Source organism: Lepisosteus platostomus, chromosome 8, assembly GCF_059453375.1.
Source record: "Lepisosteus platostomus isolate fLepPlt1 chromosome 8, fLepPlt1.hap1, whole genome shotgun sequence".
NCBI lineage: Eukaryota > Metazoa > Chordata > Actinopteri > Semionotiformes > Lepisosteidae > Lepisosteus > Lepisosteus platostomus.
The window spans coordinates 58,667,719-58,811,897 of record NC_142618.1 but is presented as its reverse complement, the minus strand read 5'-3'; the positions used below and the strand labels follow the sequence as shown (position 1 = coordinate 58,811,897).

Sequence of the window (144,179 nt, the reverse complement as noted above, 5' to 3'; positions counted from 1 at the left end):
AAAAACACATGTAAGTATATTCTGTTTTTTAAAAAAACTACTGCAGACTGCACATTTTCTTTCAGAATAAATATGCTTGGCTGTCTAAGAAAGCAGAATTCTTTTCAGTTCTTGGAAGAAAAAGACTCGTCATTTTTTTTGGTATTAAAAAAACCTAAATCAACATTCTTATTTTCTATAATGTAAAATGTGCTTTAAATTTTTTACATCATAATTGTTCTTTTAATAATGGTGTTATGAGAACAGTACTGATGTTCTGAAACTCTGAATACCATTTTAAATAAAAATACACTGTGATTCACTGAAGTTAATTTTTGTTCAGTATATTGATAGAAATTGTATATGTTTATGTATGGAGATGTACTGTATGCACATGGAAATACAGTATATACATACTGATATATGTATAGTGTATATCTGTGTTTCTAATTGCATATGAAATAGAAAGTAATTTGACATGTACAACAATTTTCCATATTTGTCCGAGTCTCATACTAACTTAGCTGTTATTAATAGAGAACTTATTTAGAGTATACTCAAATTTCTTTTCACTGGAATGTGGGACTAGTATAATCAGTGAGTGCTTGACCAAGCTGGTTTTCAACAAGATCTTTGAAAAGGAGAAACATTTAGAGCTCTGAAGTGTCTCAACCAGTAAAGACGCTCGCTCAGAGGCATTGACTCAGCCAGATGTCACTGCCTTGAAAGTACAACAAGACGTGGAACTAGAAGACTATAGCTGCAATCGTTAGTTCCAGGGGTGAAAGAGAATTAGTTAGTCAGGCATCCTTGGTTTTCTGCAAGTGAACCCTGCTTTGACTTGTGCGGTTGACATTAACTTTCTGGTAGGGATCTGTGGAACGGTGGGGCAAAGCTATCAGCATGTCATACAAACAGCTACAAAAGTGAGTAAGTCATTCAAGCCAGTCTACTTGGCATTTAGCAGTTCATTGATTCAAAGGTCTCAACCAGCAGGTTCTTGAAAGAAGCCAGGTCTGCGGCTTTAACCCTTTCCCGGACAGCTTGTCCAAATCGCCTGTCGCACCCTTTACGTGAAGACATGTCTCCTGTTCTTTTGAACAGTCGTCTCACAATCGTCTCAGTTCACAACTGAAAAGGTGCAGTTCCTTCAGCCTGTTAGTGTAGAACATTCCATTAAGACCCAGACGTCAACTGATGAATTGAATCAGACATCTGGGTGACCAAGATAAATATTTGCTGGTCCCCATTCTCCCCATACAGTGCAAGAGACGTACTTATTTTGCTCCTTAAACAATTCACAATTTCAGATGGGTTGGATGTACAGTATAATAAAAAGACAGTCATGTCGGCTTGAGAGCAGGACCAACATTCAGGGCAGGACCAACCACAGATCATACCAGGAACGTAAAGCTAAATGAGATGTTTCACCTTACTATTCCAACCACCTTTGCCTGTTTCTCCTAACTGCGTCTCATGCTAAAGGGTATCCTGTTTTTGAGCAGTAACATTCTTTATAAAACTTTATTGACTAGGGGTTTGAATTATAAACAGTTATATATTTATAGGAAGCAAAATACTGAAGAATGAATGCTTCAAAAATCAAATATTGCCGCATCAGCCCACATAACATTTGCCTTGTAATCAGTAGTAAATGTTATGCATCTGGATGGCGTTGCTTATTAGTGGTTTTAAGGAACATATACAAACTTGTTCAGTGGTCGAACTTGTTCTTTGGGGTGGGAGTGTGTGTGTGGGGGGGTTTCACAAAAGATAGCACTTCACCCAGCAATGTGCTGGAACAGGTGCAGAAATCGGCAGTTAACCACTGCAGTGCTGTTATATCATCAGAAGGCTGAACCTGCAGCCTGCTAAAAGTGAAACTAGTCATTAAAGTTTTTCTTCTCAGCTCTGGGGAATGATCTAATTGCTGCTTCTGCTCCAAGCTTTTATTTCAAAGAATGGGCTTCACACGGGCACGGATAATTGGTCAGGTTAAATGTAGAGGACAAATTCAAAGCTATCAATGAGTCTACGCAGGTACTGTAGTTTTTTTCTTCCATTATGAATTTCAAGTATACAGGCAAAGCTTCACAAAGAAGAGGTTTAAGCCAGAGTGAGTAAAACTTTATTTTAAGGACTAGAGATTATGGTAAATAAGAAAATGTTAATATAATAACATTTAGCACTTGGCTGCCTACTGAAGAGGATATTACCTTTTTAATACTCAAGCACAAGAGGTGTTCGTCCTCCATGATGTGTTTCTGCTGGATTTTTCTGACCAGAATTTCAAGTTGTAAGAATATAAAGGAACAGAAAAATGTATTTTCCATTATTGGTAATACTGATAATATAATGCTAAGATGCAAAGATTACCTGCTTGATGTGCCACATGTATTCAAAAAATGAAGCCCTGGTGCCATGATGAGATACAATGCTAGGTTCCAAATTAGAAAACAGGCCTTTAACAACAACTGAAATGAGACTATGCTGAAGACTTTGTGAAATAACCAAAAAACTCACCCCCCCCCCCCAATACCAAGAAAAAAGGTTTCAAATGTAGCTGAAAATATACAGAATTAAAAAAGATAAATGGACAGAATTTGGACAGGCAGCTCCTACAGTATGTCCACCCACGCACACTTATCTGGTGAGTGGCACCAGCCAGTCGAATAGGGACCAAACATCTTTCTGCTCCACAACAGATTACAGCACCACTTAGAGGCCTCCCAGGCATTCCCAAGCCTGACACGTGACATAGTTCCTCCAGAGTGTCCTGAGTCGACCTCATATTAGTAGGCATGTGATAGAGCACCACAGGACGTGTTCTTCCTTAGCAGGTACCGGAATCACTTCCGTTTTTGGTTGGAGTTTCTAAAGAGGAGCATTTTCTGACCAGTCAGTGCTTACCACTGGTCACTCTAGCTGGTCAAAGGTGGTACAGAGCGACAAAGGGTGACTCACGCTGTCAGATTCAGGCAAGTGTCATGAGTAAGTCAGAGCATTTTAATAAGGGGAAATACCAGTGTTTCTTTACCAGCTCCTGCATGAAGGGATTACACGCACACATGCAATTACTCATAAAACAAAACCTCTCCAGGAGCTGTGACATTTTTCTGGGCTCTGGCCAATTCAAATGTCTAGAGGATCAGTCTTTCTGCCATATACTGTAACAAGGACTCCAGATTCCAGATCGTGCAAAAGGAAGATTGTGTGATGTGAATATAAGGGCTGTTTAGTATTTCAAATTACTCTCCTGTACTGGAAGGAACAGCATGTGAAAGGATACATTACTATTATTTAGGGTAATGCAGTTTCTTGGAACTATGAGGGGACACACTTCAGTAAACAGCAGGCTATTATTAAATGGCAGACTGTGTCTTTTACAGCGAGCAGGTACTGTTCAGACTAGATGTTTGCCTAAAGGAAAATAATTAAAACATTTTCGCATACAGTATGACGTAATTGACATTGTTAAATAATCAAAACACTAATTTCCTTGTCAGAAAAATCCAGATGGTATTTAATAAGGAACAATCAATTCTTGGAAGATGGAGAAAAAAAATAATGCAAATGATTTATCGAGGTTAGTATACTTTAATTATTAGATGATAAGATTTAAGGCTTTAGTGAGGCAGCATGGTGTCTCAGTGGCTAGCATTGCTGCCTTGCAACACTGGGGTCCTGGGTTAGGTTCCTGGGGTGCTGTCTGCGTGGAGTTTGCTCTGGTTTCCTCCCATAGTCCAGAGGCATGCTGGTAGGTTAAATTGGCTTCTGCAAAGTTGGCCCTGGTGTGAGTGTGTGTGTCTCCGTGTAACCTTTGCCTTGAGCGTGCTGATTTCCAGGTTAGGGTCCGGCTTCCCCTACAACAATGTAATGGATTAGAAAATGGATGGATCATGACAGTAAATCTACTCACACTTCTGAAGTTTCCTGATTCTTGAGAATCAGTAGGATTTTAGCTGTCTTAATGTACCCTTCAAAAGTATTAAGACATTGAAGCCTAAACTGGGATTTGCACTATAATAATCATCATAAATAATATTCCTGAATATTTTATTTTGAACAAAAATCAGTCAATTCAGTTCTTCCCTCTTGAGTCAATTAAACAAAATGTTAGTGTTACACCTTTTTATTTTGAAAGGGCAAAGGTACGCTCATGCTGGGTAGGTTTATTAAGGAGCTGCAAACATCCTGTCAATCTTGTTTTGCTTTTGTTTGGACGCCGAAAACTTTCCGATAACGAAACAGAGACCATTTAGAAGATAAAAGAAAAGAAGGGAAAATAACATTGATTCTCTCAGCCAGACAATGATGCATATACCCCTGACTGAAACAATCTCTCCCCTGGACAGAAGGACACGACATACAAAAATGCTATTTCAATGAAACGCGAATGATACTTCTCCTATTATTATGCATCACAACTGAAATACAAAACATTGGGCTACATCTGTCATGTACTGTAAGATACATGGTTTCTTTAGCTAGAAAGCATATGTGTGTTTAAACAAGGCAAGAAGGAAATACCAAAGATTGCTGCAGTTGAAGCTGCTTACAACAGCCAAGTCACAACACTGTGGATTACCTTCCTCTGGCCTTCTTATTTTAACTTTTTAATCCTTGAAAATTGACCACAATGGATTTTGGAAACAAAAAAACAAGGAACGTGCTGTTTTCAGGTATTTCACCCAAGGGAACACCGTACCAAGAGGTTCAGTAATGTATGCACACATTCAAAGAATGTCTCACATCAAGAGCTCAATGAAAGCACAGTGCAGCAGAGAATTTATTTCTTCAATTTTCATTTGCTTTTCTGGGGCTTATTAGGAAGTGATGGTCTGATTGCACAGATTGTGCTGTGTACAGTCCGAATGAAAAATGACTTCCTTGGATTCCTTCATTTACTGTATATCTTTAAAACCATGTATAGCAGTAGCACAGCACCTTCCTTAAAAACACATGGTGATCATGCAGAATTTCATTAAGCTCTGGTTACTCAATTATTCCGCTGAACATGAAGTAATTAGCCAAAAATTATTTCACTTAAAAATATTTTCTGTAATGTTCAGGAATCTAAACACCAATTAAGATATATAAAGTGCATTTATTATACATTTTATACCGAATAGAATTATACGATTTTGAATAAAAGGTAAATTGTTGGCTTGGAAGCTGAACCAAGTTGTTGGCCCGATGCCTGTATTCATTATCATCATTTGCACCCATTGAATTGCAACTTGAAATAATTCATCAGCAAACAAATATTTTTCAAGGCTTTCAGCTTTTCACCAGAAAAGGTATATGAACATTTTTATGTTTACACCCACAAAAGGTCCACTGTTCCTGCTCAAAACGTGTTTGGTTTATAAAATACAGACATTATAGATATACGTCTAGTACCAACAGGAAGGCTGGGTGTGATTTTTATTTCTTTGCTGTAGTTGCACACTAGCTCTGCCTTTTTAAGACAGGCTTGGTCAATTCATTCTAAACCTGGTAACTATCCTTGCAATGCAATTCTAATCAATTCTAGCCATAGACACCAGTGCTGTGTGCTCACAAACACCTGCACTAGTCTTGATCCCAATGAAGGCATGAGGACACATAAGGGCTGGCAGAGATAGCCAAACAGGAGCAGTGCAGCAAAAGCAGGAGGATATGTCGAGGAGGATATGCACTAAGCAGTGGGCTTTCAGACACTGAAGGCTAGGCACAGCTGACAGGGAAGAGCAGGACAGGGAAGCAGCGTGGCTGGAAGATAGGGATCTGGCACAATCCCGCTGGTCCGGTGCAAAGCTGAGTGGATATGGAGATGGATGACAGACTGCGAGAAACCATGGTTCAGGAACCAGACGGATACATAGGCAGGTTATCCTTCTCCAAACAGGGTTGTTGTGCTGTGAGAACTTCCCCGACAGAAGGAATCTGAATGACAGAGCACTGGACCGTAGGCAGATCATGGTTTAAATATCCTGGAGTGTGTTCATTCATACGACAATAACCGATAAAGCAGAGGCAGGTGACCGGGACAGTCTGCCTGAACAGGTTGTCACGAACACGGGAGACATTTGACTCCTAGTGAGAACATGGCTGGTATCCATGGAATCCCGGGGCTGAGCGCTCTGGCTTGCCCGGGATTAACAACCTCCCTGTGTTTGACCTGGCTAACTTGACTATGCTTTTAGAGTACAGGACATGGCTTGTTTCTCAGGTGACTCTTTTGGATCCCCCTCTGTAAAGATACCTTGTGATGGCTGTGACCTTTACCTGTTTTGCCTTTTTACTTTCATTCTCATCTGCCTGATCACTGCCGGCCTTTGCGCCCCACCTGCTTTTGGATCCAGCCTCCCATCTCCAGACCGTTGCACTTCTTACGATAAGCGCAACAGAATTACACTATTCAGCTGATTTACCATTCAACGATTTAAAAGATTTTGGTTGATATCACAGTAGTGACCTCACAAACGATGAGCTGAGATGGTTGCCTGGCCGTCTGTCACGGTAGACATCCCACCTCCAGGGGGTGCTCTGACTCTATCTCAGTTTCCTCATTTAAGGCATCAATCAGGCTGACACAGTTCATCTGGGTGTGCCTGATTGCCACTCCGTTACCTGTCTGTGTAAACCTTGGGCTTTCGATGCTCTGGGCTCTGCAACACAAGATGTATGCCTGGAGATAAGGCCTGCCCCAGCCGTCCTGAGCCCCGAGCCTAATGATTACCCTGTGGCTACCTTTGTGAATTTTAGCAGTACTCTTTGATACTTCTGTCTTTCTATGATTCCTTGTTCTAGATTATATGGATATTTTCCTCGTTCCCGAGAATACTCGAGTTGAGTTCCTGTTTCCTTGAATAATGGATCCTTTGGTTTCCTGGACTGTGGACTGTTTTTTGGTTAATGTTGTGGATCAGGTTCTGGTCTTGGATGCCTGTTTGGATTAACCCTTTCTGTCACATTGCCACGCCTGCACGGGAAATCACTTGTCACCTGGTTCGTGTGAATAAACCCTTGTGTGTCTTTCCTGACATCTGTCTCCGGCGTCTGTAATCGTTTCCTGCCGTCACGCATTGGGTCCGACAATGGTCAAAGACCACCACTCGTAACACCATCATTCTAAAACATCAAACAAGTACTTGTATTCTTATTTTACCAGAAAAACCAGCACAAATAAAATAAGCTGAAATTAAGAAAATGGTGTGAATACTTCAATACTTTTCTAGAACATACTTGTACATAGTTTTGCTAAATGTGCTTTCGGATTCACAAAAGCCTATTTTTTTTTTAATTCTGATTATCATCATTTATCATTTATCTTTTAGATTTTGTGAAATGACTATGACTGTCAAATGGATATGGAATAAAAATATACAGCTTGTAGACTGAAGCCATTTGCCATTAATATCAGGCCTTGGCTGTACATTTTGTACCATAGATAATTCTGTTTACTCTTCTACATTATTTTCATATTTGTGGGAGATTAAACTTTTTCTCTTCAAAATTAAAAAAGCCAACAACCTACATATGCACCTTCATTCAAAGAGTCATAAACCAATTTTATTTTTATCCTCTTCAGTTTTTTGTATAATAAAACTGTGTAGACAACTGTTTCTCCTTCAAGTGATGGTATGACAGGCCTCACGTTGGTACACAGTACTATATGTTTGAAGTCTCAGTAATCCTGTTGCTAGGTTGCTGTATTTGAACATTATATGAAACTGACACATTTGTATCACAATGAAATAAGTCCAGAGCATTTGTTTCAAAAAGCAATTTATAGCATTGGTAATTAGAGATTTGTCAGGTAGTACAAAAATCTGTAAGTAAATATTTTTGTTGACTTTTTTGTATCTGAATATCAGATACAACATAATTTCAAATTTTAATGTCTTAATTTCATTAAATACAGTAAATTGATATAATGCGTACTGAGGCACTGAGATTCGGTGTCTGAATGGAATTTGTTATATCTTGCATGCACGTGAATTCACATTTTCTGTACTTGCATTTGAGTTCTCCATTTCACTTGCATGGCAAACCAGATCTCTGTACGTTTATCCTTAACATAAGTTATAAACACGCCTTAAATATATCTCTATACCTCTTACAAAGCACAACTAAAGAATAGAATGTAAAAATACTCAACACAAGAAATATATTAAAAAGACCAAAAAAGGCTATTTGAGGGTTAAGGTATATGTACAGTATGTGGACCCAAAAGCTTCTTGCTGCTTAAAAACATTTATCGACCTACTGAATTTCCCTCATTATGCTGAATGGGATAGCCGGATTTTCACATTTGAGTTATATACAGTACAGTTTTTTACACTGGACATTGGTCCTTTACACAACTTTGAATAATCAAACTGATTTTGCAGCCTAGAGGTACAGTATTGTGAGACAGTAGCCTGTTACAGAGGTGTGCTGCTGTTTGGACTATAACTAGATGGTACCTCACAAATAATAACAATAATAATAATAATTGCTTACACTTATATAGCCCTTTTCTGGACACTCCACTCAAAGCGCTTTACAGGTAATGGGGATCCCCTCCACCACCACCAATGTGCAGCCCCACCTGGATGATACGACGGCAGCCATAGTGCGCCAGATGTCACCACACCAGATGTCACCACACATCAGATATCAGTGGGGAGGAGAGCAGAGTAATGTAGCCAATTCATAGATGGGGATTATTAGGAGGCCATGATTGGTAAGGGCCAATGGGAAATTTGCCCAGGACGCCAGGGTTACACCCCTACTCTTTTCGAGAAACGCCCTAAGATTTTTAATGAGCACAGAGAGTCAGGATCTCGGTTTTACGTCTCACCCGAAGGACGGCGCTTGTTTATGGTATAGTGTCCCCGTCACTATACTGGGGCATTAGGACCCACATGAACCGCAGGGTGAGCACCGCCTGCTGGCCCCACTAACACCTCCCCACACATCAGCTCTCAGTGGGGAGGAGAGCAGAGTGATGAAGCCAGTTCAGAGATGGGGTTTATTAGGAGGCCATGACTGGGAAGGGCTATGGAGGCAGTGTAACAGGGCTCAAACACAGTCATGAGTCAGTTACAGAAGTGACGTCGCCCCCCCTCTGAAATCTAGACAGTGTAAAACTCTGCTGCGCAGAGCACCTGGTCTTGTGGCTTTCTCAGTGGGCTAGAGAGTGGCGCTGTGTGGCTCTGGGCCCACTAGCAACCATGAGCAAACCCTGCTGGGGCACAGTAGCGCCGCACTCCTCAATGGCGGTGTGTAGACTTCTCCCATGCTTGCGGGATCTGGTCCTTTTTTCCGGTCCACTGTCAAGGGCGTGGTGCTGCATGTGCTTAGAGCCATCCAGCGACCGGGATCGAGTTGCTGGTGACACGGACGTCCCAAGGGACTAACCGTGGGGAGCAGGAGAGCGGAAAAGACCCATATGCGTAGCGGCGAGACGGGAAAAAGGCCCGGGCTCATTAGTGCAAAGAGTTCAGGAATGCCGTATAGAAACCTATGTCCTCAGGGAGCGGACGTGGGGCGCCCTGGTGCTAGGCGGGTCTCAGGACATCCGAACGTCAATGCTGAGCCAGGACAGAGTGCAAGACCCGGAAATATACTGTATAGCCCAAGGGAAAGAGAGGGACCGGAAGGACAGGAGACCGGAAACTAGGGACAGGACAGAGAAGGAGCGCCCTCTGGCTGCAGAGGGCGTGACAGCTGGAACAGGGAGAGCTGGACTCTTCACATCGGCACTGAGCGACAAGGCAGCTAATGGCCACTAACGACTCATTAACGTGACACAGAAGAATTCTAAAGCCGAAAATCTAATGAGAATAAGTTAACCAGTTAAGTCTAAGGACACCTCAGTGCCAGTAAAGGTGGTGATGGTTGCCGTTTCGGCACATGGATTGAGTTTTATGGCCCAGATGTGACTAGTTCAATATTGGGTCATGTTCCCTGCTGACTGTGGCTAGAATTCCCCAAGCGGTAGCGCTGGGTCTCTAAACTGGGATTCCCCATTCTGACCCACAGGGTGCTAAATCAGCAGCTCTGTTTTGTCTCCTTACGTTAGATACAGTTTGTTTTTTTTTCACTTGGGAGAAATGTTAAATCAATCTACCGTAGTTAGTCCTCTGTATAGCCCTTTTTAAGCTGGCAACTGATTTTGACGAGACACAGAAAACAGACTCTGTGGACCAGAGCTGGGGCTTTCTGGTGAAGCGCAGTGACTCCCGTGACTTTCAGTGACGTCACTGAGAGACATTCCACTCCCCCTTGCCTGACATTCACCTTCCTGCCAGGCGCTGGGGAGTTAACATGTCAAATGACAAATGGCTCTGCAGGCAAACATGCTGGAGGAGCATGTCTCCATGTCTCTTTCTCTGCCAAGAGTGTACGGGAGTCTTTGCCAGGAAGCTGAGTCCTGAAACAGCCGGTGCTCCCAGTTTGGGTGGGTGTATGATAAAATATAATTGGAATGTGCAAATTTTTAAAAAAATCAGTTACAGGTGAGGATTAACTATATTCACTGTATTGGTCAAAAGTGACTGAAAGAAAAATACATATTTACTGTATGACATTGCAACAGTACCGTACATATGATTAAGTACAGATGTGACCAAAGTATCTCAAAGCCAACACAGAGATAACATTTAAACGTTATTTTTGTGAATACTTGTACGTAGATACTCATTATACTGTATGAAAATAATCTCCTATTTTTATGTCGCACATGCATTTTTTTCTCAGTATAAAATACTGAGAAACAAGTGGTTTCTGAAATTGTTAGTACATTAAAAAACATACAATGCAGACATTTCGAGCTCCTTCCTTCTGTAATCCACCACTGGCCTGGTTCTTCCTGCCCGCTGTATTTTCTGCATGATGACTTCCCTCCTCTGTCATTATTTTCTGATTTCCTTGAGGCGTGAGTCAAAGGTGGCACAGTTCCAGGTTTTGATACCCTTCTAAATTTGCCCTCTGTCTTTCCTATTATTATTAAAGTTTTGTGAGGATGTTTTTTTCCTATAATAGGAGCAAGGCTACGGTATTTTTGGTTTTACGGTTGTCTTTTACTGCTACTCCTAGATCAACCCTACAGGATGTGTGCCACACACTCGCATTAAGCAAATTGTTCGGAATGTCATGAAAAGGAATGTTTTCTTATCCTTTTTGGTCTGGATAGCAAATAGCCACAGATCTCAAAACAGAACCCACATAAATAGCCTGGGAGCAGTATACTAGGCTTGTGGTAGACAGCACATTTTGAAGTCATGGTAACATGGTTTAGAAGAATTCAGGACAACACGAAGTTGGTACTCAATGTATTAAAATAATTATTTGCAGTATTAAATGTAATTACTGTAGATATGCATTTAACATCTGGATAATAATGGTCAATCTCTAAACATATACCACACAACCAGCTGAATATAACACACATGCAGTAAATGTGCAACACATGCACTGGGTTTTACTTCATAATGCCCTAGAGTTGCAAAGGATTATTATTATTATAATTTTTTTTTCTTTTATCCTTTATGGTCTTATCCACAAGAGGGAGCTGTAATATTTAGGGACTTGTACTTTAATCCTTATAACAGATATTCAAAGGGCCCAATGCTTCTGATCACAGATTGTGGCTTAGCTTGAATCAGACATCTATTAGTAAGTAATATAACGTACTGTTCCTTGTTTGCAATGAAATTCATATCTCAGAAGGCATGAGAACTCTTCTTTGTACCAAACAAAGAAGTCTGCCTTCTTGTCTGTGATTTTAAACAGGAGAGTCGACTGTTAATGCGCTGTAGTGGATTTATTTCATTCAACTATTTTTTTTCTTCCAATTGCATTAATCTTTGAAATGTATATTTCTGAGATATACATAAAAACAGTTGGAGCACTTAGTGTTTCTATTTTTTCAATTTCTATGGAAAATGGTTAGTGGTAAAAGTATCTTCTTTACAAAGAATTTGTTTGTATCACTTAACGTTTACAGCCGCTGTATAAAGAAATCCTTCCATTCATTTTCTAACCCTCTTATCGGATACAGAGCTGTGGGGGAGCTGGAGCCCAGCCCAGCTTATACTGGGCAGAAGGCAGGAAATGTCCAGTCCGTCACAGAGCATGCACAAGCTTAAACATGCACACTCTCACACCAGCGGCAGTTTTCCCAAAAGCCAGTCAACTCGTCTTTGGGCCGAGAATGGAAACTGAAGCCCCTGTAGGAAATGACCAAGGACGCAAGGACAACATACCAACTCCACGCAGGTACAGCAGCAGCCCTGGAACTGAACCAGGGGCCCCAGCACTGCTCCGCCATACTGTCCCTTTTAAACAAGTGGATGAAACAAATTAAACAATAGAAAGGGATAGATATACAGAGCCCTCTGTTTGTTAAGATGAGTTAGACTTGACTAAGCAATAAGGAGGAGTAGTTTCGGCTCTGGACTAAGAATCGGAATGATGTAGATTTTAATTCTGGGTGGAGCATTGTTATCGTAACTTTGAGCAAGATAATTCAGTTGGAGTTAGCTGCCTATGATTATTGTATTTCAACCCAACAACAACAAGATTAATAAAGAGAAGAAGAAGAATAGGAGATTAATTAAGGTCCTGTTTCTGGGCAAGAACTGTAGACTCTTCCTGCATTCTTTAAACTATGTTTATTCATAATACAACATGATGAATTTCGATTCTGAATGACATTTTACAGAAATGAAAAGCAAAAATATGAAAAGAAACAGCATATGAACTTCTCTTATACATCTTCTTTTTATGTGCTTTTCTAAACACTGTAAAATGTTTCTAAAGGAGATACTTGAAAGCTCTACCATGTTTGAGAATGGTAGAAGGTGTCTTGTCAGTCTTTGAACCTTTGGCCAGAATGTCAGCTAGTGCATTAGGAATATGGCACTGACATCAGCCCAAACAAAGTAGATTGAGACAACATTATTCTTTTGCGCAATCCACCAAAGTTTTTTGCAATCTTTCTAGGTCCCGCCCTTTCATGTACAGCAATCATGCAAGTATTTTGTTTTAAAGGATTCGAGGTATGAGTTGTAATAGTGTCACAACCTTAAGTGAACCCTTTTAGGAGCAATTGGTTTGTTTTTTGTTTTTTTCCTCTGTTGCTAAATCTCACTAGCTGTTTTATGATGTAATGCTGAAGAGTAATATGAGAATGAAAATAGAGAACAAAGAGCCTCTATCGAGTTTCCACCACTGATTGTTTTTTTTTCTGTACCCTTGGGTATGAACCAGAAATACTGTAGCCCAAATAATGTTTAAAGTGTTATCACACAGCGCGTGGCTCTGGTTTCTGGTTCATGGGCGCAGTCAGTAATGGTATATAGAAAGCAGGCAGTGTTGTACCATGATGAAACATCATAAAGAGTTTGATAGTCAAGCCCTCACCCACTGTTCAACAGCCTAATAGATCATGTGGACAATTTCTCGTGCAGGAGTGTAATCTATCAGTTGTGAAGGGTCAAATTCAAAAGTAGCCCCTGAAACAGTATGCAGTATATATGCATACACCAGCTTTCAAGAATTTAATATATATGTTATTACAGCAGATGGAATGAAACAGCAGAGAAGTGTCAGTACAGATGGAGTCATCCTGAAATAGATGGGGGGCTAATTAAATGCCTGATCTTAGTATAAACCATTGTTTGTATTATTTAGTTAGACAGATAGGAAGGGTGTAACAGGCGGAACATTAAATGCATCTAATTACAACAGTTTCTTCATTGTGCTGCATCCCAAAGCCTATTTCCTAGTATCAGATATGTAGAGTAAATGAAAAACAGTGTGAATTGTAAATGCATGAAACAGGGCCATCCAGAGTGATTTTGGGGAGAACAGAAGGCAGCTGTCCATGGTGAGGACATTCTCATGAGTGAGGGCTTTACAAATCGTTATGATGTTAAAGGCGGAAGAATAAAAAAAAAATCAATTAAACCCAAGTAAGCGCCGGAGAGAAACGACTGGCTGAGGCCATTCATTTAATCTTTCTTATTTATGGAATGGTATAATTAGGCATCTTTAACGGTCGCCTTTATCAGAATGTGCGAAGGGTCGAAATGTCTTCAAGTGGCGTGAAGGGAAACATGGAAAGCATTTCAAAAAGCCGAAGAATTCGAAATGACCGCCAAGCCTCACAGGAAGGGAAACACAGTTTAATCAGCTGGAAGCTAGCTGACACTGTCTGCCAGCAAGTTAACCCTGGAATATTTTCTAGGAAGGAGGCTGGAAATCACATGATGACAACACTGTAAAAGTCAGTGCCATTTTAAGAATGGCTTCATGCTTGTCTCATAAACGTTGGAGAATTCTGGGAAACTTATTACAGGGGGGCATATCTTCAGTACACTCCTTATCCCTTCTCGACTTGCTTAAAAACTGCTGGGATTGATCCACAACACGGCACGTTACCTCTCCAGAAAAGGCAAGCAAACAGTCTTTTCAGAGAACTGATTCTCGTCCCCACAAAGTAACTTTCACTTTGCCAAGAGCCAAAGTGCTGCGGCCCTCGTCAGAGCTTGTAATCCAACCCCTGGGAAAGTCAAGGGTTTAATTAGAACAGTTGTAGAACAAATCAGGGAAAGAGACACCAGTGAGCAGCAATCAACACCAGAATGACTGATTACAGATGCTCAGAAGGGTTAGATGTGGCAGAGCTAAGTTGGGACAAAGACTCTCTTCAAAACTCCTCTAGACAATAAGCAGACAAAAGTAAAACGATAGCTGACTGGAAGTGTTGAAACAGAACCAAAGGACAAATGCATAGTAGAGAGGTTTTTTTTTTAAGTAGGCAGCGGTCTATGTATAGAAGATACAGTATATCACCTAGGTGGATAAAAGAGATATCTCACTGCTGTGAAGGAATGCAGGGCTCCTCGGTTATGCTGTCAAAAGAGAGTTATAAGAGGCTTTGGCAGGCCGGACACATCAGCTGATTCGCACTGCTAAGGATTTGATGTTCTGCGCAGGCTATTTTAAATGTGTGGCGGCTCTCAATTGGATTCCGTTTTTATGTCCTCTGTTCGGCTGTTCCGTTGGGTTAAAAGTCTACTTAATATTATGATTTTGAAAACAAAACAATGAAATTGCGAACACCCCTCCCCGAACATCTCTTCCTGTCTGAGACCGCACCATGTCTAGACCTTTCACCTTTTCGTTCTATCGCAGAAATGTGAGCATTAAAAGAAATGAATAAATAATGCATTGGTATGGTTTCCTGCCCGCAGAACTTAAATAATTTGCTTTAAAGGAAGCTTTGCTGCAAAAAGAAAGTATTTTCCCTGAAGACAGCTACATGAATGCGTGGTAGTGGTGAGTGATAGGTTTCATGTCATGCTCTACAAATCTAGTGTCCTGATAAGAGTGCAATCACGCAAGAGAGAACTTCGCAGGTCCCAAGAGCTCTCCCCATTCTTAGTTGTGAAAGCACTGGCCTCCTGTTTAACCACTCAGGCCTTATTCTTAAAAAAATGTCTGAAATACAGATTTCACTAATGTTTAGATCAATGATTGTTACAATTTGAAATAGGAACTTGACAGCACCAAAACATCAGCATGCTGCCCTCAGTGAGAAAAGGCAATGTTTGTCACACTGCAGTCTTCCCTATATAAGATCTGAGCTGCTCAGCCTATAATTCTTTACGATGTAAGAACAGCTTTTTGATAAACACTCAATGAGAAAAGTATAACTCTGGATCAGCTGCTTATATTCACCCTCAAATACAGCATGAAGTTTAGTATTGCTCACATTAGTGTCTGGAAAACAAAATGGTTGATTCCTTTTTGAACACATACTATAGCTACTGTATGCTCAGTGCGCAGGAGGCACAAAAGCATTGTACTTACATAATACTTCTCATTGTTTACTTTTTAGGTCACTTGTTTTTCTTAATACTTCTGTATTTAGAGCATATGACTTCAGTGTGTACATATAAATTCAGAACAAGCAGTTACATGTCCTTTGTCATAGAACGCTATTTGGAACAATCATTTATATGAAAGCCAATCAACAATTACAATCAATGGGACATCTTTCATCATCAAGCCATCTGCTTCTTTGCACAATGTGAACCCAGAGTAAACCAGATGCACTTTGTGTTGGGCAAAGAACCAGCACAAACATTGCAGATCATCTCCAGACTCGAGGCGAGAGGAGTTGCTGATGTGCAGTGAGTCATGCTCCCTTTACCCAGAGATATTTAACCCTAGACCTGGAGGACCTTTCTGTTATTCTACTCCTCACTCTTTCAGCTGATCTTTCAATAATTTAATTTACACCTTGCTGGTATTCATACTGTAATTACAGGTCTTTCAGGACCTGAATTGAATTTCTCTGCCTTATTTCAAGGAGCAGTCACCCCTTTGTGCATAATTCCCTGAGAACTTTTCATTACAGTTGGTTAGTGGCACAGTCTGGATTTGAGCTGGTAAGCCACAGGGTGTTCTCAGTGGAGTTCTTTGTTTTGTGTTTTATTCTCCTGATTTCTGTGATTGACGCTTTATTCAGTTTGAAATAATTGCCTGATTGTATTTGAAACAAATGCATTTTAAGGGCTTGTTATTTGACAAATGGTGTCTCATCATGCGACTATTCAATTGAAACGATACAGGTCATCACGCTTTTACGACACTTTACAGTTTCCAGATCCTGGGAAGAAAAACACGAGCTATCCGAGAGGGAGGTAATCATCTCATCGTGCAATTAAAACACATGAAAGAAACGATGTCAGAAGCAACGCGCAGCAGAACATTAGCTCAAATTGCAGTGCTCCCTGTGGCTTGCAGTGGCGGTGTCGGCAGCAGGAAAACAGGACATCGGTTTGTCAATCCGTTCGTGAACTCCAAACTTTCCTGCTTGTCTATGAGTCCTCGCACATGCCCAGACACACAGTATCCAGGCTCCCCCACCTGACCACCAACAGGGGAACCAGATCAGGCCAGTCTTGCACCTTAATGTTCACCCAGCACAGGGAAAGCCCACGCGGACCACACACAACACACACACATCCCTGCTCCCTGCTACAGTACCTCCAATTGAAAAACAACCACAGAACAATGGCTCCTTATTTACACTCCACCCACCCCCCGACATGCTAGGAAACCACACGGGGAAAGAAAAACAGAATCTGACCAAATCTCAGGTTTAGGCAATGAATTATTAATCACGATTATTGACCTTTTCTGATTAAAAAAAAGATTTATTAAGTCGAATACAGAATGCATTCTTTAAATCTATATTTATAGGATGGGAAAAAGACAGGTATAGTATAATCAATGTAATGTAATGAGGCCTGTGTGCACAGCCTTCACCCTTCAAGTTATCACCTTCTGGAAATTTTTACTCCAACTGCAAGCCACATAATAGCACATTCACTGTTCCTTTTTCAGTCAGACAAGTCTCAAATTTAATACAGTACAGTACATCATGTTTCGTTTTTTGTTTTGTTTTGCTTTGTTTTTTTTGTTTTTTTTTGTTTTTTGTTTTTTGTTTTTTGGGGGGGGGGGGGGGGGTTCAGACCATTTAATTCATTCCACATTAGAAGATTGACAAGTTCTGCAAGCAGCTCAGGCATTAAGCTGAGGTAGCATGCCCTGTGAATGAGCTAATTGTTAGGAGAGTTCCCATCCCGAAACTTAATATTGTCATCTCAGTGCCAGCTGAACCTTTCTACAATAGTCTGAATCCTGTGAAATCTGCAGAGTTCAACAAGCGCTTATGTTGGCCTTCCCCTCACACTAGGGCACACACCATTTGTCACCGATGCAGTGAAAGATAATGTCAATGAGAATTGAAACGAAGACTTTAATGGCTTAATCTTATACTTGTGATAAGTCATAGAGGGGTTTTCTGGGGCGACAAGAAGATGGGAAAATGCGATAAGAAATTTATGAATAAATGGAGTCCATTCAGGCTTCATCATCACTGCCTTTACTGTAAAATTAGGTCACTTCTTTTTTTAACATAATCAAAAGTCACAAAACAGCACAAAGCTCTGTCTCATCTTGGGCTTTGACTGAACAAGTCAAAGGTAGTTAGGTAGTTTTTAACTTGAGTTTAACTTGAATTAAATGAAAGGGATTAAAAAGCTTTCTTTGGAATAAATGTTTTTAAATGCCATTCTCTATTGTTTCTTAAGAAGGCCCATTTTCTTCACAAAAGTCAGGTCAAGTTTATATACTAGATGGCAGATCCTTTCTTGATAGGGTCTAGGATGTCATCCTTCATTTTGTCACTGGGTGACACGAGTTCTGGGTCATTCTACATTATATAATAAAAATAATGATCAACATTTAACCCAGCTACTCCAAAGCAGTCAGAATTTATCAACGAAAAGTTTAAGGATTCAAAAAGCTATCGAAGACCGCCAGTATAAGATATACAAGGCTCCTATAGATACCAGATAATCTGTGAGGTGAGAAAAGAGAGAGTTATCTACACAAGTAAAGACAAAATTGAGTTTTCAAATTGTTAGTGTTCACACACAGAGGTCAGAGAGGCCTTCTAAACCAACCACAGAGACAAATATTCTGGTTGTCTTTTCTAAGCATCCTTAAAAGAAAAAAAGAAAAAAAAAGAAAACTTTGAAGCATTTTGAACTGTTTTTTAAATACCACCAGAAGAAATCCAAAATAGAGTCTGTTACTAATCATTACTGAAATAACTAAAAGATCCGAAATCTGTTAGGAGATAAAACAGAAACAAACATCTTTAAAATTCAAAAAGAGGTTCCATAATATGTAAAATAGACTTAGGCCAAGAGTTTCTCTCTGTAAATTGATGGGATGTAATCCAGAAAAGGATAGTTAACCTCCCATAAAACCTTTCTCTTATTGTATTTTGTATGCGTTCCAGCTTCAGCTGCAAACACTGATAAAGAACGGCTTCACAGCTGACAGAAGCTGTTTTGAAAAACTGGCATACACTGTGTTTCAATCCCAAATTAAAGTCTCTATTTTTATATCCTCCTTTGTTCTCTAATTAAAAATGATCTAGTCTCTATAATTAATTGGTTCAGGCATTTTTCTTCAATGACTGTACTTCCTTCATTTTGGTTTTCTGGCAACGCTTAAACTCTTTAACTGTCACTCACTGAAACAGAACTTAGGAAAAAATAACTGCAGGTGCCTTCAGCTGGCATTTCGCTGAACAAAAGTGGAGAAATGAAGAAATTCACATCTTCCCATACACCATAATGGCACCCTATAGAGAACACATCTCGAGATTCAGTCCAACAGACAGACAAGGGATTAATAGTATTTTGTAAACCAGGTCACAATATGTATTAAAAACATTCTTCTAGCAAAATGTCATTTGGTGTTTACCAATTTATGTTTGTATTCCTCAGTTTGTACTCACTATATGAATCTACATTTAATAAAATGCCTTCACTACCCTGAAAACAGTTAATACAGTTCTAAGTATTAACTGAGAGGCTCAGTTAATACTCCAGGATGATGACTCACTGAGAAAGCCTTTCTCAAGTCTGACTGCTTAACAGGAAAAATGCAAAACACTATAGGAGCCTTGTAATCTTTTCAGTGCAGTTCTATCGTGTTAATGCTTTAAATCTCAGGGTCTCACTTTATAAGTTAATGTGTCTTTTGGGTTTTTATTAACAATTGATGCATAAACACAACTGATATTTAAGATTAACACAGCATACATGGAAAAAGGCGATTTTTATACTTTTTTTTTCATGATCTAAAGTACAGCCGCAGTTGCACTGAGGCATAGACGATTTGTGGCTGAAAAGCTTTGAGAGGCAGACAAAATAGAATTCTGTGAAATAATATCAATTGTTCACCCTTGTTAATAACTTTAAATGACCTTAAATTATTTTCCAATTAAGTCATATAACTTGACAATTTAAGGTAAAGATGTAGACACAGTAGGTGCCTGCCTGCCTGCCTGCCTACTGTGAGGATATGATTTGTAAGCAATATTTAAAACTAAATATTGTGTTTTATTCTACTTGAAATTCAGCGACAAGCTTTTGTGGTGCTTATTTTAAACGTTTTCAGAAAGACTAAAATACAGTGAACAATGGCTGTACACATCCTAGTAAGATGACTGGACAAAAGTGGTACGACGTTAGGCAATTAGTTCCATTCTTATACATGGAACACATTCTGGACCCGTTTAACCACTGCACTCCAAATCCGACCTTCTGAATAGCACGCCTCTTACAGTCAGCAATGTACTGTACTAAGCACCAGGAAATGATTAAATGACGACGTGTAAGATCATTCAGTTGGGTAACAATTCTCCGATTCTCTTAGATCTCCAGAAAGTTTGCCTTGAAGGCCCGTCGTGACACACTGCGCTAAGACGCTCTCGGGATTTCCAGCCAGGACCCAGGGTGAATCAGCAGATGTTGCAAGCCATTTAATTACTGATGTAATTGTCCTCTTTTGCACTACTCTCATTAACATCTCCGAAGTGCTGATGTAATGAAACCTAATCTGTTAATCTGACTGCTGCGTGCCCCTCTCCTTGCCATCCCTTTTCATTGTGCTGCAATAAGTCTGCAGCTCCTTGTGACACTTATTACGTTGGGCCAGCCTACTGGTGAACTCCACAAAAACTTTACTGACAGGTCCATTAAATCTGTTCGTGATATCCAGGCAGCCCAGCTATTGTGTGCAATTTCTTGGTTTACTCAGTGCACCATTTAGGCTCCTGTAACAGAAGAGGACCAATAGAAACAATGCACACAGGGAAAAGACTGGGGAGGGTGTGTGTTTTTTCAGGATATGTGCTTCAGTGCACGTACGCTGATTGCAGGGTCACTACTTGGCTTTATTCAATGTGCTTAAGCAGTATCACTGTCTCCTGTAGCTTTAAGGACAGGGCTGTTGGTTGCAGCAAGAAAAACCTCGCATCTTCGAGATTCTGGATTTAATAGTAAGATTTTTAAAAAATAAATAAGAGTAACTGTTCTGTTCGTATACACCTTCACATTTAACATCGGTAAAAAAAATACTAATAAATATTGAACTCTACAATTCTACAAGGTTCCTTGCTGTACATTTGACTTACAGTAAGTAGGAAGCAAGAGTTCATATTTTGTACTTCCTTGAAAGTAATTAGGAAGTTCTAATCACAATCCAAACACCAAATAAAATCCATATGTACCAAAAATACACAGGGAGATCTGGTTACTAATGAGAGTTTTTCTGTTCTAAAAGGTTTTTAGGTGACATTAGCTACACAGCTCTGTTCTCAATCCGTGCTGCACAGGTGGCTCATCACTCCTGCAAAAGAATCTTGTCTTTCACAATGTTAGTAAAACTAATTTAAAATGCCTTACGCAGCACCACAGAATGCTTAAGAATACTTATCTGTTTCATGTTTTTGTCAATGTGTTTCCAATGGTCCATTTTAGCCTTCTGCTTCCTCTTTAACATGAATAATTCTGAAGTGGAGATGGCATTAACATCTTTAACTCTTTTGGAAGTTAAAGCCTTTTTGTGTGAAGAGGGGACAAGCCGTGTTATTGAAGCTGATACCCTGGTTTCCATCAAGAAACAGCTGTATAATATCCTCAGACCAGTGAGCTCCAAACTACCAAGTGGGCTGACCGCTCTGCACAGCCTCCTCCTTTCATTGACAACTTTCTTAGGTTCGTATTTTTTTTGTTCAATGTTATGTCAAACGCCCTTGAAAATATCAATAGTACCAAAGCTTGAAGATTAACATGTTAGGAAGTCAATGTGAAACAACCGTTTTGTTTGATGTTCGAGCATTTACCAGTGGAATTTAACAAATGGGTGCACTGGGAATGGGATTGTTGAGGGGTTATGGTTCTCTTCCAGTGCCAAGTCCCAAAGAGCAGAAGCAGGAGCCTCGTTCTTCCTGCACCACCTCAGGGACCAGGCGTTCTTACCACCCGGTCAAACGCGACAGCCTAGTCACCATGATTCAACATTTTGACCACAGAGAGCAGCAGGAGACAGCTGCACAGTATCATGGGAGACCCTTGGAAAGGCGGTATCCGCCGCAGCCCTCTGTCATTGACGTCAGTCAGCGGGTGTAATGCCTTGGTCCAATTACAGGCTGAAAGAGCACGTTTTAAGCGTGATCCCCAAGACACGACTGTGCCGGCGGGCTCTCTGCTGCAGCACGTCCTGGCCCTCTGAAAGTGCCTGTTGCACCCTGCCGAGACGTCTCTCCAGGCCATGCGGTTTTGCTCCTTTGGGATTCCTCATTCTGGGGCCTTCGCCTTAGGGAACCTGGAGCTGCCACTCCCCGGAGAGAGTTCCCCCCTCTGTAAGATCCAAGCCTTTTCTTCCCAAAGCTTGAAACTAACTTTTGCATGTTGATATTTAAACTGGCTGATCCCCTGTGTTGCTTTACCAGAAATAAAAAAAAGCCTTTTCAGCGGACACAGGGCTGTATGAACACAGAGGCCCTAATGACATGCCAGGATTTACTTGTTGCTGACTGAAGCACTAGAATAGTTAAGTTGGGATTTATCCAAACCCTGTACTTTCTCAACAGGAGAGAAGTTTTGATGTAATTGAAACCTTAAGCTATTTGCACCTCTAAGCATACAAATGAATGGGAGGACAAAATGAGTGGAACACAAAAGACTGCCTGATTAGATACATGTACATTTACCTTAGAAGTACCAGTTCAACAGTGCGAATTATACCATGAGTTAGGAGTCCAGAGGCAAGATCCAGAATGCTTTCATTTATTCCCCAGATCATGAAGGATACCTCACACAGAGTGAATAACAATAATTTTCCTTGCAGCCCAAAGGATGTCATATATGCTTCATATATGCTGTAAGATGGGACAGGCAGCACTGAAGTGCAGCTCCCATCTGCCAACATTATGGGCCATAGCCCCTGGACTCAAATGCAGCTCACGAGATGGACAAGTGAGACACTGCCATGACTGAGCAAAAGAAACTAGGCTCCCAAATTTGGTTCCGTTGCTGCAATTTACACAGCAAGCTGGGTTAGAGGGTAATTATTAGCATTCAGTCTTGGGAGTGTTGTGTCCTGTTATCGATGAGCCTCTTTACTGCAAACCTGTGTGTGATGTTTCTAGAAACATTGTTATTTATTTTCTACAAGCGCAGTAGATGAGGTTCAGTCCTCTCCCTTCCCCCAGGAAAAGGATTGTTTTCTGCATCGATATTTCCTTTTTTTTTAAAAAAAAAGCACTCTGCTGATATTTTACACATGATCTCCTGAGTGTCCAGCTTTCAGCTGTGCTAATTAGTTGACTTCTGACTGTGCTGCATAGATGCATGTCTTTGGAGTTACTTTTAAGCAGACAACAGGGCTCTTTTGAAGAGCTTTGGAATCTACATACTGTATAAGTGACTTTAATACAGGCTTTGGAAACCTGTAAATTCCAAGCGTAGTTCAGACAGTAAATTTGTTTTATAAACAAATTTAACTCCTACATGTAAACCATCTGCATTCCACATAGCAGCCACTTAGAAAATTCTTCTGGTTTTTCACAATTAACAGCCTCCTTATCACGCAATCGTAATGAACAATGCTTTTTTCATACCAGCGATACCAGCAATAAGAACACTCCTGGACTTGAATACTCCTGGAGTGATTTGGCACTGTATTGCTCTGCAGTAATTGTCAGACATGACTGGTGCTCTGGTGACTCCTCTGGTCGTGTCTGACAATTACTGCAGAGCAATACATTGTAATAAATCACACAGAAAACACGGAAACTACAGCTTGCCAGTGCATAGAATAAGAGAAAAACAAAAAACAAACCAGAAAGAAATGCTGATAACATATAGACCTTCCCTGTGCAAGGAGCCTATGAATTCTTAATAGTAGCTCTGGTATAGAAAATTCCCATCCTCGTTTATCATAAACTTGTTTGGTTTCTGACTGCAACTGAAGTTACTCTTTTAATGGTGTTTTGACAATGATTTGCGACCAGAAAACATAGAAGCCTGGGCTCAAACTCACAAAATGCACAATCTGTATACTATATTCCTTAACTTCCATTACACTTAATTGAAAAGGAACCTGGCTTTCTGACAGTATTATTCATATACTGTACACGGAGAATGAGGACTTGCAGACAGGCTCCTCCAGTAGGCCCACTTGTCAGTGCCATTTACCTTTTTCCAAGCTGTGAGCTCCACAGAGTTTACAGCGGAGTTAGTGCTGCTTGGGGCGGCAGCACATCTGTCACTGGCATCAAGCCTGCGGGTGTCCTGTGGGTCGCAGGAGTCACTGTTCTGCTGAAAGTCAGGTGGATCCCTGATGAGTAGTGTCCGTCCTCTCCCAGCGGAGCTCTGTCAATAGTGTGCCATCATTTGGAGAATCCTAGTCCCTGCAGGCATGTAATTCTGGAATACTGTAATTGTGGCTTCTGTACATATGCTGGTATAGAAGATAATGGACGGGTTATCAGAAAGCAGAGCCATAAAATAAAACTCACAGTAACGCAATAGCAGTTGCTTCAGTAGCTGCAAAAATGTTTAACTGAAATGTCCTGGTTATCAGATCCATCAACGTGTTGATATCGAGTCGATGAGATCATCGTTTAACAGAATCACCAGTGAAAGTTTTCTAGATTTGATACGAGTCGGCAGAGTGTAACTATTTAAAATAAAACAGTCTGGTTAATGAAATTAACACTGCCTGACTGATGGTTATAGATGGTGTGTGAGACACATTGACATAATAAATGTGCTTTCTTTTGTTTTAAAACGGGTAGATGTTTCTTCCAACAGTCCACATGTCACGATCCTCACCCCTCCTCTTAAGGGGGATCCGACCCTTTCGTATTTTAGTTCATGACGTGCACCTGCCCCCTGTTTATCCGTGATTATTTAAGGTGGGCTCTCTCGCTATGCCTGGCTCAGCACTGGAAGCCCGGAAGCCCAGGAGCGACTTTATCACGGCGTCCTGACTATCTGAGTCCGGGGCGCTTTACCCTGGTTTTATTCCCTGTCCCCGTTCCGGATTTTAACTGTGTTTGTCTCGTCTGTGATGGATCACCCGGTTTTGGACTTTGCACTGTCTGGATCTGTCTGCCCTTGCCACGCCCCTCGAGCGCCGATCACCGCCGTGACGCCCCCCTGTCTGTCAACACGTCCTTCCCCGCTGACTTCCGGATTATACCATCTGCATAGGGTCCTGAACTACGCTCCCGTTACACCGCGGCTATGGACCGCCCCATCGAGGATGAGCTGTAGCTCTTTTCATGTATCCACTGATGAGCGCGCACTTTGATTCATAAACCACGACATGCAGTACGGTGAATGTAAAAGAAACATTTTACTGAGAGATTTTGTTAATCAACAAAAGTAGCTTGGTTTCAGAGTATTACTGGACTGAGTAATAGAGACACATTCTCATTAAAACTCCGTACAAATCACCGTTGTACTGCATACTCAATATAACAGCACTGTTGTGCTTGGAAAAGGAATTACAAGTGAAGGATTGAAATGGTAAAAGTTTCAAATTCTGTAAAAGAACAAGAAAAGTGATCACCGAGGCATGGAACTCTTCTTCTGTACCAGCATGTTTAAAGAATTTCATGATACATTACTGCTTTATTACAAATATCATCACACAGTCAACTGAGCTATTCATTAATACACAGCTGTGTTCAACTAACAGCAATGGAGCTTTATTTAGACAATTCATTGAATCTATTCGCTTGCCCCCAGCCTCGTCCTGCTCTTCGGCACAGTCTGATAGTCTGTACATAGACAGCAATAACCCTGGAGTTCACAGCCGGCCTGTGAAGTTATCTTTGTGTTATCCTGAGGTTTAGGGTGCCTCCACAAGAGAGGCAAAATAGGGAAAAAATGCTGCTTTCAGAACTGGAAAAGATAATACACCCAAATGTAACAATGTTATACAGTTCCAAGTGATTATTTGTGAGCTGTAAGCATCCTGAGACGCACCAGTCCCATACCCCTTCACGGATAATGGCTAGGCTCCACAGCATAAAATCAGTGAGCCATGAAAGAGGCATTTCTAAATCCTCTCCTGGGTTAACAGAGCTTCAGGCGAAAAGAAAAAACAGTGACCTGTAGGTGAAACGTATTCACATGCTGTAAAGAAAACACATGCTTGTTTTTGTCAGTGGCAATGTGTGCAATGCCTGTCTAAAGTACTGTATATAGGTGGATGTAAAATCATGGAACTATGGAGTCACAAGGGCACTGAAATGCTTTTAAGAGTTTGTTTCTAGATAGCCAGTATTCACAGTCCAGAAATGCCACCGGCTTTCTTGTACTGGCCGTGTGTGATACAGTTTTCTGTCTGCCATCAGTATTGCCTGGTGCTTGCCACCTACAATACAGCAAGGGGGCCATCTTTCAGCAAGCATCCTGGGACATGTCCTGTGCACATCCAAGAGCATGCGGTACTGTATCTGTGACAGGAGGATGCTACAGGCCTGCTGAAACTGACTTTATTGGGCTGCCCACTGTCCCAGAACCCACCTGTCATATCCTCTGATGAGTCAAGGTTCGATCTACACTCCTGTGATCGCATTGTCAGACTTTCCTGCCTGTTCTCGTCTGTCCGAGGTAGAACAGCACCTCTTTGTCAGTGTGACGTAGCCTTTCTCCACACACGCCTGGTAATTCTGTGGCTACAGCAACCAGGAGAATCACCTTGTACCTTTCACTCTTTTGTCATGGTGACAGATGCGCTGTCTAAGATAAGATCATGCTCAGACTTACGATGCACATGTCACTATTGACCACTAGAGGGGGAAATACTCACATCCTAGCTTATCCAGCGATATTCCCGGACTTGCTGCCCGCAGAACTTGCTTATAGCACATTCCTGGCTGATAATGTTGAATTCTCCCCACACATCAGCAAAATTGCAAGAGAAATAACAACAGACCAACCCATTACTGCCGGTAAGAAATATATATTTCCTGCATCATATGACGCTGTGTATATAAACACACTTATATACACAGCATTACAATGCATAATAATTTAATTACTAAAAAAGTAATGAGGGATGCAATCATCCTACTATGTTTTTGAACACAAGTTTCTTTTGACTTTAATACATGTGTGTACAGAACCAGTTGGGTGTATTTAGATGACAGCCCATCAGAAGTGGCAAATGGATACTGGAATAATGGCAGCAAAAATCTAGAATGCCAAATGATGGAAGAATTATGATTTTTCATTATTTGCTTGTAAGAATTTATAACTCACCATAGCTTCTTTGCTAAAAATAACGTGAAGGCTGAACTTTTTTTTTCTAGGAGGGCTTTTACATAATTATTAAAGCAGTCTGCAATTTGACATTTTCTTACTGCCATCTGCTGGCCAAATTTCTAAATAAATAAATAATAATAATAATAATAATAATAATAATAATAATAATAATAATAATAATAAAGAAGGTTTTAGTCTAATTTAACAAAGTCTTGTTAATTCAGGTCATGAAAAGTTTTATAGGAAATATTTGAGGGAATTGTGAGAATATTCATTTTTTCATTCTTCTTCAAATATTTAATATTTATCTAAAATTTCAATTAATCACAACTGTATAACATCACTGACAAAAAACATCAATTAAAAACCTCTAGAATAATGTTTGAACTCTCTGGCATCATCACACTTTCTTAACAATATTATTAACATCCAAAAGTGATTAATACTCAAAATACTACAGGAGCCAGGGAAAAAGTACTGTATTATGAAAACAATTATTAGATATGAGTTGTAAAAATTGATTAAGCATGATAGAATACACACCAGTTCAATAATTCTGTATTTGGCTGGAGCAGGAACTTCAGCTGTTCCGATTGGCATCATGATTTGTCCAGGAAAACCATTATTGGAAACATCTTAAAGGCTTAAACCCCAACATTGTTACTGTAAAGGAACAATAGGTTTATTCCGTGCTGAAAAGAGAAGAAAGAAAACAACGTTTCGGCTGTCAGGCTCACACCCAAGAAGGCTCAACAGCTGAAACGTTGTTTCTTTCTTCTCTTTTCAGCATGGAATAAACTTATTACTTGTTCCTTTGCAGCCTACGCATGCTGACGCAGCTACCCACCTGAACTATTTTTACTGTACTGTGTTTAACGTCTATATACCCATTACTAAGATCATGTATTACTACTTGTTTCATGAGGACTTTTATATCTTTATTGGGTTTAGATGTGGGGCTATGCAAATCTTCAAGTATCTAGAAATGTGATTTTTATCTTGGCCTCCACTCGATAAAATCCACAAACCATTTCAGAATTATAGGATGGGGCTCTTATAAGAAGGATCAAAATGACAAGTTCCAATGAATGATTCTGGATGCAGTTTCTACTTGTATGTGTGTTAAAGTCTAAACGCAAATGTATTCAAACCTTTTTGGAAATATACTTTTAATGAACGTGGATATAGTCATAAATACTTTAAGTTTTTATGCCATATCTTTTTTCAGGCTAGACATGTAATCAGTCAGGAACACCAGATAATCTGATATGGTGTGACTTTTGCATACCGCACTTTACGATGGCTTGACAAATGAACGTTGTATAAAGAGTTTCACGTGGCAGGTATATCAGATTTCATTATGCCATACACAGCTTTCACTGGTCAGCTTCTTGCAGGACTGCCAGACTATCTGGAACAACCACGTTTTATCCCTGGAATTCTCTTTGCGTTCTATGATTACGGTGTAAAAAAAAAAGACATTACTTGTTATTATTTTTCATTGCACCGTGCAGTAGCTGGACAGCACTTTTCAAGCCTGATCGAATATTCACCCCGACCACGGTGCTCCCACGTTTTGTTTCCAGCCTTTGATTAACCACAGGCGTATTTAATAACCCAGCAACTGTAACCTCACTTGGTCAGACTGCGATAACATTTCACGGGCATCGCTGTACCTCTCGTGCATTGATTTCATATGGACCGCAAAGAGGAAGGTGAGAGAAAAGGCATCTTATGAAGAATTATCGGCCAAAATTAAGTAATACACATTACATTAACTTTATTATCATTTGAAATGAGCTGGTATGTAGGGAGTACAGAAATAACTATACACAAAAATATATGACATTAATTTACATGAATACAAAGTTTTTTTTTTTACAGAAGGCTCGAAGGAAAAATGCGACATCACGCAGAAAATATAAAGGGAAACATAAAAAGTCATAGTTTCCAATGTTAACAAAAATATATCTTTAGTCCACCTCCTTGATGCACATCCATTCTGACGTCATTTGCTATCAAAAGGTCAAACAAAAACATTTTTTAAAATATCTTCTCAGCTCTGATATTGTAGAAAATAGAAAAACATTGTTCCAAGGAAATGATGTATATTTCATCTCCCTGGCTTGTGTGTGGGGGTTACCTGTCAATAATATGAAATACTATATTACCATCAATATAACTATTTATCTCTCAGATATGCAATTTATATATAACAAGCATGGTCTATTTAAAAATACTTCGGTTATGTCTGTGTAAGTTTATACCTATGTTAAAAACAATGAATAGTCCATAACAATAGCGAAGATACTTATACAGTATAGAGCAAAACTATGGAGATTTGTGCTAAACCAAGCAAGTCTTTTCTTTTCCTTTTAAAGAGCACATTTAAGATAAGAAAGCCTTTAGCAAGAAGCAATTTAACACTGTAATACAAAAACATACATAATAATATCAATATGATTACTTGCATATGTTTTATAAAATGGTCCAAAAGAGAACATTATACATTGAAGCAGAAGTAAATGCCTGTGGTGTTGTTTTACATTTGACACAGAAAGCATATTGTATTACTTTATTTAGAAATCTATTATAAAAACGAGTTTTTAATTTAATTTAGTAAAGTACATGGGGAATTTACATAATCCCCTGATAATATATTCATGAAAGACATACAGGAGAAATATCCTATGGGTTTTTCTTTGTATATATATATATTCTTTCTAAAATATCTGCAAAGGACTGAATGGCACCCCATAATGTAAAACATGGTAACACAGATAATGTACCTTGGTTAAAGAAAACAAGATGAAAATGTAGAAGAGAACATTTTGCTTCGTGGGAAAAAAAACCCAGCGATGACAAGACGTTTCCTTTGCAGTCTTGCACATCGGTTAAGAATACCCACTTTAATTCCAGGACCACTTTGATGAAGTCGAGCAAAAATCAAACCACCATTTGAAGCAAATGGAAGTCACAGATGTGAAACTGGATAATTTAACTCAAAGACCTCATACTAAAAACAAATACATGCTAGGCATGGTTAGTGATTCCCAAGTAATTCAAAATGCAGGCAGTACAGGCAATATAAGTACAATGTATATCGCCCAGACCCCATGTCTTCTGTCTCAAAGGGTTCCAATGCATCCCACTTGAGATGACAGGCTATTGGAAAAAATCTGCCATCAAGTGAGATGCATGAGAGCTGCCCAGCAGACCTCTGCAGACTGCGAGCATCCGACAGACTGGTCTCATACCTGTACGTTCAGGCACTGTGTTCCACCTGTGCGAGTGACACCGCCCCCCAACCCAGCGTGAGTCACAATGGAATTCCAAGCCTGCGTTCCGGCTTCCAGGCACTTCCAAGCATGCTCTGCCGATGGCCTGTGTCTCCACTCACAGAGAATTCCGGAGGACCGGAAGGGTCACAGACAGCGTGATATGTATTATAGACACTACTCGATACTTACAGAAGCACTGGGAGAGGACACAAGGCGCTTTTGATGCAATTGCTTTGTCAGTCTCCAGGAATATGAAATAAGTGGTAATATATGCATGTTTTTAATAGGTATATTCATCTTAAATACATACCTGCCCTATAACATTTTCTAGTAAAAAAACAGAAGTTTAACTGAAAGCAATGCATTATAAGCAGTTAAGAGGAGTGGGAGGTGGCCAGCACTAATAGAAAAATAATTGAATACAACGAAAAGAGCAAATGAAATAATTTGTTTGAACGGGAGTGAACAAGTACTCCTGGTTTGGAATTTAAGGTTTGTGATGGTAAATGACTGCTCTAACCACAGGAAAACTGGTTACTGTAAACAGGGCTGTGCACAGTGTTTATATTCCAACCCATACTTAAGGTCAGATACTGTAAACATCTCAATTTTTCCCCAAGAGTAAAAGAAGATTTGATCATTTCTGTATGCTTCATCAAATTTTAGAAGAAAGCTTTGTTAACTGTTTATGATTATGTATAATCTGAAGCATTTGTTGCTGTAAAAAAAACAGAAAATTAACTTACATGATGCTTTGATGTTTAATTTACAAGAAATCCTAAGTTTTCATAAGTCTATTCATGGTTCCTAAACATCTTTTAGGCATTTTAATGTGTACCTGGATGAAATTGTTCCTATTACACAAATAGTACTAAATGTTGAGTGATGGTGATTTTTGCAGGCTGCTCTCTAACTACATCCATCACTGATCATCTTATAAATAAGTAGGAGTTTGGAAAATCACAGATAATTTACACATCCAAAACTATTATTAACTGTGGGAGGTAATTAGAGCATCCAACAGCTTTAAGTGACAAATAAATGCCTAATCAAGTCTATTAACAAAACCATGCCTCCATCTGCCCTATTGTAACTACAGCCTTCCAAAAGAAGAACATTTTGAATCAAGTCAGGGCCTCCAAGGTTTCTATAGTCTGAACATCCATGAAGTGTATTTGTACCACTTTTAACACTATGTTTTTGCACATTGTTACAATTCAAAGGACCAGAAATGCAATCAATATTAAAAATACAATTCTGGTTTCCATGTTATTTTTGTGGTATAAACAGCTAATTAGAAAATATTAAAATAAAATGAGCAATTGGCAAAGCAGATACGTAGTTTGCATAACGGCAGTAAAACATTACACATGTATTAACATTTGGTTAAAATATGGCCTTAAAAAGCAGGATTTTTTAAATGTCACATGGATGAGGAAAATGAAATCTGTAACAAAAACCTGTGACAGTGAAAAAAGTAGAGTTTAGGATATAATGGAAAATAAATACACAGTTGCATGTAAATCAATTCCTTCCCCATCCCCACCCCCCCACCCACGAATCCCTTTACGCTTAATTCACAATAAAATACATGACCAACAGTTCATCCTTCAGGTGTTCCAAATAAATCATTTTTCTAGCTTTTCACGATCAATTCAACTGGTGACCTCGGCCCAACAGAGTCATACTTTCCGAAAGCGCTCCTCTTCAATCCGGCCACTAGCTTCCTGACACACGACGCCAACCCGCCGTCTGTCCCTGCGCGGAGCCGAAGCGGGCGGCGGGGCCCCTACTTGCTCTTCTGGGAGCCGATCATGACTCTGGAGACGAAGTTGACGATGGCGCTGGCGGGCTGCTGGGGGTCGTGTTCCGCGAACAGGTGACAGACGTTGTCCGTGGCGCTCCCTTGCTTTCTCGCAACGAACCCGAAAATCCTGAGGTGGGAGGAAAAGAAAGATCCGCGGTTGTTGTTGTTGTTTTTTTTTCGGGAAACGAGTTTTAGCTTTTGATGCAGCGAAGGATGAAATGATGAAAAGACCGGGAGATCCGGCTTGCTGGTGTGTGGGCGTAGGCAGATTGAGCAGCAGGGGGCGTCCTTTGAGATGGAGATTTGGTTTTATACACTATTTTTCAGATTCAGTTTGTGTCTGTGTGTGTGTATGTCCTCAATATTTTCGCTCAAACTATGTTTCATCATACAATTATCCCACTAAAAACCAAGTTTTATTTTGCCATTGCGTTAAGGAAAAACAAAACTTACTTTGCAGAGGAACATCCATCCTTCGTCCATCTTGATAAAAATGAAAAAACAGTTAATTGATCGTCAGGATCCATTGGAGCACGTGCACAGTATAAAGCCAAAGAAATATGAAAGATTTACCTTCTGTCCTGCGGGTCTAAAGCACAAAATATTACAGTGTTGACTGCATAATGTCTCCTGAAGAAAAGTCTGAAAAAAACAAAATATATATTCATAGACAATCAGCCTTAAAGACAAAAGTAATATGACTCTGAAGAAAAGTAAAATATGAATGCTACAAAACATTTTCACACATAATAGAAATCATATAGTACTGTATATGTGTCGATAATCGTTTCATTCCTTTGCAGCTACAATTGACACTCTGAATGGGGAGGAAATGCTGTGTGAGAAGCTGTGGCACGAAGGACTTACTTCCTCTGATTGTCAGTGAGCGTGATGCCTTGAGCAGACACCTTGAAGTGCACCACTGTGGAGGTTGTTGGGGTGTCTGGGTTCAGAGTGACACTGGTGGCTTTGTGCACCGCTTGAGTTCCTGTCAGAGACTCCATTTCCACTGATCCCAGATACCACACGTTGCAGGCTAGTACAGCAATAAACCCGACACGTTAATAACACACTTCGAGACAACAGCCATATATTTTTATACACTGTACTTTAAAAACTGTGACAGGATATTCCTAATGTTCTGCAGCTCTTCAGAACGATATATTCTTAAGTTTAATCATCACCTTCTTGAAAAACAAATAGCTTAAGAAAACGATGAGTGCTTTGTTTAAAAAAAAAAATAAAGTGCAATTTTGTCGAGGAAAGAAAATGCAGCCACTTTGAACGTAGGTTTCCGAAGTAGAAATTCCCTCTTAAAATGTTCCAGGAGAATCTTTTCAATTTAAAGGAAAAAAATAGTCCATCTATCCAGCCTTAGTCCTCCCATTCCAGTGAGAGTCATGGTCAAAAGTATCTGGTTAATTCTTGATGAACTTTTTTTCCATCAATTCATTACAGAACAAAATACATAAAAGCAAATGCAGTGATATAAAATTCTGCACCATGCTCAACAAAAATATATTTCTTCATGGCCTAAACATCAAAATCAAAATGGCTTTTCTGTGATTTAATGTCTATCAGTAGGCCATGTGTTTTCCAAATAATTTAAAGCAGATCCAAACACGGAATACAAATCCTTAAAGCCAGGATATCACCCAATCAAATCTGGAAAGTCATTAAGTGACGGTCTACGACTAAGATTCCTGAAGTAATGTCACACAATTCATTCTTAGTGAGAGCTCTGTCACTCCAGTCTACAGACACTGCAAGACACACAGCATGAAAATGATCTGATGACTCTCACGCACATTTCAGAAGAAAGAATGTGTGCAAATTTCAGAAGAAAGAACATCTTTCCAACACTGGATGGATGGGGCAAATGGAAAAAAAAACAACAGCTGGGGTTTTGTTTTGAACAAATGAGTGTTCTGATACGTATTACACCCCACACTCCCTCTAATAAACTCATACCTGCTCCTTGCTTCAGCAGTTCGGCTGCAGAGTTTGTTGCCGTGTGAGCGTTCGACTCTCCGATATCTTCCAGAGGATCTAAAAAAGAGGAGGAAAATGTCTGGTCCCTCTGGATATTACAGCATTTGAATGCCCACTGTGCATTCGCACGTTATGCAAACTGAGATTTGTCTAATTCAGAAAAAAATCTAGTGACCGAAGAAGGGTGTGGTTAGAAGCCTTCACAGAAACGAAAAGGCTGCAATTCAAAACGCTGGTAGAGGGGTATTTATTCAGCACTAAAACCAACAGCACTTTAAAAATAAACAAGCTGTTAACAAAAATATAGTCTGGCACCACAAAATGTAAGGAAAACAAATGAAAGTAAATGACGTCTCTATTCAAAACTACTCCAGTAGACCACCTGTAAATAGAATGTCCTATATCTAGTCTGAATTTTTCGATTTTTTAAGATGAATAAGTTAGGCTGGCAGGCACCCAAGTCAGACAGTTCTTCATCAGAGCACAGCGCTAACTAGCATTTATTGCACCCATATACGAACAGGGCTCTGTCTTTCTTTAGGTCTACGCAAGTTATAAATTTATATCGCAAGTCATACCTTAGAGCAAGCCATTCACTCAGTTGCAACTGTACGAATGGCTGAACCGACCTCAGTAATGAGGTAGACTCACGTTTTAACTGAACATTTTTGAATGCAGATTTGTGTAAACGTGGTCAGTGATAAAAAAAATACATGAAAAATTAAACAATGCAGGAAATTTCACCATTTCGGATCTGGCACGGCACACCGGTGTTTTCCTTCAGAGTGCGGCATCACCCTCACGTACAGAGTACGAAGTGCAGAGGGGAAAGGCAAGTCAAGAAAAGATTTGTAGTGGAAAACTGAGATTTAGAACCAGTTAAGGGGTGGGATTGGTGGTGACCAGTTTAGCGTGTATGTCTGACAAGAACAAATCTTTAACTTGTGCAATCGGACACAGAGAGAAGGATATTTGTGAGAGCTATGCATCTGCTGTGTTGCTTGCATTTTTTTGTTACATTTCATTTAATCTATTTTGTATATTGCACAGTAATGTGTTCGCTGTATTACTGTTTTCATAATACTTTAAACTACATAAATACACATACAGTATTACTAATAATTGATTAATTCTGTACACTTATATAGTGCTTTTCTGGACACTCTACTCAGAGCTCTTTACAGGTAATGGGGATCCCCTCCACCACCACCAGTGTGCAGCCCCACCTGGATGATGCACCAGTTTGCTCCCCACTGAGCAGAGTGATGGAGCCAGTTCAGAGATGGGGGTTATTAGGAGGCCATGATTGATAAAGGCTAGGGGGAAATTTGGCCACGATGCCGTAATACACAATACAATCAGCTGTAATACACTTACAGGAACAGGAGGGTCTACAGAGGTGTTCTGATTATACTGTAATTTACGTACTATGTAATGGACCTGACTACCGCTTAAGACGCAATTCTGCTGTACTGTAATCTCTTAAGATTTTGTTATTTGTACAGACTGAAGAGTACTGTACATGCCAGAGGGTACAAGTGGAAGTGTGTTTAAATCGGGAAACAGGAGGTACTTCTCTGCCCGGAGAAGTGCCCGGAGGTACTGAACAGCTGAACAAGCTACCCACCCCATGTTGTTGAAGCCAACACCCGAGGTTATTGATACCCTGTTACCCCGGAAACAACTGGATGAGATCCTTGGATCAATAAGATACTAACTACCCAACGGATCTCTAGTATCTCTAGTAAGAAGGAAACCTTCTTCTGTTCTTGCATTCTCTCCGAGTGGTAGCTTTGGAGCAGCAGGCCGTATGCTCGTGGTGTGAATTCCTGCTGCAGTGCTCCACAGCTCAGCAACCCTCTTGATCTGATTATTGCCAAACCGGAGAAGGGGAAAGACGCCCCCTCCTCTCCTGCAGCTCAGCTGCCACAGGAGACAACAGTCTTCCTGGCTGCAGTCTGAGTTCAGAAGTGGAACAAAAGTCCATTGCTTTAAAGAAATTCCATGAATGCAGTTTATTCATCGCTCCATAGTGTACCATTTGAGAGATTTCCCTTAAACACTGAGGTATGCCACCACTCAGTTAATGTGTTTACACAAAGCGTAGTTACAGAACTTATGCTATTCTAAATGTATTAAATAAAATATAAGCAGAGTAATATTTTTCACAGTTATTTTTAATGCCCACACAGCATATATCTGGGAAAACATGTGATTATGTCATTCTAATTTGTTGCCATCTGACTTTGTATTATTATATGAGCAGATTTATTTGAGATTTCATGCTACTTGCTGTGCCGCAAACCAGGCTGTTTCCACTGATATTTTTATTGTGCAATAACAGTTTCCACCTTCCACCTTCTAGCCTCGTCTTGTCAAGACTCCAGGAGTTCAGCACGGCTGGGCCTGGTCTCTACAGGAACGAGAGACCTCTTAAGGAAAACCAGGTTGCTGCTGTAGGTGGTGCCGCTGGACTGGTAACTGGTGATCTTCCCTCGGTATCAGAATTTTGGAGTATTGTCCCAATATTGGGGGGGGGTTGACTGGATTGCGCCTTCTAAATGCAAAGCATAGGACCAGCTTGCAAGAAAATGAAAACTGCATCCCAGTTAGATCACCTGTCACGTAAGGGAAGCATTTTACTTACCTCTGTCAGGAATGATGAGTTTACAAGGCAAAGCCAATGGAGTGATGGAGTGTTGGCAGACCAGAGCTGTGAGACTGCCTGCGACACAAATAAACAGCACGAGAGTTTGTGGGACTATGTGTGAACCGTCCTGTGATGGCTGTATGTCCCCAGACAGAGGCATACTGATCACAGTGTAGCTCACCACTCCACTGCGGAGGCGCTCATGGAATAACCCTGGATTTAAAGCAATAACCAACAAGCATTTATACCAAATCAATTACACGGGTTCCATTAGTGCTAATCTTATTTACGACTTTGTTTCATTCCCATACCTTCAACCACTGCATCACAGAATTTACCAACGAATGAACTATAATTTGGCAAAGTGCCTAAATAAGCCCCATCTTTATTGTCAGACATTCATGGTAACTTATGTGCATTCATACAAGATTTAATGTAGGAAAAGTGACTATTTTCTTGGTTTGTTTTGAGTTTTGTTTTTCCCCCACATTTTTCCACTTTTCCTAACTCTTTAAGTCGAAAGCAGCAGGAGAGATCAGCGGCTTGCGGTCTTCAACACACACCAGGACACTTTTTACCAGAAAATGACCAATGATATCGTGGTGACTATCGCCATGACACCAGGCTGGTGGGCAGAGTGGCTAGGAAATAGCCTATAATTAGTGTAAGACAGTATACAAAACGCCTCAGCAGAGTACAATCAGGGTAGTTTTCTGCTACCACTCTGCATGGTCATTCATTAAACAACAACTTTCTTCACAACAAGTTAAAAATGAGAGGTAATTTTTCACCATGCCTGTATGTATAAATGTAGGGTAATTCAAACCAAATTAAGGCTGAGCAGGACTTTAAAGAAACATTTGTTATGCACTGTAGATACTAGCTATTAACTTACTTTTCCCAAAATACAATGTTTCACTGCTTCTGACTCATTGATGCAGACAATTGCTTCAAAAAGCTGTTGTAGGAACTTTTAGCCACTTGACTAATCCTCAGATTACACACTGAGATCCAACTACTGACTCATCTGAAACCTAGATGTCTTTACTATTAAAAAACAGTGTGACAAGGTGGCAAAGAACAGATGTCTGTTCAAGGATATTCTTTAAGAAAGGATGCCTCTATTCTTTTAATTTATTTTTCTACTTCGAATATTATTGAAAGTATTGAAACAGAACAGTTTCAAATGGAAAATAGGAGGCATGTCTTTACCTAGAGGGTTGTGGGAGTCTGGAATAAGCTGCCAGGGCACGAGGTTGAAGTCGATACCCTAGTTTCTTTCAAGGAACGGCAGGATGAGACCCTTGGATCAGTTCGCTTCTAACTACCAGATAGGTCAAAATTCAAAATTGCCAAAATTCCTGCTTCAATGCTTAAATGGCTAAGCAGTCCTCTCGAAGTGATTACCAGTGAGCTGGAGAAGGGAAAAGATGCTCCACTCCTCTCCTGCAGTTTTATTTCTAAACGAAAGTATTATTCGATTAAATATATTATACTGCCCAATGGATCCTATATGTAATCCCACCCACAGCCACAAGGAGGAGATACTGGGAATTTTCACAGCCACTCAGCATGAAAGAAGATGAGGCCTCCAGTCATCCTCAACGCTAAGGATGGGTCACAAGGCTTTACTGTGCACGAATGGGAAGATGATTTCCACCCATATCGGGTCCACTTTTTCCAACATTGAATTGAAACAGGGTCCTACCAGATCTCAAAACACAGCTTACCAAAGTAGGGCTCATTGGGACAGCCTTTGAGTCGCACTCCCTTCTGCGTGCACTCGATCAGAAAGTGCCTCACGAGCTCGTTGGACAGATCTCCAACTGTAACAGGAAAGGAGGAGAAAGAGCCGGTCAGGCGGCAGACACAAATGCAGTATAGAATAAGCGAGAGATGCCAGTACAGGTCCAAGCAACGCAGAATTGTGCCTCGGTATTTGCCTTTTGATCACAGTAGGTGTCTGTTCATTCTTGACTCGGCAGTCACACATACACATTCATGAACGTGTATTTTTTTTATTTTTATTCCGTGCTGAAAAGAGAAGAAAAGAAACAGACCCGATGAAGGCTCTACCGCCGAAACGTTGTGTTTCTTTTCTTCTCTTCAGCAGGGAATAAACCTTCACTTGTTTCTTTGCAGCCTACACGTGCTGACGCAGCCACCTACTGGAACAATTTGTGTAATCTGATCAAACTAGTAGAATAAAATATTCTTCCGATACAGAACTAAGCTTTGTGGATGCAAAATACAACTTTGTAAAGGAAGACAATGTATTTTCATTGTTATATATAGCATATTACATCACAGTATATCTAGCCTTTAAAAACTATCGCTGATTACAACAATGGTTTTCTATTCCTTTCTTACTTATAATGTGGTTTTTACCGCCTGTCTGCCCTAACAATGTGGTTATCCAAATTACAACAGTGCTACAGCACCACCTGCTGGATATGATTGGAAAGCTGCAAACAAGGAATTGCTTGAAATGTACAGTATGCACAATTACAACCTACTGAGAGCTAAAGCCTTTCTGCACTTCTCACAGAAGGTCCAGATCCTGCATGTCTCATAATACATGAAATATGGGGTTAAAGCACTTCCTTTTAGTTGCCCACAATGCATAAGAACAGTGTATTAAAAATAGCTGTTTTTGGTCAGTTTTTCCGCAGGACTTTTGTTATTTTTCCCACAAACAACTGGGAGTCCGTGGCTAGAATACATGTAGCAGTCTAGAAATTGTACACTTTGTACTCAAAAATAATTTCTGTCCCACATCAAGACACCTGTCAAAAATAAATATATTATTATTTGTTCAGACAAGCAGAGCAAAATAATCTTACTAACAGGCAATTCAATCACCATATTTTTACAAGGATTATCTGAAGGGGGTGCTTTCAAATTAATCAAAACACTGCACTAATTGACATTACAGCACACGCACTAGTCACATTCATATAAAATGAGACCCATTCCTAATTAAGACCATATTCAAATATTGGAATTCCATTGAAAACCACCACATGTGTATTCAGATGTCTAAAACCACTTCTAATCAACACAGTCAATAAAGTTTTAAATTCCCCACCACATTTCGGTGGCTTTTCACTTCAGAGGAGCCCTTTAGTATCAACGATGAAACACCAACCACAGGACACAATTGAAAACTGCTGGAAGGACATTAAAAACCAAACTGGAGACTCTTCTTTACACCAAAAACCCCGCTATTCAGAAATACTGGTGAAAACTTTATGAGGCACATTCGTTTTCCATCACTTCCATGATACGTTTTATCATTTCTGATTGGCTCCAGAACTCAAAGACATTCCCTCAAACACCCAAACTTCTACTTACAGTAAAAGTAAAATACAGTACAGAATCGTACCTACATTTGAAAACAATACCATTCCTATTTAATTATTAAAGTAACCAGCTTTAAGTCATTAATTGATACTTACACAACACGGAGGGATACCACTTTTCCTCATTTACAATATAGTACGGTTGTTAGCAAATGCATAAATATGAGGTACTATGCTGTACTATACTGCATGCACTTAACACACATAAGTTGTATATGAACTATTACATAGAATAAAAAATAAGTTCCTAATCCTAAGAACAGAAGAATCTCGACAATTCATAACGACAACCCAGCTAGTAAGAGACAAATCCTGCTACTTAAATTAAAAAACTAGTAGAAACTAGTAGTTTTATAAAACTCACTATACTATATGACCGTATCAAAATCAGTATTATTATACAACATAAAATATTTTATCATTTAAAAATGTAAATGATTTAATAAAACCATGAGTATATCATAGCATCTGATTTGAGGACTGAGGAGTGTCATTATGTACATTCCTACAAAGATTTGCATTTTAAATATTTTAAAATCTCTAAACATATTCCAATTCTGGTGGTCACATCATGTTGAGATGCTTTGTTCTATTTGTGTGACTAAATGAATATTGTTTTTTGGAATATAAATTGGGCAGCACAGTGTCACAGTGGTTCTAACCATCTTGCAATACTGCTGTTTTGGGGCCCTTGGTTCAGTGTAAGTCATTATGTTTTATGTTTTTTAAACTTATTAACCATTTCTTTGTCTGTTTTTGACTGATCTTAAAGCACCACAGAGATGGTAGGGAGTATATGTCCTATGTAGGAAGTCCAAGGGCAATCATCTTAGATACATCTTTATGTTATAAAACATAAAGTAATAATGTTTTTTGCATAAAATGCATGTGAAGCTGGTGGAGATAAAGCACTGAGAACAGTCTTTCCTTATATGTGGATGCGTATGATTTCACGCTACCTGACTGTATTTTGGTCGACTTCGGTCATGCATCCTGACACTCAATACAGAACGCAAATGTGAGTCCTGTAGTTTGTTTTTTTTTATTCGAGACAAAGGACTTCCTCATCTGGTAGCCAAGGGATGTTATGCTGTTTCTTATATAACCATATGCTAAAATAATGGCATTTCCTTTCTCTCAATTGTTCTGCTACTGTTCATTAAGCGATTCATCTCACACACACATACCACAACGTTAAAGCACTTTAACCCTAAATAGCTTGTGAAAACGTCCCCTGCAAAAACTGAGGGAGGAATCCTGGAAAACGTTCTGTCATACCATGACTTATTTAAAAAAAATATTAGTGTAATACCGTATTGCAGCATTGCAGGAAATTAGAAGCTAGTCAATACTCTTAACCTCAGTCCTAGACCTAACCCCACATATGGATTACGATGCTATACTGTCTGCAATCCAAACCATAATACAAACTCTAACCACAACCACAATCACACCCCTAATCATCCCTCCATCAGAAATCCACTGTACTGGCAAGGGTCACGGCAGACTGGAGCCTCTCCTGGAAGCACAGGAGATCCCCGTTTATCTAGCAGGAACGTCTCTGACCACTCCCGACCACTGACGGCACTAGGCCACCTTGGGGAAAGCCCAACCGGGCTGGGAGAGACATGCACTCAGGAGATGCCATGGCCCAGAATCGAACCCAGGACCCTAGAGAAGCGAAGCCGCCGTATTAACGGCCACACCAATGCGGTGCCCCTAATGATAGCAGTGAACGAATTTTTACTGGAACCCTGACTCCAGGACCAGTCCAAACCGCAACCATCACCCAAACCGCAACTCTGACCCTAAGTACAGTCACAAACTTTACCCTAATTCAAACCTAACCCCGGTCCTCAATTTAATACTAATCCTGGCCTCACTAACTCTAACCCTTAGCCCCACACTTAGCTCATTGCTTGCTCATACTATCTGAGTCCTAACTTCCATTTCTATACCAATTCAAATAATTAAATTCGCTTAGCTTATCACAAGGCTGATATTTTAACACTATCTTGTAGCAGTAATAGGAAAAAATCCAATTACTATAATGTTAAAATGAGGCAAGCACAAACTGCAAAACCAAGCGCAGGTGGAGGGGTGGCTCTGTGGCTCAGGATCTGCGCCTGTGGCTGGAAGGTTGCCGGTTCAAATCCCACAGCCGGCAGAGGAATCCTACTCCGTGGGGCCCCTGAGCAAGGCCCTTCACCCCAACTGCTCCAGGGGCGCTGTATAAATGGCTGACCCTGCGCTCTGACCCCAAGCTTCTCTCCCTGTCTGTGTGTCTCATGGAGAGCAAATTGGGGAATGTGAAAAGACAAATTCCTAATGCAAGAAATTGTGTCTGGCTAATAAAGTGATCTTATCCTATCTGGGCTGAGATAGTCTGAGACTGCTAGTTTAGATACAGTAGATGAACTGAGATGGCTGTTGCATACTAATAGTGAATGATTTTTGTTAAAAACTGTTACCAGAACTTGAAAACTGTGTTTAAATCTTAATCTAGCCTTAAAGATGCTGGCTTTCCTACCTTCAAAGCCTAACTGACAAAGGTGTGAGGCATAGTTTCGCTCTGATGTCATGCTGGGCAACACCCTGCGACAATTCTAAAGACAGTGTGAACACAAAGAGCTGCTGGGGTCTGTTGGGTTCCCCTTTGTATTATTAAATTAGGGTTGGCATCAATCTGTCGCCCTTTGCAGCTGAAGCCTGTCCTTCTCTTGTTAATATACTAAAATAACCGAAAGTTGTGTTGTGCAGTTGAAACTTCTGTCTCTCCTGCTGAAGGATCGATTTATTTAAATAGCACTGTAAATTAATTACTAAAGCATGTCAGGAAAATTCCAAACATGTCCTTCACTACTGTTCCACATTTAAATAGCTATACACATGCAAAACCTTTCTGTAACTCGGCGGTACTGACTCTGCTGTCATCGGGTTTAGCTCTGCTGGATGTGGTTTTGCTGTCTTTCCACTCCCCTCTCTTTCGCTGAGAAAACTGGTCAAAAGTGTCTGCTCTATTGCTTTTCCCTTCTTCTCATCATTCACTCATCTGACTAAATCTTCTTAACACCCCTCATCCTCCAGCGCTCAGAAAAAACTCTGCGTAGTTAAACTGCAAAGTTAAACACTGCCTCCAGCGTGCTCCATTCACAGACTTCAGTGTTATTTGTCTTGGTTTCAGTTTGCACACTTTAATGAGCAGGACCTCACTCTGCTATGTTCTTATGAGCCTTCCCAAGAAATTCATTAGCATCACTACGATACAAAACAAGAAAACACCACACATGTATCGATCTTTTCAGCTATATTTTTACAATACAGGATAAAGGAAAAAAAAATATTTCTTTAAATCAGGCATACACATGAAATACAATAATTTAAATAATTTAGGTTTAGAAAGGTCTTATATACTTATGCTTTTAATCAGACAAAAACCTTTATTCATTCAAGAGCTGATCGGAACAACAGCTGGAACGGCCTTTGTGTTTCACTTGGCTGTATCCTGATTCGCTTTTTAACTAGTTCTGAAACACAAGTCGGCTCTAATTCCCATTCGAAAAGAGTGGCGCGAGCTTTGTGCTGCAACAAAAGCACTGTAAATCTGCCCCACAGAAGTCAGCTCACACCAGAAGCAGAAAACAAAAGAAACCTATCGGATTCCATGGACGTAAAGTAAGTGGAATACTAGTTGGTAGCTCTCTGCAACGGTAGAGGGGTTTAAAAGGCAGACAGCAAACTCCCCTGAGTCTCACACATAAACCTTACTGCACATCCGTGGGCTGATAAAAGTCTGAATGCTTCATTCTGAATTTCTGGAAGTCAGATGTCAAAGTGCACCAGCACACAAAGATACCTTTCTTGCTCTGCTGCAGTACAGAAGGAGGGGGCGTGGCCACCTTCATGGCCAGTCCATATGCACCGCGGAATGAATGGCTGTCCCGGACAATGAAAGATCCTGGCTCTTTGTCCTTGAGGATTGCAATGGCTGTGGGTATTAGGAGGACAAAGGTTTAAAAGACAGAACACCGCAATTAACATCTAAGCTTCCCCTTGTGTCACGGCGGCTTCAAAGCGTTTGTGCTCACGGTCTCAGACCGTGGCATGGCCTATTAAGACTTCATTGTTGTTAAAGACATACACTGACTCCTTACAAAGAGACAGCACACTTCTGGAAAGCTTTATCAGGGTTTCATAGCTCCAGAAATGTTTAACACACACACAAAGTTGACATTCTTTTTAAATCAATTTGAAATAGGAGTCAGCTGACGGAATTTTATTTCTCAAATACTTCATCAGCATACTGCACAGAATTTAAATGTTACGGTGAATAGTGATTCCAATACTTTTAAACAAAAATGTTAGAACTGCAGGTAAGTTCAACATTGTCCTGTACATCACATCTTTCACTTCTTGATATATATCGGCTATTATTCTGCAACCTTACAGCTACTTGAACTCTAACATCATCATGTTGTATGTGACTTTGGAATAATATAATTTCAATACATTGCAAAACATAACAAATTGCTGCATAAAAATTAGGACACACTAATTAAAAACAGCAAATGAGTATTGTAACCCATATTATTTTTAATTTTAAATGCCTCTCAATAGATGTTTATATACAGTATACTGTATACAGAGGCTTTGATTCCAAACTTATTTTTTCCACGAAGACATTAACAGATTGACAGTAGCAGATAAAAAACATGTATGTGTTTTATAAAGGAAATGCTTAAGTATAGGAGATGAATATTCTTAGACATTACTTCACTAAAACTGAAACAAAGATATAGACCAAAATTAATTTCCTCAGTCTCATATTAAAAGACAAACCTTCCAAACAGTGATTTTTTAAAGACAAAACACATAAAAAAATTACCTTGGTCCCTTGAGATATCAGGCTTATACCAGAATTTTGAAGTGTCTTGAACAAATTTTACAGTCACCTGCTTATTAGGAATAGCATCTGGAACATAACAAAAAAAAACATGTAATATTAGATGTTAATCATCTTTTAATCACAGTCAGAACAAAGCCTGTAGAACAGAGAAAGGATAGCTCATCAGAGCACAGTGAGACTGGAAGGAGTATAAAACAGAGTTGGTACAGTCCTTCACAATGGTCGGCTATTTTAATATAAATACATTTAAACAGAACAGATTTTTTTCCTAGTTACACATTTCCATTGCTGGGCCAGGTATATTAATAGTTAATTGCATTTCTATTACGTACGGACCATGCTAAGTATTACTCGTATAATCCTGGCAATTACTCTTGCCATTAGTCAGGAGGGTGTGCAAACACAGAAACGAGGCAACCGAGATTCCCACACCTGGGTGAGCTGGGTTCTATACAGCAGTTGAGTCAGCCACCTGAGTGGTCATGGAATCCACTCAGCCAGGTAGTGTGATCCTTCTCACCTGAGCAATGGAAACTCTGAAAACACGTCTAACCACGTGAATACCCCAGGAACGACCTGCACAGACACAGATGTCTCCATATGCTGCCACGTAATAACTTCAGTGGCCTGGTGGCAGCTTCATCCAGTACATTCAATCGAAAAGCATGCTTGTGGTCTCTGCTTCCACCACGCCTCCATCCTTGTGTTCTGAGTGCACAGCCCAGGTCCTGATCTCACACACACAGGCACACCTGACGTGAATGCACCGTGTGACCCATACTGGAGTAACACAGGGACGTCACTGTCAAAGCACGGTCAAAACAAGCCTAAATTAATCCTTAATTAATGTCGGCCTTCAACTGGTGCTTGCGGCTCTCGTTATAAACAAATCACCAAACACATCGAAGAAGAATGCAAATTCATTCAATCGTTTGCGTTATGGTACTGCTGGCTGACCATGCTGGGTGACGAATCAATTGCAAAACAACAAAGACAGATAGAAGTCCAAAACAAAGCCATTTTATCTCAGCATTTAAGTTGTGAAATATTTGGCTTTCGGGTTGTGGCCGATACTGTTGGTGTTAAAGCTTTTTAAAGAATGAATCAAGTGTAAACAACGCAAGTTACAGGTAATTCGTTAGCTGTATTTATTTCCATTCTATCTTTTTACTCTTGCCATTAGCCCTTTGTATGCTACCTGCATGATTTTGAATGTTTACCCTTTTTGCAGTATTGTGCTCACTTCGTGGTGGTACTCACCTTCTTTGAACTAAACGGTATAAAAAAAAGCCTTTCTGAGTTCTGCACTTAATGGACAAATGTAATAGATAACCATGCACAGCTGGCAGGGTTATCTTAAAAAACACACTACCTAACACATGGCAAAATGGTTATTTGGTCTCTTCCCAGTCCTCTGACAGAGACATGAATAGGAAATCTCTCTCAAATGGACAGGCTGATGATGCTGGATAAGCTTTGCTTCATACTTCTCCACCATACTGTCAGGTTGAACTCTGCCTGAGATATTTATTTCACTGTCTTAAAGAGTATGACAATGCTATACAGCATGGGTGAATACCGATACTGTATGTGTGGAGCAGAAGAACATGTAGCAATACCACGTCATCACCAAAGCATTTTGTTGGTTTCAGAGCAATGTGTGATGGCATTTGATCATTAAAAAGCACGAAAACCTCAGGCTTAAGGTATGCACTGGCTTTCCTCATTTTTAACAGGCTGAGGAAAACAACACAAACTCAGAGGAGCTAAAAACTCCAGAATCTACTGTACTTGCCTGAACAGCTCCACCTGGCACTACCAATAATCCAACCTGCAAATATTAGACTACATAACTTTTCAAAGACGTTTAAAAGTAAACATGGAATGGAAAATGGAGTTCCTATAACACAAATTAGTCATATTGAATCACAGTTTTAACATTTTAAAATATTTACACATTTAGATCAGTTTCAAATGTTGTTGTTCAAATGCATTTAGGTCATTTTTGTATGTCAGTTTAGGATATAAAGAAATACTATCCTTTTTAATCACTATTTATTAATATTAATTAATATACAGTCTTTCATCTTGGCTAACAATTATAGCAAAAACCCACTTGTTGCTACTATTGTTCAAGGAACACCTTATTCATTTAAAAGTGCTTGAGAATGCCAAACCCTAGAATATCACCATCTTCTGGAACTACTCTCTTGTCACACATTGATGAAAACATTGCTACTGTAGTTCTCCATGTGAAAACTGTTTACAGAGCAAAGTGATTCTCTCGGATGTATAGAAGTATACTATGTCATACAGACTGGGTTCCCAACAAGCTAATTTTCATTATTCTAAATCTTCTGGCCGTTTCAAGATTACCCAGAGGGCATCCTGTCTGTACAGCAGTCTCACGTATTGTATCTCTTGCAAAAAGTACACTGCCATTTCCAGGGGCCAGACAGGAAGACGGACAAAGTAGTAGGGATTAAAGATCTCTCCCAGAGGACAACTCCCCATTTCACGTCTCTCAGCTGTGACCCTCCTGTCTGCGTTCTTTCACAGGGGTTCAAGGACCCTCACACCACAAAGACAGCACAAGTTTAACGTATCCCCAAACAATCACACCTCCCCTAGCTCCTGGTGTTCAACTAGTTTCTTTCACAAGTCTCTCCATTCACTTACGGATTCCGGCCTTTCACTCTGCCACTGAAATGTGTCTCCCTGAGTTCTGTCTCTTTCTCCTTTTCCCGTTCTAACATTTTTCTTTCATCCTGTCTCCCTCTCCCCCCACGCACTTGAGGAGGCACCACTGCTGAAATGCCTTTTGTTTTTTTTTGTTCGTTTCCACTTGCAAGTGTGGACTAAACTTCTACTGGTGCCTCAGAAGCCTGCACACTGACACAGCTCTTTGCTCAAATAAATCCAGTTATGTTTTTTTTCAACAAAACTGTAATGACATTTTCCCAACTAAACTGTCAGTTTCAACAGTGAATTCATCGTTTTATCCATATTCAGTGCCAATTTATATTAAAATTGTAATTTTTCCTTTGAAGTATTTATCACAATGACATAACTTATCCTGAGTAGAATGTTAAAACATCTGTGTTTTTAAGAGGTTCTTAGGCATTCGATAATTGCAATATGTCAGTGCTGGCCACGGGCTGTTGTTGAAGGCCCTTTGCTGTGTTTTGATCCTCACAACAGCTGTGATATGTTGTGGGAATACCACTTGGAGGTATGTGTCAAAGACAGAAGTCTCTAATCTGGGGCAAACAGAACATAATCGCACCAGTCTCAAACCACATTACCCACGATTCAAAATCAGACTCATAAAAAGAAAAAAAAAATCCATAGTGACTATGAAGACCGTGATCAATAGGGAGCTGATTTAATGTCTTTGACGATCACTGCATTGCTGGGGTGAAAACTGAATACATGAGAACACGGTTCCAATATAAAAAATGATGAGAAAAGACCGAAAGAATAAAGATGCCAACGAAGCAGGTGTACCTGGCATGGGGGAGGTGCTCAAGACCTGGGAGAAGTCTGGGAGGACACTAGGGAATGGGATGCTTATGGTGCTCCCACTGTGTGGGCTGGAGAATCCGCTCAACGAAGGAGACGTGGAACCTATGGAGTGCTCCCCCTCCGAAATCCTCTTTTTCTCCGGGAGGGGCGGCTGAACATTCACCCCGGCGTGCCTGAAGGCGGGGCTCGGCTGGCTCAGTCCTTCCACCGCCGTGAGGAAACTGTGCTCCAGGCTTCCGTTGTCCAAAAGAGAAGACAGATCCACGTTCCTGGAGCCGAGAGAGTCCGCGGCCCCCGGGAAGCTGGAGAACGAGGGGTCATCCTGGTCTTGAAACCTCTGAGCACCACCCACGCTGCCCCCGTAGCTGAAGGGCCCCTTGGCAGCTTGGCTGCTGGCTAGGCTGCCCGCCTGAAGTCCTCTGGGAGAGCTGTGGCAGCTGGTGGAGGCGTGAGAGCCGGGGTACTGAGACAGGAGGGACGGGCCCTGACTGGGACCGACGGAGAACTCCCTGGATCCCAGGCAGTGAGGGCTGGACCGGCTCGCTCCGGGCAGCGACGTCCGGACACTCAGGGGGACCTTGGGGTTGCCGTCTTGCCAGGATCGTCCGGGGGGAGAGGGGCTGCAGCACAAGGAGAGAAGGTCAGTCACAACCGGGAGCAACCCTGCCTCTCAGAAAGGTTCTTGCCATAGGCCTCTGACGTCCTGAGGAATAACACCCTTAATCTCTTTCATCTACATCCTAGATCTTCTTTCAGTCTTGCTTCTTGCTTAAACCTATGTGGAGTCAACAAATCAGACACGATTCCAAATAAGACTTTTTGTCCCATTTGTCACTGTACTGCTTTAAAACAGAATATTTAAAAACAATGTTGGAACTGAAGAAGACTTCAGAAGAAGAATCCAATCCTTACTCCCATTATTTGTAATCGGTAATGCATAAAAGGTATGCAAGAAATCTCCTAAGTGTGTTTGCTAATCAGAGACACGACATTTTGTGTGAGGATTCGTTACAGTGCAAGACCAAATCAAAATTAAATAAAAGCATCTTACATATAATCACAATACTTTACCTTTCAGTTTGTGGAAGTGGACTATTGGTGGAAACATAGGGCCTTTGGCAGGAAGAGGCTGTAACTGTCACATCTGATCTGAACAAGTCACCCTCCGAAGACATTGTGGTGTGGGTTATGTTGTCCATATAACCTCTGGGTTCTGTGTGCAAATACAGCAGACTTTTAAAGACTGAACTGCCCTGAAAAATAATGTCTGGTGCAAAAAACAGGGCCTATTGTTCCAGCACATACACCACGTAGTGTATCTGTTTTCCCACCTACAGTCAAGGACGAACGTTATCTGCCACCCTGCACAAACAGGGGAAAATGAGATGGAAACGGAGTACAAAAAGGTCCAAATCAAACTCTGCTTTAAGATAAACCAGGTATGGTTGGGAAAACAGGATAGCAATACAATATAATATAAATAGGCAACCACTGGCATAAAACTACTCCAAAAATAACTGGACAAAATTTGGAACATCCGTTCATGATAAATATATTATACCCCAGTTGTCACCATCGCCCCGGAAGATAGGCTTTACTACAGGCAGTGAGCATGATAGTTTCCTTAACTTCATCAAAATAATACTAACAATTATTTTATATAGTACCGTTCTTGAAAGGCTTCTTTCAAGCTCATGTTTTCCAGCTGATTAATACTTGAAAGATAATGGGTGTCTAATTAAATCACGTATTTTATTGCTGTAGAATGAGTATGAGAAATGAATGAGAGTTCATTTGAAATAATGGTCAGCAGAGATATGTGTATCCCAGGACCAGCTGTTGAAGAAACCTGCCATAAAGACATAATTTCACAGAACTGAGTCCAATCAACACCCAAATTAAATCCAAGGTCCAATGGCACCTGATCACATCTGGGGATATAAGTCATCGAATTTCTCTGTGTGAAAAAGTGGAAATGTATACTGTTGAAATTGCAACCATATGTTCTGCAACAGCTTTTGTACTGAACAGAATTTGGGAGGCACAAACAGCACTGTATGTGAAGAGTTTTACTTTACAGACAAAAAGGTCCTATTAAATTAAATAAAATGTATTACTATACAATTTAAATATTAACAGCAAGCCAGAGGTTATCATTTTACTCAATATACCACAGTGCGGAAAGGCAAGAGGTTAAAGCTAAGAACTATAAACATTTGCCTTATTGATGCATAACAAAAATGTCAACAAATGAATTGTTGAAATGAATGTCATGGTATTGAGATATTAGAAGTCACGTTGTACACTTCCCCCGAAACATTTTGCACAAAGCATAGCTCTTTCTCAAAGCCCTCACTCCTCGGATCTTCGACATGATGAAAATGTCTGTCCTGATTTTTATTTGATAAAAATCTAATAGACTTTCAGTGAGCGGGGCCCACACATCTGTTTTTGGGGAAACAGAGCTTCTTTATTTCTGCCCCATGACAGAACACTTACTGTAGTTCACATCACTACAAAATGTGGCTTTTCAGCTTGAATTTTCAGACGACTTGTGCAACCGGGCTGATGGCCTGGTTTCAAGTTAACTGGAGAGTCAACCCCTTCTCCCTCCTCAGTTAAACATGCTTCTTCTGAGGTGTAGGTAAAGATGTACCCTTCTTCCCATATCAATAATTACTATTTTTTCTCTTCGTCGTTTTTTCAACTTTTCTCAATCTGTGCCAACTAATAACATAAAGCAATGAGTAAAGTGCAATTTGGTTTTCGTTTTAGGACAGAATAACTGATCCTTGTCCCCCAATCTTCAGAGTTCAGGGTTCACTGCATGTTCAGTTTTTCCCTAACAAGAAGAAACCTGACATGCTTTAGCTTAGCTCGGGGCTATAGAAAAGAATTCATGCCCACATACTGTAAACAACATGAATCCATATCAGAAGTCTCCGTGCTCCCAGTCATGTCCACACAAGCTTTGAGGTAGATTTCAGATGAATCAATCTACTGATTAGTGCCACAACAGACAGTCTGCCTGCATTCCTGAAATAATACAAACAGCATCCAGGGGCTTAAAAGATTTAACTGGATTTTCTATTCTCTTCATTCACAAAACAGAAGCCAATTGCTTATATTGAAGCCAAAAGTCAGACAATACAATTTACAGAAGGATATCTACAATATATACTGAGCATAAAGATAAACTATTTATGCATGTGTTGTTTTACAAGACTAAAGCACAGAGATTTGGGATACAGAGTTGATTGATTGATTAAATGTTATTTGACAGAATTTTGAGTAGCTGAGCATTCATGACTCACTGTTTTACACCTGTGTGAGTCTGACTATTGCACAAGTACTGAATCTCCTCATTAGTTAGAAATGTGACTGGGCACAGATGAATAGGTGATTTAACCTGCGGAATTTTACACCTGGTCTAAACTGAGAAAGAAAATAAAAACTATATGCCTCACTTATAGAGCAGTCAATCAGTTTATTTGCCACTTATCAGGAGGGGCCATCATTATGCTGTAGGTTGGACTGAATCCAGGCACTGTCACTTGCCGTCTGTGGTGATCACAGCCAGAAACTTTTCACTTGAAGGAACTTTACAGCCAAACACTGTCTATCAATGACAGGCCATGATCTGGGATAACATGAGACACATCTCACCAGGAGACAGTATGCGGGGAGATCAAAGTCTTAGCGGTTTGGCTGGATTATCAAGTCACTACTAGTGGAGCTCTGTAATGATTCATGACCACATGCCTGTACAGAACTTCACTGATAACGTCCTGGAATCTCTGTTCTAGGCTGCTGCTCCTGAGGGTTCACTTGACAGCATTCCTACAGCACGACAACATCCATCCACACGCTGCCTTCACGCAAACTGGCCATGTGACAGCTATGTCATGGATTCCTCGTGACACCCAACTTGTGCCCCAGTGAACACGTGTGGGATGAGCTGGGGCAACGTGTGGCATCAAGGACTCAGAGACCAGCGAACAGGCACAGGATCTAGGAGAGGAATGGGGCACAATCCCACAAGACAGCATCTGAAACCTGGGGCGAAGTTTGCTGCACAGCTGGCATAGCCAAATTCTTTAATAAATTGTCAGTACAACTCCTAAGAAAGCTTTTGCAATTTCACCGATAAACAAAACAATAAAAATAATTTGCTGCAGTTATAATTAACACATTTGTTTTCATGATCAGTATACTGTATATATACACACCAAACATCGCAGGCACCTAAAGGAAGCTGGAATGACGTTTGTCTGATGTAAAAGCAATGTATAAGCAAAGGAAGGAATCAAAGGTTTACTGTAACTTTTAAACTCCATTTCAAAATGATCCAATTCAAGTACATGTCTGACACACAGTAGAAATGACGCACCTCGGGTTCCAAGACACTTTGTGGTGATTATGGTACAGCTAAAATCATCTGCACCCATTTAATTTCCATAGAACTTGTGTTAAGAAACTGGCTCTGAAATCTAATAGTGACACAATAGAGCAAGTCGAATGGGGGAGAAACCTGCTTTATGATGCGAGTCATACATTTAATTTTAAATGGTGAAAGTAGGGGGGAAAGAATAATATCCTCTCCACTCTCCTCTCCTCTGGCTGTCAGTGAATTCCAAACCTCTGACCAAAGTCTCCTTGTGTCAGACGAAGCTGGCGTGAGGGAGAATACTGAGAAAGCTTGGGCAAATGCAAACTAATTCTGGCTGAGAAAACAAAGACTGAGAAGGAAGCAAATCTAAGATCCATTATCAGAAAGATGCATATTTCTGGAAAGGGCCTCAGCAACTAAGATCCCATCGCTGGGAGGAAAGGGAAACTGCCTGTCCTCTGTGGGGCGCACACTCACACAGGAATCTAGAGATGCCAATCAACTCTGCCAACGTGTCACGGAAAGGACCCCCTGACAGAAACATGCACCCAAAAACTTTTTTTAATTAAAATTCCAAAAGACTGACATGGTCATCCCTGTTTTGCCAGAGGTCTTGATTTGGTTATTTCACCATTTGTCTACTGACAACATGGTTACAAATATGGACCATATGGTCTCCTCTAATTTGTAAGCTTCCTAACTTTCCGAGAATCTGTTCTTGAAAAACGATTCTGTAATTGCAAGTAAAATGACAGATTGCCTTTCCCATTGAGCATGGAATGAATGAAAAACAACCTATTCATCACAAGAGATTATTCTGTGTGGTGTAATACTGCAAAGGAATAAACCTATTTGTTTTCTTTTTCTGTAACAATGAATATACACATATATTTTAGTATACAAATGATGTTTTTTTTTCAGATTATTGTGATTAATGTGTCCTCTGATCTGGGATATAACACACTCGACTCACACCTCGAAAAGCTGAAACAAATTAGTAACCATAAATCATAAAACCACGGATATCAAGTCTGGTGTCCCTACAGAGATCAAGACTCATTCTAAGACTAGAAAATAATCATGAATAATAATATTTTACAAAATCATTAGGATCATTTTTGGATCACTCCTTATAATTGGGATGGTTACAACTATACTTGTATTAAATGCCGGATAATTTATGTATTTAAAAAAGCAAAACAATCAGGTTTTTTGTGCTCTAGCTGCAGCTGATGGTTTAATTACCATGGGAAACATCAAAGGAAGGTACCAACAGAGGGATTAACGAGCTTTCAGCCTGGAAGTCAGTAGCAAGCACTGATCCTTTTGGCAGCCTTTTCTCACGCTATTATGAATCACACTGAATTAAGAAATAACAAGATAAAGAAAGAATATTTCTAAGGAGACACCTGGATTTACAGTATATTGAAATAACTACAAACTAGAAATGTATAACTTCATGAATGCTGCACTCCTTCTGACAGGAACATACAGGGTAGTTAAAAGATTTCACAGTCCTTGACACCTCTGCAGATTCCTTACAGCCCTGTTTGGAAAATGGGGTGAAAAGCAGCATTCAGCCTACATTCTGAAGAACCTCTTTCTGCATAGAAGCAGAACTGAGAGCCGAGTTTTTCTTAATCGTCAAGTTTCCAAGAAAAGGGGGGCAAGCACAATACGCCTTTAGTCTTCAGTGCTCCGAAAATAAAGTTTTGCACAACTTGTTCCAGATGGCTCCAACCACCACATCTACTTGCCAGATCAGAACTAATGAGTTTCTGCAGAAGAAGGAAAATGGAAATTGCCTACAGATTACATGAACATGTGTCACTGATTGATCCCTGAATGGGGGATGCTATTATCTATCTTATTAGCTAACTTTGCTTTCTAAACTTTTAATTCAAGCTTGAACAAAATGATACATTCATATGCTTTTTTCAATCATTCCCAGGGCTGCCTCAGTTTCACTGCTAAAAAACAAACATGCACCTATAAAAATCATGAATAGTTCAGATGTATATGAAACAAACTATGTAAAAAACAACTAGACTAAATTTATTAAGGAATTAGAACCATTTGTTGAAAATACTTGTGCAATATGAGTCCAGATAGGCTTGTTTTTGTGTGCAAAACTGGAGTTTCTGCAGTACAGAAAGCATACATCTGTTTTAAGTGACAAAACAAAGTTCCTAATGCACTTCCAAGGAACAGTGAAAATGCCAAGGTCCTCCCCAAACTCAAAGGGCTGATTGATTGATTGAAACAGTAAAAAACAATCTGTGTTACACAACCTGATTGATCTTGTAGGTTCAGACAATCCTGTAATAACAGACCTACAATTTTATTTATGAGCCCCTTTCAAGAAACAAAGCATCACAAGTAGCACACACCTACTGCACATAACACAAGCAAAAGAAAAGCACTTAGTCAAACCAGGAGTAAATTACACATTTGTAAATCTACACAGCAGTAAATTACTCAGTGAAATGATGGGTCTTTAAATGACCTTTAAAAATGTCAGCAGCCGCAGAGTCTCTAATGGATTGGGCAGTCAATTCCACAGATGTGGAGGTGCACAGAAGACACCCCGTTACCCACAGGCAGTACCGCGCCCGTGTGATGAGTGCAGGGATTCAATGCCGATCTCCTGGGGGCTCCCAGATTTCACAGGAGGGCACATCAAATCTATAACTGGGTCTGTGAACTGAACTCTGTAACACCTGGTCTTTGGCAGAGTGAAAAGCCCTGAATATGCAGATTTCACATTAAGAGGTAGATTATGCTCATGCAATAATTCCTTAAATTCCAGACAGAGCAAGAGTCTTAATGGAGCAATATTTCATGCAGGTAAGATCACACCTGTGAAGTACTAACATGCACTTCAAACGACAACAGAAATAATAACATTCTAATGTCCACTGATAATTTGCTTTCAGCACCAAATATCTCACCAAGAAGCAACATGTCAATGAGCAAAGAGCCCAGCAAAGATCCCTGCGGAACACCCTCATAGTTAAAACACCCACAATATACAAGAAAAGTATATACTTGTATAAAAGTATACTATACACTATATACTCCTGATTGTCAAATAGGAGTCAAACCAGCAAAGGGAAGCAGCAGTGGTCCTAGCTAAATTCCCATATGATCCAGTAAAATGCCACTTTAATCCAGAACAAGGGGACTTCTAAGTGATCTGGAGTCAGAAACTATCAGCAAATCATTAACTACCTTAACAAGGGCAGCCTTCTCTGTAAGACCTCGTGAAAAGCAAGAGAGACACTTCCAGTATCCCTTCCGGAACTAAATTAGTGATACTGCTGAAAGGTGAAATAATCGCAAGAGTGCAGAAGAACTTTTGATAACCTACCTGGTCAATATCAGATGAACAGTACGTCGAGCAGAATACTGTTATTTAAATTCGAATAGGGAGCTGCGTCTGCATGCTTAAGCTGCAAAGGAACAGGTCGAGAGACTATTTTCTTTTCCTTTCAGCATGGAATAAACCGTTACCTGTTCCTTTGACTAGAATGATTTGCTTCATCTGAAGAAACACAGATTGTACTAGAGGTATTTAAGTGCTCATAATTAGCAAATTATTGCTTAAACAAGCCTCTCTGACAGGAAAGGGATTGCTGGGAGTTGCTCGGGTGACACCCAGGCAGCTGGGGAATCTGTCTCGCTGTTCCTCCAGCCTCCACTCATCTCCTATAGCCTCAGTGTTTCAACATGCACCGAGGAAACGTCTTCATCGTCTGCGCCTCTACCTTCTGTTCATAGCGAACAAAAATTATACCGTAACGTCCCAAAATAAAGTAAGCCACTGTGTGAAAAAACTGTGCAAACCGAGAACTACCTGTACTTAAGTTAAGGAAAGTATAAAGGAAAGTCAGGGCCATCTACATTTACCATCATTTAACGCCAAACATTCTTGAGGAAGGCCTCATATTCTTTTTGAATACTCGAGAAGTGTCTAAAGCTACATTAGGCTCATATCCCTTTGCAGGCAGAAGACAGAGATTCTAACAAACCTGAGCCGCATTTCAGCTGTTATGACATCTCTTCACACGTGCTGCCACATGTATGTCAAAAGTGACTTACACATCAACACTCAACAAGTGGTCACGCTACATAACGGAATTCTTTCAGACTCAGAATATATATATATATTTAACACTTTACTATTTGCAAATCACTGAAGGACAAAGTGTTGTACTTTTAAGAATATGTGAGCAGTTCAGAGCTGGCTCCATCGTTACACAGTGTGAACATCAGGATGTACACAAGAAGCGACAGACCTTTCGCTGTGTCTAGACCCAGCCTTCCTGGCTGCTAACTGATCTGGCTCAGTGAAAGAACGTGGCGCACCAGCCTTGACATCATGGCTGGGTACGTTGTTCTAGGCTCCCACATCCTTCTGTGTAAAAAAGCACTTCCTCTTCTCAAAAAAAATCTTTCCTTTAGTGTCCACCGGTGTCCTCTGGCTCATGTTTCACTGTATATTCTGGAGTCCACTGGGCTGATTTTATCAGTGCCTTTCATGGTTTTTTACACTTTCAACTATATAACTTAACATTTTGTTTGCCTTCTTTTATTTGCATAGTTGGCAGCAATCTGTGAGAGCCGAACACAGCTGACCAAATTTCCTTAATATGATTTCATTATCCATACTCGGAAAAGTATAATCCCATTTAATATTATCTTCTTTTTGCTTATATTTAAGAAATCTACTGATATTTTCTCCCTTTCTTAAGTATCAGAATGTACTTCTAAATTATTCCTCTAACCCAACAAAATACAACCACACTTCCCAATATTACCATAACAGGGTAATTTTCTGATTTGTAGAAATGGCAAGCAGATTACAGGAATTTAAAATGGATCACAATAATCCCCACACAAATATTTGCTTCGGTGTTAGTGTAGCTATAAAGGCAGTTGGACTTCATGGGAAATCCAACATATGGTGTTTTCATTTAAATGTGAGGAAAGTTTTCTCTTTTTGATGTGGTCAACACTGGATCTTGAGAAGCATCGATGTGAGTAATGCGCTGTCTCCAAAGTAACTAACCCCAAACTATTATTTGGTTAACGAAAATGATTTAAGGAAAGTTTAAAACAACACTGCACTTCTAAAAGTTTATTTTTTTGCCTCTTTCTAGCTAATGTGATTAAGAGCTGTTTGTGCAGATTAAAAACTGTCTATCTCTGTTTTATCATTCCTAAGAACACAAATGAACCTCTTCAGATTTTGAATAAAATCTCAAAATTAAATTATTTTTAAAAGCTATTTTATGTGACATAAAAACATGAACAAAACTTCACAGTATGTGCTCATAACAACCTCATTTCTTCTGTTTATATTTAAATTATAATGCTGATGTAATCAACAATATATTTATAGTTAATATTTATAAAAAATGGGTTTCATCTTATGACAGGCTACGCAACATTGCTACACTGCTCTCGTCTGTTCATTTTCCACTCATTTTCCAGAAATTATTTAATTTCAGGGACAAAATATTTAGCTGCTTGTCTATCTTGCTTTTGTGCCTTGGAAAGAAAACACCACATTTCCCCCCATATATTCTAATGCCAAACGCACTTTGGGAACAATAACGCCCGACATGTCTTCACTTCTAGAAACTAAATGAGTACAGCAGGAATGAATGAGAACTCCCAGTCTTATTTCACCAGTAATGAAACCTGCAGTGGCTAAAAAACGTACAGATTTAGATTTTAAAGTGCCTCCAGCTTTCCAAAAAAAAGTGCCAAACTGTATTCTCTTTTCCATGACGGATCAGGTTTCACTGCCTGCTGTGCAATTCCAGACAATACAGATCTTCAGGACTGCTTCAGACAGCTGGCTGATTTCATTGCACACGCACACATTCACACACAAGACCATCCATCACACGAAACAGGAGGGGGGGGGGGAAGAAAATGCACCCCCCCTCAAAGTTTACATACCTAGAGAAGCGGTCATGATGAAGAATGTTTCATAAGGGAAGTTACAGCCCAAAGCTGTGCAAACGTCCACAACTTCGTCAGTAAGTCTCTCCTTCTCCTGCCTTCCGGCACCAATTGAATCAGGCTGGCTCAGAGACTGAGGAAACACTCTGTGCAGGATAAGTATCTCTTCTCTTTCTCCCTCTCGCTCTCTCTCTCCCTGTGCAATAAACTGTTCCAAGAATTCACCAAACAGGACTAGAAATGGCTGAAGCAACTGAATGTAGTCATTTAGTCGGCAGCAGCAGCTCCTGTTCAGTACAGCCCAAACGGAAAATAATTCCCTGATTGTTCCTGGCTTGTTGTGACACTCACACTGCCTATTCAGAACATGCTAGGATGAATCTTCTGGTTCATTTACATCTGACGTTTTCTTCTCCCCCTTTAACTGGCACGGAGCATTGTCTCCTTGCCTCAATCTGTTTCCTCCAATCAAAAGACACTGTCAAGGGTTAAGGGTCACACTTGCCCTTTTTTTGGAACAACTGTGATTTTTTTTTTAACTGCCCCAGTGACACATGGTCTTAAGGCTTTTTTTTTGTCATCTCAGAAAACCTGGAGTCAATCCTATTTTTGATTAATTTCAGTTTCATTTGGTATAGGAAGCTCAGTCTCCTCCTGTTTGTGGGCAAATACTTGAGGAGATCTGGGAGAGTTAAACTACTTTGAAGCAAACTTTGTAGAGAGGCATCAGAAACTTAACAAGGTTTTGCTTTTTATATGAAATATTTAATGCCTTTTGCAACGTGTCTGGGCCATTATAAAATAAAATAAAATATGAAACAGTTGTACATTTCTAAATAAATACAGTTTAGAAACTAAATATTATTTCAAGCATTCTCTCAAGTGAATTGTTTTATGCATTTATTGAGGTTTTTTATATAACTACTTAAGTCTGATGTCTTTTGGGGTTTCATTTAACATTTTATTTTAAAAATATCTCTTTCAACCCTCCTTCACTTTATGCAAGGAATCCTTTCAACTTAAAAGACATTTTAAAACATATTTGAAGTACATTCCAATCACGAAAGTTTTGTGAGCACATTGAAAACACTGGAACTAAAGACAGTATTTCTTTTCATTCAAAATCTTCACATATTTATGTATTAGCTGCATAGCCACAGTTTAAAATGTGCTTTCAGCATCAATGTTTCTATTGTTATAGCAAAGAAAGAAAGTTTTCTTCTGAAAGCCAATAACATTTTAACAGGCTTTTAAATACATGTGGGGGTTCAGACACCAGGAAACAAATACAAACATATATTAAATCACTATCATTCCTTGAGTTTGACAACAAACATATATAGTACTTAATAAAATGTTGTTCTTTATTTTTACAAACATTTCTTGAGTTTCAACAGAATATACACAAGACAAATTATTGTCTTACCCGAGTGATAATTCATTACATTTTGAGAAAGTGTCAAATATATAATATACATGTATGGATTTTATAAGATAAAAGGGATGAAATCACAGCCTTGAGTGAACATTTAAACTTTTGCTTATTAATATTATTTTTAAAAATCAAAAGGAATTGAGTTGCAACCTTATTCAGACCCTATTTAAATTCTGTGAACTTCTTTGGTTTGCTGGATATTTGCTGTAGTCTCATTTAAATATTTAATTATTTTAATCTAAATGTACTCAAATAATTTCGCTGCTGAGTAGGCAGCCACATTCCCACACATTCTTCTTCAACACAATTGACCCTTAAAAGGACTGAACTCATCAGGAATATCTGCTTCCTTTTTGCATTGGCTTGTTACAATACCAATCTTTTAATCCTCTCAAAAGACACCTTTTAGGAAATAACGATGATGGTGAACTGTGTAAACGTTAACTCTGTGACCTAAGACGACTGCATTTGAATTCTGGAACATTTTCATATCAATGTACCAAGCAAGAACCAAGCAAGAATGCCACTACTTCATCCAATTAAAATTAGCATAAGGAACAGTATGTCCCACTCTTAAGCCAATGCTTTGGACTAAATAATATAGGAACATTTCAGTGCTTCTTCCCTTAATGTTTGTGCATCTGTCTCTCCTATATCCCACTGTCAAAATTAATTTTCATTCTCTTTAACCCTTTTAACCTGCAGCTTTTTTTTTCATTTCAAGTCCTTTCGGAATGTACTGTAGCACCTAATTGGCATGCTAATGCCCACAGAATGTCATTCAATTGGCTCATTCACAACTTGAAACTGTTAGTCATCCAAAGCCTTCAACTAGATTTTATGTGCTAATTTTGTATAAATAAAAGTACAGATTTGAAACTGAGGTTTGTTTTTAAGCACGTGAAACAGGACTAATATGTACTTTCAAATAGTAAATTGAGCAGTTCTCACAGTTTCCAAAGCACCTTTTCTGAAAGAATGAATGAGAAGTGACATTAAGCAGTTTAATCCCCACTCTCGCCTACTCAGACCTGTTTTATTGGGCTGTAAAATCTAGCCAATCAAAAGCTAACTGTAACAGAATTAAGGCTGGCTGTTTTCTGTCCTGCCCCAGGAGTCTGGCGAAAAAGTAGGAAGAAAGGCACCTGAAGGAGGCTCTACAGTCAAAACACTGTTTTTTTATCTTTCTACTTTTCAGTGTGGAATTATCTGCTGCCATGTTCCCACACACAATAAATCAAGCCACTTCGCAGTGGAGCAGTGTTTAGGGTTCTGCACTTATCATTGAAAGACTGTGGGTTCAAAGCCCAGGTGAGACACTGCTGTTGTACCCTTAAGGAAGGTATTTCACCTGAAAAATACCCAGCTGTATAAACAATTGCAAATTTAAGTCTCTTTGGACAAACTCTTATTGAAGGGTTAAGATGTCCTGCATTATGAGCCTCAATTAGTAAATTTGGGAAATTTACAGAATCCGATTCCGAGATGTTAAGAAAATACATTCTGTTAAGGAGTAATATTACCAAATTTCAAGTAAGTAATTGCAATTCTGCCCTACCAGCCCCTGATTCAATGCAATTGCTCCGACCAAATGCACACACACTAACAAGTTTGCATTTAAACAAAATTACTCATTAGCAAACAAAACAATAAAATGAAATGGAAATGTGGTCTAAGGAGTTATTTCTCAATTAAATCAGACTTGAACTAAATAACATGAAAATCTCTTTCATGAGGGGCTAAACTGTGCCAATTTTGCACAGTGCCATCAATGGAAAAAATGCTCTGCAAGCTCATATTTTTAGAAACACTGTAGGAAATGCACTATACAAATACACTACATAAAACACGATGCATTCCACACTCTTTTTTCCCTCCTAATTACATCTACAGTTGCAGTGAGTGAAATAAAATCTGGTGGAAACTCCTGCTGCTATGTGGCTCTTTGTGCCCAGTCCACACTATCATTAAATATCTTTCAGAATTTCCCTGTAGATTGGGATGGATTTTCATTACTTCTGTTAGATTTTAAAGTTTGTTTTTTTTTCCATACTAGAAATAAATGTCTTGCTCAAAATCTTTTCTGCTTTTTAAATCATCTTTTGGAATTCCTTTACTCTAACAGCATAGACTCTGAATAAGAGAGGTGTTAAACAGCATATTCTGGATGAGAGAGGTGTTAAACAGCATATTCTGGATGCCTAAGGGTTAGCAGGTAGAGATCTCATTATATGGGCAAAGGTTTTGGGATAGCAATTAATTTTGTGTGGGATAAATGTTAAATTCACATTCTGATACAAATGGGTAGGAATTATAATAAAGTACTTTTCAAATTCATTTTTCATGTCATCTTAAGATTCCATTAATCTCATTTAATAAATATCCAATGAAAGCAATGAGGTTCATTTACTCTTAATTTAACATGAACTGCAGAGTGATTAATTTATACCAATTTATATTAACTTATAAATTAAACACAACTGGTTTCTGAGTCCAGAAATATTAAAAGTCCAGAAATATTAAAACCCACACACATAAAATAATTTGAACAAGTCAGACATATGGGGATTCACCCAGATCTACACAATTCCTGGGATATCTGTCTATCTTCAGCAGAGAGCGTGTACACATATCACAAACCAACTACAAATTCAGCAAATCAGTTTACAGAGCTGCCCAGTGAGGAAACAAAGCACAAAGCTTATTTGCTAAAGTCAGGTTATTCCCCTTCTGGAAATGAATGGGGAAGCTGCAGGAAGCCAGTTAAACAGAAATCTAATAAGGTTTGAGTTTGCAGGAAATTTGTTTACTTCCGAACAATAAACCAACCTCCTTAGAGCTAGTCCTTGGATATTTTTAGCTTCACTGTTGACACTCAGGCAGTGGGAGCTTAGTGGGAAATTCTTTTCATCACATTTTGGGAACACAAAATTTGCACAAAAACGGCTTTTGTCTTGATAGAATCTGACCACACTGCAAAACAATCAATTTCTGTGCAGGATCAATTTCTGTGCTAAGACTTAACTAAGATTAATGACCACAGTTGATAGTATGCAGAAAAAAAACATACTTAATTATTTTATAACTTCAAATACATCATGTACTTATTCTAATTATTTTAATTGACTGATTATTAATATTTAATTTACCAATTATTATTTATTTATCAATTATTATTATCTTATATTGAACATACTCATACCTCCTTATACTCTGCATACCATACCAATTTTTACTCAAGTTAATAATTTAGGATAGAATTATAGACAATTGCAAATAAAATGCATAAGGCACATAGGATAAGGTACAATGTGCAACATATGAAAAGTGTCTTCCACACGTGAAAAGTACCAATCAATCTATGAAAAGAAATAAATGGGTATATAATCTGACTTTACAGTAGTTTCTAAAGAATCCACTTAGAAATCCCAAACATACTGTATCATGCAAACATACTGCACATCTCAGAACACCACATCTCGGATTGCCATTGTTTTTGATATTTATCCAAAACATTTTGATTTCTTGTGCATTTCCTCACAGAAATCTGGGGTTTGATGCTTTCCATATGGTGCTTCTTTGGCAGAATGCAAAAGCTTTAAGCCACGAGTGTTTAAAAAACTCATAGTTTACTGCAGGGACATGTGGATACCACCTTCTTCTCCTGATAATCTGCCACGTACACTGTATATCTGTCAAATATTACCCTGCCAACATCACTTTGAGGTGTTGGTGAATTGAACATTATTAATAAAATGGCTTAACCCAAATTACCCTGAGGTTAGGGATGTAATTAAAAGGTTCTAGTAGAAGCGATTGGTTTGCAGTACAATGCAAGGCATAGTCATTGAACTCTTTCACCTGCAACACATTCTGCAGTAAAATCACAATCATCCATGTCACAACGATATTTGGGAATTCTGCAGTTTTTAAAATTCTTCAGAATCTTAAAAATAGTCCCATGATTTAAAATGTCATTCAGACATTCATGGAAAGAAAAGTTCCAACATATTTTGATATGATCAGAAAACCATTTAAGGCTTTATCACCATTCGCTTAGCACAAATACTAATCAGTTTAACAAGCACACTACAGCAGATGTTAACTTAATGTAAAGTTTAAAGCTGTAAAGTTAAAAAATGAACACAATATTTCTTTTAAGTTTTCAGTGTAGAACTAACCTCTACCTCTTACTTTGCAGCTCACACCTAGACACAGCTCCCCATAGTAACTGTTCTTACTACCATCAATGAATTTCAATAATGCGCATAACCACCCTGGCATATCTCTTCAACATTTTCCTTTTAAGACAGGAAAGATACGAGGATGAAGTAGGTATTAGGAAGAGGTGGTGACAGTGTTTTAGTTCAACTTTAAACATCTGGAAAGTTTCCAAATAACTTGTATCTGGAATAAACTGCGCAGGAGGCATGCCAAGTCGAAATGCCAAAGTCACGGTATTTAAACAAGCTCCTAGTGTTGTTCTCCTGTGGGAGGAGTGGTGTTTCCTTCTGTATGCTGTATTAGGACACAATGTTACTGATTTGTTTAAACCCAGCAGCCATATCACCCTGCAACTCACAACTGGCAGCCCACTGGAGCTCAGCAGGTGTGAGCCTGGTCAGTACCTGGAGGGAGACCTCCTGGGAAAAACTAAGGTTGTTGCTGGAAGAGGTGTTAGTGGGGCCAGCAGGGGGCGCTCGGCCTGCGTTCTATGCGGGTCTCAATGCCCCGGTATAGTGACGGGGACACTATACTGAAAAAAGGCACTGTCCTACGGAAGAGACGTAAAACCGAGGTCCTGACTCTCTGCGGTCATTAAAAATCCCAGGGTGTTTCTTGAAGAGAGTAGGGGTGTAACCTGGCCAAATTTCCCATTAGCCCTTACCCATCATGGCCTACTTATAATCCCCATCTTTGAATTGGCTTCATCACTCTGTTCTCCTCCCCACCAATAGCTGGTGTGTGGTGAGCGTTCTTGTGCACTATGGCTGCCATCGCATCCTCCAGGTGAGGCTGCACATTGGTGGGGGTGGAGGGGATCCCCATTACCTGTAAAGCGCTTTGAGTGGAGTGTCCAGAAAAGCCCTATATAAGTGTAAGCAATTATTATTATAAAAAACGTGCTTTAATCTGGCATGATCAAATCTGGGTATTCTTTTGGTTTTTGATGAAAACATTATTTTACGTATGAAAAATATGATAAGGCTTTACACTTCCGTGATTCCCTTTGCTTAATGAACATTAGGCAAATTTCAGTAAGGTATTACTGTATGAACACACTGTTATCTCTAAGAGTAGTAACCAGCAGAACAAGCATCCACATTCCAGTTCCTGAAAACACGTGCCAGGGACAATAAGCACATACTTTTTAGTTCACGTTTTTGTTTTAATTCGGGGTTCTTACCCTGGCTGCTGAAAGCAGATTTTGAATACGTAAACGCCAATTTTCACATTCTAAGCCTTTTCCCACCTTATATGTACAGTAAATACGACAGATTCTCTTACCGTGGGAGGGTCTGTATGCTTCAAAGTCCCTGCTTGCTGGGTTATGCATCCTCATCTCAGTAAATTCTGGAGCATTTCTCACTGCAAGAGAGGAAGAGAAAGCTTGTATTGCATATCTCAATCTAAGTATAATTATGAGCACATATAATCTCAGCATAAGAGTTTTCTGAGACCGTAAGTGCAGCGCCTTGCTTTACTGAAAAAACAGGGATTTTCCAAATGTTTGGAATTTTTCTTAACTTTACTCCGCTCCCTATTTTTTATACTGTATATATGAAATATGGGAAGCATTTTCTAATGCTCTAGATGCATTGGTGTAGACAAACAGAGAAGGAGGAGTTGAGGGCTTAGCACCATTCACACCAGTCACATCCAAAAACACATGTAGTTCCAGACATACAGAAATACAATATTACAGGACACTCCCACTAACATACAGCATGAGGCCCATCCTGAGAGAATCTGTAACAGAGGGGATGAGGAGCAATCATTCTGGCTTTCAGCACGATCATTGTGCAAGTGTAAAACAGATTAGCTGGTGCTCCAATTGTTAGAGGAAGAGAAAGTACTGTCCCGGACCATAAGGAATCGTTATAAGAAATGCATTTATTTTTATAACGGGAGATCCTTCTTTGTAGCATTGCCTGTCAGGAAGACTATCTAGTCAAGTGTTTTTGGAATTTATTTGAGATCGAGCATATTCTGAAAATTGAGGAAGATCTTAATGTCCTCATAAGTAAAACCCAATTTAAGTAAAACCAGCAGACCAGGATTAAACAGGAATATTGAGATCTCCACTTAAAAAGCTTAAAAATAAATGGATGGGTAAGACTCTCAACCTTAGTTTAAATCTTTATTTTTTATTTCTTTTACTATCACAGCTTAACAAAACTAAATATTACACTATTATATGGCTATAGACGGATTCATAAGACCACCCTTACATAAAACATATTGTGCATTTGCACTTTTTTGAACACATTGTCCAGACAGCCTTTATTTAAGAAGGTATGTTATGCAAGTAATTGAGAACAAATTCTCATTTACTATGACGACCTGGGAGACCGATTTATACAGCGGGGCATTCACTGTGATCATAACAAAAAAAAACAAAGCCAGGGACACAATTAAGCTGAACATGATTGAGCTCTGCATTTCAAAGGCAGCAACAGACCTGGCCTTGGAAATGCTCTTAATATCAGTGGGAGGGAATCATCATCTTACCATAAGGTGTTGGAGGGGACACAGGGAAAGCGGGAGTGAGAGGGACTATTTCACTGCCGGTCTCCAGCGAAGACAACACACTGCTGTCAGCTTCACCGTTCACCTCTCTGCGCTGCAGGGCACTGCACTGTAATGGGCAACATCCACGGAAACAAGTGAGAAGAAACCACATCAGTCAAATCTGAGGGGACCCGTGACACAGCCCCATTCTGCAGATAAAGAGAGTCCCGGGGAGGCTGTGTTTGCACTTGTATATTAGAGTCTCTATATTAGAGAGCACTTATATTAGATAATTCTTATCAGCACACTCTTTAAACAGCAGCAAGGCTTTTCTGCAATGGCTGTGCCACAGACCTGCACACCTTGGCGAATGGTGAATGCGAGAACAATCTGTTAGTCAGAACAATCTGTTAGTCGGTTTAATGTTTCTTTATTTGCCCTATACAATTTCTTGCATTAGGAATGCGTCTTTTCGCATACCCCAGCTTTTCTCCATGGAGACACAGACACAGAGACATGGAGAGAAGCTTGGGGTCAGAGCACAGGGTCTGCCATTGTACGGCGCCCCTGGAGCAGTTAGGGTGAAGGGCCTCGCTCAGGGGCCCAACGGAGTAGGATTCCTCTGCCGGCCGCGGGATTTGAACCGGCAACCTTCCAGTCACAGGCGCAGATCCCTAGCCACAGAGCCACCGCTCCGCCATTTAATGGTAAAGATATCATTGGAGTTAATACGAGCAAATAAACTGAGGATACCATACTGGTTAATAATGCTGTGAATGATTACTAAGGGGTTAAATGGACACAGTAGTACAGTATAAATCAAGGACTCTGCCTTTACATGGTGACCAGATTTGAACAATTGAAAAAAATGCTCCATTGTATTTTGCCTGCTCCAACATTCTGCTGTACACAGGTTTTTTTTCCCCCTAATATAATTAGCATTGCCAAATTAAGTTAGTTTAGATACAATTTTAAATGAAGGTGAGTTATTTGAAACAAATTTTGAACGTACATGACATAAGCCAGTGCTTAATGTTTCGTTAGAGTTTTCTGAATTAAAGTCAGTTTAATTTTACTTTTCGTTGCATTTCTTCCTCACTTTAGTTTATCACATCTAACACGATTTCAACAAAAAAAGACATGCATATTAAAATATATAACATATATTTGCATATAAAGGGGTTTCAGCAGCCGTCGAGAAAAAGAGCTTGCACAAATAACAGTGCTACTGCTCTGTGCCAAGAGCCTCATACCTCAGAAGGCTGTGAGCTTGAAGCATAGGCCGGTGAATGTTGAATCTGTTCCATCAGGACCCATCCGGTCCTGCTGAACAGAGAGCTCTCTGTGATGTCACTGCTCTGCCGGGCTCCAAGCACACTCCTTGACCTTTCCAGGCTGGAATCACTGGCTTGCAGGGCTGCAAACGCAAAGGACTGCATTTATTAGTTTCAAAGGTATGTCAACACGTTGTTCAGGAAATAGAAAAGCAGTTCAAGAAAAGTCTCTGGACCACTTGTGTTCCCCTCTGTACATTTTGAAAGTATTAACTGGTTTTCTAGCATTCCTACACGTCTGGGGATGTCCATGAACCAAAGCTGTACATGGATGTGAGGGGAAATTAATTAAAAAATGAACTAAATAAGAGTAAAGAGTAACCTTCACGAGGCTGAAAAGTTTATTTCTAGTGTCTGAACATCAAAAGGGTCGGCTTACGCTTGCATTCCAGAATCTACCAGATAAGGTTCTGCCAAAATTCTGCTACAGGAGATTTTACTACAACAATATTGCCTCAGACTCGAAGAACAACATACAGTCACATTACAATTATAATTACTGAAGTGTTGTAAATGTTATCATCCATGAGTCATTAATTAAACTGGCTTAATATATTCCAAATTTACATTCTTCAGGTTTACATTTCATATAATTAAAGAACAAGTGCTGCATTCTTACTAGCTATTAGAATAAAGGTGAATGAATGATTTATATATAACAGCAAACCTATACATCAATCTTGCAAGAAGTCTGAACATGTATTATTCTTGGAGAAACAAAGTACAATATTTATAGCAATAATATATTGTTTTAGAAAGTGTGCAAATTCACATGCTTAAAGAAACAGTGGGGATGCATGGACTTCTTACTGAAATATAACTAAAACGTTTGATTGCTATGGAATTTATTAGACTTTTTCACAAGAAAATAAAAAAGTGGATTGTTTGTGCAAGTTCCTATACGGCCACATATACAGTACTGGTCCATTGTCTTATTCTCTCAGGGCACAATTATTGAGCTCATCTTCCTGTTCTCCCTCAGGTTTGTTCTTTAAGTTTTAGTGCAGTTAAGGTCCAGTGACTGGTGACACCAGCCCATCAGTTTCAGAAACCTGCAGTTGTTTGAAACAGCAAGAGGGACTGGCCACAGCAGTGTACTATACTGTATATCCCCATGCATAAGGAATAGCACTGAAGAACTCTCTGTCAATACAGTCTGTGCAGCTAGGAAGAAAACCAACCTCTTACATCACCACAGCTACAGTATTTTAGGAGGTAAAATTAATGTAAAACCGCACAGACCACAATCAGGAAATACAGAATAAACAGCAGCTCTGTAAACAAAAGTCAGAAGGCTGAAAGAGTGAATGTCTTTCTCTTGATTATGAAAATGAAAATCAAGCCCATCCCTTCCTAACTATTCAAAACCACTTCCTTTTTCAATTCATTAGTATCATTTAATCTGCATCTATTCATTTAAGTTGTTTAGGTTTTAAGAAAAGAAACAAGTGTAGGTTTTCGTAAATCTCTCCATGTCAGGAGAAACTCCGGAGATATCTTTGGGATGCTGAGATGGTCGATGGGTTAGGGTAGAGGTCTGCAGTGTGGGCAGGAGCTGAAACTCCAAAAATAGTTGTTCCCAGACAAACACTACCAACTCCTGCAACTGACACAAAACTGTGTAGCTAAATTCAAAGAGTAATGGAAAATAATGTGTGCCACATACAATAAAATGGCAAAGGATGTGATTTCATCGATTTGGGTTATTTTGCAAAAACTATAATAAAGGTCCAATATAAAACCATTCTCCAAAGCCAAAGTGCAGCTGTGACAGTTTACAAGGGGAGATATTTTAGAGGGTTAATGCATTTTAGCATAATCTAGTTTTATATGGATTCTTACCTATATTTTAATAATACTGTCCAGATGTCCTTATAATTCTAATTGCCTGTGTTACCATATTGCATATCTGAGTGCTTTGGGGTTTAGAAATTCCTTAGTTCCCTTTGTGCCTGTAAAACATCCCTCATTAACAGTGCTGTTGGTATAACGACCCTATCTGAACACAGAAAAATGCAATCTCATGCAGCTGTGGAATGCTAGAAACTGCTAATGAATACAACTGATTATGAAGATGCTATGTGGTTTGAGTTCATCTGTTCTACATTAGTCACACAGCTCTTGGTTAAAAGGCAAACCATTTTTGAAGTGTTGCTTCTTCAAATTGAGAAAATAGCTGAACTTAGGTACAAAGGACCTATACTGTATATCTGGAAACCAGGGAAATTTATGACACCAGGGAGTTTCTGCTATGAAATAAATCTAGTTTTCATTTAACTGATAAAAGAGGCATACAACTTTAATGGTAAATACAGAACAGTATATTATTATAATTGTAAGTATAACATGTTTACTTCTTCACTCAATATGATCACTTCACCTCCCTTGCTATTGGCATGCATTTCATTTCATCGTTAGTTTCAATTCTTCTTTTAGCAACAGAAGTAGTTCTTCTGTGTCTCGGAGACCTCTCCAGCTTAAAAAAAAAGTTTTCAGCCTCACTGGAAAAAAGCTTGGACTTTAACCAAAAAGCCCACAAGGATGACCTCTCGAAAAATGGAAAGAACCTGGAAGTCTGCGAGAAAGGAGTGATAGCCCAGTTTGTCAATACACGTCTGGAAACTGGCTCAATTCATTTGCTTCAAATTATATACTCCATCACACACAGATCAGAAATGATCTAGCTGCTCATTCAGACTTCATGGAGTGCTCCAGGCGTTTCTCAAAACAGAGACAAATTGAATCCAAAATTAAACAACTCATGAACAATATCCAGTCTCTGTATATGCCACACTAACCTGTATTTCTCTTTTAATATACTTAGAATTGAAAGGAACTGGGACAAGAACCTTTTATAATAATAAACATTGCACTGGCATTTTTTAACAATGTATTTTTTATATAGCATGGCAAACTTTAGGATAACTTTAAATAATAAAAAGATGTAAGCATGATGTAGAAATCCATGTTATACAAAACCTTACAATAAACATTCTCAGACTTCAGAAGTATTAAACACATGTTCTAGGAACAAGAGCAGTGCGTGGTCTGTCAGACAGACTCCTGCCATATGTGCAGCTGTGACAAAGCAGACAGCTGCCCCTTCCCAGAAACTGCAAGCCCAGGATTTACATTGGAAGTGCGGAATCTTTCATTTTAGAGAAGTACGGCATTCTAGGTTAGAAAAACAAGCTAAAAAAAACCAAATGTGCTCAGTGCAATAATACATTTACGCAACAATAACGTTATAATGTTTGTATGCTTTCATGACATATGCTAACCACACTGTTTCTGGGGTGATGTTCACCATTTCATTCCTGTCATTTCTTTCTAATGTTACACTTGCCCTGATAGCCACTTCAGGCAAATAAACACTGATAGATCCACGCAGAGGAAAAAGTTACTGTTACACATAATTTAACAAGATAATTCTTATATTGGCATGAGCATGGCTTTTTTTGGACAAGCAGCAAAGAAACTGCTTAAAATGGTATTTCTAGCCTGAGTAAAATATGTGTGTGTGAAAACTGTAAATATGTACACTATCTGTACACTGTGAATCTTGATTTAAACCCCTCAAGTTTTTTTTTTTTATTGGAAGATGTGATGCTTGCTGCAACAATGGCACTAACTACAAATTGTGTATTGTGTAACGGTTCTGGGGGTTCAGCCCTTGCCACTCCAGCCCTGCCAGTTCGTCCCTCACTGCCTGGGCTCGGACCCGGGTCTCCGGCGTCACGCAGCAGGGAACTTGTCGGCTGAGCTAAAGGAGACTTCCTTCATCCCGGGCGGCTGAGATCCCCGTTATACGCAGGGGCGTATTCGTTACAATTGGATTAGCAGGACAATACATTAAATCTATTTAAATACCAATTCCATTTGAGATAATGAGATAACTATCTAATAGGCTTTGTGGGTCACCCTTAAACCATCAAAAGCTAAACATCTGCAACAATATCATTTCAACCTCTGAAGGAAATCATTCACCCATTCAAGTAGTTTAGAGGCCGTTTGAAATTAAAACTGTAGCCAAGACTACAGCTGGCTACAGTGAGACACTATTAAAAAGCCTTACAGTTTCTGACAATTATACAGCTATATCCAATAGAAAACTGTACCCATCTTTAATGTAAAGAAATAGCTTAACAGCTCTAGGCAATACCACACTTTCAAAAATGTCTGATGGTGGTATTATTCACACTCAAAGAGTGTGAAGTTTTGAAAAAAAATGGACCATTATACTCTGTAGTAAATAAATATATTGTTTCTTTCTATAACTCAATAAAATTAAAATCCGAAGGATTTCCTACACGTCTGCTACAGTATATCCAGTATACTGTATATAGTATGTACGTACTTTATAATAACACATTTCATTTTGATTATGAAAGGTACTGTAGTAAGGCTGTCCTGTTTTAAATAAGTAGCTTGGGTGCAGCATTTTGTTTTGCTGTCAAGTTCACCTGGTCCTGGTACATTCGATTTCTGGAGTCCACGTGCCGTCAGAGGTATGCAAGTCATGCTCTGACAAGCTGTGTTTCAGTGCTCAACCAAAACAGAATCGACATCTGTCTGCAAGACAGAGCACAAACCACGAGCAGAGGCACATTTCAGGGAGCCTTGCCGAGCAACTCAAACTGTGGTCTTAAAATGATCTTCTCCATCTTCGGCAAACTGCGGTCAGACAAAAGGGTTAAGACTTTACAAAGGCGACGTCTACCCTTTATCGGGAGCACATTACGAAATGATGAGATGCTTGAAGATGATGAGCCTGTGTCCACAGAGAGCAGGGCGGTGTATTACCTTCACAAACCGTGAAGAAAAACAGATACAACGTTTTAGCAAGGCCTCTGTTTAAGAGAACGATGGAAAAAAAACAGTTCTGAAAAAAATGCGTGGATGTTAAGACAGAATATTATATTTAGAGATTAAGTATGAAGTTGTTTTTTATCCCTAGAGCTGATGTACAGTATGATCCAATATTAATAAACAAGTAGAAAGGGAAAATTAATGTAAGTCCATCCATCCATCTAACTTCTCTATCCCATACAGGGTCACGGGGGAGCTGGAGCCTATCCCAGCATGCAACAGGCGCAAAGTAGAATTGTTCAGGTGGGGAGCTGGGTCAGCATGCGTAGGCTGCAAAGGAACAAGTAAGAGGTTTATTTCATGCTGAAAAGAGAAGAAAGAAAACACAACGTTTCGGCCGTGGAGCCTTCTTCGGGTGTGGGGTACACCCTGGACAGCCAGTCCATCACAGGGCACACACACACTCACACCAGGGCCAATTTTCCCAAAAGCCTAGCACGGTATGTACTGTATAATAAATAATGATAGAAATGAAAAAGGAAATGCAATATGAAAATGGCACAGGAATCTCTTAATATTTCTGCAGAAAACCACAGTGACTTCAAAATGCTAAAGAAATTTCATCTTGTGGTTGAAGGTTCTCTCATGTGAAACACCACACATGTCAATTAGAATCTGTAATTGGACACATGAATCATCTCTATGGTTAGGTACCAGAGTGAAATCATTCCTATATTTAGCTTTAAGTTGCAAAATGTAAAGTCAGTGTACTATGATGAATTGTCCACATACTGCACCAACATGTACTGCATGGTTTATACAGTATTACGATAACAAATTCAACCATAGCTTTTAAAGTTCCTGTTGTGTAAAAAGTAGTGCAGTCCCACTTTTTCAAATGAAAACCAACAAAATGTATCATAACATGCAGCTCACACTTGATATTGAGTTGTCTATTATTGCTGTTCAATTTATAATTAAATGTCTCCCAGCAGCACAATAAACTGAAACAGTCAGTACAAGTGTATATTTCTGAACTGTGGAAAAACATTTGTCAATGACAACCATGGTACCTTCTTTTTCCTCTTTGTATCAGAATTTCTCACTACCCTTTTACAATTCAATATCTCTTTCTTTGTATTGAAGGAAAAATAACCTAATTTCAAACCTGAAAGAGGAAACAATTATGTTTTGCAAAGAACAAAGCCAAGGTGCTTAAGAAATGTATATCAACTGTTCCAATCTTCAGGGTTATAATTTATGTCAGACTTTGTCATGAGAACATAGTAAGAAAGGCTACCGATGGAAAAAAAACCATTTGATCCTTCCAGGTAATTCGGTACTTTCATTCATTGTTAATTGAACCATGGATCTAATCTAGCTATTTCTTGAGAGAAACCAGGGTATATACTTCAATCATGCAGCTGGCTAACTTTTGTGTATTAAATGCACTTCCACATAGTTTTCACTTGATAATATGTAACTGTACACGATACTGTTAATATAATATTTCTCCTGTCCTGTCTTATCTGCAACTAAAGACTTTTACAAAGATGCAGAAGTATCAACATCCCCTTTCTAAATCGATCTAATTCACTTGGAATCAGACGTGGGATTAAAGTGTGTATTGAATTGTGATACTGAAATATCATTCAAGTGATTGCACATTGAATGTGCTCTTATTTATCAAGACCTGCAGGACACATCTCTATCAATGGCCATCCATTTACACAGCCTTCTCAGCCTGTGAAAGGTGTGAGTTTTGAAGTGGTTGAGAGGAATGATCAGGTGACTTCTTTAAGTGAGCTGGATGGATGTCAGATGGCAGAGATGTGTTTGGCAGATCCCACTCGGCTCAGTCACATTTGTCAAAGTCAAAGCTCAACTCAGCCAAGAATCAGCTCCAATAGGTCGTCACAATGTGTGTGGGAGTGCACGCCTGCAGGACATTCTTGGATCGTTCTAAATGAAATCCCAGCATAATATTAGAACACAGAACTGAAAACCCTTCACTGCTGCGCCTCTAAAAGTAAAGCATGTTGCTTTCGCCACAATGTAGTTCAGAACAGTGAATTGAGCATTAGCCAGGTTGAAGAGCACAGTTGTGTTTTGCTCCACAAGGCAATTCTACACCGAAAACCTTGAGTACAAATTCTAGCTGTTGGCTGCAGGGTAAATGTGTTCCTGACGTGGAAATTCCAGAATCACAACAACAGGAGGTAATTTGTTTTTCCCTTGTAGAACTATGTACAGTTGGCAGCCAAGACGAGACTTGTCCTGTGACTAATTATGCTCTTTTATTGACAATTAATTATTCCGGGGTAAGAAGAAGAGGGACCATGCCTCGCAAAATTGTTAAAACGGGATTTTTTGCGACTACATAAATACGGCCGGGTAAACACAAATAATTGTATATAGTACATTCTCCATGTGACGCCTGTTAAACAAAAAATATATATATCTTGTTAGTTTTTCCAGTTAAAACAAATGTTTTGCACTACTCAGGTCATGGGTTCACAAATAATGGTATTCCAAATCTCTTATCACATCCAAACACACAAATCTTCCAGTGCTGTTAATGAAGACTTATTAGCACTTATACTCCATTCAGCCTTCAATAGCCTTTAACCCTATCAGCTAAGCAAGAGGTCAAAAGGCGGTGGTAACCAAGGAATCAGTGGAATGCACAGCAGCCCCCTCTTCATCTTTCTTTATGTTGGCATGACAGGAGACAACCTGAAGCTTCTATATAACTTGCACAAAACTTTTTGTTTTGCATCCAAGACTTGCATTTATTTAAACATGTCTACAGTCCACAGCACATTTTCCTGTAAGTCCTCCCCTGCCTATAAACACTCCTTTTGAAAATTACGGTATTTTAAATCTTTCCAAACACAGGCACAGGATTAAATACAAAATTTCTCGGGACAGCGGTAATTTCTGCTGTTTAATTCCAATTGAGCTCTCAAAAACAGAAATGAATCCCTTAAATGGATAATTATTAAGCAATCATCTCTTTAAATTCCATACTACTTCTAAAATATCTCCCAAGAATGAACAGCTTACATATGGTCATTCTACACTTAATGAGTTGGAAGATTAAATCCAAATTTTGACCCACCCACAGAGAATAATTGAAAATTACAAGCCAGTGACCGTCTGTCATTGAGTATAAACAAAACCCTTGAGATAGAAAAGCCCAACCTCAAGCACTCAGTTTTTAATTTGTACCTGGTATGTGAGCCAAAGTTTTCATTTAACCCAGGAGATTGTCTTTAATTAAAAAAATAAACAAAAGCAGACTCTACCTTTAAGCACTAAATACCAGGAAGTACAGATTTTAAAATAACAAACCAGGTGCAAATGTTACTACATCCATGATTTAGCGCACCGCAGGTTTTATACTGTACATATTTGGTAAAGAATATACCGTACTGTGACATAATAAGTTTATTTTTCCATTACTAATGTATTTGGGTGACAATTCTTACAAAAAGCAACTTACATTTGCACCCGTTAATTCAGCTGGGTATTTTACAAGAAGTAATGTGGTCAAAATAGGTTGTGCAAGAGTACAGCATTGTGTTTCTTGGGACTGAACCCACAATCTTGGAGGAAGTCCAGAATCAGAACTGCTGCACTAGACTGTTGACCATAAGCACATAGAACGTGAATCACTTCAGTTGCACAGAGTTCAGCTAGTTTCCTTCCAGCAATGAGCAATCACAAATAACTGAGTCTAAGTGTCTATTCTTCTGTGCTGCCTTTCTTTTATAATCCAGAAATACAGTAAACCTTTGCACTGGATTTTAAAAATTTAACACCATATTTAAGTTTATTTCAAATGGTAAAAATATTTGACACAAACAATTTGCCCAAATAATTTGCTCAAATTTGAAAAAAAAAACTGTTCTTTCTTACAAAACTATCTTGGTTCACTCTATAGCAATATAAGGTTGACAAAACTGAGACTGAGCAATTAACTATAAAACCTGAAAACTTATAACCATACTGGATATGGATATGGATATATGAAAATATTATCATAATTTGGGCTAAAAACAGCAGAATTAGATATATTAAAATAAGAAATATTAGATAAGCATAAAGCTGTAATCAAATGCAAAGCATTTTAGGGGTTTTCGTGCTCATAATCAGATGAAAATCTAGCAACCAAAGAGGCACATTTTTAATCAATCCACAGGGAACCCTTACAAAATTATGAGTTAGATATCAATTAGAATGAAGAGATTAATTGTGAATTAAATCAAGAGAGGAAATTAGACAAGAAACCCCTTTCTCTCATTGTCTTATGCATCATCTACGCAGGTGAAGATACCAGATGTCTACAGTTCATCTTTCTGTATTGTTGACTCCATAGTACAATCATGTACAATAAACCACTGATCCTGTTAATGTTCCTTCACAGCCGAATAAACAGCCCATTCACAACCCTCAGTTTATTCACACTGTAAGCAGTTCAGAAGCTGGCCTCCAGAGCAGGGATGAGTTTTGTACACTGACATTTTCAGTGAACAGAGGACTTCACCCAAAATAAGTCCAGAAAATTCAGCTGTACAAATTGGAACAAATCTATGTTATAGACTGAAGAAGTTCCAGTAGGGAGCTGCGTCAGTATGCTCAGAGTGCAAAGGAACGGGTAAAGGATTACTCCATGCTGAAAAGAAAAGAGACACAACGTATCGACTGTGGAGCCTTCTTCAGGTGACAGGCTGTGTCTCTTCTCTTCAGCATGGAATAAGCCTTTACCTGTTCCTATGTGATCGGTGATTAGAAGCTGCTTTGGGTGAAAGCATCAACTAAATAAAGTTTCATCCTGAGAAGACTGAGTTGTCTACAGTACCCACTGTAAGTGTTTGCTTTAATGAAGCCATTGACCTTTATCAAGGTCATAATAAGACATCTTGCAATTCCTTTAGTTTTTTAGCCAAAATCTCTGAAACAAATAACAGCCATGTTTTAACAAGTTATTAGACGCAAAGCACTCTGTGAGTCATTTTAGTGAAATTACAGGCATTTCATACTTCATACAGTCCAGGTTACAAAAAAACAACATGGATAACAGCAGTTGGCAATTTACTTGTCAAAAAGCCAGCTTTATTTACTCAAGATGATGGAGGAGTGTTGTAATTTGCTCCTGTCATTCAGGAGCTAGAAAAACATGCACTTTAATGTATTAGAAAGTATAACTTTTTTAATAAATGCAGTTTTGTCTAAGTGGTACACCAACACTGGAAAGAAGATATCATATCAAAGATTTGCATAACAGATTTGGGCACTGCATTTTTAAAATTTTATCTAAACAAAAGTCCTGGATAAAAATGTACCTTGTGACCCTGGCTTCAAAAGCATTCCCTGCCTGTTACGCAACAATGCCCCCTATCAATCCATTTTGGGAAAAGAAAATGATAACACCTTCAGGGGAAATATTATACCACAAAATAAGAAAATAGTTAATTGTTCTCCTGATACAGTCCCAGTCCCTGTACCTTTTCTTCAAACACAGATATTACAATGAAAGCGAGCAAAAGAACTGTTTCATACACGCAGAAAACTCACACACAAATAAAAAAAAGTTTCTAAACAGAATGGTTTAGTCAAAAAAAAGACAGAAATCAACAGACATGTTGCTAAATATTTTTTTTCTACCCCTTTCAAACATACTCAATCATGTTCACCATTATGACCTAGGGATATGCAAACATTCCTCCAAAATGTAATTTATCACAGCCAATAGCAATTTTCCACACTCATCACGAGTATCACCAACACTTCTAATCTTCTGTAGGCATCGTAAGAGAGACAGCGCCACAGTCTCCCATTTATTTCACAAGGCCAAGAACAGGAAGCACTTCCGTACACAGAGGATTATGGGTGTATGGAGCAAGCTACCCAGCCATGCTGTCAAAGCAGTACCCTGTCCTGTTTCAAGAAACAGCTAGGTGAGACTCTTGGATTGATTAACTACTAACAACCAAACAAGCTAGATTGGCTGAACAGTCTCTTAAAGTCTGTAACTTTAATTATGTTAAAAATCACAGGGGCTTCTCTTTCCGGGGTTTGCTGGGGTCACCCAGGCCAACTCAAGCCTACCCAGATCTAAGAAAGCTAGGCCAACAATGTGTTTCCACTTTGAGAATCCTTTATCCTACAGGTAAATAAAATCTCCACCTCCTCTCGGAACAGGTTCCTTCAGACAAGCCAAAAATCTGAGAATCTGAAAAAGAGTGAAATTGGTGGCTCTCTAAGACAGTCTCATTCGCTTTCCTTTTGAAGGCCACCGTTCTAACGCATTCTCTTAAAAAGTGTCTGTAGATGTGCACTTGGTTTTGAGTGTGAAGACTGAGGAGAAGAGAAAAGAAGGGTTTCCATGGAAGAATTGGGGAAAAAAAAAAACTGGTTTCCTGCAATCCATTACCTGCTAGCTAGGATGTGATGTACGACAATGGAGACACCACATGAAAGGCAAGGACTGTGGAGCAGTTCATGAATAGCAGGTTTCAAAACATTTACCTGTCCTGGCCACTGCCAGACCATCATGCTGCCCCAGAAAAAAAATTAACACTTGCAACAATGCGATGAAGGTGAAATACCTCCCAAGGCTGTCCTTACAAAGAAGGACTCAAACATGCTGAAAGCCTCACAAGAAGAGGGGAATGAACAGAATAAACTTTAACCTTTGAAAGCTTCAGTCATCCCAACAAGTGCCGTTTCCCCATCAAACGTCTAAGGCTGCTGCAGGAAGAGGTGTTAGTGGGGCCAGCAGGGGGCGCTCACCCTGTGGTCTACGCGGGTCCAAATGCCCCAGTATAGTGACGGGGATACTATACTGTAAAAAGGCGCCGTCCTTGGGATGAGACGTAAAACCGAGGTCCTCACTTTCTGTGGTCATTAAAAATCCCAGGGTGTTTCTCGAAGAGTAGGGGTGTAACCCCGGCATCCTGGCCAAATTTCCCATTGGCCCTTATCAATCATGGCCTCCTAATAATCCCCATCTTCAATACTCTGTTTTCCTCCCCACTAATAGCTGATGTGTGGTGAGCGTTCTGGCGCACTATGGCTGCCATCGCATCATCCAGGTGGGGCTGCACACTGGTGGTGGTGGAGGGGATCCCCATGACCTGTAAAGCACTTTGAGTGGAGTGTCCAGAAAACCGCTATAGAAGTGTAAGCATTTATTATTATTACTATTCATTACCAACAATTGACTGATTTCTTCAAACCATATCTGAATCATAAACTACATCATAAAAAGGGAAGGATTTTTTTGTAGATTTTCAAAAATCTGAATCACAACCACGTACACCATCAAGAATGTGTCAAATTCCTTACCACTTACTGTATGCATTAATTACTGTATAAAACGTGTCAAGTTTAAAACTAAGAAGCTTTGGACATTCTTAAACATTAGATAATGGCCCTTTTGCCTTGATCAATAGCTACAAAATTGCCAATCAGTTTTCTTTCTTAGCACTTCATAGAAAAAAAAAAAAAAATTTTTTGTGAAAAAGTAAAACACTTTTTTTTATTTTAAAACTTCAAGGGCTATTGGAGTAGTAGCCATTGAAAGCTTAAAGAGTGAAACATGCTTATTAATATTATTCTTGGGATGATTCCTGAGGTTAATGATGCACAGTCATTTTTGCTTTTAAATGACGTTTTGCAGTATTTATTTCTAAATGTATATGTACATTGGTCAAAGCCCTAAATAAACAATCTCAACTTCACTCCTAATTACAAACTAAATAGAAAGTGCAAATAGAACATCTTAACTCTTAACATCTTAACTGCTGTCCACCAGACATGCAAAAAAATAATCTTTTTTTAAAAAGAAAGCAGACTCTCAGTGACTGAACAGTTGGTTATGGTTCATCAAATGGAAATACAAAGTGGTAAGAGAATGGTCTACACTCAATTTCCATGAGGCAGGAAGTAAAACTTCACAGAAAATAAAGCAGGCTGTCAGTGGTCAAACACTGGTGGTAAAAAGTTCTTGAGTGCCAAACTTCTAAGGTAAATTAAAAGGTGGACAGTTTCAGTTGACAGTGTAAATAGGGAAATACAGCTCTGTGTGAGGGACACCTCAAACGGAAGTGTTGTTTATCCCCAGTTGTTTATCCCCACTCGAGGCAAATCTGACAAGAAAGTGGGTTCAGGCTATATTGGTACAGCTGCCTACCACTTCATGCTAGTCTAAAAAAAACTTGAGAAAAGACAGGTCAAATCGTGTGCACTGAGCTTCTTGCTAGCTGAACCACAGTCCAAAGGGTTCGCTTTCAGGCTGTTCTTGTTAATTTTCCTCAACACCGAAGAAAGAAGAGCAACACAAAAGAGCTACAAGGTTTAAAGGCGAGACTTTGAACAGGATTAAAAATCCCTAAACCTCCCACATAAATACAGCCCTAATACATCTCATTTTGACGTCTGCTGTTCCTTTCGGTTATTTTAGTTAAAATTATTATGAGCATTTTACCTGTAACTATTCAGGTTGTCCGAAATGAAATTCAACAAATTCACAAAAATGAAGAAAAAGAATAATGAAAAAATTCTGTAGTGTGTGCAATTTTTCACAATCATAATAAGGTGTTAAATAAATGTCCACAGTACCTTAATATACAAATTTACTGAGTTCTTTTTAAACAGCTGGTGAAAGGAACAAAATAAAATAGCGCCATTATCTGCAACGTGATCATTTTTTACCCCAGGCAGCAACAATCCCAGGTCCTACATAAAATTGTTGATTATATTTGCCTTTAAAAAAATTAGCAGGAGAGCCAGCCCTTATTATACGACTGAAGAGTGCAACATTTTACACGTTATTGGGGAACTATTTGGAATGTAAATAAATAAAGCTCATTGGGAACATGTAAGCGTGATTAAAAGGTTTAAAAAATATTAGCCTTAAGTTTAAAGTACATTTCAATATCAGGCAACTTGCAATAATATCATGTGTCAGTCCGCAGCACTCCCAAATGAACTATGGGGGAGTGAAAGAGTATTATGACAATTTTCCTTACGGTTCTGTGTCTTTTTGTGCCGGTATTAAAACAGAAAGACACCTTCACAGGAGGAGAGACCCCAGAAATAAAATCCTACTGGTTCTTAAAAAAATCCTTAAAGCTGAAGGATCTGAGCCCCTGACCACAATCCCACCTCTCCTGTTACAGAGAAACTTCAGTGACAACATTCTCAGTATTAATTGCAGGATCATCATGTCTGCTTTTCTTTCAAATTTGGTTGTTTGTTCATAATACATAGGGTTACACTAATATGTCTTTTACATTAATACATCCCCACCAGTACGTCAAACATCAAATTCAAACAACCCCAAACATCAAAGCAAGACACATACTTTATATATTTCTCAACAGTAGGGATCTGGACTTGCCTGATTGGTGTGTGTTCTGCATATCCTCGTTGTTACCATCCTGAATCCTGCGATTCACCCCATAGGTGAACCTGGCTCCATCATCTTTCTTGGCCACAGATCCATTGACCTGCCCCGTGCCCTCCCTCTTAACTGAATTCGATCGAGTGGGTATCGGCACAAAGGTGGGGTCGAGGTCCATTATCAGCTGGTTCAGCTGCTCAATGGATTGATCAATATCCATAGCGAGCGAGGCAGGTGAATCGTCTTCTTTGCTTGCGATATGCAAGCCATTGGATTCCTTCAGCGCAATAGTCGCCCTCTGTACAGCATCTCTGCTGCTGCTCCCTCTAGTGGGAGTGTCTGGGATTGCAGTTTGGCTGGGGTGGCTACTCATCTGTCTCTTCTCTGGAGGGAACCTCGCGTCACTCTCTGCTGGCTGGTAAGTGTAGTGCTGTGCGGCCACCATCTGCTGCTGCTGAACCCAGGTCTGTGTGGAGTAGCCACTCTGCCCAAAGGTCTGGGTCTTTGAGGGTGCCACATGAGAGCCAGAGGGGTTCCTCTGGGGGAGGTGACCCGGCTTCACCTCGTTGAAAACCCTCTCGTAGTCCTCTATGCTGATTCCCAGGTCAGGAACACCGGCCAGACGCTGCTCTTCGCCTGTGTGACTGCTGAACCCATCCGACAGCAAGGAATTCTGGCTGCTCTTGTGGTACCCAAAGTGGCCCAGCTGATTGGAGTGCTGGCCCTCGGAGGACGACAGGGTGCCAATGCTGTCTACGCTGTGAAGGTCGTGGGTGGGAATCTCGTCGTCTAGGATATCCGTCTCCCTGTCCTTAATCCTCAACTCCCCATTGACGTGGACCTGGGCCGGAATCGTGTGCTGGACGCCGACCAGCTGCTTCCTCTCCGTCATCTCCCTGCAGGGCTCTGCACTGTCCAGCCCAAACCCGCTCAGAAGACGTTTCAGCTCTGCCCTCTCCTTCTTGCTCGGCCCTCGTTTGGTCCCCGAGGTGCAGCTGGTCCACACCGAGGCCGTGGAGTGCCCGGAGTCGCTGCTGATGGACAAGGCGTGGTCGCTGTGGTCCGGGCTGCTGGTCACAGACCCATCCTGAGGCCCCCCTGCCAGTCCGCTGTCTGTAGTGCTCTTCTTCCTCACTTTGGCATACAGATTCCCGTCAACAGGCCCCTGCGAGTGTGGCACTGAAAGGACAAGAGGGCAGCGTTTCAAACACTCATCCTGTGCTGATGATCGTGGAGCACATCCGCCCTAGCAACCTCCTCCGTCACGCGCTGCAGGAGGACACCCAACGTACCGGCAACCACATACACGGCACTGCGTCTGTGCTTTCCAGACATTCATCAAGATTCATATGGTTTACTTTATGCCTTGCCTGTCAAAGCACGGTATCCTCTGAAAGATCACACCTCCATGCGATAATAAGCCTCGACTTTTTTGTTTTGTTTTGGTTGAAAAGGTCGGAAGTTTGGTCTACCTTTGAGGCGAAAGGCACTCTATAAACAAGTTTTTAACTTAATACAAATTATTAATTTAATTCATTTGGACACAAATTATTCGAACATATAAATACGTATATAGGCGCTGACTGTAGTGAAAAAACGAACACTTAAGCACTATCCTGTAGCTGTTAAAATCCAATGCATTCAATCAATGAGTTCCTAACAAATGCAACACAATGTCCGTTTACTCTGCCAAGATTGAGCCACTGATAAAATTCTGTATGATGTCTTTTGCTTGGATTTGTACCCTAAGGCTATGGCAAAATAACGAAGGTAAACATACCTATTTTTCCTGATGCCAATTAAAATGTTCATGGTTGTGAAAGAAGAACTGAGAGATTTCCATTGTGATCTTCTTTATTTAAAAATTCTTTGCCTCTGAGAATTCTTTTTGAAAATCAGACAAGGCATATTAAATGTTCATTGGATCGAAACTCTGAATTTAATTTAGTGTTTCCACCACATAAATCTGAACTATTCAAATGGCAGAAGAAACAAAGGTTCACCTTTCATTTTTGTACCAGATCTGAAAGTAAATATTGAGGATTACTGTGGGATTTGACCTTTAAAAGGGTGCTGTTTACATTACATCACAAAGTCCTTGAAGCCAGCAACCCACAGAACATAGCTGTATTTATACTCTCAATTCTTAAAAATAAAAAAAGAACAGGAATTTCCACACGCACACACACACACAAGAGAATCCTGTAAATTACTGTTATACAAATATTAAAAAACTACCAACAAATTTAGAACGGTTTCCGATTTGTCAAAATGAGGATCCAGGAGTGACAAAACATACATAAAGCAACTTTTTAATGCTTTAAATTGAGAAAAGCTATCCATAATGTCACTGTTCAAAGTCCACATTCCAAATATACATAAGCAAACAACAGCATAGCTAACATACCTAAGTCAGTCTCCCATTAAATGCCTGTCTTTTAGGGAAGCAAAGCATTGAAATCCAAATACCAGGCATGCATGATAAAAGCAGCGCAGCCTGGCAGCCCCCTCTACTTTACTGCCCCCTATTCATTCACTACTTGTTGAAACACAGTTGGTTCAGAGCAGCTAGATAAACACATCCATGGAGCTGTCTGAGAGGAGGCTCCTCCATTCACTCGGACATCTCGAAACAGGAGAACAAGGTGACCCTTGCTGCGGCGCACGTCAGGAGCCCTGGATTGTTCCCTTTGCTCAGGCAGTTCTGGGCAGGCAGGGAACTTGCATTCCTCCCCACAAGGTGACAATATTTCTCCAGGGTTCTCTCTCCTGCTCTCCTTCACCACCAAACCTCCCCCGCCCCCCCTTCTCCACCATTCCCTCCACCCCTAGCGGGCTCCCCTTCCCTTCAGAACACTCCTTACCTCTTAATTAACTGCAGGTAACCACGATCTGCCCCCCCCCCCCCCAAATGTCCACATAGCCAAGCGCTTGGAAAATCAGCCGAAGAAGAAAAGAGTGTGGCTCGCAGACGCCAAGCCAAGCCAGCACACAACATCACGGAAGGCTCCCCCGTTTTAGCCGCTCTGCACTGGGGAGGTAAGTGTTTGTGCAGCGTACACAGGAGACCTTCAATTGGCCAGATATGAGAAGGAGAATGTAAACACGAAGGCGGGCCCGTAGAAAGAGTAGGCAGTAGGGTTTAGCTGTAATCCGAACTCCCGGAGCCAAGGGAGACGTATAGGAAGAGAGAGAGAGGGAACTTAAAACAAAACCATCTGAGAGCTGAACACAACATTCCTGTACCCTGAAAAACCGTGCTTTAATTAGAACGGTCTTCCTTCTTGGCTATTTTTTTCCACTCTTTGTGAATCGGGGCCAGATAATTTCTCAACAGTAGGTAATCACAAAATTATATGGCAACGCTAAAATATTTCGCACTGGCATAAAACCAGATGTGCGCAGAAAACCTCAATTGCTGGGCTCACAGATTGTTTCAGCATTGGCATGAATCAAGTTTGGAAAGAGTGAACCTGCACAGACCACTGTGCTTCAACAGCAATCTTTTTTTTCCAGTTTTTACTGCTTCTGAAGATAATAGGCACATACTTATCAATGACTAACAAGACAATAAAACCTGTGAAAAAATGTTGATAGTCGGTTTTCCAACATATTTACCTATGTTAGGAATTTAACAACTTAAAATTCTCCAGCATGTACATTGTAATTACACCTTTATTTTTTAAAAATCCATGAGTCATTACTTTCAAGAATTGTTTTTAATTTTGAACTAGACAGTTCTTTAACATCATCGTATCTTTTTAATGTTATGCGGTATATATTTTAGACCTAAAGCTAGGAACTTGTAATTGAAATGCTGGAGTTTTAATTTAGCCTAACTAATTACAGTTTTCACTATAATCAGCAACTACTGTAACACTAAAACTCTTAGTTCTATATCCCCAGTGGTAACAGGCACACATTACAAAAGAACTTTGATTTCCTGGGCTCGCTCTGAAAGTCGTCCTTGAGAAACAACAATGAATAGGGCAAGGTGGTGCTGTTGTGCATTTTACTGTACTCTTAGTCATTCTGTCTTATCTCAGCAATATCTGTAAAGATAATCACACCCTTTATTTATTTTAAATTGGAGGGCAGCATAGCGTAGGGGGTATACCTTTTTATAAAATTTTGATTTATCTGAAAACTGAATGACTTTCTAAAAAAAAATGCATGTTTAGCTTCTATTTTACTGATGAAAATACCCAGGTGCGAAAGCACAGTTTCATGTGAACTACACATTGCTTTTATTTTATTGCTTGTAACAATCTCCAAGAATGTTTTCATGTTGCTTGTGATCTTTTATTATTTTGATGAAAAGAAACAGCAACTTCTTTCAACAATTAAACAGAGCTGGACCCAGGGAATATCAAGTCATGTCTTTTTTTCTAAAAATAAAAATGAATTTGAGAGGGTGACATAATGAAGTGGTTCAGCCTTCGGACTCATAACAGGTGGACTGCAGGTTCTAGCCCCTGCTGCTGTTCAACCTTGTGAGGTGTTTCATCACAGTACACTCGTACTGCATGTAGCTTTGTACTGTATATTCAGGAATATAAAACCCTGTCATTCAAGACACAGCCTTACTGCACTGACGAATTCCAGTCAGGGTGAGCATCGTCTGTAGTTTTTCATTGTCTTAACTGACAATCCATGAGGTTATTAAAATTTTGAAAAAAATAACTTCTGTACATTTTAAGTGGGTAGCTGCGTCAGCATTTGTAGGCAACAAAGGAACAAGTAAAGGTTTATTCCATGCTGAAAAGAGAAGAAAGAAAGGTTTGTGGTTAGCTTACACCCGAAGAAAGCTCCACAGCTGAAACCTTGTGTTATGTACATTTTGATATGTATTTTGTCATGCAAGTTGTGGGTGTGGGCATGTATTACTATCAGTGTGGACTGATATGATAAAGAACAGTAAATAAAAACAAAACTAAAGTCAATTGGTAGTCCACTGATGTATAGAAATACAAATTTCCGTGTAAAAAAATTGGTACTATGACTTTAAGGTTCCTGGGTGGACATAGTTGACCCTTAATCTCATACAGCCCAGTAAAAGACAGTACTCTGCAATATCGCAGAGAACTGGAGTTTGATGACTGGCACAGTAATATTATATAGTCTGTTGCTGTAGATGAGTTGTTACACAGTATTCACAACCAACCTGCAATATGCGGAATGGATTTTCATTGACCTACTTCTGAAGTGGAAAAGGTAGCCTCTAGTATTTGATAACTGATATTTCTGTGTATTCCCAGCATTCACTTTACATATATGCATGTGTAAACTTTAGCACAGCCCTAATATGAGTAAATTATGTGCAAGCGTTTGTTCCACAACAGTGCTTTGAGCCTCTTCTTGTGGTACAGTGATTTACTGCACTTGTACAACACGTCTCTCTTTAAAGAAGCGATGATGGGTGATGAGGCTGCAGCCTAGGAAGCAGTGTGGATCGCTCTGGACTCAGAGGACATACCTTGGACCAGAGGACTGTGGTTCTAAATCCTAGCTGGAATGCTACTGTTGCAGACTGGAGAAAAAGTAACACTTTTTTATAGTGCATATCAGCCAGCAAATCTGACTTCACTCAGACTGTCCTGCTGTATCAACACGTCTCCGCTGTTTTAAAAATTCGATTTGTTTTTTAAATGAACCAGAAGTGGACACAAGCAAAATGACCCTAAATCCAGACTGTGGAATTTATATCTATTTTATTTTAACTAATGTATCCATCATGAAATCGCTCTCTAAAAACTGATTTTGTGGATAACAATCCATTGGATTATACCATATGAATGAAAATGGTGAGGGTGCAAGTCTACAAAATGGGATAATCGCTCATTTAAACAGAAGTGGAAAATCTGTAACTAAACCTTTTCTGTGTTTACACTGTCTTTTGAGATTTTTGCCATTATGTTTCACTGGATTATATTTGCTCCTTTACCACATGATCAGTATATCAAGGACAATAAGTAGAATACTTAAAATCACAATAGGCAGAATTCTTTTATTTGACTTGGCAACATCCACTCACACAGAATTGAATGATATGCACTAAAAAACAAGTTCTTGGCTGATTACCAAGTGCTGAATTCCACTGTCATTTAATTAAACCTTCACTCTCAGGTGTAATGTTTGCTGAGAAAATTTGCTTTGGAATTATACTACTGGAGTGTTTGAGGTTTGTGGAAGGAATGTCCCCTAAGTAAAGAACAGTGTTTTTCATTGTGTTTTTTTCATGCTTTTTTAAAGCAGCTGGAGAGATTACATTTCCAAAACAACACACAACACTACAACTCCTCTATCAGTTAAAGTAATAGAATTCTTTTTTTTTTGCAGTATCTCTTATGTTCTTTTTCATTCTGTATCTTGTTGAGTATAAATAAACAATCTCACGGGAAAAAAGACAGCTGGCAGAAAAGCATAAGAATAACCCACAGTTGGGTTAGACTCATTGTTCAGAGGCCTCAATTCCAAATGCGACGAGCACCCACAAACTAGCACAAACAAGTTAAAAGAGGAACACCCACTGTTAAAAAATCAACAGCGCTCAGAAAGAATATTTGCATCTGTGGCAGATCTTGTTTTTTAACATAACAGGTGCTGGGAAATGCTATTTTTAAGGTCTATTTTTAAGTTTCCTGAATTTTTATGGATCAGCAATTTGAGATTATTTTTTTATGAAAGAGCTTTTAGAAAATAAACATTTTTTGCCTGACATAATCCATGTTCTTGTATACTAATACAGCAGCTATAAATGATAAAGAAATGTGTTATAAAAAATAGTAAATAAATAATTCACATTGATCCCATATATACTTAAGAGAGATGTGAACATATTTACTGAACACAACCAAATGGCTTTAACTCTATCATACCTCAATTTTAATGATTTACACCCTACTGAAAGCCAGGAGAATATGCTGAATGTCTTGTCTGGAACATTATTCAAATACAATTATTATTATAAATAACACAATCACTACTGAAGTATTGTAAAACTTCTTTTATGCCGTTTACTGGTTTGGAATCTCCTTTTCCTTCCTCTCACTTACGATCGGGCTCTGAGAAAGACCATCACATGCATGTTGTGAGTAATAATAATTTAATAATTGCTTACACTTATATAGCGCTTTTCTGGACACTCCACTCAAAGCACTTTACAGGTAATGGGGTCTCCCCTCCACCACCACCAATGTGCAGCCCCACCTTCTTCGTACTTCTTCGTCAAACTCACACAAGGTGACTCAAGGCCCAGCTAACCACCAAAGCAGGCAATCTTAGCCAGGCAATCTTAAACTCAGAACTGTTTTCCATGTAACACATTTGACAAATACTACTTCTATTGTGAACATGCCACAAGTCAAAGTCAACTGGGCAGACTGGTGGCACTGTGGCTAAGAATCTGTGCCTCTGGCTGGTTCAAATCCCACAGCCGGCAGGGGAATCCTACTCCGTTGGGCCCCTCAGCAAGGCCCTTAACCCCTAGCTGCTCCAGGGGTGCCGTATAAATGGCTGACCCTGCGCTCTGACCCCCAGCTTCTCTCCCTGTCTGTGTGTCTCATGGGTTGATGCGAAAAAGACAAATTCCTAGTGCAAGAAAACGGCACATTCTTCCTTCTTCCGCATGCTGAGAAAGAAGCCAGAAAAAGCAACTGTACCTTCACTCTCCGGGCTCATGTGTTCAAGCGAGTCCCAGCGGAACAGCGGGTCTGCGGTGTTGTAGTCCACAGTCACGCCGGGGCCGTTCTGCCATAGCTCAGAGCCTGGAACAGGCAGGCACACTCACTGACTCCACACGTGATGTCACCCCACAAGGACACTGGGCTGAAGCCAGGACAACTCTATGCATCCTCAATTAAGAACTCCGTGGCACCTCTAAAGATATAGTTCTACAGACATCTTCACATTTCCTGAGTCTCCTTTTGTTGTTTGCTTCATGGGTAAACTGTCACGATTTTATGAATTTCTCATTCATATTTTTAATGTTAATCCAATGAAACAACTGAACATTTTAAGGTAGCTGTATGACATATAAAGATTCTTAAGATACTTCCCTTCTACTATATCATTTTTTTTATTTTACATTACTTTTATTTATTTTTTATTCTTAAGATACTTCCCCTCTACCATATAATTTTTTATTTTTATTTTACTTAAGGCCCCTTTGCCATGTAACATGAGTTCAGCTGCTTTGTGGATAATTAGAAATGTTCATCTTGTCACAATAATTCTGGTCGCCATATCTTGGCGTCTCTTTCTTAAATACTTACTGTTGCCACATTCCCTTCAGCTCCACTTAGAAAAATGACAGAAAGCTAGCTATCCTTTAACTTTTTTTCTGCAACTCCAGCTTCTTTTTTATTATCATGCCCCATTCCCATTTTCTTTTGTATTATCCATTTTCCTTGTTCTTTAGTGCTGATTTTTTCAAAATGATTTATTATAAAATACAATGTATAGGAACATGATGCCTAAAACCTCAGTTCAACTCTGAGGCTAACACAATTAAAAAACTTTTAATTATTCTATTCCTGTTTCCAAACGCACCCCTTGAGCTGTATTTACCCTCTAACAGTGTGGTGGAAAGATTCACGGCGATACTTTAAAGCAGTGCATCACAACCCTGGACCTGCTAACACCTATCTCTCCTACCAAGTACAAAATCACAGGCTAACTTACTTCCATTTTATATTCTACAGATCTTTTTTTTTTAATGTTCTTTTCACTTTTAAAAAGCTGAATGAGGTTTGTAATTGCTATGAGCCCAGTGCTGTAAAAAGCGAGTTCCAGGACCGCACTAAACTGGACTAAAGCAGAAGGAAAAACACACTGACTCACTGTGGGAGTGTCAGATACAGTACAATTCCAACCTCTGTCTGTTCATCAGCAATTGATCACCTATTAAAAGCGGTTTAATCAGAAATAAGTGAGTACACTTAGGACTTAGGCATATGGAGAGGAATCTGCATGAAGTTATTACCTCTCTCCTGAAACTGCCTGCACTGTTGATTGATACCATGAGGGTGCCTGTGTTAGGACAGGCGCTCAAATCTGACATCTTCATTCCAAAGTGGTGAGACTGTGATGTGTCTACATTTCCTTCTCTTCCTCAGAATTTTTTTTTCAGACCATAGCTTTCCCTCTCAGTTGCTGCTGGAAGATACAGCTTCAGGGCTCTGTCAGCATTCTCCGCTTGATTTATCTTTTTAAGGCAATGCATCACCACTGCAAAACTGGCACAAAAACTATTGTAGTTTGACTCAAACAAATGTTCGACATCCCTTGCTCTGGTATGAAAACACCTTTTGAAGTCATTCATTATTCTATTCACCTACAACTTGCCCAGTGACTAACAGACTGAGCAACTGGTGGAATTTTGCATGACTGAAATAACACAATAGGGGTAAACACAAGAGCTGCCCAAAGGATCTTCCACGACAAAATAAACTAAGTGAGTAGTACCTTGAACCTTCTCCGGACTTCCCGAAAACATCAGTTCAATCTTCCCATAATCTGGGAATCTGTCATCTAGAAAGTCAAAAGAGGTTATTTGATGGTGGTACCGGTAAAACATACGATGAACAGGCTGCCGGGGGGTAAGTGTTAAAAAATGAGTCCTGTAAGAGTTCAACTGTGTTTAAACAGACAAGGCAAAGTACAGACTATTTAATATACATACTGATTAACAAAAATCTTCTGTCGCTTATGTCACTGTCAGGTTTATCGGACCACATGACCCTCATACACATGGTTAGAAGCTCTCTATTTAAAAAAAAAAAGTCTGTAAGCTTTAAAAGAAAAATCCAAATTTAGAAAACTATCCATCTTTACCAGCATTTTAATGCATGAAACTAGTTTGTTGCTTAGGTTTTCTTCACAGAACAGGACAGCGCTTTCCGGCCCCTTGACTCTCTCTGTCTTTGTCGCCTACCTTCACAGGCGACTTCCAGGTCCTCCTTGTCAAACACTAGTCTGTGCCCATGAACAGCGCCCGTGTGAAACTGAAGGCGAAAAACAACCTCTCTTGCCGCGCAGTGCAACCTCTTGTGATAACATTTAATCTGTAACACAGCGGGAGAAATTACTTGGTAAAGTCATATAAGTTCGTGAGCAATATTTTATGACCTCGTCCTACACCTCCTGAAACTTATGAAGATGATTTGATCTGGACACATGTACGATATCAACCAAAGGGCAATCGCCAAAGCTGAATATGTACTATTATGTAAGCAATCAGTAAATCAATGCTTTGTAGGGCAAAAGCATCTTAGATACAGGTTAGTTAGCTCCACAGTTAGTTATTTTAAGAAACATATTAGCATTCTTCCAGTGATTTAGGAACTTACCATTACATCACCTTTCAGTAGCTGAGCAGGTTCCAGGGCAATACAGATCCTGCTTCTATAACCTGCTCCCACACGACTGGACAGAAATAACATGAAACAGTATTTAGATTTAAAAAAACAGAGACATTAAAAATAAAGATAAATCAATCATATTTATAATAAAATAAAAGGCTTACTAAATTCCTGAGGTGTACACTGATTCCATTCCCTGGTAGACTTTCAAAAACGGGTGACAGACTGTAAAATAAGGACAGTATCCTTTTAACTAGAAAAATGTGCTTCGGATTAAATTTTTTTTTACAAAAGTAATGTTTATATAGATACCAGCAAGCAAAAAAATCATCTTTGTATCAGCAGTGTAAATTGTATAATTCTGAATGGGGAAAAAAATAATTCACACACTTTGAGTGCTCTTAATTAGGCTACCAAACACTGGAAGCCTGCAGTAATTACAAGGATTTCTCTTTCCTCACACTTTTCAAGCTTTTCATATTCAGAGACCAGGCAGCATGGCACTTTTATTCTCATGAGGTGTACTGAGACAGACCAGCAATTCAGTCTTAATAAAAATGATTAAATCTTTCCAAGCCATTTTATGAATAGCGGCTCCCCTTCTGAATTCAAACGAGGTAGATTTTACTTTCATGTGTTTGTGAATTGTGTTATTTAATAATTAAATGTCAAAATGATTCTTGTATTATACAATGCTACTCACTCTATGCGTTGAACTGTTCTGACTCTTTCATTAACGTATCCACAGTCCCTTCTGAACATGTAGCACGAATGTGAATTTCTTAGTAAATTTTGCCAGGCAAGTGGTTAATAATCAAGAAAGAAAATACTCCTGAACAAATAAGGATCCGGGATAAATCAAAACGTAGTTACAAATGCAAACTCCAAAATCAATGCCCAATGGCATACTAGTATTGGGTTAAAACAAGCAGCAGACCGTTACATCAAGCAGCATGTTTGAAAATTGCAGGTCCAGGACTTGGATGAGGCCAGTCAAGAGGAAATGTCCTATCCCAGTAAATAATATCCACTCCATCCAACAGGAGCAAATAAAGCACTGGCTTCCATTTGATCCCAGGAGCAGCAACTTTGTGACCATATGACTCATCTCTAATCAGTAAATCGCTCTCTCACCCACTGCCTGATGGTCTTCCCACCAATACCTGTACGGTTTTGAGTTGGATCATGCTTATAAGAAGCCTTTACCTCCACCAGTGTCAAAACTGGGTACTCCATGAAGAATGACAAAATGCAGAAAGAGGGGTGAAGTGTTCATTTTGATGGACCCAGTCAGAAGACTGTTCAGGAACCACACATACCTGCAATGAAAGTGAAGGTAAAGTGGACTTCCTGGCACCCAAAGAGTAAACTCCTTCCTTTTTCATTGCATACAAGTAGATTGCAGCCTATAGAAATCGAAGAAGTAAAAGTCCTTGTGCACTTTGTCCATATATAAGTTAAGCTGTGTTTTTCTTTCCTGTCACTACTGGAAACCGAGGGGCACACTACTTTTTGCTCTTGTTTTCTTGAGGAGAAAAGAAACTGGCAGCAGATTAAATCACGGGTTCCTTCTAAACCCTTTACAATTTTGAGGTCACGACTCCTAATTTATTAGAAAGGAAGTAATTGAACGGGATACAGAGAAACCTATTAAAATAAAAGATCAAAGCTACAAAAAGATAACTGTTCCATCTCTAAATTATAGAGCTCTAAATATATGAACTAGGGAAAGACAGCAGATGTGGCAGCATCATTTAAATCAGGAAAAACAAGCTTTTCTTTAAAGCAGAACTTAGCCAGACAGACGAAAGTGCTTTAAAATGCAGATGTTCAACTCGGAGGTCCTCCTTTAGCTCAACAGAAGTGCCTGACAAGTTTGTTACTGTACCTGGACGGTGTTGTCTTTTTGAAAACGGTAGTCTAATAGAAGGGGATTAGAATGAGTCGCTGCGTAACTGTCCAGGCTATGAAGGATCAAGCAGTAGTTAATCTGATGCTGAAGGCTTCAAAGCTGGAAGGCTCGGTTTTCTAGTCTCTTTCCTTTTACTTCTCATAATTAACACTTACGTGTTCCTTTGTCTAACATAAAGGCAGAAACCCTAATGCTCTGAACTGTTTGGGACTGAGCATCTGGGTCAAGTGGGATAAACATCTCTCTGCACCCATTGGACGTTAAAGAATACACAGGGGGGACACCAGTGATACGCATTGAGGCGTATCTCAGATCAGGAAAGATCTTAGATGAGAAGATGTCATAACTAGTACAATTTCTGTCCCCCTGACATTGTTTCGTGTGGTGAATTTGTTTGAGGCTAAAGAAGGCAATCTACCGCATTTTAAATTCAGCACTCTTTTCATTTTTCATGAAATTTATATGCGGACATTTGCCTTCTTGATGTTCTGATGTTCTGAATTTGATCGGTTGCCACATTTTCTCCTTCAGGAAAAACAAATGTTCTTTTCAGATTGACTGCGAGAAACGGCATGGATTTACCCATACACTTCAGGGGAAGGGACATTTAAGTAAGGTAGCTTTCATAATCATTTAAAAAATTATCTCATTTCCGGACGTGTGTAATCTAAATCTGCATCATGGAGTGTTATAAAACTAATATTCCCTCTCTCAGCAAAGCGTGAAAAACGTGACTTACCGTTTCTGAGACGGCGTCATTATGGCGGACACCTTATCATCATAAAACTTCTTCATTGCAAAGCGATCCAACGCTTGGTCAGCACTGGAAAAGAAATCGGTATGTATGTATCGGTGACATTTCAAACCCATGGCAGCAGGCTTAGGGTGACATGCCCGAAAATGCACAAACAAGAACAATTTTCTTTTTTCAGTTTTGCAAGGGCCATGAAAACTGGGACTGCAGTAGCCCCTATCTACAGATGCAGCATTACTTTGACCTGGTTAGATTTCAGGTAGGTTTCATAATGGCAACTTAGTATGATTTAGAAAGCAAAAGTGCTAAAGTGCTTTATGTGCAGTCACAGCATGTTTTTTTTTCTCTACAGGTTTGCCCTAGCAACCCAAAGTGGTGTCTTTTCAGTTCAAAGTCTACTTCTCCACGTCTGTGGTATTGAAGACCATCTGTCAATAATAAACTTGATTACTCTTGCTTTCTCTTTAATGTATAGCTTGCTTATTTTTATCTTCTTAAGTAGTGTTAAAGTAGCTACAAACGGAAATTCATTTATTGAATGAAAAAAGTAGAGATACTGTATAAGTAAGTTACCAGTAAACTTTAACAGGATTGTTTTTCCACTTTATAAAACTTATCGGTTAAAGACATCTGTCCAGTAATGTACAGATGTGCTTACAGTAAATGTTTAAATGCATAAATCACAGATAAATCCGAAATAAAAGAATCTGCACAAAAGCAAAGTAACTTTATAATTGTACAAATGAAACCTGTCCTTTGGAGTTATTCACTGATCAAACTTAAATTTTCATTTATTCATTAGCATTTGTACATAAATTCTCACATCTGAAATATTGTGGCTATACCTGAAGAGGTAATATATCTCTCAAAAACCCTGTAAAATGAAGGTGTCTTGAGAGAATGAGGAAGAGATTTTTTTTTTATCAGATTAAACTATATTCCATTCTTTCAACTAATTTACCACCCTTAAACAAATTCATTCAGCAATATTTTAAATAACATAAAAAACAAATTTTATGAGCACACTTTAACATCCTGATGTACACCTGGGATGGAATTACATGCTGTTTTACAATTTTCAACATTGCTTTTAAGTAATTTGGAGTTTGGTAACATGCACTACCCATTAGCGTTCTTAAATATTATTTAAACGTGCCTATTTATACAAATCCACAAATATATATATATACATGTGCAAGTACACCATACAGTATATACAAATACACAAATAATAACATCGTTATCATCTATGTTACCTTGCTGATATGTTGGTGAAGTGTACATATGACGAAATGACAACTCCAATTCTGCTTTTGCCACCCTGGAGGAATAAGGTAACAAGTTCATCTTCATTTTATTTACTATCAAAAAGCTTTTAAGTTGAGAGATCGCTAGACAGGAGCAGAAACAATTTATTTTGTCTGCAGAGTAGACATTAATAGGTCTCCAGACTTCAGTGATCTCGACTTTGGTGTGTTTTCATGGACTGAATGCTTAAGTGCCTATTCCCCATTCTCAACAAGAAAAACTATGTATATTTTTTATATAGACAACCTTTGGTAAAAAAAATGAAAGGATTTAGTTTTTTTGCAAATATTTGCATCAAATTATTGAGCGTTATCTCTGAATTACCTCATTATTTTGCTTTATTGTCTCTTTACCTTATTACTAAAACATGACCCACTCATGGGTTTCATACAGCATCAATAGGGAACTGTTACTGTCTAAATGAACAAATGTTTTTATTAAGACCAGGCTGCCCACTAACCTAATGCTCAACATAGTCTGTGTCAAGAAATGACCATCAATGTGTTTTGCGGACATTCATGAGGATTACATCACCTGCACATACCACACTACTGAAGGCACACTTTTCTACAGTAAAAGTACCAGAATGATTCAGTTGGCAACCGAGAGTCCTGGCTTACTCTGCAGTGGATGACCACCACGTGCTGAGGGTCACTGTTGAGCCAGCTCTCCATGGCCTTGCAGATGGTGCAGATCTTCTCCAACGGAGGGGCATGAAGGTCAGGCCAGCCCGTATCCATGGTCTGGAAAAACAGCAGGTCTACCAGTTCATAAGGACCAGCGGAGCAGAGCTAATTTCTGCTCTGCCAAGCTCAACACATAGTATCCCACAGCTTAGATCTTTCAATCGGTCCTCTTTAGACACACACGGAGAAATAGAATCAAGCACGATTAAATCCAGATTTGTGCTCTACATCAGCTATTACTCAATTCAAAAACAATGCTTTTATCTGTGTGTGTTTTAATTGTATGGGACCAAAACTGTGAAGCAAACTGGCTGATCTGTGGTGGCATTTGATCTGAATAAAAGCTCATACAGGAGCAACACCATATGCCAAGAAGACCCCCAGAGATACTGCACATCCAATAAATGTCAGACTGATTTTGATTTTGAATTAGCTTCATGTTAGACACATTTGCAAAATTACTATCAAGTCTCAATACTTCAAGAATTAATTATTGTGTGAAGGAAGCAATTATTAAGGCCTAATTTACAAATCATCTAGTTACAATTTCATACTACTGCGACTAGTGAATATGTAGAATCACAAAAGTAAATTCCTTATTTTTTCCCTTGATTGTCACAAACTGTTTTTAGTCCTTGACCAGGGTACATGTACTGGCCTTGAACATTTTCATTTGGTTTAGCAAATTATAATCTTTATCTTCCAAGGCCAGAGAATCTGGAACTAGAAAATTACAATACAACAAACATTATATTTTTCGTAGCTTTAGCAAGTACTGATCCCAGAAATTCATGATTATATCAGACAAGCAGGCTACCATAAAAAAAGATAAATCTTGTAGGCAAATACATTTACAAACATAGGCTATTTACATAAGAATTTCACTACAGTGTAGGGGCAGATAAGTCTTTCTACAAACACGCACACACATATTAATATGTAGAATGTGAATAACCAGTACTATTGACCCACACCCTGCTAAGTCAAACAGAACCACAAGATCTACTTACTCATGTGCAATTCTAAGAAAAACATACCTTGGGGTTCATTTTGGTGAGTTCATATCTCTTTTCTGAGAGGTTTATAACCTGCATGAAAAAAGACATTCATAACTCAAAATGTATAATATATTATGATATCTGATTAGGACATTACATCAGATTGTTGTTTTTTGCTTTTTCAATTGCATATATTTACCACTGCCTCCTGATGCTGTTCCATAAGGATTATCTAATAATATAATCCTAGTTTAAAGGATCAATTGAGGCACAAAGAGAACACAAACGTTTATGATTCAAACCAAAAATTCATTAAGCACCTCATGTGGTTCTTGATATTGTAAATGGTGAACAGGCTGAGTCATTTTGTTTTTTGGTGCAAGAAAATACTAAGCTCAACTCATGTGATCAGGTGTTCACAGGGAAGGATGCTCAATGTTTGGTATTTTAAGTTAAAATTGGAAAAATGAGCAGGTTTAGAAGCTGTATAAACAGCAATTCAAAAATACATTTTAATTAACACTAAAAAAATGAAATAACCATGAACATGTCTTGGCACTGTCTATGACAGAACATGCCTAGAGAATAAGAGGCACAGTTTCAAAAAACATCAGACAAGTCCAGAGAAACCAGGAAAGCAACTCTTTGATGGACAAGTCACATCCCGGAAGGCACACCAACCCAAGACTGTCGCATCTATCTGTACCATCTTTTATAATCAATTTCTGAAGGCCACCACACACAGGAATGTCTGACCTGTGCAGCAGCATGCTTATACTGCAGCTCATGGATGATGGCTAATTGTGAACTACTGTACATCATTGTCTTCTGTGAGCCAAGGAGCATCTGAGACAGAGGCAGCAATGGCAGAGTGTTTTATTCAGCAAGGAATACTAGTGTGCCCTCAGTGGACCTGACAAAGGATGTGTGGATGGACATCTTGGTGAGTATTATGCTACCTGCTGGGCACGCCTCTCCCCAGTGGGGCAGAAGAAGTTCAAAGGAAATCAAGAGGAAATTCATGCTGCCTATAGATAGAAATGTTACTACTACTAAATGTTACAATGGAAGTGAACAACTCTTCGTGACATAACCTGCATGCAAAGCAAACACTTTGCCCTGTTGCGTCAAATCCAAAAACCTCAGAGGCCAAATTCCATTTACAGATCTCATCACAGGCAAGACTGAAATCGATGCAGCTTCTGATCTCAAAGAAAACTGTGGCACGCACAGAAATGCAATACAAAAATAATTCTTGGAATCGGATTCTGGCATTTCGAACTAGCTACTGTATTTGTCGATAAGGGCCAGCTGCTAGTGTGCTGGTACTGCTGCTGGTCTAAATTACAGGACAGTCTCGTTAGGTCTTGCTAACTGTTTTGCAATTCAACGTCCCCATCTGTCAACTTTATTCTGATAATTGTTGATCACATATAAAGTAATTGGGGGTCCAGATGTCAAATGACATTGAAACAGCATTCGTGAACAGGAAGGTAGGAGGTTCTTACTAAATAGTTGTCTGCATGTTTAGATTTGAGCATCCGAGTGACGTCCTGCAGGTTGGAGAGGTAGGTTTCCTCAGAGCAATCCCTGGGAAAGGATACGGCAATGATGCACTCTGTGATGTACGTCAGATCCAGTTCATAGCCTTCCTCCATCCTGGCCTTTGGAACCACTCTCCAGGACACTGAAATGACAGCACAGCATTATGTTGGTAACTTTAGTAGTTTTCATCTCCATTTCATCTGGTGTTGAATGGGGGGCTTCACTGCATCAAGCATTTTCAGCAATGCTCAGAACATTTCAGTAACAATTGAGCACTCAGAACAGTTTTCAACAGCACCCTCGTCCACGAGCTGAAAGATCATCAGGCAAAGAAATGAAGAGGACCACCACCACTGCCACTCATCAGCTGCGAACATGTCAGGAAGCCCAGCAATAAACACCGATTAGGTCCAGCTAAATTCAGAAACGCCTTAAAAAGAACAAAGAATCACGTAGGTGAACGCGACAAATAACAGATGGAAAGGCTTTAGGGAAAGGAGCAAGGAAGATCATCTATTCGAGAATGAGCATCAGTTGTTTTTATGAATTTCAAAAAATAATCACCATCATCAAATGTCATCACTATAAACTGATAAACAAGATTCAAACAAAAAGGTGCTTCTCTAGACATTGTTTTAGTGCTTTTTCTTTAAACAAAAATTATATATTTTGGGTCCTTCGACTGTAATGGGTAGAATCGTTGCTGTGAAAGATGTCCCTGACTATCTTTGTTTTGCAGGTCAATACGGAGCCGCACTCGGACTTGCCAGCTAGCCTTGTCTATAACCACTGCCCTTGTCTGACAGCGTCAGTAATGTATTTCATTACTGACTGATCCAATTACCGATGCCTGAGTGACACCGATGATGCGTACTGAAGTAATACAATTATTCCCAAGACCACTGTTGTACAGTATTTATCATCCAAACATCATTTATTCTAGTGTGTAGCAAAGAATTTTGTTTCAGACTGCAAATCAGCTGTTGTAATTTTCAACAGAAAATGAGTTCCTGTGGAAGATGCTATGGCAGTAGGCAGTTCTGTCTCACAGCTCTAGGTTCTTAGGTTGGACTTTGTCCCTCTGCACCTGTGTTTTCTGCGTGACCTTTTAAATTATTACATTGTTATTAATGTATTATTATTACACATTAGTTCAATTATTATTACAAATGAGTTCACTAAAATTGCATGTAGTTGAATATTCATGTATTTAAATTGATTTAGTTTCATACAGTAGCTTTCAACACAGGCCACTACCAAGTGGAATGAAGCAATTATTCATGAAATGCAGTAGAAAGGTCATCAGTACAGGAAACTAACATTTCTATTACCACATTTAACTTGTTTTGTGTTCTGGGGTATGAAGACTTACTTCTAAGTAAATATGACTAGCAGTGTCCCATTGAGACTAATACCCAGGGCTGAAGATGATTTAAACAGGGGTCTGTAACCCTGGTCCCAGAGAGCCTCGATCCAGTTTGTCTCACAGATCACCCCAGATCAGCTTGTTTTAAGATTGGGATGACTTGTACATTATTGATCAGTTTAGCCAATTCTTTCATCCCTGAGGGAATCAGAATTTCTCCATCTTTCTTGTCTTAAATAATCGCTAAATTACTTCAATCATTCACCTGATTACAGCTCAGGTGTTCCACGTCCTTAGATATCAATGATTTTATGGCTACCAATACAAACCGCTGGACAGGACTCTCCAGGAGCAGGGTTGGAGACTCCTGATGTAACCCTGTTCCCCAGCTCACCCAGTCTGAGGCTTAGTCATTTAGATATAATGCAATTAGAAGACTAAGGTTATGCTCCTTTTACAATTTCCACACTGTACAAGGGCACAGCAGCAGAAAAGATCATCTTGGTCAGATCAGCAGTGTTTCAATACACTGTTACAGGGATTTCTGAATGAAGCACCCAGTAAACCAAAGGGGAAAAACTCTTAAAGTTTTAAAATTCCTCTTAAAGGAATAAAGAAAAAAAGGATACATTTAAGAAAGGAATCAGTTGGATTTATTACACAATATATACATTTAAAAAGTGTTATATTACTACTTAAATAAAACAAAAGATGACCCAAAATTCCTGAATCCTTAATGCCCTTCAACTTTGACAAAAGTTGCTTTCTTGTTCAACATAAATAAAACTGATTTTAAATCTGACACACACACACAATTTTTTTTCCTTTGTTCCTCAAGAGTCTCTACCTAACAAAAAAAAGACAGTGAAAAACTAAAGAGTGATAATCTCTTTCAGAAAGAAAAAGTAGCACTAGTAAACGTGATTTACATTTAATTTGCATTCAGAAAAACAGCTATGAAATAAATATATATACTTACTGATGAATAGTATATACAGGTAACTGAAACAGCAGCCTTGCTCAATTCAGTGCAGGAATGCCTTACGTAATTTCTCGAGCTACGACAACCAGAGGCCTAAAATCTAAACTGGGTCCATTTCATCTAGCAGGAATTGTTCCATTTATAACAATGTTTAAAGTGACCAGCACAATTTCAGTTTTAATGTGTCCGAAAGAACCAGAGCAGTGTAATAGTCAAACTGCCAGATTACTGAAAACATCACGGCAAATAAGCCACCACCTTCGACTCAACCTGAGACCTTAGTTTTGCGCAGACTGCTCAAAACGTCACCAGGAGCTCCTTACTCCCAATAGGCCCTCTGCACTAAGTATTTTTTCTTTAAACAAATGAAGCCCCTTTCGGAGTATTTTACCAGACAGAACAACTACAGAGGTGCCTGAAATCCTGCTTTTCATGCAGACGACCAAGAAAACTAACTTCATATAGAGCAAACTGCGCGCGGACTTGTTTAAGCCTGCATTTTTTATTATCGTTTCTGCTGTTTTCTTATCCTTAAACTCTTGCCTCCCAAAGCCCTCAGTTAAGGGAAGGGGGTAGTTCCTCCTGAAGGCAAGAATGAGCGGTGTCTGGTAAACTGTTCAAAGCCCACACATAGCTCTATAATTCGAGTTGAAAAGGCAGAAAAAAAGAAACTCACAGAATCCATTCAACAAGCTGCAACAAGCCAGTTGGCAGATGCTGAAGATTAAAGCGTCTCAACTTCTAAATGAATCCCCTCCGGGAACATGTTTTTATATAAGCACTGTCAGCAGAGCTAAAATATGCATCAAAAATCATTCATTAAAATAATATTCCCAGGAGGCATCACACCCTTGCTGTGCATCTGGGTTACATAATGTCTCTGAATCTTCCTCCTAACGCAACAGGATCCAGAATGAAATACAATTTTAAAAAGTAATAAACTAAGCCAAAGTGAGTGGACACATGAGCACAAAACAACAGTTAAACTGCAACATCTGTAAGACAAAACAAATAGTTCAAAACGTTTTTTCAGACCATGAAATTGCAAATCGCAATTCCGTGCTGCATTTTGAATATAGAGTACTGTATACCTTCAGGATAAAATTAAGAATGATTGATACACTTCTATCATTTCCAAGTTTGGTGTATATGTAAGGGGTCGAGCCATTTATTATGATTAAACATCCAAAAAAAACAACAGAAAGGCCTGGCTTAAATGGCACACTATATATATATAATACTCCAATTGCCGGAGAGGACTGTAAAATACACATCCAAAGTAGAAGCGAATGTTACAGTTACTACCTTGGAAATGTCTGCTCCCTTCACACCCAGTGGGAGGTGCTTTTTAACTTGGATCAGACCCTCAGTGCTCATCACAGGAACGGTCCCAGGGAGGGAGGTGAGCATCAATGTGCACAGCAAAGGCAACGATAACAACGAGTAGTGCAGCAACCCGAGAGGCAGCTAGCAGGGGAAACAAGCGGAGCTATCGGCTAGTAGAGAATTGGGAAGCACTGGATGGTGCTTGAATTGACAGGAAGGTGCACAGAAGGGATGTCCAGTTTAACAATTAAAAGGCGAGATAATGGATTCTTAGTTTTAAAAAGAAGTACTTGAAAGTGGCACAGCGTGGCACGGATGAAATGTAACCCTATAAAAGTAAAAAGGCGACACACCAGCTGTGAGTGTGCTTTGAAGCTAAATATTTGTAGGATTAATGCTTCCTGGCTTTCAAAACTCCTTCAAGCAGTTTTCTGATAATTTATCCATTTTTTTTTCTAGCCCGCTAGAAAGGGGACACATCCCCTTCTTGGATCTGGGTAGGCTGGGTTCATTTTCACAAACACCCACGCTCAGCATCTTCCCATCTGACAGGAGTGCAGCTTCCTCTAACAACTGCATCCAAAACTGCTCTCCCCTTGGAAATGCCATGCGGGGACGCTGCCAGATCATTACCACAGGTGTATTATTTTTTTAATTCAAAAAATGCTATTCATCCAAATCATGAACAAAACCAAAGACCGGAGATGAACTTTTTTATTTTATGAAATGCTTAAACAAAAGTACAAAAGCCAATACTTCAGAGACTGTAATGTGACCTTAAAAATACAGGAAGATGGACAAAGCGACTTTGCACACGCAAAACTGCAAAAGGAACTTACGACATCTGGATTCGTGGAAAATTGTGTAAATCCAAGCAAAGATATATTTAGCAAGTTCAACACAGCAGAACATTCAAAAGTGTGTATGTATGCAATCTAGAGTTTTACAGGCCTTCTTCCTGTAAATCTAGTCTTTCACATGATTTAAACATGCATGCAAAGGCAGATGAAAACAGTATGTTTTCAAATTAAAAATGATGACCTATGGCCTCTAAGAAACATGTATCCACCTAAAGCTGTTTTACTCATTCAGAAAGACAATGTTTATATTGTTATTCAAGCGAAGCTTTTCTAGAGGAGAACCCTTTTTTAAAAAACATTGGAGAAAGCATAGCCTTATTAACTGGAGTGTTGTTTTCCTAGGTTTATTTTATCTGTTACTGTGTGCACATTTCACCTATGAATCATTAACAGAGCAGATGGCTCAAATGTGAAAATAAAGAACGGAGCTCAGATTCTTCTGCTGATGCGATGCATTATTTATTCTACGCATCAAAATCTGCCAATATACTGACCACCTTTAACTATAATAAGACACACAAATGAATCCTGAGAGTTGCCGGTGTACACTGTATGAACTACAAGTTCAAACCATTTAAAAAATCAAGGTACAGTACAGGTCTTTTACTGGAAATCATGCCAAATCTGAAGGAATAAATTTTGTGAAAACTACAGTTATGTTATCCTGTTCAGGAAACTTCAGGCTATATAAAACCATATCATTTATCTGAATTACCTACTTAGGGAAACCCTGATCCATTCAGTTCTCAAAGACTTGCCAGTGGGCAGTGGAGCAGCAGTTCAGAAGGTCTTCAATCATGAGTCATGTCAAGAGGTAACAGTGACTAATGAAGCACTGGGATACCCCAGATGCTGTAGTCCTGTAAGAAATTCTTGAGCCACGTGAACATGTGCTTCACACCGAAAGCATGTGGTAAGGGCTTGAAAGACCGATGCACACTTAAGTTCAGGACATCAGTGAGGTAGGCCGGTCCGTTAACACGTTCTCAAAAGGCAAGAAGAGATGTAGGATACAGCGCTTGTCACCACCACACCCTCCACCCCATCATCCTGGGCCTGGTAACTGAAGACGGAATCTGTAGGTTTGTCTTCATACAGTATCGGGGAGAAGGTATAATGTTTTGTCTCACAAGCCAGAAGTCTAGATGCTAGCTAGTACTTGCCATTCTTATAAGCCTTCCTCTGTCATTTTAGAGTCATTTTAAGCTTGACGCGTAACCATCCTGCGAATGGACAAAACCAAAATTTTGAAACTGACTTTTTGCTAAGCGAAGGCCCTGCAGGAACCTGAACGAGCAGCCGTTGAGACCTTCCGATCTCCGTCAGGGAAATCTTAACAGCGCAATAATGGAAATTCATGATTACTGATTCCATGATTTATGGAATATCTGGAAGAAACAGAAATGAGTTGAGTGATGAAACACTTAAGTCTTGTGAGTATATACTGTACAAACTATGCCTTTCTTTGCATCTGTTACATCTACATGCAACTTAAAAATAGTTATTAAGGGAACAGAAAATAATTAATGTGCTGTCAGTGTATTTTGAAGGAAGTGTCACATGTGGCAATTCCAGTGTCACTTTAATAAAGAATAACTGAATGGAAAGTTAAATAATTTGCTTTTTAGAAAGTGACCTTCTTTATTCCACCCAGGTTTGCGCGATATTTTCTCAAGTCAAAATTAACAGGAATATCGGATTATTAAAACATTTACTCATTAAGCAGTACAAAACACTAGGCTGAGCTCAGTTCATTTCAATGCATTCATTTAGTATACCAACGGACAACTGCTGGTTTCTCTGTCATCAACATTTACTGTTTCATGCCAATGATGTTTTTTTTATTGGTTTTACAAGTGGGTGCCAATCATAGATGGGAAACTACCGTTGTATAATTAATTATTGTATAAAATAAATGTTTCCACCCTTCAATTAAACCTAATAAACTGAAGAAAAAACTCTTATTCAAATACCCCTTATCAAGGTTGCTACACTCCACTGTTCAACAGAAACTGATTATCTCCACCATGAGCATGCGTAAACAGAAGTAAAACTGGGTGAGTCCCCCAACATCACCACATATAAGATGTGTGTCGTAATAGCTTTAAAATAACGTGACCAAACTGTTTATTTTCAGATGGGGTTTTATGCATTATGAAAGGAATGAAACACCCATTCTAACTGCCCACAAAAAGAACTGCAGAATAAAACTAAAAAGCAGAGGAAATTTGTTTTCCTCTTACAAAATACAGTTTAAAAACACACTGATGCAGATTTGTCACTGGTCTAACAACACTTCAGAAAAAAGCATGCATCCGCGTGCAAGTAAAATACAATTTAAAACATTTTCCCCAACGAGTCCAAAAAGAAACGGGAACCTAAACTGAAAGAGCTGCCAAACAAGCAATGCCTAATTATCAGCCTCTTTCCCAAAGGTTATAGAGGAATGCGTTCCAAAATGGATTAGGATTTTTTTCTCTTGCTTTCCTGCAAACTCCCAGTTTAATAGATTACACATGTCGACTGTGGCTGGTAGTCAGGAGCACATACAGATTTCTGTACCAGCCACCATGCTGTTCTTGCTGCTCCCTTTAATTCCACTAAGAGGTTAACGGGATGTCAGGTAGAGTTCTACCTCACTGTTCACACCTGTTTGCCTTGCTATCAGTGCTCGATTAATCACTTACTTTCCAGGACAAACAGTTTATTACCCCGGTTCCCTTATCACAACATAAAAAAGACCCTCAGGTAAAAGAGATAATCACAGGCTGTTACTGCAGAAAGGAAGAAAAAGTAAAAAAAAAACAGGGATGTAGGGTAATGGAACTTCTTACATGTCATTAACAATGGCTGTCTACAGCAAAGCCTCTAGGCTACAAAATACCAGCTGTAGCACTAGGTGCCAAACTGCCTCCTTGACTGATGCAGTTTTGTTTTCTTGTTTCTGAAACCAAACCAAAACTACAGCCGGGCACTAAAACACTCATGTAAAATACATCCAATCATACTTTAGAGTATAAACTCTTTTCCCAGCTTCTTTTGCAGGTTCATTATTTTTCTCTTCTGAGAGCCAAAGGAAATCAAGTGTGCATGAAGCACTTTTTGTGTTTCCATGAGCAGCTTAAATATTTCCACATCACCTCTTCAGAGCTCTTAATAAGATGAGCTTCACTGGGGACAGGGGGAGAGGGGTGGTGCTGAAACGGCAGGGGAAAACTACTTCATAACTCTGCTCCATTCGATACAAAACATGAAAGGGACGCACAGGCACACCACCGAACTAGAAGATAGAGCTCTGCTTACCTTTAACGGCGGATTCAATGTGCTTTTGATCCCTCAGGCATAACAGAGCAACAAAACAAGAAGCTGACAAGCAGAAACGCAGAAACTTGGGGAAAGCTCTAGATCATCTCTGTCCCAGTGTTCCCTCTTCTGAGATCGGAGTCGCTCACAAATTCAGTATGTACTTTGCCCCTCTGCTGCTACTTTGGAGGTTAGCTAAATGAAAACCCTACTGCAGCTCAGCCCCCAACACTTCCTTAGTGCTCGAGCTGCAGTTCCTGGCTGAAACAGTCCTCCCTCTGCGCTTGTTCCATGATCCCTCCCTCTGCTGAGAGCAGCCTCATTAACACTGAGAGATCAGGAGGGCTGGAAAACGAGAAGGCTCTACTGGCACATGCATGGAGGTGGTTTAAAAACTACATCACTAGATGTCCGTTAGGGAATCACATAAACAGCCACCAAAAATAAAAAACAAAATAATAAAATATGCTGATTTCTTTTGTGCAAAGGCTTAAAAAAGGAAAGGTAATAGTTTACAACACTGTGTACTAATGCAGTCAGAAAATTCGTTTTTGATTTTTAAAAAGCTTCAGAGAATCACGGTATTCAAGTTAATCACCTTTTCATCTTTAAAAATAGCAGGTGAACTTACTTCAGATCTTTAAACAGATAGGAACAGAATCAAGACCAGTAAGCACTTCAGAGGCACTTAACAGAGTGATCATCCAGGGCCAAGAGTAAAAATAACTTATACAACGACAAACAACAAAAAACAATGTTGCAAGACAATCTAACAGAGGTATCTGGTTCTATCATTTATGTTTCTTGAGCAATCAAAATACATTTTAATATAGAGTGAACATAATATAGAGATTTAACATAGAGTGAACGTCTTAATTATGGTGTTCCACTAATTTTGTATTTTGTAAATAAACTGATATATTTTGATTTCTATAATGAAAGAAAGAACAAAACTTTGAGTTAGGGTTGTTTAAGATCAAGTCCTTATTTGCAGTTTAATTTTCTTGTTTTGTTAGCACCACAGGCTGAAGTCTGAAAAGGAGTGGAAAAGTGTCAGAACTATTCCTTTTTCCACTTAAAACAGTGGGTCTCTTCAAAACCCAACATCTATATTCTTTTTATCTATTTTAAGGTTTTAATTGGGCTTGGTATAGTTACCGTAAAATGCAGACTTTTGGATGTTTTATTTGATTGGTATCTTTTAGCACAGATAAATAACAGTAAAAGTCTTTTTTTTTTCATATTGGGTAGTAGATAGCACCCCAGGTCTGGAAGTGAATCCAGGAACCCAGTGACCACTGCAACACCACGTGGCCAGCAATCCACAGAAAGATTATAAATCAGCCCTGACCTGATGACCTCCTTAGTGAGGACACGCTTTTTTTCTCCTCTGCCAGCAATCCTACTGCTCTATACTCACAAGTATAACAGCAGTAGTAATTATGAGTAAGGTACTCTAAGGTTTGGCAACTCCATGTGGAAGCCCATCCCAGCTTCAACCAAGCTTGTCTTTTTATCTTTTTACCACATTCATACCAATCTTTCACACCTTGTCCACAACAGTTCAAAGTAAGCTATACATCAGTTTACGAACCAAATCTAAGTGACTGACTGGCCAGTGTTCCTCTTCATTAAAATAATTTGTTCCTCTCTACCTAACAATGATGCTGAAACGTTTTGTATTACAGTATGTGATACAGTCTATCAGCATAATGTAGTATGTTAAAAGTATTTTGTAGAAGAATGGTCAGTACAAGACCTGCGTTTCTAATGGAAAGATAAGAACAATGCAAAATGTCTTCCGAGTGCAAATAAATATCAAAATTACTTATTTGTATGGTAACAAATTACTTATTTGTATGGTAACAAATTACTTATTTGTATGGTAACCAAAAGATGCCTCAATCCCTTCAAATTATGCATGTTTCAAAAAATGTACTTTTCAATAAGTTTAAGGTCAATGGTATCTGACAAATTATTTTTAAATCAGAAAAAATTGTGATTCCCTTAAAGTAGCAAGTACAGTACCTCACTTTATGAGCTACTAGTGCTTTTTCCATAAACCAGGTCATTCTGCGGTTTCTTTAGTTGCACCATTGCCATCTTGTTGTCGCTGACTATTGCTGTGCTCCTCAGCCTCAATCATATTTTGTTGCTTTAATGATTTTTGCCCCAATACTTTTATACTTTTCTCAAAGGAAGAATTTAAATTTGAGGTATTTCTCAATCCACAACTGGAAAGGATAAAAAAATATTTTCTCTGCGGTTTCTCTCATTTTGTTTGACCGCCCAAATATTTTGTGGTTGCACAGCTTGATGTTGAAGATCTGCTCTAGAAACTGACGAGATACACACCTGGCCAGCATGATGGCGATTGATTACATTGTTCTAATGCTGGGAGGCTGTACTAGAGAGGCGTGTGCGTTTTCATCTGAGAAATGACTGTGTGGCGGAACTACGGTGAACTATGAGGCTTTAGGAGTACCAGAAAGGAGGATCTGAATGATGCACTCTCAGATTCCCTTCCATCTCCCTCCTTTCTGAACCAAGTGTTCTCCCAGTGCTGCCTGTCTGGCGACAGTAACCTCGTGGTGACAGTGCCATCCCGCTAATTTCACCCATGAACACTCAGGCTGAGGCACAAGTCTCGGTTTGTTATATTATAATGTTTAGAAGATCACATAAGGCCAATTAGCCCATCTAGGCCCATCTGTTACTTAACTGATCTCAGCTGTTTCGTCAAGGAAGCCAGGCTATTGGCTTGAACAACATGGCTGGGCAGCTTGTTCCACACTCCCACAACCCTTTGGATAAAGAAATGCCTGATATTCTTCAATTTAAAATGCACTTCACCTTATTTACCACTTACACGTTTCTGGAACATGGTTCATTTTTTACAGTTTGTTTTGAAGAAATCAGCTGAATTGATTTTGTCACTGCAGGAGGTCTTTTTTGTCGGAGGATTGCAAATAACTTGTATGAGATCCCCTCATAGTCTTCTCTGTCCAAGACTAAAAAGGTTTAGTTCCTTCAGGCTTTCAGTGTAGGACGTTTGCTCAACCCTGAAATGTATCTGTTCCTCCAGACTCATTCCAGAGTCTGTACGTCATTCCATAATATGGTGCCAGAATTATACACAAAATTCTTAATGAGGCCTTTCTAGTGCATTAAACAATTTTAATATACCATCCCTTCATCTAAATTATATGCTTTTAAACTGTGCATCCTAACATTTTGTTTGCATTTTTAATTGCTCGTCTAGAACATGTAAACGATGTGTCAACATAAACACCCAAGTCTTTTTCATAAGCAACGCCTTCATCAGTTTCAGGTTTGTCGACCTTGAAGCGCCACCAGATATAAGAGGAATAAACATTATAAACTTTATGTAAGGATATAACCCATTCCTAAGTGATTTATAACAGCAGCTTTTGTTAGATAGTAACTGCCATTATTTCAATTACTAAATGTAAATGAGAATGCATTAGTTTACTTGTACAACTACACATGTAAACAGACAATATTAATCATAGCTTATTGGGTGTATGACATGTATAGAATTTGGGTTATAAACAAGGACGTATGACAGGGAAGCTAACAGAATGTCTCCAGTTAAAACTCCAATCTGCACTTGCTTCAGAAACCATTCTATCTCAGTTATCAAATTAATAATTCCCTAATATACTAAAGATCCTAAGGTTACATCCACAATAAAAGTATAACTATACATAACACGTATTGATGCATATTAGGGAGTGTCCGTTGTAAACAAACATCTTATTGCAGGCCTTAAACTTAAAATATTATACAAGCAAATCAAACTAAAAATGAAAACAGCCATCTTAAATGGGATAAGCGGCCTTTCAGGAGACTGTACGAGCTTTTTTATGCATTCGCGTCTGTTTTCGTGCTAAAATACACCGGCTGTAATCACGTTTACGTTATAAACCAATTCCCTTCATTTACTGAAATATTTAAAAACCTTTACCTACCTTTTGGACATTAGCTTATGCGCGTTGCATGCTAACAATAATAATTACTGACACGTACCTGAATGAAAAAAATAAACGCGTAAGTCGCCGATTTAGATTCTATATACTTTGGGGTTTCATGTTGATGCTAGCCAGAAAAAAAACTTGAAACAAAATATACACACGAACAATGCTTAATGCGCGTGTTGCAGCACGTCTCGATATTATCTACGAAGACGTCACCTGTCAAACAACAACATGAAGTTTAACAATCTCCACTTTTTATCTCTTTTTACAGTGCCTATCCAAGATAGGTCTTAAATGTGCGTTCTGCAGTCTTATGTGAGCATCAGCTACTGTACCAAGCAACAGTCAGCAGTGTACAGAGATATGCATACTTAAGTTAAAGTTTAACTTAATCTGAACCGGTTGTAATAATAAAAAATACGCACAATACCGTGCGTGAAGGTCAGCATTAGAACTACCATTGTTACTTCTCATTTGTCTGTTAACAATGCGCATAATAATTTTTTAAAGAAGTGGGTACAATTTAAAGAAAACAGGTTTTTGTAAATTAACTGTGCATCAAAAAACGCAAAATGAAAGATTGTTTATGCCCGTTTCACTCGGGAACGGACCACACACCTGGCATGAGAACTGGGTGAGATTTTCTGATAGTCCGCACCTCTCTCATGAATAGAAAAAAAAATCAAATTTCGCCGCATTAGAAGGCATACTTTCCTAACAAGGTCTGGCTCTTTTAAGCGTCGTGTATGGGTTGCCTCTGATATGAATGCTTTGAATTTCGCTGCAAATATCAAGTGTTTCGGACCAGAAACTTTCCGTCAGATTCGACTTGTTTCTCACTGGCTGGTCCGTCAGAGGCAGCCGAAGCTTGTGAGATTTCATTTAAGGAATAACTTCTTATTCATATTTAATGGATGTGGGCGGAGTCCACAATTTTTCGCAAGAGATGACTCGCCCTTAATGCCTTTAAAGGGTCCTGGTGCACTACAGGGAGTCAGTTCACCTTCCGCGGAGTCGATCGGCAGTTCCATCCTGGAGAGCAGCATGAAGTGCACGGCTATTATTGCTCAGTAGGTGGCAAAGCTCATAGGCTGACACCCTCTAAGAGTATCATCATTATTAGTAACAGATAAGTCATTAGTAACTACTGAGGAGTAACAGTATCTTAGTTATTGAGAGAGAGTAATACTGTGTTGTCATTACGATATTGCTTTTGGTGTGATTGCGCATCCATTACTGGCCTCTTTGACTCTCGAGGCATTTAATAACAAATTCTTACTTTTCTGGACTCTCCACTCAAAGCGCTTTACAGGTAATGGGGACTCCCCTCCACCACCACCACCAGTGTGCAGCCCCACCTGGAGGATGGGATGGCAGCCAGCCATAGTGGACACGGTCCATTTCAGCACACACCAGCTCTCAGTGGGGAGGAGAGCAGAGTGATGAAGCCAGTTCATCGATGGGGATTAATAGGAGGCCACGACTGGTAAAGGCCAGGGGGTGATTTGGCCGTTAGTGGGGTCAAAGCCCTCGCATGTGAGAAACATTTGCACTGTAACAGGGGCTCGTAAGTGCAGTTCATTCACATGCTATTCCTCTTATCCTAGTTACCAGCTCCAGTCGCTTCCTCTTGGCTGGTCCCATCTGCAGGAAAGCACTCATGAGCCCCAAATATAGTTTGCAGCAGCTAAATGTCGGGACTCGCCGCCCCATCGTTTGGCTATGTTATCAGATGTATTATGTTTTCCTCCTCACGGTATTTTATATAAGTCACGTTTTCAGGCTTTAAAACATTCCGATCGAATTAATTCAAAGAAACGCCACCACAGCAACAAGAGTGTTTCCCAACGCGCGAGGTGTAATGGTTGAATGAAGGACAGGTCTGCAGTGCGGACACAGTTCAGGGCAGCGCTGAAGCAGATGTCCACCTAGAGAGCATGTCTGCTTGCAGCTTCACTTCATGTCTGAATATATACGCAAATAATAACACTGAAAACACTGAACAGTTATTCTATAAAAAGGTTTATTACCAAGCGCACATTGAAAGATATTAGTCATGTTTATTTGTGCAGCATTTCATTCTTTGGGGGGGGGGGATTGCATACAGATCACAGTGGAAAACGTCAAGAGTACAAAGTTGTTTTTCAAAACCTGATTCCGTCTCCATAATGGAGGGAAAAAATTAAAGTCGAGTACAGATGGTTATTTGCTTCGCCGTTTCGTGAATGCATTTATGCATTTTACAAAATGGAAAAAAAAACTAATACAAAAGGAACTGGCCACAACACTGCTGTTTCTAGGCAGTAACAGAATACACTGAAAAATCTCACCTCTATGCAGCTTCGTGCCTGTCTCATTACGGCCGAATTCAACTTACGCATCATGAATGCATTGGTAAGCAATGAATTGCAAAATTAATATTGGGATGTAATGCTCACAATTCCTAAAGTACAGCTGAAGAACACTTAAAAGAGAGCCTAAAATCTAGAGCCAAAGCATGGTGGTGCAAGCCCTTTCAGATTCCACAGTGCAAACGATAATTTTATATCTGCTACCTTATTGTGATTAAAACGGCTAAGACGAACACGCACAGTTGAGCCACTTTAGGTTGCAGACCCTGGACATTTCTGTGGAACAGGGGTATCATTTTCAAAAATTCATTATTGGCTTTTCTACGAAGAAGAAACTTAAGGAATTAGTAAGGACATTGTGAAGAGAAGAATAAAAAATCCACACAGTTCCTAAAGAAAATCAGATATTTTTAGTACATGACCGAGTAAAACCAAAAAAAAAAAAAATCTGTCAGAACATATACCAGGCAGATGAAAAATAAGGAAACAAAACTAGCTGCAAAAAATAATCCCTTGCCCTGTATAACTAAGTATTGTAGCTAAATACCAAACAGCTGCTAAATGCCTAATATTGTGTATATCTATTCCACAGCCACTCCCCTTTAAAACTTGAACTTGGTCTCCTCTACGTTTTGAGAAACGTAACAAATCTCAGATCCCCCTATTGTATTATGAGAGAGAGCTGGAGCTAAAAGCGGAGGAGGTGTAGTTGAAAGTAAAGTTTGAAGACATATCTACGCTGCCTCGTCTTGAGCCGCTCCTGGACCCGGAGCGGGACCCCGGCGCAGATGAAACGTTGTAGGGGCTGCTGATTCCTTCAGAGGACATGGAGGATGCTTGCAGCAATTTCATCCCGGTGTTTTCCTCCACCATACAATTTTCCATGGCCTCCTTGTATGAAATCTTTAGCTTGGTTTTAGGACATGTCAAACTCTTGGCATAGCGCTTGGTATCTTGAAGTTTCTGAGCTCCTCTTCCATCCAGCCAGCCTTTTCTGATGGCTTCTTCAATACCTCTCCTTTGAGTAGTACCGGGTTCCATCAGGCCTCCTGTGACATACTGATACTCAAGGAACCTCTGCCCAGCTTCATACGGTAACCACTTCTCCTTAATTGCTTGCGCCGCCGACATCTGACGCTTGGTTTTCACATCTTCAAAGCCTACAAATGCTTTATAAGCTGCCTTCAGCCTCACAGCCATGTCCTGGTCAATGATGCCCTGTCTTACCGCATCATCCAACGTGAGCCGAAGACCATTTGAGGGATTTATGATGCCTCCAGTACAGGCCTGAGCCTCCAACAGCCGCTGCCCCGTGATAGAGTCCACAAGCCCCCGTCGTACCGCTTCGGTTATGGTTATTTTTTCGATGGTTTCGGTGTCAAATATAGCTGCGATCGGACTTTGATCTTCTAACAGATCGGAGGGGGGCGAAAGACTTATCGAGACGCCAGACCAAAGTTTTCTTGGGGTAGCTGGTGAGCCAGGTGCAAGTAATGTGGGGCTCCTGCTGGTAAATTCAAGACTAGAAGAACTGACCAAGACTTCCCCGGTGCTCTTGGTGGTCAGCATGTCTGCAAACTGCGTAAGGGTCAGGGACCCCGAGCGATATTTCTCCAATGCCGATTTGTCAATGACACCCTTATCTACAGAGTCCTGAATGTCGTACTGCTGGCCGGTTTTCCGATCAACAATTACTACTCTTGACGTGCCGTCGGATGAAGTGATAGTTATCTCTTCCCACTCGCATTCCTGCTCGGAGAGCTCCAAGAATGTGTCATAGTCAATCAGGTTCCGGTGAAAAGCTTCACGTACTGTCATTTCCTTGTCAGTGTCAGGATCAACAATCACCACTCTGCGCTTGCGCAGGGTGTTCTTCTGGGTCAACTGCTGTTGTTTCTTCTTATCTCTCAGTGGAAGTAGGGTGAGACCAGTCTGTTTATCCTTAATGCACCGGTCTTTAAGCTGCAGATATGTTAGATTTTCTTCAGTGTTTGGGTCAAAGAAACCTTTGGTGTCATCCCCTTCATAAGACAAGATATCGTTCATTTCTTTATCGAAATACCCACGTTTGTAGGCAACATCAACGTCTATGCGGTGACTGTGTTTGGGGTCAATTATACCACCACTTGCAATCTGAGCTTCCAGCAACCTGATGCCATGTCCTTTCTCAATGAGTTCCTTTTCTATGGCTTGAAACAATGAAATGATTTTCCCCGTTGATGGGTCTTTGTATCCGGTGACAGCCCTTTCAGCAGCCAAGAGTTTGTCCTTAAACTCTCTGCCAATTATGCATCTCTTATAAGCCTCTTCCACTGTCAAGCAAACATTATTAACAGGATCCACCATGAACCCTGATGCTGCTTGGGCTTCCAGAAGTTCCAGAGTGGTGCCAGGTCTAAGCAGCCCTTCTTTCATTGCTTGGTAGATGGAGAGTGTTCTGTCATTGGCTTCATCATAAATTCCAGCAATACAGCTTGAGCCACGCAAGTAAGACTTTAGTTTGTCTTCAATATCTTGTTTGGAGAGTTGTCCTGCAGCCAATTTTTCTGCATCCGACTTCTGTAAAAGGTTTGAATCTACCAGCTCTTTAATGGGAACTTCTCCTCTGAGTCCTGAAACGGTCATGTCTTGCTGAGGCTTCAAGTGAAGGAGCAGCAAACCAGTGTGAGGCTCGGCTTTGCTCAATTTTTTCAACTGAATGTAACTGACATTTTCCTTCGTTGCAGGGTCTATGTAACTGGTTGGTTTCTTATTGAGAGATCTGTAGAGATCCTCATCAATTAACCCCCGATCAAGGGCCGCATCTTTCGGAAGGAACACGCTGAGGACTGGATCGACTATACCTCCGGCGGACTCCTGCGCCTCCAACAAACGGATTGCCGTTGTTCTGTCGACCTGTCCCTTTTTCATTGCTTGACCGACGGACAGAAGCTTGCCCGTGTACGGATCCTTGAAGCCAGCGCTAGCCGCTTCGGCTGTGAGCAGCGCGTCTCTATCCTTTCCATCTACTAGGCCCCTGGTACAGGCAACATCCACTGGAAGCCTTTCGCTTGTCTTGGGATCGATAACGTGCCCCGTGGCTGCTTGCGCTTCTAATAGCATCACAGCACTTTCCGGAGAGATCAAGTTCTTCTTCTTGGCGTCCGTGATGGACAGCTTCCCCTGCGATTCGGCCACCACGCCCGCTATGACCCCTGTTCCTTTTAAATTGAGCTGGATGTCTAGGGCCACTTCATCTACTGTCTTCTGTCCCTTGAGAAGCTTATCCAGAGTAAGCTTATCAATAATCCCACAATCGTACAACTGATTAGCCGTGACCTTTCTACGCAACCCGTCAAACACAAGTTTGGAAGAATCTACCGTGACCACGTTCGTGTCCGTCTGGGTTTCTTTGCTGTAAGCGTAGGGACGCTGGTTGAGTTTTCTGAGCTCCCTCTCCATGCTTTCTTTTGTGGATTCCAACTCTGACATTTCCCTTTCCGTGCTTTTCAAACGATTTTTATATCTTTCCTCCATCAGTTTTAACTCCGCTACAAGCCTTTCAACTTCGTTTTTCAGCGAGTTTCTCTCTCTCTCAAGCTTATCTTTCTCTGTCTCACCCTTCCTGGCTAAGTCCTCTTTCAGCTCATACTGGCTTTTCCAGTAATTGAAATCATTCCTAATCTGCTGATTTTCATCTTGAAGGCGTTGCTTCATGCGAATTTCAGATTCGAGGGAAACCCTGATGCGGCTGAGTTCGTCTTCATATTTCTGCATTCTAGCTTTGTCCTGCTCCAGTAGCTTGATCTTCAGTATAAGACCGTCCTTCTCTTGCAAAAGCTCATTGTACTGAGTCTGAGATGCATGAACCAAGGAGGAGGTCTGCAAAAACAAGAAAACAAGGTAATAAGAAAAGCACTGTACTTTAGCAATGTACCTCGTGAAACTGTAGAATATGATTTAGGAATACCTGACAAGATGTACAGATCTTGTAATCATCAGAATACAACATGTTGTCCCTCTTTTATGTACTTGTCTTTTCTATACACATTTTAGGGAATGTCATTACCAGATAAAGCACTTAGGTTTAAAGAGCTCTTCGAGGAAAGAGCACAACTTAAGTCCAAAGAGGCAGGAATCCAGTAGGTTTTCTAAGTCTCTTTAAAAAAATAATCAACAGCTGAAGACCTCTGAAAAGTGTTCCGACTGGTCCAAGTAAGTTAAACATGAGCTTAGTGAGTACATTTATTAGAGAAGAGACCTCTGAAATTCGTACAGACCCTACAGCTCTCTAGAAATGGAACTGGCCACCACTGCCTTTGCCTACTACTATCGAAAATGAAAATGAAACAGCCTGAAAAGGTCTTATTCAGAGAATCACTCTTGCAGTAAGCTGTTGTTCTATTGAAAATGTATATTCAATAAACAAACTATACACATGTACAAAAACCTAAAGCATCAAAGCCAAGCATTCTATCACAGACATCTTTTCCATGTTTTTCAAACAGGCATTATAACAATCATCATAAAATCGGTGAACTATATGAGGACATTCAACACATTTACCACTTTTCTACAAATGCCATCCACTCTCCTCATTTAAACAAATCATTCATTTTGATACTTGCTTTTCCTAAACTAAATTAATCAATGGTTCCAAAAGTGTCTAAATCAGATCAGGCATATTAGGTGGAAATATAATAAAGTATAGATAAGTATTGCTGAAGCATGATTTGTTTGAAGAAGAGAATGAACAGAATATGCTTATGAGTTTTTGGGATGTTCAGGGATTTTGTAGTAAATTTCACATACACTGCTTCCTATAACGGATTAATACACTAACTCATTAAATACATGTTAATATATTACACTGGATCATTCATATTTATTGTGTATAACTAGTTTTCATTTTTAGGCAGTCTAGTCTTCCAAAGCTTGTAATCACACAGGAATGGAGATGAATTTAATGTATTTGCTGAAAAAAATCAATGAAGCTCACAGTGATAAACAAACATCAGATACTAGCTGCTGTAATAAGTAAATCAAAAAAGGAAAGCATGCAAACCCAAAATCCAAAACATGGAAACTAGCTTTTTGCAAGGATAACAAAAAATCCGACGACAAGTTAAAGACTTTTTAAATGAGAAAATAGTTATAGGAGTACCTCAGTTGTTTGTTTTTGGAATTTTTCAATTTCCAGTTTCAACTTTTCCCTTTCCTTGGACAACTCATTAACAAGTGTCTGATGCTCGAGTGATCGTTTGGTGCTGTCTTGCAGCTGACGTTGCAGGAACGAGATCTGAGAAAGGGTTTCGCTTTCACCATCGTCTTTGCTCTTTTTCAGCTCGTCCCTCTCCTGCTTCAGCCACCTCAACTCTTCCTCTAACCTCAGATGCTCTTTGGTCAGGTTCTCAGTGAGGTTTTGCAGCCTCTCTATCTCAGACTTGTTCTCATTGATAATCTTACTCTTTTCCTCAATGGTTCTGTACAGCTGCTCGTTTCTGAGATTTGCTTCTTTGACGTTTGCCTGCTCCTGAAGGAGTTTGTTCTGCAGGGTTTTCAGGTCAGCATTCAGCTTATCAGTGACAAGTTTATGCTCTTTCAGGCTCTGGTTTAGGGAGTCTTGGTGGCTTTGCAGTTCTTGTTGAGATGTTTTACTTATTATGGAAATGTGCTCCTGCTGCTCTCTGAGCTCTTTGATTGTATTCAGATGTCCTTTGCAGGACTGGCTCATCTTAGCTACTTCTGCTTCTAAACCTATTCTCTTTGCAGACTCTTCCCTTGCTACCCTCTTCTGATCATCCACTTCAGCTTCCAGCCTGTCAACCATCTCCTGAAAGTCTTTAATCCTGTTCTGGAGTCTGACAGCTTCTTGTTCTGCTTTCTTCTTGTCCCTCGTCTGCCTTTCCAGTTCTATTTTGACCACACTGATCTCCTGCTCTGTTGACTTCAGCCTGTTTATGACCTCCGTAGAAGACTCGTGTTTTTTCTGCAGACTGATCTGAGTTTGTCTGAGAGAAGTGTTTTCTGTTTCCAGGGCTTTTCTTTTTCGTGCTTCCTCTTCCAGGTTCTGCCTGAGCTCACTGTTTTGCTTGGTTTTGTCCTGGATTGCTTTGGATGCATCCTCAAGGGCCTCTTTGTGCCTCTGGCCTTCTTCACTCCGCTGCCTGATGATGGTCTGTAACTCGATCTCGACCTCCCTTCGCTTTCTGTACTCTTCAGTGCCAGATGCCTTCTGCTGGTGCACTGTTTCTTCAGCTTTCTTCCACATCGCCTCCGTTTGACTGATTGAAGTCCTCAATCTCCTCACCTCATCTTCCAAGTCCCTCTTTTCTGACATAACTCTTTCGAGCTGTAACTTCAGTGCTGTCGAGTCCTCCTCTCTCTGCATGCTTATCTTTTGGACACTTGTCTTTGTGACATGGATTTCTGACTCGTACGTTTTCTTAAGGTTAATTATTTCCTGATTGTGTTGGTTCCTTACCTTTGAAAGCTCGGCTTCGAATTCACGCTTTCGAGCTCCCTCGTCCTCCAGTTGCATTTTCAGCCGTTCGATCTCTCGCTCCTTGTCCTTGACTGTCTTTTCGATGTCGATCTTTTCCCAGTTGACGTCGTCCAGCTCTTTCTGCCTCTTTTTGATGACGAGATCAAATTCTTGCTGTTGACTGGAATACCGCTCCTCAGCCAGTTTCCTCTTCCTCTTTTCTTCCTCAATCTGATAGGTTAGCCTGGTCACCTGCTCGGACAGGTCTTTAACTTGGGTGAAAGTGCTGTCCAGGTTCTGCTTTGCAGCGCTGTACTCCATTGCCTGTGTCATTTTGACAGTCTCCATGGACGATAATCTTTCCTTATGTTCATTCAGCTCCAGTCGGTATTTGGCTAGGACATCTTCCAGAGCTTTATTCTTTTGGGATTGGTCACTACTGTCATCTTTCCTCCGTTTCAGCTCCTCTTCCAAAAGTTCAATCTTGGTGTTCCTTATCTGAATAATTAAAAATTGAGGCTTCTTGTAAGTTGTTACTATGCATGTTGGCATACCCCAAAAAAACATTTCATCATTGTAAACCCCTTTAATTTTACTTGCTCTTTGACAAATTTTGATTCTCCAATGCATGCGGTAATATTTTGTTGCCAATTACCACACAAACAAAATCCCAATTTGGTTATAGACTACACTTTCCTCCTACTGGTATTACTATGGAGCAACAAAATCACAAGTAAGCATCAATTGTTCATGTGTAGTGCTTTTGTAAACTAATGGAATTTTATGGACCAGATATCCAGCTGTTTCTCCGGTTTCATCCCTAAACTCTCTAAAATACAATGTCTTGGATTTTAAACTTAAGTTATTGTTCGTTTAAGATGTTAAGCACTGTATTCAAGGATACACAATCGGATGAATCCAGATACAAAGGGAATGCAGCAACACCCTTTTAGAATTTTGACTTCAAAGTAAACTGAAGCAATTTTGATGTGATGTTATAGAAACCGGTTGCTATGCACAGAGGATATATAGATAAATTTAATTTTAGCACAATACAGTGATCCTGTAGATTGTGATGTGACAAAAGGGTACGATAAGGCTTTGCTAATCCAATTTTTAAAAGAACACACTTCAGGACCAGGAGTGAAACAAACACCAGAGCCAAAAAGCAGCCAAATTAAAGGGGTTTATGGAAGAACCAAAATTGTTCAGAATTTGTGAACATTAATTCAAACAGCCATTCATTTTTTTAATAAAAACATTTAAAATGTGACTGCAGCATACAACAACATATTTCATATTTTTTTCCTTACATCCTAGTAACAATTTTTAGCCATATGCATGCAAAAATCAAATAAACACTATATTGCCAAGAGTTTCTTTGTTGTATTCTGATGTATCATATTGCTATTACAATCATGTATTATATGTACTCTGATGAAGTCTTATTGAATACAGATTATTGAGTATAGAACAATAAAGACCACAGTAATGAACAGAAAGGAGACCTAATCTACAGCTTTACTAGATATTAATAATATAGAGTGCATGATAACTGTAGTACTTGTCTCATTCTTTCAAACACCATCCCAATAAATTCACCAAGATTATTTTATTGAGATTCTGCCATGGATGGGATTCAATGCCATAAATAACGATCGGAAACACAAACTCAAATATTAATAAATTCATATTCTGCACAGTGGCGCAAATGGTTTCAGAATGAAAATTACTTTACGCCCTGGGTGTCTATGATTACATAAAACTAGTCTGCATATTCATTTTGTACAGCAAAAGAAAGTGCACACCCAACAGAGATGTCTGCTGTATTAAAGTTTAATAGTATTTAAATTACTATTTTGAGAGCACCTACGGAGCGGAATTTAAATCAGCATCAAAAGAAACATCACTCATCACCTATTCATATAAGAAGAAAATTAGTTTAAGTCTCAACCAGGGGCGTCAATGTTTTCTTGTGCCAATATAACGGTAAATTTATTATGCTGATTCAGATTTGTCACCAACAGGACTAATCAATAGAGATACTACCCATGAAGTGCCTTGTACAACAGCAGTGTCTCTCCTGGGATTTGACCCCACAACCTTCCAGTAACAAGTCCTGACCACTTCCCCAAAACAGCTGCACAGGGGTGTGGATCAGTGGTTACAGTTTGTTGACGCAGCAGCCATGTGATGTCAAACAGTGCAGGCTGTGCTATTTTGAAGATTCATTCTGATGAATCAGTTCTGGGCAGATGATGTCATTCTCAGCTGCCCACTTCACTTCAAGTCATCTGCGATTCTAGGGGGTTGTCAGGATTTCCAAAAAGTCTTGGAACATGCAAAACATGTTTTCCTCTCCGTAGGTACCCGCAAAATCTTTTCTGCTTCAGACAACCATGGCATCACAGTAACATAATTGAGCAACTTGACTGAAAGGGTTCTCCTGTTCCTACAGCTCTAATTAGAGAGAAAATGTTCATCTCAAAAGGTAAGCTATTAAAGTTACATAACTGTACAGTGCACAAGTGAAGACCTCTATAAATACTCCATGCCAATTATTCACAAGACTTCTCACCCATTTATCACCATCAAATGTGTATTTCAACAACGTGTTAAAAAACATGTGTCTACTTGTCCAATACTTTTGCCAGAGCTTACATACAGACATATGAAGAAATGTCATTTATTTACAAAAGTTGTAATGTTGGGAACGCGGAGACATGATGCAAAATCTGGCAGAGAGCAAAAGCAAAGCTCTGAAAGACCACCCTAAGAAATAACACAGTTCATGTTCACTGTGAAAAGGGCACCAGCACAGTGAGCATCAGTGACAGAGAAGGAGGAGCTGCAAGAAAACCACTACAGTCCCTTTTCAAAATACACCACAAATCTGAATACCTCTCAGCCCTGAAGGACAAATGTTTGAACAAATTATTTCCTTAAATCGATGGCTTACAAGTGTTCCAAGTCTTTAAAAACAGGCAACCTTGAGTGACTAACAAAAGGTACTGGATTGCAGCTCAAAGAGACCAGGACTACAAACCCCAGTCAGAGGGTATAATTCAGTGCTCTATTTGAACACAAATGGGGATGCTCCTAATTCTTGGTTCAGAAGCACTGCTCCAGAAAACTAGAAAACTCTGTTTTAGTTCCATTTCACATCACATTCCTTCCTGATCTAAGCAGACACGAAACGTTTTGACTATGCTCATGGAAGTTTAAAGATCAACACACAATGATATAGACCACAGCTGACAGAATGCAGCAAATCTAATGGTCAATTTCCTTGTATTTTTTATTTTTGGGCAACATGTCATTTATAAAAATATAATTTACTATTGGCAATATAGGGTTAATTCCTTTTCCTAGGTAAGTATTTTTTCTACTGCAGTGCATTTAATCTCTGTAGTAAAGTTTCAGATTTTATATGTTTTATCAAATCTGATGCTAAAGTTATTTTATGATAAAATACATCAGGTGTATACATAAGCTATTCCCATAATTTTCACACAGTTATACTATATATGTATGTATACACTTATACACATAAGTGTCGTAAATTAAGCTATTTACTATAGGTTTCTCCATATCATACCTTTATTTCTTCCAGGTTTCTTAGCATTTCCCCCAGGAACTTGTAATAGTCACTGGACCTTGTGAGGAGTTCGATGTAACGAGACTGCAGATCTGCTGACTGAAAGACAAAATGGTTTATTTTAAATGAGAAAATGAATCATGTTATATTCAGAAACAAAAAAATACAGTGAGGCCGTACAACTGTCACTGTAAGCTTTGGAAAATTAAAGAATCGTCTCCCTACCTTATATAGTACCTTATTTACCTTACTTTATTATTAAAATTTAAATTATATTTTTTAACAATAGGAACAAAAGACAGTCAATCTGTGGAAAGCAAATGAAAAACACAGAGGAAGGCATGCAATGTGCTACCTCTTGCAGTATGACAGTGGAAGGGGACTGCACCATAGTCCTTTTAATGGGTATGTTCAGCAGCGTCTCCAGCCCTGCGCTGTATGAAGCAAGTTGGAGCTCATAATCCTGGAAAATGAAAGAACACCACACTTCAAGACACAAGCCACTCCAAGTAATGTGATTGTTTCTAAAAAACTGACCAAAATGTCACTTGAGCACATCCCTGTATTTTTTATGCAGTATCTCTATTGTCCCTTAATACAAACTCTATGATAAGTATTAAGTTTCCTTTCTCCTTATCAGTCATCACCATTTCGGCTTTTGTCCCCCCACTTTCCAAGCAGTGCAGTCACTTCTCCTTGTGCATGTCTGCAGCAACTGTGATGCAGGAATGTACCGCAGACATTCAGCCATGTGGCCAAGTTAACACGTCAGCTACAGTATTAACAAGATGGTGTTCCTGACAGCTCTTTTAATGGAAATAGTTCTGTTATGGGCGGAGTGGTGGCTCTGTGGCTAAGGATCTGCGTCTGTGACTGGAAGGTCACACTCCTACTCCATTGACCCCCTGAGCAAGGCCCTTAACCCCGACTGCTCCAGGGGCGCTGTACAATGGCTGACCCTGTGCTCTGACCCCAAGCTTCTCTCCCTGTCTGTGTGTCTGTGTCTCCTTGGAGAAAAAGCTGGGGTATGCAAAAAGACGAATTCCTAATGCAAGAAATTGTAAAGGGCTAATAAAGAAACATTATAACATTATTATTATTATATAGAATGTACTATATTTCAGCAGGATACAACAGAACAGCATTTACCTTCACTGAATTTGAGCATAGCTCAGCATTCTTCTGAACATCTTCCACTTTGTCCCTCTTTCCTTTTATTTCAGCATGCAGCATCTGCCCGTTAAAAAACAAAGATTAAAAAAAAAAACATTAAAGCATCACAATGATAAATTTCAAATTACAAAAGGTACAGAAAAAATTATTTCCTCCCCGGAAAGATTTGAGATGACGAAGGCCTGATAAAAATGTGACTCCCCAGCTTCCTCCCCAAGTAAGAAGACACTGTGGAGTCTGACACGCCAACAGGCACAATGTGTGAACACATAAATGGCAGCAGTGACCTCCCGGGCTGAGGTAAACGCTCTGAGCTTAAACACTCTGGTCTCAAAATTTGACTACGGTCTGGGTGAGCAAAAGGCACAAAAGAATATTTTGAAAGCACACACAGCATACCGGGGAAGTCTGGTGCACAGGAAAATGAAGTGGAAGACAGGCCAAGATGCATGACATTTAATCAAGAAGGAGCATAATATATGTGGATTGCTCTTCTGGGGGCATAACAAGCCTTAGTTTATTTCTCTTTTTGCTTACACCACAATGCTTAAGGTTTTCAATGTTGGCAGACAATGTTCACATTAGTTTAGGGGGACGGAGCAACATGGCCTATGATTAAAGAAACCTCGAAATGATGCTGGACAGTGGACCTCAGGGACCAGAGAAGGGCTCCTCTGGCATAATAATAACAACTGTATATTGACTCTGTTTATGTCCTTTGATTGCAGATGTTATACTAATGTTTCATATAAATCCTTACTAGCAGTTACCATTTTTTTGGTTCATTAATTCTACATTCAAACATTTAAAAAATAAAATTCAACAAAGGAAAAAACTGCATTTGAATATTAAAGAAAGTACCTTTTGCTGATTCAGATAGTCCATAATTACTTTGGTATCTTCAAATTTGCCAGACTGGAGCGTGTCTTGGCGTTGCTTTGCTTCATCAATCCACTTTCTGAGCACTGTGCTGGTCTGTGTGAAGTGCTTCAGCTGCTGCAAATGCTTCTCCAAATCCCAAAGTCTGAAAAGCAAGAACAACTTTTTAGCTCTTTTTTTTTTTTTAAATAAAAGGTTCTGAAAGAGCTCTTGCACTGTTACTGCAGTTATGGGCACCAATATCAGAAAAGTGTACTCATAAAGCCTTTAGTTCTGGTTTCAGGTGCACTCCAAGGAGAAAACAAACATCTTTGTTTTGGCACCTGTCTTTATTTGGAAAATAAATTGGAGAAACATACTGCATGGCATCAACCGATGCCAAGTGTTGCAGCGCCACAGTTCAGTCCTACAAAGTTAGTAATTCACAGAAAGTTGAAGATTGTAAATCTTGCCTGCTGTCAATCTGGGCCTGGATCCTGCGCCAACGGTCGGACATCTGCCCCACCACCTCCGCATACTTTGACAGATCCAAATCGCACTTGTGGAACGAATCATCGATCTGGCTGTTCCAATGCACCGCGTTATGCAGATGCACTTCCATATTTTTGATAAGGTCCTTTCTGGCCTCCAGATCTAATTTCATTTGCTAAGGGAGAAAAGGCGACATATGCAGTTTATATACAGCACGTTGTTAAAATGAGTAGTGCTGAATTTCGTATCACGCCATGCAACAATTTAAAGTTTTATCTGCAATTACTAACACTCTCCAAGTTGATCCAAGTCATTCATCTCCTTTATAACCATTTTTGTTTGGAATGACGAAGAGCTCAGATGCAACTATCAACATCTATTCAAAAGACCCATTTATATCATCTTGTTACATTACTTCAAGCAAACAAGTTGGTGTAATCACCCTCAAGAACAAGTTACTGACCTTCAGAGCTGCTCTGTATCCTTCTATTTCATTGAGGTCAAGAGAAGTGGTTTCCTTTTCAGTGAGTCTGGCCTCATGCACTTTGATGATGTCTTCGGCCTGCAGGATGCTCTGAAGCAGAGCTCGAAGTGCTTTCAGCCTGCAGAGACAGAAAAACAAATTACTCACACAAGGAAGCTAACAACTGAAAAACAAAGATCTCCTGCTTGGCATACAGAAACAGTTAATTTGCTTCTAAACAGGTTCTGTTCTCTTGGAAGCCGCTACATTTTAGAACAAAAAATGGAAGAAGTGCCCATGCTCTTGAAAAGAGCAAATGAGGAGTGAAGGATGTGCATAGATTTTACAGGAGCAGTTCCAATTTGTAGTCACTAGAGGGCACATGTTTCAACCTGAAAATTAGCTCAAAAGAATCATTTCTGTGCTCACACATTTGAAATTTACTCCTAAATACAGTTTCTAAACTAGGGAGATGTGATTATAGCAGTACCTACGGACTAGGACGTAGTACATTATTAATAGTACAGGTTTTCTCTTTCTGTTAAGCAGATGAAGTTCAGTGCTCAAAAATCCTTTTGCCTATTTTGTTTCTCAAAAACATCTCTGCTCAAACCAAAATAACACAACACTTTTGAATCTTACCTTTCCAAATAGGAAGAAGAAAAGCTTCTCATGCCGCCAAGTTTCTGGTTTATAAATGCAAGTTCTGCCTGAAGAAACTTCTCCTTGTCTGGGTCATTCAATCCCTGAAGCTGCCTCAGAATTGTCTCTTTCAGTTTGATGTAGGCATCATAAATGGAGTCTACTTCACCTTGCACAGCCTTAAATTACAATATTTCCATTAAAGAACTTAGTATTTTGAGATTTGTTTTGCATTACTGGAAAACAATTCCAAATGACAAGTAAAAAGAAGCTCAAGGCATTTTGTAATGAAAACACAAATGTTCACACTCATCATTTTAATCATTTTTGGAGTGCTGTTTAAGCACAGCTTCGATTTAAGTGGAATGAGAAATTTTCAATTCCTACAAAATGAAATAATGTCCATTGTTTTTTGTCTCTTTCACATCTTACAGAAATATAATGCTTCTTATGCAGAAAATGTATCATACAAATTATGTCTGTAATACCATTAAACAGAAACATTTGTAGGCAAAGGGCTTCCTAAAATATGAATTTATTATATTCTTCCCCATACATTTTTAAAGGTAGCTTTAAGTCCTCATTTTTACATTGTCTAAAATGTGTTAAACCTACGGTCAAAACTCTGTACTTTGTATATCCCCTCTCACTGTTTAATGATCAGGAGTTTTAACGTTTAAATTTTACTATGATCTTATTGCACAACATTCAACATTTCGGTCATCGTTTCACCAATTCACACAGTAGAACATTTTCAGCAGTCAGGCTTCTGTGGGCAGCGAGACCGAGACGCAGACTGAACGGGTCTTAGCGCTCTGATGCAGAGCCGTACCTCCAGCTGGGAGATTCTGGCGGTGCAGTCGCTGACCGAGTCCTCTTGCGGGGAGATGTAAATGTGAGAAGTCATGTTGGCCGCACACTTGTCAAGCCTCTGGCGCAGGGCGTGCAGCGCGATCAACAGGCTCTGACTGGAAGAGCCGACCAGAGACGAGGCAGTCAAGACCAGAGACGGGGCAGGAGGTGGAGGGGGGGTTGGTTGATTACTGACCACTGGTGCTTTGGCGTCGTTGATGATCACCTCGCTCCGTGACCCTGCAACTACAAGAGACACCGCAAACAACAAGGATTATGTCTGCATACTCTATACCCTCCGTTCACTGCTGTTGTGAGATTGGATCAACTCTGTTTTTATTTTGACCCATCATTTCCTTTTCAAATTCATAATCTTTTGTAAAATATCGCACTGCCATGGAGCTTATTTTTGACACAGGGGAGGCATGTGGGAAATTTGACAGGCCAAGGGAGGGACGGATCCCAAAATTTTGGGAACCCCTGCTTTTACCGATTTGATTCACCGGTTAAGAGCCGGTCCATCGTACAGCGGCGCGGGACCCTGCACCAAAATGAGCGGATTGAAGGAGCAGAAAGTTGACAGCGAATGCAGAGTGTTCAACAAAGAATGAACTGCAAAATACTTTTGCACAGAGGTTGGAACAAAAGCTATATGTTTAATTTGTAAGGAAAGTGTCGCAGTATTCAAATACAATCTCAGTTGGTATTTTTCTACCAAAATGCTAACTATGCTAGCGATCTGTCATGCGAGGAGTGGGCTAACAGAGCTTCCAAACTAGCCGCTGGTTTACAGGCTCAGCAAGATGTGTTTTTCCACCCTTCTACTATCCAAGAGGCCAGCACAGAAGCTAGCTACCTGCTTGCAGATAAAATTGCTAAACAAAGCAAGAAGAGGAGCTTTTGAAGGAGCGTATGAAAGAAACCGTAGATATTCTTTGTCCGGAGAGCAAGAACAAATTTGAGAAAATAAGTTCATCACGCAGAACAGTTACCCGTCGGGTCGAGGTAATCGGTGAAGATTTGGCTTGTGAGTTGAACGTCAAGTTTTGTTCAATTTTTATTTTTTTATATTTAAAATGTTTTTTTTTTCTCTCAGGTTATCGTTAACCTTGAACTAATAAGCCTCTGTTGGATTCTTAACTTATATAGGGCATAGGTTATCTGTAACAGCAGCCTGATACAGTTTCCAAATTTTATGTGGCCCTTGGGACAAAAAAGTTTGGCCACCCCTGCTCTATACCCTCCATTCTTTGCTGTTGTGACCACACAGATAAAATTCATTTTATACCAACAGTGTAGCAGAGTAATACAGCAACATCTGATGAATCAGGTGGTTCAAGAAAAGCAAAAGCAAAAAAAGATTGAAGACCATGAAGCGTGTTCTGAAAAGATAATTACATGCTATTACTGCAATTCAAATGCTGGACTTCTGATCCCATGATTCCTAATATGCTACGTTGTGCTCCATTGAGAGAGTTTTAATAAAAGGCTGATTTTATGGTGCACTAAAAGCACGACAGCGCTGTTATTTTCAGTGAAAAGCACAGCAGAAGGTCAAGAAATTGCTTACCGTACTCTGGCAGTTTTACAACAAGAGTGTTGTAGTGGTCTTGTGCTCCACTGTATTCTGACTCAATCTTCTTCTTATCTTCTTCACCAAACATTTCCGATCCATGAGACTGCCTCAGGAACTCTTGGTAACGCATTTCTAAGCTCTTGATAATGCTGCGGTATTCTTCTGGACGCATCTTCGCAAGCTGAAAGACAAAGAAAGAAAAAATAAATTTCTGGAGCCTCATTCCAGCACCTGTCAATAAACACCCATGTTAGGATCATGAGCTTGGCTTAACTGCTGGAGATCCTGTGACCAGCACTAAAGCAGGTTTATAACTGGAAGACACATGCACATGTCTCTCCAACGGCACATTATGTTCAACCTCTAGAATAATCTTCACTGACAAATATAAGACACGGCTGTGGGTTGTACAATACCACATTACATGTTTGTTAATGGGGGCATTATGCAAAGGCTCAATGAAACAAAAACAGACAAGGAACTGAACTCCAAAGGCAATTGTAAACAACTGCAAAATGTTCAGAAACTAGATCATGTTTTAGCTCAAGCTGTGTAACTTACCATGGTAATGGTCAAAGAATTAATGCGATTTATGTCTTTCAAGCAGTACTGCCAGGACACCAAACTCCTGATGTTTATATTCAGCTGGCTCCAGATTGACATAATAGCCTCATAATATTGTTCATTCCTATAACATGGAAAATAATGTCAGCACAACAGGTTTTTTAATCTTCACATACTAATAGTGACAACCATTTAGCTTTGTGACGTTTTAAAGTATTTTGCTCTGCGGCCCTGTGAAATATCTAAAAGTAAAAAGACAGGTTTTCTAAAGATTTACAGCATGTAAGACATTGCTATAAATTATTAAATACAACATGCAGAATACAGTGATAAATGTCAATGGTGAAGATGGTACATTTAATGCTTCCTTGTATCCTCATGTCTTTTGTCACTGAACAGGCCTTTTGGTCCAGAATCTTTGCTGACAAAATGAAAATGATACTCAGGTGTCTTTTCCAATGATAAAGAGGAGTCATACTGAGGCATAAATTGTCCTCTCTTATCACAAGCTTCACTTCAATGCAATATGCACATTTAAAGGTTTTATAGTTATGGTCATGTATATGCTTAGGTCACAGTTTAGAAGATGCAGCATACAGAAGGACTAAACAAAATCCTGCAATCCTGGGGCTGAATGAATGAATGAATGAATGAATGGGCACATTGGCACTGTAATCTGGACAGGATGCCAGGCCTTCCGAGAGCACACACAGAGACACACCAGAACCATTTAGACTGCGTTTATATGGCTAGGAACTGTCTGTAAAGCAGAATAACCTGCTACAGGCTGGAAGAGTACGGAAGCCTGAAAGATCTCTGGGAACGTACTTGGTAGCAAGGCTGATGCTGAGAGGATTGGGGGGCGGGATGAGGAGACAGACCGAAGGAATCAGCATGTCCAGCCCCCCCGGGCCGGTCACCTGCCACTTGCTGCGCTGGGAGTTGTCTTTCAGGATGCCCTCGTTGCCCTTCAGGATTACTTTCTGGATGGACAAAGACAGCAGATGAGGGCCCGGCTGCCCGATCAGAGCCAGCCCCGGGCCCCAGCCCCGCCACGGCGCCAGCGGACCTACCTGGTCCTGCTTGAAGTCGGTCAGGGCCTGCACGATCACGGTGCTGCTGCTCTTCTCCTCCGGGTTCCGCGGCTTCAGCTGCACGATGGTCTTGGCCTTGCTCATCAGGTGCTGCACCTGCCTCCTGTTCTCCATGATCCGCTCTTTCTCTTTCTGTTTGGGTGGGAGAAAAATATCCCCCCCCTACAAGTGAGACATTTTCCAAAATCCCACACTTACTTTTTTTATTACAAGCAAGCCAAAACATTTTAAGGAGTTGTGCTTGCCTTCAAGCTATAAATGCATGGAAATATCGGTAGGGAGTATTCATTTTCTAGGAAATTTCCAGAGATATATAGCCTAACTATAGAAACAGTGTCTAGGTAATACAAACTAATCCCACAGGACTTCATGGAATATTCCCCATGAGCTGTTCCTCCCGCTGTTAATCTGAATGCCGTACCTCCAGGTTAGTAACAAACTCCAGCAGTCTTTCCAGAGGTGTGCTCTTGTCACAAGCAAAGTTCTTGCGGATACTTTCGTGTTGCTTCTGCAGCTTGCTGTAGGTTTCAGTGGCTTCCTTGAAGAACTATAAGGGACGGAGAACAGTGGAGGAAATGTCCTTCAATACATACAGTCTTTTTTGTCAAAACCCAGAAAGTGGAATGATTTTACAATCAGAATGTCTGTAAATGTCAGATGACGTCTCTCTATTATTTACAGTAATTACAGCTGCAGCAGCCAGCAAAGACAACATTAGGAAACATGGGAAAAAATTGAAAACACCCAGATTCTTTTTGCTTGAATTCTTTAAATCTGTTGGAATGACCTTGTACCTTTAATTTTTTGAAGACAGAATAATGCACCTTACCTGGCTGTAGGCAGCATTTTCCTTCAGGTGTACATGAATGCATTTTGTTATTTGAAGAAGCCAGCTCCATTGTGTTTGCAAAGTGTCCATGTATGCCTAAACATAGATTGAAGAGGTTTTAAAAGCAATGAAGCATAAAGGTTTGAAAGGTGGACTGCAGTCAGCGCCAATTTGCAAACCATTGGGAAACCCGGCAAACAGTTGTTTTTTTACAGACTGCTTGTTCAGTGGACACATTTTTTAAACAAAAATCACACCAAAGTGGAAAGGGACTGAAGTTGTAATACATACGATTTATCTGCTCTTGAGGAGACATAGCGTTTGTCGATATGCAAACCAATTCAGTCAATGAAAGCACAAGACATTATGAATGAATGTCTATGACAACTAGAAAAAATATATCTGCCCACTCGCATTCAGCTTTCAATATAAGCTTTTAGATACAGATTTTGAAGAAGTACAAAAGGATTCTACAAGTTCTAGTCCCTCTAGTCAAACAAACACTGTCATGTTCCAAACTGTCCCCTTCAGTGGTGAGATGCCAGTGAACAGGAGAGCTAACAGGGTTGAATGGTGGCAACTGACTAGCATAAAACTGATAAAACTAGCAGGTGAGAAGGGGAGTGTTAAGAACATCAATAATGTTAATAAGCATAATAATGCTCTTGGATTCGTATTTGGCACCTCGAACCCAGTATGAACCCAAACATGCTGTGTTTAACTGACACTTGGTGGACGTTTCTACCACAGAAAGAGCACCACATGCAGTCTCTCCGGCAAAGACCGGCCCTACAGTAGTGTCCTGTCTTACCTCAATCTTGTCAAAAGCAGGGTGATTATTCTTGAGAAGACCATCCACTTTTTGCTTCAGCTTATTGAGGTACTTTTCTTTTTCTTCCAGGTCACTCATAAGTTTCTACAACAACAGCAAACTTGTCTTTAGAGTAAGCAGATACACCCAGTGGAAACAAAAGCACATCGGATCACAGTGATATTATAGATATCAAAGTGTAAATTATTATTGGCTAAATATCCAATGCAGAAAGAAGACCCTACACCTTATCAAATGATAAGGCTACGTCTGACAGTTTCTTACTGAATAGCCCTCTTGCTTCTTGGGGATGTAGTTATCGATGTTCTTATCACCCCAGTCGAAGACCAGTTCCTCCTCCTCTCTTTCATTCACCCACATGATCTCTTTGGATATTTCTTCTATGATGCTTTGTAGGTCCTTCAGCTGCTTCATTCGTTCAAAACACATTTTCTGAAAATCGGAAAAGCACATGCATTTAAAAACACATATATTTAACACTTTTTAAAGTACCGTCTACTAATCTGCCTCAAGCAGACATTTTCTAAACGCTTTATTGTGTTTTTAATAATTAAATTACTCTGGCTAAAGTCTTTCCGGTGAAAGGGGAACGGAAGAGAAAAAACTGATCCTTATTTGCGCTCAGACACTTAAGTTATGGGAAAATATGGTATCCAAATAAAATTAAAAATAGAGGTTTTTATTCCAGTCAAAGCTGATACTATTCTGTTTTTCAGTTTTCCAGCATGAACCGTTCTTGTTGGGAAAAGACCAAATTTCTTTGAAGTTTCCAAAATGGGGGTTGGGGTGTTATTTCCATTTTTCTTCAGTATACACTGCTCATACACTCAAAATGTCTGCAGAGTACAGTGTCTCTGGTATCACCTGTTTCCACAAGATATGTGCAAAATCCCTGTGAAATCAGTTTCCACTTACCTGCAGGCTGTCCCACTCTTGATCCAGGGCGTGGAGTGCCCCCTTTTCACCTTTTTGGAGCTAAAAAACATACTTCAATTAACATTAACCTTAAGCTATATATACATCCGTTTTAAAGTTTAAATATTCAGTTAAAGTAACTGAATATCGTCATTTGTAAAGAAAACTTTAAATTATGCTGATGACAATCAAGTCGACAGAAGATAGATCTTTCAGAAAACCTAAAGTAGAAATAAATATTAACAGTAGTAGTAATTTCCTTGGTGTGTCAACGAGCCAAAATGTGTTCTGTATAATGCGAGTTCTGACATTTCTGGTCAGAACACCATTTTCATGAAAACCAGCTTCTTAAAAGGATCTGTAAATTACCTTTGGAGGGAATTGTGTAGGAAACAAACTAAAAGTGTTGCACAAGTTCAATGAAACAGTGTTTTACACACCAGGAACCTTTCCTATCTCACTTTCTTAAATTAGTAGGATTAATTTTTGAAAATGTTTTGTGCCTGGATGTAATAATTGTAGCAAACAAGAACATACAAAGTATGAAAAAACAACAGAAAGCAGTTTGAGCAGTTTACAAAGTCTGAAAAATAATCTTGCTGTGCTTGTATAAATGAAACTAAATTAGACCACTCCAAGGCTGCAAGACACACATTATGAGCTTTGTAACTGGGGCACATTACCACAGTTAAATGGCTAAGAGCTATTTCCACACAGAGGAAATTGGAACAACCTTGAATAAGAGCTAAAGATGAGATGTCATCCAGAGCGAGAAAGAATTTGAAAAGTACACACCAGCTCATCCCTGGCTCTGTCCACCTCAGCACTCCTCTGGATGGAGCTCTGAAACTTCTTCTGGTTGTAGATCTGCTGCTCAATGGTGGCACTGTCATCACCCCAAGGCGAAGTCTCAATCAACCGCTGATGAAAAGAAATTATAATTAAGGAACAAGAATAAAACGTCCTTCTTTTATCCGTTTCAGGTTTGGATTTTTTGTGGTCTCGGGAGGCAAGCGGTCACGATTCCTGAATGTTTTTGCTCTGAGTCAGCAATTTTTTTTTTCCTGAAAGAGCAGCTCGTTCGCGATACGACATAAGAACCCGCAAAAAATAGTTCAGTTTCGGCATATGGTACTGGTTTCCCACCAATACAAATAATGCTGTGTGTAAATAGCCATGATTAAGTCGATAAAGGTGTTTTGCTAAACAAAATAATAATAATAATAATAAAGGTAATATATAGGTGCTAAAGCTAATGTATAAATAAATAGATCAATACTCTTGGTCTGAACATCTACCCAACAGCACGTAATTCCACTAACAGCCTCTGGAGGGCAGCAGAATTTCACCTTAACACCTTTTAACTCGGCCTCTTACCCAAAGGGAAAGAATTCCAGGAATTCATGGTAGACAGGGCCCTGTTTGCACTCTGATAAGATAACAGCTATTTCTGTTCCACTTTTTTGTTGAACACCCCCAGCTGTCTTACTGAGAACCTACCAATCCTGGACTCCACCGCTACACATCTCTCATCAGACAGCCCCTCTCACGAATTGCTAGTTTGTTGATTCATACAAAAAAAAGTAACTTCTGTTTGTGTTTTTGGAGAAGTTTGTTGCTTGGCACTCAGAGGGGGCTTTTCATACTTATAGTTACTCCAACAAGATAACACAGAGACATGTTTATGCACTGAGTGGGAGTAAGGTCTGTACAAATCTTCTCCAAGAAAGGGAGTGAAGGTATCAGACAATGAGTCATTCATGACTGGAAAAAAACAACACTTAAATGATAACACAGATAACACATTCACTTTGCTCTAACCTTTAAGTGAAATACAACAGTCTTTATAAAAGGGCACTTTACTAACACTAAATTAGTATTGAATGTAGACAAGAAAAAATTCTTACCGCATAATTTTATACTTGAAGAATTTAAAGCTTTAAAAAGCAACAATTTGGTTTTCCTCACAATATTCCAGCTGTAAATGGAACCTATTTTTTCTAAATTATGTTTATCATCATTTCATAAACTCTCATTCTAAACTTGCTGCATTTGATGGTTCAACAATAAAAAAAAAAATCAAGGATAAACTTCAACAGAAACAGGAGTAGAGTGGAGTTTATTGTCATACGCATACATGCAATGAGATGCTTAATTGTATGTATGCTCCTATACAAGACATTAAGGAAACACCAAAAACACAGAACAGTGGCAGCAACAACAAGTTAAACAACATACAACTTAAATAAAACAACATCAGTGTGAACCAGTGGTAGGGGTACAGTTCAGTAATCTGACATCTAACAATAAACCTTATTTTAATTTTCTAAATTTGCACTGCAAAATCTCCCTCCCCCAGGTATATGAAGCACACAAGTCTGCACTCCAGACAGCGGCTTGAAATAAGGCTCGGGGCTCAGTCGTATGTTGGATAGAGGAATTTGAAACCAAGGAGATGATTAAACCACACACTTGTGCCAGGTTTCACATGTACTTTCGAGGTTCTTATGAGAAAGCAACTCAGCACCTTTTCTTATAACTGAGCAAGTCTTTGCATTGAAAATGATGACTATAAATAACGCAGACGGGGCCATTTCTTTAACCTGACTTTCTGAATAGCTTTAGAACAAATACACACCGACAGTCACGTTGATCATGAAACGGTAAATGTGACTCAGTATTCCATGGATTGCACGATCACGTTCTGTCCCAGCCCTGTGCCTGGTGTCCCATTTCAGTATTTCAGGTCCTCAGTCTACAAAGGTAACGAACGCTCCACCCCCAGACAAGCACAGAGAGCAGGTTATATGACAAGTGCGCGAGTCTCCGGTGTCTCACAGCTCTGTCACAAGAGCCTTACTTCTCCCAGCAAGGTACGAATGCTACCCAGGTTGGCAGGAAAAGAACCTGAGGATCTTGCTGGAGCTGCTTCTTATAAAGACTAGAACACACAGTCAGCTTATTCCAAGACCAACTACACTTACGCTTAAGTAGTCGTACAAATTTCTTTTTCAAAAAGCAGTGATTTTAATCACGGCCCTGCGTTAATCCCATGATACTTTAAAGATGAGATGGGAGCCACTTCAAGCTTCAACACAGCTCCGAAACAAAAGGCACCCAGAAGCTTTCAAAAATGTACACGTCATAACGGCAACCCTCTGCACTATGCACGCCTAAGCAGCGCCTCAAAATAAATCATAAATTAGTCACGATTCCATCGGCTGATCAGGAACAATCCAAAATCACCCATGTCGCTTTTTAACAGCACACATCTGTCCATCCTCAGTAAGTGCTTAGTCCAAGATGGGAGTCAAGAGTACTAAACATTCTGGCACAGCATCCTTATCGGGGAAGTTAGAACGTACCTTCTGTTGCCCAATCCAACCCATGGCTTCATTAAAACTTCTCCCAGGGTCCTCCCAGTTCATGCTGCCCTTCCGGCGCAGGGTGCCCTGCAGCAGCGAGTGGGCAGCACGGACCTGCTCCTTGAACTGCTGGGCGCTGGAAGGACAGGCCGCCGTCGTCACTTACACTTCACCTCTCCAGCTTTTATAAAACCTTACAAATCGCAGCTCGGCAATACTTCTGCGCCTCCAAATGCAGATGTCCCCATCGAACAGGGGGGCAAACTCTCTGCCGTGTCATTAATCTTGCGTTTTTAAAGCGATCATCCCCGAGATTGCACGAAGTAATAGCCACTCAAATATCCCCATATCCTTCTGCATGTTTCAGAACCAAAAAAAGTTGCATAAATAATACAGATTATTCATTACTAGCCAGTTTAACTTTTCCAAAATGTTTTTCTCACAAAACATGAAAATTCATAGAGGACAAAACCGCGTGTAACTGAAGAAAGATGCAGTTAGATGTTGAAGAAATGAATACCATCTCAATGTAACAAATTGCTAAGCAAAGAATTATGCTGTGTGCGATAGAAAAATACATCCGGAAGTGACCTTTTCCGAGTACTTCCTTAATCTAACATTTATCATTTAAGCAAGTGCAAAAAATTGATTTCTTACCTCCTAGCCGCATGCTCAAAGGGCTGATTCAGAGACCTGAGCTCTCTTGCACATATATTGAGCTGCTCAATACTTTCATTTGACATTACCAGATATTTCTCAGCATCTGCCTTGCCTCTGCCTGATGATCCAGAATCTAGGTACTAAATACACAAGGGGAGAAACAACATTAATTTTTCATAAACTAGGTGCTCAACACTCACCACTCAGTATAAATAGGATAGTCCTAATTCTGGTCAACGAAACAGCACATCAGCTTTTGCAAAAATCTAAAAAAGGACCACACTGAATTTTTTTTTTATTCATTTCATGGCCCACATGCATTAAGGCAATAGGCAACAAAATGGGTCTGGGACAAGCTGCCCTATCGTGTTGTCAAAGACAACTGTCAAAACCCAGGGGCCTGCTGTTTCTTGTTACCTCTAGTACACTTAATGCAAGGCATGTATTTATAAACAAAGTAAAAGGTCTATTCTCATCCACAGAAAAACATGAATAACTGAGGAATCTTTCTACTCTCTTATTTCCCCGTTTATTCTTGTTTGGGGGATTCAGGTAGAAGGCAAATATATTTTATGGCCAGGCTCCTTCTCATAAAACACATGCCCTGACAATGAGGCTATGAGTCAGACACAAAAGAAGAAACTTCAAATGCTCTGTTCTACATTACGTTTCAACCAAAGAGGTACAGCCGTTTTAAAATAGCAGAATCTAAAATAAATATGTAACCAAATATTTAAACTAAAATATTTGCTGGGCAATTACTTATTGTTATAATCATTATTATTGTTTAGCAGAAAGACTAAGAGGATTAATAGGCATTTTTGTTGTAGTTTCAGTACAGATTCAAGAAACAAGAAATCATTATTGACTAGTAACTCATCAACACTTTTCTAAGAAACATTAAAAACAAGCATCGGTCAGTAAGCAACATTCTGACAGCTTCAAAATGTAATATAATTATAGACAAAGACTTAAGTTAATAAAAACAAGGGGAAAGCCAAGAATGTATGATAAACTTGAAGATCCAACATTTAGTAACACTCTGTAATGTGCACGCAAGCAGGAACAAAATGCAAATCTTTCTTTTCATGGCTAGCTTTCCTACTATTACTGCCATGTTATTTTAACACGTATGTCATTATACAAATACTGAGTAATCATTAACAGATGTCCACGTTTTGTGTAATTTTATGCATCATAATATATCTATTGCAAATTTAAGGATTAAACTTCTTGAAAATCTAAGGTCTGCTCTTATATATATGTTGTACTGCAAACTGGGCAATTTGAGATTTTGGACTTAAAAAAAAAACATGCACAGCTTTTTGAATTCCGAATATAAAAAGTGCACTTACAAACTGGAGATGGTGCTCTGCTCTTTTCAGATAATCCTGACATTGGTCCTGTAGAATAGCTACTCTTTGCTGGAGAGATTGAATTGAGCTGTAGAAACAAAGCAAGATAATTATTAACTTGGGCACCACCTTCCAATTTTCTGGCCAGAGTTTCTGAATCAGAGAATGTTGCTACTTATCAATAGGAACAAAACAATTCTCATGACCGCAGATGAATACATTAGAAAACAGCATTCAAACAACCTGCTAAATAGCATGGGAATTGTGTGTTATTTTTCTCCTCATAGATAAGGGCTGGCTTAAGAAATATGAATAACACATCATTTGAAAAGAGTAACAATGACAACAACATCTGAGGATGAAAGAAGAACAGTATTTGATGGCTTTCTCGCATTTTGTCAGGAACCATTTAAACTGAGTATTTGAAAATTAAAAAGGACTGCTGGGACAATATTACGCAATGCATTAAACACAAAGATGAAAGGGCAATCAATACAAATGACTCCCTGATGAAGACCAGTATAATATTTCACTATTCTTTACTGGCTTTTCTATCATTCATGACCATACAATGGCATCTTTTCAAGAAGTACACAGTAAAATAAAGCTTTGAATACTACAGTACATGAGAGGTAAACTAAAATTCATGGAGCTCTGCAGTGTGTCCTGGCAAAAAGTTGATCAAATCGCTCTGTCCAGGCCCTTTTTAAACTCAGCTTCATCCTCAGACAAATATCATTATCCATGTTTCCCCCCAGAATTTGAGATAATAACAAAGCATGAACGGCATTAATTATTATGAGCTGCTTAAGTGCAGTTTGAAAAGTAAAACAAAAGCTGTTAGGGAATGTCCCGCAGACATTATCTGACATACTGTATGTTGCTGTGCAAAAAGACACCATAAAATAATAAGGAGTTATAATTTATGTGTGCTGCAAGCATCAAAAATGTAATCAATGCTTCCAATAATGTTTTCTCTGATTACTGCAATGAGTATAATTGATAAAGCTACATTTGAGAGAGAAGAGGGTAATCTTATTTTGACATTTTAATTCATACTGATGGCTACTTCCTTAAATCTTTTGGACAGCAATGAACTTTATGTAATCAAGGATGTATTTTTTCCGGTTACTTCCATGAATGTAAGTCACACTGCAGCAGAAAAAGCAAAGAAAATGATATCATTACACTTCGCTTAAGAAAAAAAATAAAGAAATACACCAAAAACACCTCAACAAAGTTAAACGAAATTTTGATTAAATCTCATCATCTACAAAAACATTAATCACAACGGTGATGTAAACATTAACCTCAATAGCCAAAATGTTGTTTTTCCCTTGTGCTCTGCAGCGAGCAATTAATTATTCCTGTTAATATAAAAATGTCTGGTAAACTGCTAACATCTTCAAAGATTAAAAGTGCAAACTGGAAGACAATTTTGTTCTTCGATAATCCGACACTTCTCTACATATTTTTATTAAGTAGGGTATTATAGATCAATGTTTTCCCAACAGAATCAATAGCTGGGTAGGCTCTAAAACGTCACCCCATGCAAAGTGGGGATTTCTTAGCATCAATTATTTTGCTCTAACATTTTGTAGTGTTATAACAATTCGCAAATAATATAATTTATGATCGACGCATCTTCTTATTTTCAGGTATCAACACATATCGGTCACAAATGTTGCAAGCGGTTTGTCGCAATTCATTGCAATGGGAGGCATGGCATAAAAACTAAATATATATTGCAATGTATGCGTATTTTCTGTTTCGTATCCTCTACGTTTGTCAGGTTATTAGGGCGTGTGTTATCAATTAGAAACCATGCACGGGCATTCTAATGCTCTAACAATTTAGCATCAGGCATATCCAACTAGCACAAATTAATCAAGATATTCAAGAGAGTGATGCCTAGTTTTAGCTTATTCGTGTTGTTTGGCTGGCGATACAGCACAGTGGCGCCTGTAGGAATGTATCAGTTGGCTACTTTTTATTCTTTCCGGGAAGGTATTACAATTGTTATTGCTAAAAACAGCGAAATTCACAAACTAGTTTAGTTCTTCCATCATCTCATTGTTCAGGCTTATATTTGTTAAAGACAATTCATATTGTCCGATTTTGAAGCCTTGCAAACTTAAATTTAAAAAAAAATATCTGTAAAAGGATCATCACTGATCCACTAATTTGTAGAATGTACACTAATTGTATTTGTATGTCGACTTGTGGTACAGGTTCACGACATTAGTTTGGGTTACGTACCAACAACAATTATAAAAGTTTAAGACATTAACAGAATGTAACCATTTTAATCAGCTCAAGCAAAACAAGTCTATGACTATAGAGAACCACAGGTATATGAAGGCTCCGTTACACACGAGAACGACCATTTTAAAATGCTCAACCTTCAATTAGTTATTTGATGAACAAATGGAAAAAAACACAGAATTTTCTATATATTTTCCAAGAAGGTACAACATGAATGTGTCTAGGACGGAAAGTCTAATGAACTGCCCTGTCCTCCCCCATCTTTTGAAACTTTTGCGCACATAAGCGCGGATACAACGCCCATTTCAGAAGTGTGAACCTCGGACCTGCTCGTTTCCCGACGCTGAATTCCAGGCTGAAGAACAGGGAAACGTAAACATAACTTCAGCTCTCTGCGCTACATATCCTGTTTTTGCAGATCAACAACTTCGCGGGTGAAGGCGAGTCGACTGCCTCCCCACAAAATAAATCATTATTGTTTAGAAGCAAGAAATCTTTTATTTTAAGAGCAAATTCCCTCCCCTATTGTTTGCGTCTCCCGTCCAGTTTTGTTCTGCGGTTGCGCACAGCCCTAGTTTTTTTTTTGTGGCTAAAACTGCTGAACTTTTAAATAGTCCTCAACTGCTGCACCTGTTCCACATTAAATTATGCAAAAACACAGAAATCGTTGTGTACACACCCGCCCTGCATGGTTCCTCCGCCACCTTTTAATTCAACCGGGATGTAAGTGTCCATATAATCCATGGTATATCCATTTCCTCCGCCGCGTACCTCACTCCGAATGGAGTAAGAGGTGGTGCCGGTGGTCAGATCAGGTCGTGAATTAGACCTTCTGGACATGGATAGAAGTCTGTTCTGCGAGTCGTATATACTCATCTTCAATATTTCTAGAAAATCAGATTCAATAAGCAGCTTTTCATAACTTCGTAGCAAGCAGAGGTACAACTCGACCTTCCCTGCCGCTGCATGCACAGAGACTGGTTGGAGATGACACGGAAGAATCCCTTTTTGGCAATACGAAACCACACCTAGTAAATTTTTAAACGCCTAACTGGTTTCTCTCCACGTCCACACCTTTAGTTTGCCTGGGGAGGTAGTGAATGGGGGAAGGGTTTTTTTCTGTAGTCTGAAGTAAATGTGCTCTAGAGATCAGTATTTCTCACGCTCTTTCTCAGCATTTTGTTGGGGAAAAGGAAGCAAGTTCAGACTAACTCCCAAAGAATATCAGGAATTATACAGATACACTATTTAATTGAAACGTCTACATTCTCTGACTGAGAGCTTTTTGGGGAAATAAATAAGATTTAATAAGAGATGTTCGAATTGACTGCAGATGGAGGTTAATTCCTGAAATGTACAGAAAGAACACAAACGTTTCGGCTTTTTATATATAAGGACTTATATATTCAATATTTTATTTAGTTGCGTGTAGCAAAAAAAACGTTCTATTTTTCAGCTTTTATCATGTAGGTTTCTGATAACAAAACCCTAAGTAAAAATAAGTGCATTAATAATGAATGCAATACAAAATGTTCTCATTTAGTCCTGTGATATCAGGTATTTATGCTTTAAAGTAATTCTTACAGATGTACTTGTTTAGAAAACCCTGGCCAATCCATACGTGTGCATTACTTTTTCACATACTGTAC

At 39.5% G+C, this 144,179-nt stretch overlaps 2 protein-coding genes and 1 long non-coding RNA gene across 7 annotated transcripts; 1 reads left to right on the top strand and 2 right to left on the bottom strand.

Moving 5' to 3' along the window:
* Positions 1-28,941: 28,941 nt before the first annotated feature.
* On the bottom strand, positions 28,942-112,259 carry LOC148657602 (tensin-3). Of its 3 annotated transcripts, none has more exons than XM_088644064.1 (27): positions 112,236-112,259; positions 100,312-100,490; positions 98,843-98,893; positions 97,740-97,862; positions 97,068-97,132; positions 95,797-95,880; positions 94,352-94,464; positions 93,310-93,370; positions 93,134-93,209; positions 92,719-92,848; positions 92,250-92,315; positions 90,446-90,550; positions 82,782-83,963; positions 68,483-68,646; positions 67,230-67,356; positions 66,006-66,086; positions 49,772-49,912; positions 48,682-49,323; positions 45,154-45,240; positions 44,125-44,256; positions 38,637-38,732; positions 36,904-36,981; positions 34,236-34,313; positions 33,132-33,300; positions 32,838-32,906; positions 32,718-32,747; positions 28,942-32,391 (listed from the first exon to the last, which is right to left on the bottom strand). In XM_088644064.1, the coding sequence occupies exons 2-27, from the start codon at positions 100,459-100,461 to the stop codon at positions 32,247-32,249; spliced, it is 4,245 nt and encodes a 1,414-aa protein (XP_088500190.1). In that variant the 5' UTR covers positions 100,462-100,490; positions 112,236-112,259; the 3' UTR covers positions 28,942-32,246. The 3 variants fall into 3 exon arrangements, with proteins under 3 accessions (XP_088500190.1, XP_088500189.1, XP_088500191.1); XM_088644063.1 differs by lacking the exon at positions 112,236-112,259 and adding an exon at positions 108,186-108,451; XM_088644065.1 differs by lacking the exon at positions 112,236-112,259 and adding an exon at positions 108,186-108,450 and having other exon boundaries at positions 48,682-49,319; positions 49,771-49,912.
* On the top strand, positions 85,402-96,274 carry LOC148657603 (uncharacterized). 2 transcript variants are annotated; one of them, XR_015941012.1, is made up of 5 exons: positions 85,402-85,823; positions 95,589-95,673; positions 95,778-95,895; positions 95,990-96,070; positions 96,164-96,274. It is a non-coding gene; the product is annotated as an uncharacterized LOC148657603 (long non-coding RNA). The 2 variants fall into 2 exon arrangements; XR_015941011.1 differs by having other exon boundaries at positions 95,773-95,895.
* Positions 112,260-114,189: 1,930 nt separating the features above from the next.
* dspb (desmoplakin b) lies at positions 114,190-143,522 on the bottom strand. Of its 2 annotated transcripts, none has more exons than XM_088644059.1 (24): positions 143,210-143,522; positions 140,266-140,353; positions 138,908-139,050; positions 138,251-138,386; positions 135,681-135,806; positions 134,886-134,945; positions 134,235-134,402; positions 133,950-134,054; positions 133,139-133,234; positions 132,731-132,856; positions 132,289-132,441; positions 132,044-132,198; positions 131,213-131,339; positions 130,646-130,832; positions 129,056-129,321; positions 128,224-128,402; positions 127,582-127,720; positions 127,100-127,293; positions 126,630-126,792; positions 125,745-125,828; positions 124,951-125,058; positions 124,596-124,694; positions 119,678-121,495; positions 114,190-118,395 (listed from the first exon to the last, which is right to left on the bottom strand). In XM_088644059.1, exons 1-24 carry the CDS (start codon positions 143,404-143,406, stop codon positions 115,204-115,206), a joined length of 8,109 nt encoding a protein of 2,702 aa, XP_088500185.1. In that variant the 5' UTR covers positions 143,407-143,522; the 3' UTR covers positions 114,190-115,203. The 2 variants fall into 2 exon arrangements, with proteins under 2 accessions (XP_088500185.1, XP_088500188.1); XM_088644062.1 differs by having other exon boundaries at positions 120,998-121,495.
* Positions 143,523-144,179: the final 657 nt, after the last annotated feature.

What these genes read in the sequence shown, in the direction of transcription:
- LOC148657602 (XM_088644064.1), bottom strand. Translation starts at nt 100,461, where the DNA reads ATGGAGGAAGGCTATGAACTGGATCTGACGTACATCACAGAGTGCATC. An exon ending in AGCATACAGACCCTCCCACG is followed by an intron (nt 49,913 to 66,005) that starts GTAAGAGAATCT and finishes ATTTGCACACAG; the next exon opens with AACCCAGAGGTTATATGGAC. An exon ending in ACTCATCATTCCTGACAGAG is followed by an intron (nt 34,314 to 36,903) that starts GTAAGTAAAATG and finishes CCTCTTTTTTAG; the next exon opens with ATCCTCTGGAAGATATCGGA.
- dspb (XM_088644059.1), bottom strand. Translation starts at nt 143,406, where the DNA reads ATGAGTATATACGACTCGCAGAACAGACTTCTATCCATGTCCAGAAGG. An exon ending in ACAGAGCCAGGGATGAGCTG is followed by an intron (nt 134,946 to 135,680) that starts GTGTGTACTTTT and finishes TATGTTTTTTAG; the next exon opens with CTCCAAAAAGGTGAAAAGGG. An exon ending in TCTTCTTCCTATTTGGAAAG is followed by an intron (nt 127,721 to 128,223) that starts GTAAGATTCAAA and finishes CTGTCTCTGCAG; the next exon opens with GCTGAAAGCACTTCGAGCTC.